At 43.3% G+C, this 117,500-nt stretch overlaps 5 protein-coding genes across 9 annotated transcripts; 2 read left to right on the top strand and 3 right to left on the bottom strand.

Moving 5' to 3' along the window:
* The first annotated feature begins 26,890 nt into the window (after positions 1-26,890).
* On the top strand, positions 26,891-30,920 carry LOC124005274 (secretogranin-2-like). Of its 2 annotated transcripts, XM_046314382.1 has the most exons (3): positions 26,903-27,025; positions 27,566-27,720; positions 28,522-30,920. In XM_046314382.1, exon 3 carries the CDS (start codon positions 28,534-28,536, stop codon positions 30,517-30,519), a length of 1,986 nt encoding a protein of 661 aa, XP_046170338.1. In that variant the 5' UTR covers positions 26,903-27,025; positions 27,566-27,720; positions 28,522-28,533; the 3' UTR covers positions 30,520-30,920. The 2 variants fall into 2 exon arrangements, with proteins under 2 accessions (XP_046170339.1, XP_046170338.1); XM_046314383.1 differs by lacking the exon at positions 27,566-27,720 and having other exon boundaries at positions 26,891-27,025.
* A 3,079-nt stretch (positions 30,921-33,999) lies between these two features.
* LOC124005275 (AP-1 complex subunit sigma-3-like) lies at positions 34,000-40,159 on the bottom strand. Its single transcript, XM_046314384.1, has 5 exons — positions 40,030-40,159; positions 39,094-39,272; positions 35,720-35,828; positions 34,679-34,816; positions 34,000-34,589 (listed from the first exon to the last, which is right to left on the bottom strand). Exons 1-5 carry the CDS (start codon positions 40,030-40,032, stop codon positions 34,554-34,556), a joined length of 465 nt encoding a protein of 154 aa, XP_046170340.1. The 5' UTR covers positions 40,033-40,159; the 3' UTR covers positions 34,000-34,553.
* Positions 40,160-40,683: 524 nt separating this feature from the next.
* On the top strand, positions 40,684-47,773 carry LOC124005217 (dehydrogenase/reductase SDR family member 12-like). Of its 2 annotated transcripts, none has more exons than XM_046314253.1 (10): positions 40,684-40,825; positions 42,124-42,257; positions 42,420-42,502; positions 42,608-42,703; positions 42,962-43,043; positions 43,125-43,186; positions 43,271-43,375; positions 45,126-45,216; positions 45,445-45,582; positions 46,513-47,773. In XM_046314253.1, the coding sequence occupies exons 1-10, from the start codon at positions 40,755-40,757 to the stop codon at positions 46,626-46,628; spliced, it is 978 nt and encodes a 325-aa protein (XP_046170209.1). In that variant the 5' UTR covers positions 40,684-40,754; the 3' UTR covers positions 46,629-47,773. The 2 variants fall into 2 exon arrangements, with proteins under 2 accessions (XP_046170209.1, XP_046170208.1); XM_046314252.1 differs by having other exon boundaries at positions 45,439-45,582.
* Positions 47,774-49,390: 1,617 nt separating this feature from the next.
* Positions 49,391-69,922, bottom strand: LOC124005216 (WD repeat and FYVE domain-containing protein 1). The gene is made up of 12 exons (XM_046314251.1): positions 69,737-69,922; positions 64,392-64,459; positions 62,587-62,660; positions 62,323-62,377; positions 61,432-61,582; positions 61,176-61,288; positions 54,826-54,952; positions 54,356-54,461; positions 52,446-52,547; positions 51,936-52,066; positions 51,622-51,730; positions 49,391-51,132 (listed from the first exon to the last, which is right to left on the bottom strand). The coding sequence occupies exons 1-12, from the start codon at positions 69,871-69,873 to the stop codon at positions 51,073-51,075; spliced, it is 1,233 nt and encodes a 410-aa protein (XP_046170207.1). The 5' UTR covers positions 69,874-69,922; the 3' UTR covers positions 49,391-51,072.
* A 16,096-nt stretch (positions 69,923-86,018) lies between these two features.
* Positions 86,019-93,233, bottom strand: LOC124005414 (glia-derived nexin-like). 3 transcript variants are annotated; one of them, XM_046314653.1, is made up of 9 exons: positions 93,023-93,233; positions 90,905-91,207; positions 90,357-90,584; positions 89,927-90,124; positions 88,117-88,315; positions 87,557-87,654; positions 87,098-87,184; positions 86,855-86,938; positions 86,019-86,591 (listed from the first exon to the last, which is right to left on the bottom strand). In XM_046314653.1, the coding sequence occupies exons 2-9, from the start codon at positions 91,173-91,175 to the stop codon at positions 86,554-86,556; spliced, it is 1,203 nt and encodes a 400-aa protein (XP_046170609.1). In that variant the 5' UTR covers positions 91,176-91,207; positions 93,023-93,233; the 3' UTR covers positions 86,019-86,553. The 3 variants fall into 3 exon arrangements, with proteins under 3 accessions (XP_046170609.1, XP_046170608.1, XP_046170610.1); XM_046314652.1 differs by having other exon boundaries at positions 92,923-93,232; XM_046314654.1 differs by lacking the exon at positions 93,023-93,233 and adding an exon at positions 92,118-92,259.
* Between the last annotated feature and the right edge of the window lie 24,267 nt (positions 93,234-117,500).

Here is a 117,500-nt window from a genome sequence, read left to right as displayed (position 1 = left end):
TGGGGAGCGTTGCTGCAAAGCTATTTTCAGGTCTCGCAAGTGATGTTTGGTCGGGTTCAAGTCCGGGTTCTTGCTGGGCCACTCAAGGACATTCAGAGACTTGTCCCAAAGCCACTCCTGCATTGTCTTGGCTGTGTGCTTAGGTTCATTGTCCTGTTGGAAGGTGTTCCTTTGAACAAGTCTCAGGTCATGAGCGCTCTAGAGCTGGTTTTCATCAAGCATCTCTCTGTACTTTGCTCCGTTCATCTTCTCCTCGATCCTGACTAGTCTCCCAGGCCCTGCCACTAAAAAACATCCCCACAGAATGATGCTGCCACCACCATGCTTCACCGTAGGGATGGTGCCAGGTTTCCTTCAGACGTCACGATTGGCATTCAGGCCAAAGAGTTCAATCTTGTTTTCATCAGACCAGAGAACCTTGTTTTCATGGTCTGAGAGTCTTTAGGTGCATTTTGGCAAACTAAAAGCAAGCTGAGGAGTGGCTTAGAAACCGCATATGTATTCACCCCCTTTGCTATGATGCCCCCAAATAAGATCTGATGCAACCAATTACCTTCAGAAGTCACATAATTAGTTAAATAAAGTCCACCTGTGTGCAATCTAAGTGTCACATGATCTGTCACATGATCTCAGTATATATACACCTGTTCGTAAAGGCCCCAGAATCTGCAACACCCCTAAGCAAGGGGCACCACTAAGCAAGCGGCACTATGAAGACCAAGGAGCGCTCCAAACAGGTCAGAGACAAAGTTGTAGAGAAGTACAGATCAGGGTTGGGTTCTAAAAAAATATCCAAAACTTTGAACACTGAGCACCACTAAATCCATTATTTAAAAAATGGAAAGAATATGGCACCAAAATAAACCTGCCAAGAGAGGGCCGCCCACCAAAACTCATGGACCAGGCAAGGAGGGCATTAATCAAAGAGGCAACAAAGAGACCAAAGATAACCCTGAAGGAGCTGCAAAGCTCCACAGCAGAGATTGGAGTATCTGTCCATATGACCACTTTAAGCCATACACTCCACAGAGCTGGGCTTTGTGGAAGAGTGGCCAGAAAAAAATAAGCAAACATGTTTGTGGAAGAAGGCACTCTGGTCATTTGAGCTATTTGGCCATCAAGGAAAAATTATATGTCTGCCGCAAACTCAACACCTCTCATCACCCCAAGAACATCATCCCCATCCCCAGCATCATACTGTGGGGATGTTTTTCATCGGCAGGGACAGGGAAACTGGTCAGAATTGAAAGAATGATGGATGGCGCTAAATACAGGGAAATTCTTGAGGCAAACCTGTTTCGGTCTTCTGGAGAAAGAAGAAATCTCAGGACAGGAGGGAGACTCTGGCAGCTCAGGACAGGAGGGAGACACTGGCAGCTCAGGACAGGAGGGAGACTCTGGCAGCGCTGGACAGGCGGGAGCACCTGCAGGGTGGAGATGGAGAGACAGCCTGGTGCGGGGAGCTGCCACCGGAGAGCTGGTGCGTGGAGGAGGCACCGGATAGACCGGAGCGTGGAGGCGCACTGGAGGTCTCAAGCACCGAGCCTGCACAAACCTATCTGGCTGGATGCTCCCCATAGCCAGGCCAGTGCGGCGAGGTGGAATAGACCACACTGGGCTGTGCTGGCGACCCGGGGACACCCTGCGTAGGGCTGGAGCCATGTACCCCGGCCCGAGGAGACGCACTGGAGACCAGATACGCTGAGCCGGCTTCATGGCACCTGGCTCGATGCCCACTCTAGCCCGGCTGATACGAGGCGCTGCTATGTAAGGCACCGGGCTATGCCTGCGCACCGGGGACACCGTGCGCCTCACGGCATAACACAGTGCCTGCCCGGTCCACCTCTCCACGGTAAGCACGGGGAGTTGGCTCAGGTCTCCTACCTGACTTAGCCACACTACCCGTGTGACCCCCCCAATACATTTTTGGGGCTACCTCTCTGGCTTCCTTGACAGCCGTGTTCCCCCATAGCGCTGGCTCCCTTTACATCCGCTCTCCTGGCTGCCTCCACCTGTTCCCATGGGAGACGATCCCTTCCAGCCAGGATCTCCTCCCATGTGTAGGAACCCTTCCCGTCCAGAATGTCCTCCCATGTACATGAGTCCATTCCACGCTGCTCCTGGTGACCCCGCTGCTTGGTCCTTTTTTGGTGGGTAGTTCTGTAACGGCTGTTGGAAGGAGAGGACCAAGATGCAGCGTGGTAAGTGTCCATGTTAGATTTAATCGATAACTGAACACTGAAACACAAAGTAAAACAAAAGAACAGCTGAAACAGTCCTGTCTGGTAGAGACACAGAGACAGAAAACAACTACTGTAATTGCTGGACTATTAAGCGCACCCGAATATTAACCACACCCACTGACTTATTAAAAAATATGTATTTTGTACATAAATAAGCCGCACATGTCTATAAGCCGCAGGTGCCTACCGGTACATTGAAACAAATGAATTTTACACAGCCTTTAAATGAAACACGGCTTGTAACAAAAATAAATAGGCTTTAACGAAACACGGCTTGTAACAAAAATTAAACAGTAGCCTACCAGTAAAGTCATTGGTCACTATCTTTCTCCTCCTGTGCACTGAAACCACTGAAGCAATCTCCTTCGGTGTCGGAGTTGAATAGCCTCAGAATTGCTTCATCCGATGTTGGATCGTTTTCATTGTCGCTCTCGTCACTTTCATCCGGAGGCAAATACCCCGCTGAGCTCATGCTGCCCCTTCAACACGCAGCAGTCCAGCCTTTCGAAACCCGTTGATGATAGTGGATTTTTTTACAATGCTCCACGCTGTCAGGACCCACTCGCAGACTTGGACATAAGTTGCCCTTCGCATGTGGCCCGTTTTAGTGAAGGATTTCTCCCCACTTATCATCCAAGCCTCCCACTGAACACGGAGCGCCACCTTAAATGCACGATTTACACTGATGTCGACTGGCTGCAAATACTTTGGCCCATCTGCTTTTCTTCCCTCTGAATGGTTTCTTGTCTTTTTGCACTGTCATTTCTTCACGCTGCTGTATACAAAGTCTTATAATCGACTCATTAAGGCCAAGCTCCCATGCAGCAGCTCTATTTCCTTTTCCAACAGCCAGATCGATCGCCTTCAACTTGAAAGCTGCATCACATGCATTTCTCCGTGTCTTTGCCATGATGAGGGTGACAAAATTACTACCGTAATCAGAATGATGGGAAGTTTGAGCACGCTCGATTTACGTCACATTATGTGACGGTGCTCAGTTTTTTGGCGGCATGAATCTTGTGAAAGCGGGAAAAATCCATAAATTAGCCGCGTCATTGTATAAACCGCGAGGTTCAAAGTGTGGGAATAAAGTAGCGGCTTATAGTCCGGAAATTACGGTACCCACAACTCAAGTGGGAAAAACAGGCTGCCTAAGTATGGTTCTCAATCAGGGACAGCGATAAAAAGCTGCCTCTGATTGAGAACCATACCAGGCCAATCATAGAAAACAGTACAGTACTCGATACCATCTACTGCATCTTACCTATGCCGTTCTGTACCATCACTCATTCATGTATCTTTATGTACATATTCTCTATCCCTTTACACTTGTGTGTATAAGGTAGTAGTTTTGGAATTGTTAAGTTAGATTACTCTTTGGTTATTACTGCATTGTCGGAACTAGAAGCACAAGCATTTCGCTACACTCGCATTAACATCTGCTAACCATGTGTATGTGACAAATAAATTTGATTTTATTTTATTTGAAAAAGTACATAGACTGCCCACCCAACTCACGCCCTGACCATACTAAAACAAAGTCATCAAAGGAACTATGGTCAGAACGTTACACACACCTAGTCATTCCAGGGTTTTGGTCCTTTTTTTACATTGTAGAATACATTGTAGAATAATAGTGAATACATCAAATCTACACATAAATTACACATAAGAAATCATGTAGTAACAAAAAAAGTGTTAAATAAATCAAAATATATTTTAGATTTTAGATTCTTCAAAGAAGCTACTCTTTGCCTTGATGACAGCTTTTCACATTCTTGGCATTCTCTCAACAAGCTTCATGAGGTGCATTTAAATGCATTCAAATGAACAGGTGTGCCTTGTTAATTGTTTTAATTAATTTGTGGAATTTCTTTCCTTCTTAATGCATTTGAGCCAATCAGTTGTGTTGTGTCAAAGTAGGGGTGGTACACAGAAGGAAGCCCTATTTGGTAATCTATGTGTGTCTTTCTACATTGTGCTGTTGAATGTTGATAGTGATCAATTATGTTTTGTGGTTTTTCATTGTAAATAAGAATTTGTTCTTAACTGACTTGCCTAGTTAAATAAAGGTTAAATAAAAACAAATAAAAAACATTTGAGTTATGTGACTTCCCTGCATGTCTCCACTGCACTGAGATCTCTGTTGCCAAGGGTAACAATGTCACAATGTCTCACCGTGCTAGAAGCTGTGAAAAGCCAATTGAAAGCCATTTCATATCATCTGCTCCTGAGGGGGCCATCCACCAATGGAGCAACTTCCTTTGTCACTATGGATACCAATGCTCACAAAGGCCAAGTGGCATTCTCTGCAGGGGAAGTGACAAAGAGCAAATAGATGAGAGAGGAGATTCAATAACAGCAGGTGCGATAGAGTGTACATGTGAACTTGTGTGCATGTGTTGATGTGAGGTTGAGATAAGTGGTGGACGGATGTAAGGTAATGTGTGTGTTGATGTGTACAGGTCAGTGTGTGTGTTTGTAGCTGCCTGCATGACAGGGAAATCCAGGGTTTTGATGTTCAGCATGGCTCTCGATTGTTACTAATATAATTTTGAATATACTTCTGTTAACCCAGTTTAGATAATCCTGTTCTTTTGACACTTCCCAAATCAACCCCTGCCCAAAAGACAAAGAGAGAGAGAGAGAGAGAGAGAGAGAGAGAGAGAGAGAGAGAGAGAGAGAGAGAGAGAGAGAGAGAGAGAGAGAGAGAGAGAGAGAGAGAGAGAGAGAGAGAGAGAGAGATAAAAGGACGAATAAATAGGGCTAAGCATATTTCACATATCCTTTGTGTGTCTTATAGTCATTGGGTGTTAAAGAGAGACATGGTAGGGGACGTGGCCCTGGCTCCGGGCTCCGGGGATTCCTGTGATCCAGGAAATGGGCTAATTTGTCTTGCTGTCGCGGGCAGTTGGTCAGAGCCATCGGGAAATTACATCCCGGTTGACAGAAGACAATTGCCTTGTTCCTTTACCCTAGGAAATGATAAAAGACATTACAGCAAGCCTTGAGTCTGTCAGGAAATACCTGTTTTAGAGAAGGCTCTGTGGTGATACACGGTTCATCAGTTTTATAGTCTGCCTTCTATCTAAGCCCAAGCCAGTTTATCAAAAAGATTTGTCTTTTTCTGTCTTTTGTAATGGTTAAAGTAGTTAAAGTCACAACAAATCAGATGCAGAATGTAGACAGATTTAGCTGAGCAAGAGGACTCAATGACGAGGGAGATCATGAGCTGCTTCCAATAACATTAAAAACGTACCATTCTTCACTAACCAGCAGAACAAACAGACAAACACTCACAGACACTCACACACCTCAGTCTGTTTGAGCAGTTTATTGATATCTTCCCACCACACTAAGGCCCAGTAGTCCCAGGTGACTGTGTGTTTGCCGCTCTAACACTCAGATCTAAAAAAGGAGAGAGCAGCAGAATCCATATCATTCGCTCAGTCTACTGTCCACACTCTGCTCTCTCAAGCTGAAACTCCTCACTGACTCAACAGACAGGCCACAGATCAGTTAAAGAGCCCCCCAGGAGACAGACCAAGAAGTCACACTGCAATAGGAGACAGACCAACACGTCAGTCACCCAGCCGTAGGGTCGACAGGGAGACAGCAGTATCCTTCTATCATTAAACATGTTAATGTACTGGATTTATTTCACCGTTTTTTACCCTCAGAGCCACCCAGGGAGCAGAATGTATTGTCTACACAGTCAGTCTGCACCTGCCCAGCTGGCACATTTGGTTCCTTGGAAGTTGTTTGAACGTCTGTTTTTGGTTTTGCATAGGTTCTGGGAACAAAGCCATACATTTCCTGACCAGTTAAACAGAACATTCTGGGAATATAAGTGAAAATTTAGGTTGTTCTGGGAACTTACAGTTTTAGGTTGCAGGGAAGTTCTGATAACGTTTCACAATGGTTCCCTGAAAGTTTTCCTGAAAGGTTTTATTAACATTGAGAACGGAAATAATAGGATATTTGGATGTTTTTGAATAACTTACTCAAAACCGTCGGTGACTTTTATTAACAATGCTATCTTTTTTGGGTGAAGTTTATTTTAAACTCAAAGCTCAGATAGAAAACATGGCAATACATTTCCTTAGGCATTAACACACCTATTTCTACTGTGACACGAACCTATGATCTTCTATTTTCTATCCATGGAATTAGAGCCAGCATGCCTTGTTTAGTTAACACATACAGAGCTATTCTTTTTTGTCTATTTAAACAGATCCCATTTCAAAGGAAACAAGCAGTCATTAAGATCAGGGGTGTCAAACTAATGGGCACAGCCAACAGACCTGAACACACTTAACAAGATATATAGGGCTGCCCAACCCTCCTTCCTGGAGTTCTACCGTCCTGTGGGTGTTCAGTCCAACCATCATTTAAACACACCTGATTCTACTAATAGCTATACCTCGATGTCTCGAGGTAGAGTACCTTATGATAAGCTATAGACCACACTATCTACCAAGAGAGTTTTCATCTGTATTATTGGTAGTCATCTATTTACCACCACAAAGCTATAAGGCCATAAGCAAAGAAGAAATGGTCACCCAGAAGTGGCGCTCTTAGTGGCCGGGGACTTTAATGCAGGCAAACTTAAATCAGTTTTACCAAAGTTTTACCAGCATGTCACATTTGCAACCAGGGAAATAATTCCTAGACCACCTTTACTCCACACACATATGCATACCAAGCTCTCCCTCGCCCTCCATTTGGCAAATCTGACCACAATTATATCCTCCTGATTCCTGCTTACAAGCAAAAACTAAAGCAGGAAGTACCAGTGACTCGCTCAATACGGAAGTGGTCAGATGACACGGACGCTACACTACAGGACTGTTTTGCTAGCACAGACTGGAAAATATTCTGGGATTCATTAAATGACATTGATACACCACCTCAGTCATCGGCTTCATCAATAAGTGCATTGATGATGTCGTCCCCACAGTGACTGTACGTACATATCCCAACCAGAAGCCATGGATTACAGGCAACATCCGCATAGAGCTAAAGGCTAGAGCTGCCACTTTCAAGGAGCGGGAAACTAATCCGAACACATAGAAGAAATCTCGCTATGCCCTCAGACGAACCAAACAAGCAAAGCGTCAATACAAGATTAAGATTGAATCCTACTATGACCCCTACTAAGATTGAATCCTACTCTGACGCTCGTCGGGTGTGGGAAGGCTTGAAAACTATTACAGACAACAAAGGGAAATCCAGAAATCCAGCTAAATGCCTTTTATGCTCACTTCGAGACACGAACACCATAGTGCCCACGAAGCTCATCACTAAGCTAAGGACTCTGGGACTAGACACCTCCCTCTGCAACTGGATCCTGGACTTCCTGATGGACTGCCTCCACGTGGTAAGAGTAAGCAACAACACGTCTGCCACGCTGATCCTTAACACTGGGGCCCCTCAGGGGTGTGTACTTAGTCCCCTTCTGTACTCCCTGTTCACCCACGACTGCGTGGTCAATCACGACTCCAACACCATCATTAAGTTTGCTGATGACACAACAGTAGTAGGCCTGATCACTGACAAGGATGAGATGGCCTATAGGGAGGTGGTCAGAGAACTGGCAGTGTGGTGCCAGGACAACAACTTCTCCCTCAATGTGAGCAAGATAAAGGAGCTGATCGTGGACCACTGTAAAAGGCGGGCCGAACTGGGCCCCATTAACATCGACGGGCTGTAGTGGAGCGGGTCGAGAGTTTCAAGTTCCTTGGTGTACACATGACCAACGAACTATCATGATCCAAACATACCAAGACAGAGGGTATGAAGAGGGCATAACAAAACCTGTTCCCCATCAGGAGACTGAAAAGATTTGGAATGGGCTCCCAGACACTCAAAAGCTTGTACAGCTGCACCATCGAGAGCATCCTGACCGAATGCATCACCGCCTGGTATGGCAACTGCTCAGCCTCCGACCGCAAGGCGCTACAGAGGGTAGTGCGAACGGCCCAGTACATCACTGGGGCCAAGCTTTCTGCCATTCCGGACCTATATAATAGGCAGTGTCAGAGTAAAGCTCATAGAATTGTCAGAGACTCCAGTCACAGAAGTTATAGACTGTTTTCTCTGCTCGGCAAGCGGTACAGGAGCACCAAGTCTCGGACCAAAAGGCTCCTCAACAGCTTCTACCCCCAAGCCATTAGACTGCTGAACAATTCATAAAAATTGCCAACGGACAATTTACACCCCCTTGTACACTGTTGCTACTCGCTGTTTGTTTGTTACCTATGCATAGTCACTTTGCCCGCACCTACATGTACAGATTACCTCAACTAGCCTGTACCCATGCACATTGACTCAGTACCGGTGCCCCCTGGATATAGCCTCATTATTGTTATTTTTATTGTGTTACTTTTATTTTTACTTTTTATTTTTGCTTACTTGGTAAATATTTTCTTCTTCTTGAACTGCATTGTTGGTTAAGGGCTTGTAAGTAAGCATTTCACTGTAAAGTCAACACTTGTTGTATTCGGCCCATGTGGCAAATAAACTTTGATTAGATTTGATGCTCAACAAAACCTTAACAAGATGAATCAGATATGCTAAATTAGGGTTGGACTGAAAACCTACAAGACTGATCTCCAGGAAGAGGGCTGGGCAGCCCTGAGATAGAGGATAGAGAGTGTTTTGTTGATGCTGAGAACGGAATAGATATTTTAAATGCACATTCCTAGAATGTTTTCTGAGGATTACTAAAGTTTTCTTGTGGTTTTTATGGGAAGTTTCTTTATGTTATCAAAACAATTTGAGAAACGACTTGAACCATGAGGAAACCTGTAAGAAACGTTATGCTGAAGTACTGAAATTCCCACAGAAGAACGTTGTTTCTTACATTCTCTGAACTATTTGAAAACATTTGCAATGTCAAACAAGTTGGAGGACGTTCCTAGAACATTAACAAAATTGTAATGAAATTGAACCTTTTACTTTTAGGACATGTTCTGAAATAAATGTGCTGAGAATGTTCCAAAGCCAAGCCACTATCCTGCACCATTCCCAGACAGTTGTGGGAAGGTTGTATGCAAAATAACCATAGGACAACCATGCTCTCACCAAGCTCTAAGAAACATATGGTTCAGAACATTATGTGCTCGCTGGGTCAGTATAATAGCAGAAACCACATTTCATGGGAAATAATTCTTTTGAAGCCTTGATTCTTCTTGCTGTCATATCGATCACTTATTTTTATAGAGTGATCATCTTGGGCATACATAGATGATGATTCACACTTTCTAACTGACGCTGGTGTTTTGGTACCATGGGTTAGGAGTGAGTTAAAATCAGGTGGTTCTGTTTTTCTTATTTCTCACATATCACAAGAAGTGCAATCACACGCATGCACAAATACAGCCAAAGATGTCTGCACACACATACATTGTCTATCTCACTCATTCAAATCTGACCTATGAGTCATGCTGGCTGTACTTCCAGACTCTCTCTCTCTCACTCTCTCTCGCTCTCACTCTCACTCTCACTCCCTCTCCTCTCCAATATCTCTCTTTTCTTTCTCTCTCCAACCTTTCCTGTGTCTCTCCCTCTCTCTCTGCCCTTCTTTCCCTCCCTCTCTCTTCTTCCATCCCTCTCTCTCTGGGATCTCACAGACGCTTTAGTAGAGCAGACAGCCGTGGCCTATGCAGCTTCCTGTCTCAATGGGCACTTAGCAACCGCTAGGTGCGTGGCATGTTGAACTGTCAATTAGGGAAACCTCAGATCACCGCTACAGGAAGTCAGGCACACTGGGATAAAAAAAAGGCCTAGTTCTCACAACATAACCTTTAACTTCCTCCTTACACACAAGAGGGTCAATTCAATCAACATGTTATACATCTGGAAATAGATCTTGGTGATCAAATTGATGTTAGTTGTGATGTCAATATTAAGTCTCTTTTGACTCCTGTGGCATGAGAATGTTGGAGAAGGTTGGAATGGGATCAAAGAAACCAGTGGTGTTTGAGAGAAAAAAATACTTAATATTCATTAGCATATAGTACCGTGGTGGTTTCTTCCACTGTCCGCTTATTTTTAGTTCAGGTGGGGATTGGAAGGAGGTTGAATTTCCTCTAAATTGAATGTGGACTCAGTAGGCTGACACGGAGCCAAGCTGCTGAAGAGAAGCGCCTTTGCATGTGCCCACTGGAACGAACACAGACAAGCATAGACAACATTCTACTTGGGTGAACAGCTTATCTCCCTCGTTGTCCTTTCTTCCTATTTTCTCCTCCCAGTTTTGGGTATGTACAGTATTAAAGTGTACTATGATGTTTCTTTTGGGAAAGTCCTGCGTGACTCCTACCCCAATTACAACCTGTTTGTGTCACCGCAGGAAAGGGATGTCTCCACGAAATGCCAGTTGTGGGTGGGGAGAGATTATTTTTAACTGAGACTCATTTTTCAGAAGTGGTAAACAAACAACTACTGTGGGTCTCCTTCTCTGTGCCAATCACAAAGCATCTGCCAATCACAAAGCCCCCCCTCCTTATTGCTCGAAATAACAACATCAAAGCCCAAGACACTGTAATCAGAACAAGCAGGGATACAGCAAGGCCTGTATTGACGTGCAGCAAGAAGCTTAAGACTCCAAGGGAAGCCATTTATTCACCCCAAACAGAATTGAGCGTGTCTTATTGTGTAACATAGATCCAGAAAGAAGGGAAGCTGTGACTGACTGTCGGGGACATGGAGCAAAGCAAGAGAGAGAAATTAAAATATCATATGACCCCTTTCTAGCCGGACTTATTTTTTGCTCTGTTTTGTTGATTTTTCTGGACTCTTCCAGTGGCTTTGTTAGCTGCCTTAGGCAAAGGAGACAGGGTGAGGAACGGAAGGAATACATTGGACGTAATGTGAAGGAAAGATGTGGCACCACTGTAGCGTGGTTGTGATGAAGTCCTGTTGTGGTCTAATGTGTTATGACAGTACTGGATGAAGGAGCCCAGAATAGACACTACCGTGTGGAGATTCAGTAAACATCTGTTAGAAGACTGAGCATTACCTACACTTCTTTGGGGTTCTATATAGAACATTTTGGTTCTTTGGATGAGATTAAAGAACCCTTTACTAAAAAACATGGTGAGGGTTCTATTGACATTCTATTGACATTTATATCCATAATGAATGATGCTGCTGCATGATTTCGCCTGATCAGAGAAATGGCTAGCTGACATCCTACACTGTTAGCTCTCTGTGGCAGGGGGAAGATCAAATTCATATTTTGAAACATTGTTGCCGAGGTCTGAGTGGCAAACAGCAAGGTTCATACAAACCTGTGCTGTTGCAAACTATATGCTATCTAGAATGGTCGCCCTGCATCACCCAGGTGGGTGCTACACATTGGTGGTGGATGAAGCGAGTTTCCCGATACTTTGTAAAGCGCTTTGAGTACCTCAAGTTGGTAGAAAAGCGCTATACAAATCCAATCAATTACTATTAATTCATTATTAGAAGCAATAGGAAATAATGTGTTTAATAAAAGCATACATTCTTAGATTTAAAAAAAGCTGATTTTATATAACTCAGCAAAAAAATAAATGTCCTCTCACTATCAACTGTGTTAATTTTCAGCAAACTTAACATGTGTAAATATTGATTTGAACATAACAATATTCAACAACTGAGACATAAACTGAACAAGTTCCACAGACATGTGACTAACAGAAATGGAGAAATGTGTCCCTGAACAAAGGGGGGTCAAAATCAAAAGTAACAGTCGGTATCTGGTGTGGCCACCAGCTGCATTAAATACTACAGTGCATCTCCTCCTCATGGACTGCACCAGATTTGTCAGTTCTTGCTGTGAGATGTTACCCCACTCTTCCACAAGTTCCCGGACATTTCTGAGGGGGAATGGCCCAAGCCCTCACACTCTGAATCAACAGGTCCCAGACATGCTCAATGGGATTGAGATCCGGGCTCTTCGCTGGCCATGGCAGAACACTGACATTCCTGTCTTGCAGGAAATCACGCACAGAACAAGCAGTATGGCTGGTGGCATAGTCATGCTGGAGGGTCATGTCAGGATGAGCCTGCAGGAGGGGGTACCACATGAGGGAGGAGGATGTAAGCTGTTAGTGTCTTATAACGACCTTTCCACTGATGCATGTTCATTAATTGTTTATGGTTCATTGAACAAACATGGGAAACAGTGTTTAAACCCTTTACAATGAAGATATGTGAAGTTATTTGGATTTTTATGAATTATCTTTGAAAGACATGGTCCTGAAAAAGGGACGTTTCTTTTTTTGCTGAGTTTAGAACATTTTGGTCAATTCAAAATGTAACAGCCATTCTGATTTTTTTTAAACTGCCATTCCAGAATGACCAAGCAAGAAGATGGTGGTTGAACCAAATTGCAAGTAGCCTACCAATAAGCAATATATAATATATCAAATCAAATTTTATTAGTCACATGTGCCAAATACAACAGGTGTAGACCTTACAGTGAAATTCTTACTATGAGCCACTAACCAAAAATGCAGTATCAAAAAAATATGGATAAGAATAAGAGATAAAAGTAACAAGTAATTAAAGAGCAGCAGTAAAATAACCATAGTGGGACTATATACAGGGGGGTAATGTATTACATTACACTCTGGGGTAGGGACAGAACCCTCACCATTATTTGCAAAGGGTTCTCATCCAAAGAACCAGACCGTGAGGCTGCCTGAGAGACCGGCCCATTCAACATCACCAGCTGTCATCATATGGTGAGAAACATCTTGAGAAACATGAACCCTGTGCTACCCAGAAGCACGAGTACAGGACATAACAAGGCTGCTTCCGACTGTTCTACCACAGATGACAGGAGCTAACACTGTCATAATCCATGTGGGGTCAAACGACATCAGCAGGGCTAGCTCGGAACATTTGAAAATTGATTTTAAAGAACTGATTGTAGCATTAATTTCAGGTCCAGTACCATTGTTGGGCCGCGGGTGTGAAAGATTCAGCAGACTGCTGGCATTACACATCTGGATAAAATACTGCTGTAGCTCTGCTGGAGTCACTTTTATTGATAACTTTTGACCCCTTCTGGAAACAGAAGATACTCTACAGGAATGATGGAGTCCATCCAAATCATCTTGGCTCCTGGCCCACGCATGTCAAGTCTGCGTTGAAACAATGACTGGTAAATGATCCAAGACCAGCTCAGTTAATCTCTACCATTGTGACAATGAGTCGTCATAATGCTGCATCAAATGTACATGATCTTAGGGGCATTGGCAAACACAATGTAAGTAATTGAATTTATGTACACTAATTGCATCGAATACATATGTTTATCCTACAGCTATTGTAAGCAGTAATCATGAGCCTATAAACCAGAGTTGAGTAGCACTGAGGCGGTGTGCAATAGTACTTTATGCAGCTCACCCTGCACTATCAGCTCCAATGTAAATAACATGAGTAAGTCTACCTCTGATAAGCTTCCCAGTAAAGCATTAAAAACAATCAAGCATCCCAGAAAAGTGCAAAAAATAGCCCATATTAACATATTTAGCCTAAGAAACAGGGTCCATGAAGTCAATAACTTGCTTGTAACAGATGACATTCATATTCTGACCATCTCTGAAACTCACTTAGATAATACAGTGGTAGCAATACATGGTTATAACATCTACCGAAAAGACAGAGATGCCAACGGAGGCGGTGTTGCGGTCTATATTCAGAACCACATTCCTGTAAAGCTTAGAGACTATCAAATGTTAAATACTGTTGAAGTAATGTGGCTACAGGTTCATCTGCCTCACCTAAAGCACATTCTTGTGGGAAGCTGCTATAGACCACCGAGAGCAAACAGTCAGTATCTGGATAATATGTGTGAAATGCTTGATAATGTATGTGATATCAACAGAGAAGTATATTTTCAGGGTGATTTAAATATTGACTGGCTATCATCAAGCTGCCCACTCAGGAAAAAATGTCAAACTGTAACCAGTGGCTGCAAAACTGGATCAGGTTGTCAGTCAACCTACCAGGATAGTTACAAACATCACAGGAATTAAATCTACATGTATTGATCCCATTTTTACTAACGCTGCAGATATTTGCTTTAAAGCAGTATCCAAATCCACAGGATGTAATGATCACAATATAATAGCCATATCTAGGAAAACCAAAGTTCTCCAAAGGCTGGGCCTAATATAGTGTATACGAGGTCAAACAAGAAGCTTTGTTGTGATTCATATGTTGATGAAGTAAAGAATATTTGCGGGTCTGTGGTGTGTAATGAGGAGCAACCAGATGTTGCACTTCATGCATTTATGGAACTACTTATTCCAGTTACTAATAAGCACTCACCCATTAAGAGAATGACTGTAAAAACTGTTAAATCCCCTTGGATTGATGGGGAATTGAAAAATTGTATGGTTGAGATATAGATGAAACAAAAAGGTATGGCAGTTAAGTCTGGCGGCCCAACTGATTGGCAAACGTACTGCAGATTGAGAAATCATGTGACTAAACTAAATTAAAAGAAACTACACTATGAAACAAATATAAATTATATAAAGAATGATAGTAAAAAGCTTTGGGGCACCTTAAATGACATTTTGGGAAAAAAGCCAACTCAGCTCTTTCATTCATTGAATCAGATGTCTCATTCATCACAAACCCACCGATATTGAAAACTACTTTAATGACTTTTTCATTGATAAGAAAACTTAGATGACATGCCAGCAACAAACACTGACACTACACATCTAAGTATATCAGACCAAATTGTACTCTAGAATTGTACTTATGAATTCCGTAAAGTCCGTGTGGAAGTTTGTTTTTGTTTTTTGTCTATCAACAATGACAAGCCACCAGGGTCTGACAATCTGGATGGGAAATTACTGTGGACAATAGCAGATGATATTGCCACTCCTATTTGCCGCATCTTCAATTTAAGCCTACTAGAGATCGTGTGCTCTCAGGCCTGGAGGGAAGGTAAAGTCATTCTGCTACCCAAGAATAGTAAAGTCCCCTTTACTGGCTCAAATAGCAGACCAATCAGCCTGTTACCAACCCCTAGTAAACTTCTTTAAAAAATTGTGTTTGACCAGATACAATGCTATTTCACAGTAAACAAATTGACAAAAGAATTTCAGCATGCTTATAGGGAAGGACACTCAACAAGCACAGCGCTTACACAAATGACTGATGATTGGCTGAGAGAAATTGATGATACAATTATTGTGGGGGCTGTCTTGTTAGACTTCAGTGCAGCTTTTGACATTATCAATCATAGTCTGCTGCTGGAACAACGTGTGTAATGGCTTTACACCCCCTGCTTTAATGTGGATGAAGAGTTACTTGTCTAACCGAACACAGAGGGTGTTCTTTAATGGAAGCCCCTCAAATATAATCCAGTTAGATTCAGGAATTCCCCAGGGTATCTGTTTAGGCAGCTTGCATTTTTAAAGTTTTACTAACAACAAGCCACTGACGTTGAGTAAAGCCAGAGTGTCTATGTATGTGGATGACTCACCACTATACACGTCAGCTACTACAGCGACTGAAATTACTGCAATATTCAACAAAGAGCTGCAGTTAGTTTCAGAGTGGGTGGCAAGGAATGAGTTAATAAATATTTCTAAAACTAAAAGCATTATATTTGGAACAAACAGACTATGGAGGCACACAGTACTACATAAAGCCATGACTACATGGAACTCTATTCCACATCAAGTAATTGACGCAAGCAGTAAAATCAGAATTAAAAAACAGATGAAAAAAACACCTTATGGAACAGTGGGGACTGTGAAGCAACACAGGCATTGGCACAGACACATGCATACACACATGATAACATACACACAATACATCACATGGATATAGTACTGTAGATATGTGGTAGTGGTGAAGTAGGGGCCTGAGGGCAAACAGTGTGTTGTGAAATCTGTAAATGTATAGTAATGTTTTTAAAATTGTATAAAACTTTGGCAGCAGCTAATTGGGATCCATAATAAATACAAATACAGTTGAGGTAGTCTGTACATGTATGTAGAGTAATTAAAGTGACCATGCATAGATGACAACAGAGAGGAGCAGTGGTGCAAAGAAGGGGTGGGGGGGCAGTCTGGGTAGCCATTTGACTAGATATTCAGGAGTCTTATGTCTTGGGGGTAGAAGCTGTTTAGAAGCCTCTTGGACCTAGACTTGACGCTCCGGTGCCATTTGCCATGCGTTAGCAGAGAGAACAGTCTATGACTAGGGTGGCTGAAGTCTTTGACAATTTTTAGGGCCTCTGACACCACCTGGTATAGAAGTCCTGGATGGCAGGAAGCTTGGCCCCAGTGAGGTACTGGGTTGTTTGTACTACCCTCTGTAGTGCCTTGCGGTCGGAGGCCGAGCAATTGCCATACCAGGCAGTGATGCAACCAGTGCTCTTGCTTGGAGTCAATGCTCTTGATGGTGCAGCTGTCAAACATTTTTGAGGATCTGAGGACCCATGCCAAATAATTTCAGTCTCCTGAGGGGGAATAGGTTCTGTCGTGCCCTCTTCACGACTGTCTTGTTGTGCTTGGACCATGTTAGTTTGTTGGTGATGTGGACACCAAGGAACTTGAAGCTCTCAACCTGCTCCACTGCAGCCCCCTTGATGAGAATGGGGGTGTGCTCTGTCCTCTTTTTCGTGTAGTCCACAATCATCTCCTTTGTCTTGATCACGTTGAGGGAGAGGTTGTTGTCCTGGCACCAGGGGCCAGGTCTCTGACCTCCTCCCTATAGGCTGTCTCATCATTGTCGGTGATCAGGCCTACCACTATTGTGTCATCAGCAAATTTAATGATGGTGTTGGAATTTATCATTTAAGCAGGTTACCTTTGTGGTCTTGGGCACAAGCACTATGGTGGTCTGCTTAAAACATGTTGGTATTACAGACTCGGACAAGGAGAGGTTGATAATGTCAGTGAAGACACTTGCCAGTTGGTCAGCACATGCTCGCAGTACATGTCCTGGTAATCCATCTGGCCCTGCGGCCTTGTGAATGTTGACCTTTTTAAAGGTCTTAATCACATTGGCTGCGGAGAGAGTGATCACACAGTCTTCCAGAACCTCTGGTGCTCTCATGCATGGTTCAGTGTTATTTGCCTCGAAGCGAGCATAGAAGTAGTTTAGCTCGTCTGTAGGCTTGTGTCACTGGGCAGCTTTCGGCTGTGCTTCCCTTTGTAGTCTGTAATGGCTTGCAAGCCCTGCCACATCCGACTAGCGTCAGAGCTGGTGTAGTACGATTCGATCTTTATCCTGTTTGGACGCTTTGCCTGTTTGATGGTTCGTTGGAGGGTCCCGCTCCTTGAAAACGGCAGCTCTATCCTTTAGCTCAGTGCGGATGCTGCCTGTAATCCATGGCTTCTGGTTGGGGTATGTAGGTACAGTCACTGTGGGGATGGCATGGTATGCGTCTTTGTGTGTGGAGTATAGGTGGTCCAGAGTTATTTTTCCTCTGGTTGCACATTTAACATGCTGATAAAAATTTGGTATAACGGATTTAAGTTTCCCTGCATTAAAGTCCCGGCTACTCGGAGCCCCGTCTCTGGGTGAAAGTTTACTTGTTTGCTTATGGTGGAATACAGCTCATTCAATGCTGTCTTAGTGCCAGCCTCTGACTGTGGTGGTATGTAAACAGTTACAAAGAATACAGATGAAAACTCTCTCTGTAGGTAGTGTGGTCTACAGCTTATCATGAGATACTCTACCTCAGGCGAGCAATAGCTCGAGACTTCCTAAGATATTGTGCACCAGCTGTTGTTTACAAAAATACAGTCCGCCACTCCTCATCTTACCAGACGCTGCTGTTCAATCCTGTCGGTACATTGTATAACCAGCAAGCGGTATGTTGATATTGTCGTCGTTCAGCCACGATTCTGTGAAGCATAAGATGTTACAGTTTTTAATGTCCCGTTGGTAGTTTAATCTTCTGCGTAACTCACCGATTTTATTCTCTAAAGATTGCACGTTTGCTAGCAGAATGGAGGGAAGTGGGGGGGTATTCAAGCGCCTACAAATTCTCAGAAGGCAGCCCGCCCTTTGGCCACTCTTTCTCCGCCACCTCTTCACGCATATCACGGGATGTTCCAGAGGAAGCAGTATATCCTTCGCATAGGGCTCGTCAGAGTAGTGAAAGGAAAAAAAGGTGCTTAATCGCAGGCCTGATGTCTAGAAGTTATTTTCAGTCCTAAGAGACAGTAGGAGGATAGAATTATGGTCAGATTTGCCAAATGGAGGGCAAGGGAGAGCTTTGTATCCGTCTGTGTGTGTGGAGTATAAGTGGTCCAGAGTTATTTTTCCTCTGGTTGCACATTTAACATGCTGTGTCATGTCTAATCAAGGTGGGTGGAATCAGGCGCAGAGAGCAGATAGTGATATAAAGTTTATTCTCCGGTGAACAAAATAAACACGGTCAACCCAAATACACACAGGGTGAAATTATCCAATACAGGATAACAGACTAACCGGAGAATAAGAAACACAATAACACTGACAGACGAAATGAATGACAAAATAAACAATCCCGCACAAAACAAGGGCGGGACAACTTACATTATATACAGACACTAATTAACTAAACAACACACAGGTGAAACCAATCAGACAAAACCAACAGATACACGAAAAGGGATCGGCAGTGGCTAGTAGGACGGTGACGACGACCGCCGAGCACCACCCGAACGGGCAGGAGAGCCAACCTCGGCGGAAGTCGTGACATAATATAATAATATAATATTATTATATTATTAAGTCGTGACATGCTGATAAAAATTTGTTATAACGGATTTAAGTTCGCCTGCATTAAAGTCTCCGGCTACTAGGAGCGCCGTACAAAATCTGTTTAAAAAAAGTTACAAACAAAGCAAATAAACTAACAACAAAACCCAATCGGCTAGGGGCACGTAAAACGTCTGCCTTCTTCTCCGGCGCAATCTCACATGAAGGTAAGCAAAGTCTATTATTTATTTCAAATATATGAAGCCAAAGTCATATGATAAACTATAGGCTAGATAGATAAAGTTGAAATGTTAGAATATGAGCACTTTTGTAAGCTGGCTAGCTAAACAGAAAAAAGATAGGCTACTTTAATTCACCTCTTTAGAAGCTAGCCAGCTAACCCTTTCAAATAATAAAATATGTTTATGGGATATGCCAAATAGAGCTACAGAGCCAGCCTGATATTGGCAATTAGCTCATTGTTACTTTTATTTCAATTTTGGGGGCCGGTTCCATGAAGCCGTTAGAAGACGGTTGGGCCCTTGAACAAGGCCCTTAACAACCACAATATGCTCTCCATCCAGGGGTGCTGCACAGCAACTTGAACCTGTGCTTGTCTCAATTGTGTGTGTGAGGTCTGTTGTTTGGGGAGGTTGAGAATGGAGCAGAATAAAATGTTTTGTTGTTCAATGTAACTATTGGACAAAGTTGTATTGTATTGTGAAAGAAGTCAGAAGTCAGAGTTGACATGGGCCAACACTCAAACAAAAAGATGCCTCCCTGGCCACCAGTGCATGTTTGCATATAATGACAAATTGAACAAAACAACAATGCTGGTATTCATTTGGCCAATATTTAGTTGTTTATTAAATTATATTCTTAGCTAAAAATATGACTATTTAAGAGTATTAATTCATAAGTGGCAGCACCAGGAGTTTTTTATGGAACAAATTTTATATGGAACAACCTCTATGGTTCTGATCAAAGAACCATATAAAAGGGTTCTATATAGAACTTTTAGGGGTTCCATATAAACTCAGCAAAAAAAGAAACATCCCTTTTTCAGGACCCTGTCTTTCAAAGATAATGAATAAAAATCAAAATAACTTCACAGATCTTCATTGTAAAGGGTTTAAACACTGTTTCCCATGCTTGTTCAATGAAGCATAAACAATTAATGAACATGCACCTGTGGAACGGTCATTAAGACACTAACAGCTTACAGATGGTAGGCAATTAAGGTCACAGTTATGAAAACTTAGGACACTAAAGAGGCATTTCTACTGACTCTAAAAAACACCAAAAGAAAGATGCCCGGGGTCCCTGCGTGAACATGCCTTAGGCATGCTGCAAGGAGGCATGAGGACTGCAGATGTGGCCAGCGCCATAAAATGCAATGTCCGTACTGTGAGACTAAGACAGCACTACAGGGAGACAGGACGGATAGCTGATCATCCTCACAGTGGAAGACCACATGTAACAACACCTGCACAGGATCGGTACATCCGAACATCACACCTGCGGGACAGGTACAGGATGGCAACAACAACTACCTGAGTTACACCAGGAACGCACAATCCCCCATCAGTGCTAAGACTGTCTGCAATAGGCTGAGAGAGGCTGAACTGAGGGCTTGTAGGGCTTGTTGGCTGAGGGCTGGTTGTAAGGCAGGTCCTCACCAGACATCACCGGCAACAACGCCGCCCATGGGCACAAACCCACCGTCACTGGACCAGACGGGACTGGCAAAAAGTGCTCTTCACTGACAAGTCGCGGTTTTGTCTCACCAGTTGTGATGGTCGGATTCGTGTTTATCATCGAAGGAATGAGTGTTACACCAAGGCCTGTACTCTGGAGCGGGATCGATTTGGAGGTGGAGCTTGTTGTCATTGCAGGCAATCTCAACGCTGTGCATTACAGGGAAGACATCCTCCTCCCTCATGTGGTACCCTTCCTGCAGGCTCATCCTGACATGACCCTCCAGCATGACAATGCCACCAGCCATACATTTCTTTTTTTAATGAGTTTATGATGCAAGCAATAGTTTCCTTTAGAAATAAAAAGGGTTCTTTCTTACCAAATGCAGTGAGTTTTACCTAGAGGGCTCTGTATCACATGATGCTAAATACTAAAGAAAGATGTGCACCATGGTAACCAGTAGAATTATGTCTCACTGTGGATCACAGCATTTGAACTCAAAGACATCTTCTGAGAAATATTCAAAATTGTTATGGATCAACATCAGTGGCAATTTTAGCATGTAAATCTTGGTGTGGCAAACATTTATTTATTGGGGATGCATGCCACAAAGCCACTACACAACACAACAATAAATTAATTGCACTATAACAGTGACAAATGGTGCCCACAAACTGTTAGGGCCTGCATAAAGCTTCTCAACAGCAGTCCCAACACCTTACCACTACTACGCCTGGCTATCAGCGGAGCCTTGTCTGGCAGTGAACACAGTTAATTCAGCCTAATTTATTGCCTTTAAAAAAACATAGCTGATATGGCTGACTTGCTTATTAAACAAATGTGGTTTCTACTGACAATTGAGATGTATAAACTATGGCATAAGGGATAATAGGCAATGCGTAATTTCGATTAGGACATTAATGAGTGAGCTAGGACAGACGTAGTCTATATAACTATTTGTTCAGCACGTTTGAAATGTACAGCAAAATAATTCAGAACATGGGCTGTTCTTACAGTGTTCTCCCTGTACACCAAGTCAGAACTGTAAGATAAATAAAGGGGGCATATAAGCAGCCAATGAAAGCTCTTACAATATTCAATGATTACATTTCTCTAAAACAGGTTATAGGCTACATGTGCACCATCTAGTCAGAACAGTAGGCAAAATTTGACCAAATTATTAGGGTGAAGCACGTGGGCTACTAACAGCTTACTACACAAAATAGGCTTAGTACTACTTTCTTAGCTACAGTATACACACAGTTGAAGTCGGAAGTTTAAATACACCTCAACCAAATACATTTAAACTCAGTTTTTCACAATTCCTGACAATTAATTATAGTAACAATTCCATGTCTTAGGTCAGTTAGGAACACAACTTTATTTTAAGAATGTGAAATTTCAGAATAATAGTAGAGAGAATGGTTTATTTCAGCTTTTATTTCTTTTATCACATTCCCAGTGGGTCAGAAGTTTACATACACTCCATTAGTATTTGGTAGCATTGCCTTTAAATTGCTTAACTTGGGTAAAACGTTGCAGGTAGCCTTCCACAAGCTTCCCACAAGAAGTTGGGTGAATTGTGGCCCATTCCTTCTGACCGAGCTGGTGTAACTGAGTCAGATTTGTAGGCCTCCTTGCTCGCACACGCTTTTTCAGTTCTGCCCACAAATGTTCTATAGGCTTGAGGTCAGGGCTTTGTGATGGCCACTCCAATACCTTGACTTTGTTGTCCTTAAGCCATTTTGCCACAACTTTGGAAGTATGCTTGGGGTCATTGTCCATTTGGAAGACCCATTTGCGACCGAGCTTTAACTGATGTCTTGAGATGTTGCTTCAATATATCCACATAATTTCCCTCCCTCATGATGCCATCTATTTTATGAAGTGCACCAGTCCCTCCTACAGCAAAGCACCCCCACAACATGATGCTGCCACCCCCGTGCTTCACGGTTGGGATGGTGTTCTTCAGCTTGCAAGCATCCCCCTTTTTCCTCCAAACATAACGATGGTCATTATGCCCAAACAGTTCTATTTTTGTTTCATCAGACCAGAGGACATTTCTCCAAAAAGTATGATCTTTGTCCCCATGGGTAGTCTGGCTTTTTTTATGGCAGACTTGAGGCAGTGGCTTCTTCCTTGCTGTGTGGCCTTTTTTTCATTTATGTTTATATACATTTTACTGTGGATATAGATACTTTTGTACCTGTCCTCCAGCATCTTCACAAGTTTCTTTGCTGCTGCTCTGGGATTGATTTGCACTTTTCGCCCCAAAGTACATTCATCTCTAGGAGACAGAAGGCGTCTTCTTCCTGAGTGGTATGACGGCTGCGTGGTCCCATGGTGTTATTACTTGCGTACTATTGTTTGTACAGATGAACGTGGTACCTTCAAGCGTTTGGAAATTGCTCCCTCGGATGTACCAGACTTGTGGAAGTATTCAATTTATTTTGATTTTCTCATGACATCAAGCAAAGAGGCACTGAGTTTGAAGGTAGGCCTTGAAATACATCCACAGGTACACCTCCAATTGACTCCAATGATGTCAGAAGCTTTTAAAGCCATGAAATCATTTTCTGGAATTTTCCAAGCTGTTTAAAGGCACAGTAAACTTAGTGTATCTAAACGTCTGACCCACTGGAATTGTGATACAGTGAATAAGTGAAATAATCTGTCTGTAAACAATTGTTGGAGAAATTACTTGTGTCTTACACAAAGTAGATGTCCTAACCGACATGCCAAACCTATAGTTTGTTAACAAAAATGTGAGGAATGGTTGAAAAATTTGTTTTAATGACTCCAACCTAAGTGTATGTAAACTTCCGACTTCAACTGAAATAGATTTTTGGATTCACCTTGTTGTTCTGTACTCACTTGAACAGAAAGGTGGTGATGCGGTCATTCGTATGGAAATGTTGTCAATGTCAGGCATTCTCTGGATTTATGGTGCTTTCAGGACAACTGGGAACTCAAAAAAAAACAAGGTTGAATCATGATGACGTCAGTGATCTTCTGGTCATAGGTCTAGAAAGAGGCCTGAGTTCCTGATTTACAATTCCAAGTTGGATAACCATTCAAAACGTATTTTCCCAGTCGGAGCTAGTTTTTTCCTGAGGTCCCAGTTGTCTTGAACTCACTGAAGTCAGATTTCCCAGTTCCGAGTTAGTTGTTTTGAGCACGCATAAATCATGCTGGATTGACAGCATGGCCAATGTTGAATGTTTATCATTTTAACCTTGGAAAAGATACACTTCAACCCATATTTGGGAACACAAATCCACTCCACTGAATAGCAGGCTAGTGATTGCTTTGCAATGCTTGCAGTTAGCCACTGATTCCTTCCAAACCACTCATTGTTGAATTGGCGATTTCCAACTTGTTGTGTATTGTTTATGGCCGATGAGCACCAATATGTTTTATCTATCATTCCTCTTCATAATTTCTCTGCATATGACAAGCTTTAAAAAGGATTTGCCAGTAGATTGTAGACTTGATTCACGATGATGACTGCTAGCTAAGATTGAAAGTATGAAGTCAGTCCAATCAAAGCTACTGTAGATATAAGGTGATTTGACATAATTCAATCTGTAGCCAATGACCTTGCACCTTCTTGGATGGGCACTTCTCATGTAACTCTATGGCAGCACCCAAGGTGCTTGAATTCTCAAGCTCTACCGTTAGATTTGGTGGGAATGTAGTGTCCCCATGAGTGACAGAACACTGAGCCAATCTGTATTTTCCACTGGCTGCCCCACCACCACAAAAAGCACTGAGCTCGGCTGAAAGACCTACAGTTTGGAGCTTCCTTACTCGAGAAAGCAAAAAAAGAGACCATGTTTTAATGCGGCTTTATTAAACAAAATGTTTTTTATATTGCAATCTAACTGATATGTGGGGTTCAAAACAGGTGGGGCTCCACCTGCCCTGAATGATGGGTCATCACTGATCAACATGAAATGCTGGTTAAGACATCTAGATTGAGACGGGTTTGCCAAGAAAAACCTCTAAAAAGGACTCATTTCAGGTAGAAAGGAGCACTCAACAACAAAAAGCAGAGACATCTATATTTTTTAAAGAACATATTTGAATTGGTGGTGTTCCTCGGGGCTCTGTACTGTTCCCTCATTGTCCTCTCAATCGCTGCATCACCCTCGTCAATCCTTTCATACAAAATTAAAAAACTTCCAAACTAATGCACTTTTTTCAACATTTACATCATAATTATAGTTTGAAAATAAAGCTACTTTTCATCTCACATCCACCAACAGCAGAGGATGTTTGTGTTCGTCTCCGATTTCTCGCTCGGGGCACAATCTGTCAGTAGAAAAGCTACGTGTGACTCATCCTCTTGTTGAAATAAACAAAAAGTCTTCCTTTTTTAGCTGGAGATGAAAACAGAAAAACCAAAAAGGGCACATTTATGTAAGAGTCGTATGTCGAGCTACAATTACAACCACACACACATGCCTCACAAATTACACAAGGTTAGACATGTTCCCCCTAATCTACTCTATCATTTCTCATGTTCCCCCTAATCTACTCTATCATTTCTCATGTTCCCCCTAATCTACTCTATCATTTCTCATGTTCCCCCTAATCTACTCTATCATTTCTCATGTTCTTCCTATTTTTATTTCTCGTGTTTCTGTTCTACCTTATACCATTTTTAGTATTACATTGTTATGGATTACTGCATTGCTGGGTTTAGAGCTTGCAAGGAAGGCATTTCCCTGCACTTGTGCACATGACATTAAAACTTATTTGATAATACTGACGCCTTTGTAATCTACCTGTAAATCCCCTCACAATAACAAGGCCTATGCCACATTGATGAGTATTCATATGGCGTTCTGGGGCTCTGGAGGCTGGAGTATATTGAAATAATTTCATAGTCTTCCCACACTCAAGTGCTTCACACACACAAATGTATATCTGAAGCAAAATGCCATTGCCACAAATGTACAGAATTCAGTGGGGCATGAACATGAGTCACAACACAGACAGAGATATATGCAAACACATGCAGACAACAGTTGAGACAACCAGCCCATATCATACATACACAAAGAGGGACATGACCCACCTGAAAATTGAGACAGTGCCGTCAAAGCTTATAGACCTATACAATGTATCCCTATCTCTCCCTCCTTCCACCCTGCCAGGTCATTTACAGGTGGGGTTAAGGAGTAGTATCAGTCATGATGCAGTTTCCCTATGATATGAGATCAGCATGTGATATGGATCTTTGGTATGGCATTGGAATCAATTTGATTAGATCAATTCAAATATAATTAGTACAGATGTGTCAGATGTATGGCTATTCCTGATACTGAACAGAGCAATAGCCTACTACTGTAAGTCTCTTTGGATAAAAGCGTCTGCTAAATGGCATATATTATTATTATTATGATGCCAAGCAAGCATTAAGAACCAATTGGCCTGAATTTCACTGATGTTATCTTATTGAAATCAGACAGTGTCTTCAGGCTACAACCAGGGCCTAGGATGAAGCAGGTTGATTAGTATGAGGCACTTGGAGATAACAGGTTATGTTTCTCTAATAGGCTGATGCAATTTGATATTACATCAAACAGATGGCGCAAGATATGCAGATATTACAACAATATGTATATTACTGTAATTACACTTGAGACTTAATTAAAAGCCTGCAAGAAAGTTTCTATTTGACCTTAAAGTCCACTGTTTTGGGCGGATGGGCTGTAGGAGGAGGGAGAGGGTGGAACTGAGTGGTAATTGGTTTCTGTTTACCCAGAGCATCCCCACAAGCAATTAGCCAAGCTGCTTGAGCCTTACTTCCTTTACTGCTTGGTGTGTGTGTGTGTGTGTGTGTGTGTGTGTGTGTGTGTGTGTGTGTGTGTGTGTGTGTGTGTGTGTGTGCTTGCGGTAAATAGGGAATTACATGAGGTGGAGGCTTGTGCTGAATGTAAAATATGGTTGGTCTATTAGCCATACACATCAACAGAAGCATACAGACACACTGAGACACCAGTCTAATCTAATTGTTACAATGGCAAAACAGAAGTGATATCTGAAAGCATATCTGGAATCAGGTGAACAAATCATACTACCGTACACATCTGAATGCCGACTCCCGACGTAAATGTATGAATGAAACTGACGGCTTCCCCCTGACCTGCGCCAGACAGGACTTGACAGGCAACCAAAATAAATTACCACTGGCTGACGATTGCACCGTAATAGGCACCTCCCATAGCGAACCGTCGCTCTGCAGTCCTCATCACCCCGCATCATTCTTTGGCCGATCTTGGGCGCGAGTGAGTCATCGATGGACTTTACTCTCTGTCACGAGGGACGCCCGCGAACGCCTTTTTGTTGACGCATAGGTACAAATCACAATTTACTGCGAACATCAGCCGTTATGGTAGGCTACCTGATTAGGAGGAGATGAGGCGCAATATGGGAACAGGAAGTGATCTCTAGCAATATGTTTTAAATCAATAGATGTTTCATTTCTCCTTGCTTGGCCAGGATTATTATCCAAAATGTTGTGTAGCGTTTCTGTAATAACCTACACAACTGTTTAGTTGTAAACACAAATAATGCAGCATTATGTAGCATACGAAATACTTAACGTAGTCTCATGTCCCTGTACAAATTATTATAGCTGGGCCTGTAATCTATACTTAGCCTATACACTGGCGAACTCGTGGGCATGGTTGTATAGGTCTATGACCATCTAAATAGACATTGTGCTGTGGGCTAATTAATCACGTCCTTAATGTCCAGATATTCATCACTATTGGTTAACCAATACAATTAGACATGACAGCATTTCCAATTGAAAGTTGAGGTTAAGAGATTATAAAATAAATGAACAAATGAGAGCCAGTTCTAATTGTGTTTGGGTGTTTCTTTGGATCTAGTATTGCGTATGTCGCAGTGACGCACGAGTCAAGTGGCGCCTCATATAATGGGAGGAGCTGTCCCTGGTGCTGAACACAGAATCCCTGCTCGCGCTCACACTGAGAAAGAGATGCTAAATTCACTCACGACGATCAATTGAAACTATTTTGCAGAGGTAAGACTTTACACAGGGCCTACATCGAAATTATTATTATTATTTTGAGAAAATTGATTTTAATTAGACTATTTTCAGTTCGTTTAATATGTTTGTCCATTTTAAAATCCGTTTAGCTTTGCAACCAACCTGATGCATTGCAAACAGGTCTGCCGCAGTGAAGAGATACATAATCTGTTCTGTCATTCTTAGACTAACTAAGTTTATTATAGTATGTTTTCAGTAATTATGTAGGCTAAACTGATAAATTGCCTAAATTAAGCAATAATTTGATTTCAAAACCAATTAATCCACTAGTTGGTTTATAAGTAGCCGTGTTCAATACCTTTATCTAAATTAGGTGTATGATTATAAAGTTCCATTGCATTTTATCAGTAAAAAGCTCGTGCAACAAATACAACAGCGTTTTAGTGCGCTAGAGATGTCTTGTGTGTAGGTAGTTGTGTTTTGACAGCAGCCAGCATCAGCCGAAGGGTTACCTAGACAACTAGATTGTGACTCATTCCGGAAGGCAGCAATTTGAAAACTAATGAGATTTTCAGGTGAGTTGAATACCCATGCTATTACTGCTCCGCAAACAATAATTTGGGCATTCAACAGATGAGTTTTTATCCAGAGATTTAAAATCGCATTGCATATCACCATCACTGGTAAGAAAATCACGATTGGCTGCACAGTCCTTTAACATATTCTTGTTTGAAAGAAATATGTACATAATGGTCTGACCAGTGAAAAAAATCTTATCCTAAACCTAAAGGTCAGCATTGACACTTCTCTCCCTGTTGTGTCTGTCGTCTCCAGGCTGAAGACACCATGCCATCACTCCCCACGCTCTCCTCGGTAGGGATGGCCTTCCTCTTCTCCCTGCTCCTCCTCTTCCTCCTGGGCTCTGGCAGTGTCCAGGGGGCCTCTCTCAGAGAACACAGACTGAAAGGCAGTGAGCTGGACCCCCAGCAAGTAGACACCCCCTACCTCCCCACCAACGCAGACATGCTCAAGGCCTTGAAGTACATTGAGAGCCTCCGCCAGCGTACCGGGGGAGGGGCGCCAGCCCCCCAGGAGCAGGCTCCACTCACCCCAGACTACGACACCACCAACATGGACACAGACTCAGAGAAACTCCGCTCCATGTTGAGGCTAGCCTCTCCTGCCCAGACCAGTCAGCGTAAAATCGGCCAGGACCAGGATGAGGAGGATGAGGAAGGGGAGCACAACAAGGAGGAAAAGACCCAGGAGTGGCTGCAGGCGGTGCTGAGTACCCTCGAGCAGACCGAGAAGGGCCCCAAGCCAGCCCCTGTGAGGCCCAGTGTAGCCCGCCACACTCTGGGCAAAGGGCAGAGACCGGGGAATGAGGAGAGCCAGTTGGGAGAGAGCGTGGCATATCCATGGTCACAGCAGCAGCATACCAACTGGCCTCACAGGAAGTACCCACTGATGTTTGAAGATGAGGACGGTGAGGAAGAAAGCAGAGCCCCAGGCCGCGAGAGCCCCTTCAAACGCACCAATGAGAACATGGAAGGGAAGTACACACCCCAGAACCTGGCCAACCTGCAGTCTGTGTTTGAGGAACTGGGGAGGATAGCCAACGCCAAGGCTGGGCACAAACGCCAGACTGAGGATGATGAAGAGGATGATGATGACGACATGTTCCGGGTAAGGAATCTGGCCTATGACGATGTGATGGAGGGAGAGGACTGGGAACCCTTAGAGGAGCAGGTGGAGACGGAGGATGAGGAGAGTGACAACAGGCAGGAGTTTGACAGAGGCTTGGAGGATGATGAAGAGGATGATGATAATGAAGAGGAGATTGAGGTCAAGCGATCGAGCCACCCGGGTCCGGGAGAACATGACGCCGATGACATCACCAAACTGGTCGACTACTATCTTCTGAAAGTGTTAGAGAAAACAGAGCAGGAGGAGCGGAAGAGAGAGCTAGAAGAAGAGGAGAGGGAAGAGAGGAGGGCAACTCAAACTCTGTACAGCGACAAGCCGGTAGATCCACAAGCCATTTACCAGCTCATCCAAATCTCCCAGAAACTACAGATCCCACCAGAAGACCTGATGGACATGCTGAAGAGTGGGGAGATGACAAAACAGGACAGGACACCACTGAGGACACAAGCACATTCTCGGACACCCAACGATCTGGCCAGGATAGAGGACAAACTAACTCAGATCTACCCTAAGAAAACAAAGATCCCTCTAGAGACATTCTTCAACAGACGGCTGCCTGAGACCCAAACAAGCAACGTCCCATACGAAATGAACACAGAAGACATTCAAAAAATCCTTGGGCTGGGAAGTGTGGCAAATCAGAACGCACCCGCGCTCAAGAAGCAGAAACAGCATACAAGCCCACCGTTAAGGTTTTACGCACCAGTTGGAAGGCAGAAAGACTACGTGTTCTCTGAGCCAAACGTCCCAGAGAAAGGAAAGGGCGACTACGACAACGCTGTCGACGAAGACGAGCTGGAGACGTATCTGGCTGCCCAGATGTTGGTGCAGTACCCACAGGCAGCAAACAAAGCAGACCAAATAAAGCGCGCATCGCAGCCTCCCTCACAAGACGATAATGTGCTGGGAATGTTCGAGCAGGCAGTACAGGACTACTTTGACCAAATGGACTCAGACAAAAGCCAGCCTCAGAAAAGGCAGTCAGAACCCGAGGACACAGGCGGTGCTTTGCAAATGCATGGCTTGGATGACGACATGCTTCTGAAAGTTCTAGGCTATCTGAACCCAGAGACCGAAGAGGGCGAAGATAAGGACCTTTACGCCAAAACTGTCAAAGGAATGTAGATGGGGGAGATGCAGCTACATATTATATAATTGTTTTTGATGGGGGGGGGATCATAAAGTATTTTGAAAAATAAATACATGCAATGGAGTTTAGTGTCTTCAGTAGATTTACTACAGCTCATGCTTTAATAGCCAATTTATACATGAACTTGATCTGGTGTAGCTATAAGGGAGTGCCTATTGATGGTTGTAACTGGGTGTGTGGCATAATATTCAATGTTTTTGATAGGCTAGATAAAACACAACACACCACTTCAAACTAGCCATACATTTCAGTGCACATACAGTGTTGGATTCTTCACATCCATTTGTGTTCTTCCTCGTAAATGATATTTGGTACATGTGTTCGGTAATGTGTGACGTATGAGATGAATAAAGCATTGACTTTATTTTTTCCTTACTGTGTAGTGTTTACTCATTTGGACCTGATGAACAGAGATGGTGAACAGGCTGCAGAAGATCACATTCAAAACACCATCGGCCTCAAGGTGTCAGCAACAACATGTAGCCTCGATCATTTACATTCACATTTAAGTCATTTAGCAGACGCTCTTATCCAGAGCGACTTACGATCAAGCAAATATCTTAGTTTGACAGGTAAGCTAGTAGTATATTGTAATCCATTTGGAGCTCCAATAATGAGCAAATATGAATTTGGGCATTTCTGACACACAGAATGACATTCTATTTCTATGATTTTAGCACCATGGGTCAACTCAGGTTGCAACGAACTTAGCCTGGGGCAAGCAGGGTAGTTCTAGTCAATTCCAGCTATAAAACCAAGAGATTGTCTAATAAAGTAGCAATAATCAATTTTCAAAAGTTGGAAACAACGTACTCCAACTAACATTTAAAAGACTATTCTGGAAACAAAACTACTCAGACAGTACAACTTTAACGGTATTGCAAAACTTTCCAAAATGTCCACCTTTAACTTCAGCCTTAGAACCCTCTGGCTAGAGCTTGACTACTGATAAATATTACAATAAGGCACTATGCTTGTGTAGGCAATGGCTACGTTAGCCAACATAGAATACAAATAATAAACGTGACATTCAAAATGCTAATGTTTGTATCAACTCACAACTGAATTAAAACATTTGAAAAAGCAGCTGCAATATTCTAAAATAACATTGATTTGCTTGAAGCCCACATAAGGCAAAGTAGGCTACAGTTTATAAAAACCTGTATGATCCTATCAAATGTAATGTCATTATAAAATAGTTTAAACTAAAAACACAAAAAAATATCTCAAAGTAAAAAAAGTAAAACTGTGAAAAAAAAATCTAAAAATTCTAAAACTCCTAATGCATCGTTTAGAAAGTGCTTATATAAAACAGACTATGTGTGATGTCTGAGTGGAAGAGTGTATTAATATGGGTGATGTCGGAATGGAAGAGTGTATTACTATGTATGATGTCTGAGTGGAAGAGTGTATTAATATGTGTGATGTCTGAGTGGACGAGTATTAATATGTGTGATGTCTGAATGGAAGAGTGTATTAATATGTGTGATGTCTGAGTGGAATAGTGTATTAATATGTGTGATGTCTGAATGGAAGAGTGTATTAATATGTGTGATGTCTGAATGGAAGAGTGTATTAATATGTGTGATGTCTGACTGGAAGAGCGTATTACTATGTGTGATGTCTGAGTGGAAGAGTGTATTAATATGTGTGATGTCTGAATGGAAGAGTGTATTAATATGTGTGATGTCTGAATGGAAGAGTGTATTAATATGTGTGATGTCTGAATGGAAGAGTGTATTAATATGTGTGATGTCTGACTGGAATAGTGTATTAATATGTGTGATGTCTGAATGGAAGAGTGTATTAATATGTGTGATGTCTGAATGGAAGAGTGTATTAATATGTGTGATGTCTGAGTGGAATAGTGTATTACTATGTGTGATGTCTGAGTGGAAGAGTGTATGACTATATATGATGTCTGAATGGAATAGTGTATTACTATGTGTGATGTCTGAGTGGAAGAGTGTATTAATATGTGTGATGTCTGAATGGAAGAGTGTATTACTATGTGTGATGTCTGAGTGGAAGAGTGTATTACTATATATGATGTCTGAATGGAATAGTGTATTACTATGTGTGATGTCTGAGTGGATGATTGTATTAATATGTGTGATGTCTGAATGGAAGAGTGTATTACTATGTGTGATGTCTGAGTGGAAGAGTGTATTAATATGTGTGATGTCTGAGTGGAAGAGTGTATTAATATGTGTGATGTCTGAATGGAATAGTGTATTACTATGTGTGATGTCTGAACGGAAGAGTGTATTATTATGTGTGATGTCTGAATGGAATAGTGTATTACTATGTGTGATGTCTGAATGGAATAGTGTATTACTATGTGTGATGTCTGAATGGAATAGTGTATTAATATGTGTGATGTCTGAGTGGAAGAGTGTATTAATATGTGTGATGTCTGAATGGAAGAGTGTATTAATATGTGTGATGTCTGAATGGAATAGTGTATTAATATGTGTGATGTCTGAATGGAAGAGTGTATTAATATGTGTGATGTCTGAGTGGAAGAGTATTAATATGTGTGATGTCTGAATGGAATAGTGTATTAATATGTGTGATGTCTGAATGGAAGAGTGTATTAATATGTGTGATATCTGAATGGAATAGTGTATTACTATGTGTGATGTCTGAATGGAATAGTGTATTAATATGTGTGATGTCTGAATGGAATAGTGTATTACTATGTGTGATGTCTGAGTGGAAGAGTGTATTAATATGTGTGATGTCTGAATGGAAGAGTGTATTAATATGTGTGATGTCTGAATGGAAGAGTGTATTAATATGTGTGATGTCTGAATGGAATAGTGTATTACTATGTGTGATGTCTGAATGGAATAGTGTATTAATATGTGTGATGTCTGAATGGAAGAGTGTATTACTATGTGTGATGTCGGAATGGAATAGTGTATTACTATGTGTGATGTCTGAATGGAATAGTGTATTACTATGTGTGATGTCTGAATGGAATAGTGTATTACTATGTGTGATGTCTGAATGGAATAGTGTATTACTATGTGTGATGTCTGAATGGAATAGTGTATTAATATGTGTGATGTCTGAGTGGAAGAGTGTATTAATATGTGTGATGTCTGAATGGAAGAGTGTATTAATATGTGTGATGTCTGAATGGAAGAGTGTATTAATATGTGTGATGTCTGAGTGGAAGAGTATTAATATGTGTGATGTCTGAATGGAATAGTGTATTAATATGTGTGATGTCTGAATGGAAGAGTGTATTAATATGTGTGATGTCTGAATGGAAGAGTGTATTAATATGTGTGATATCTGAATGGAATAGTGTATTACTATGTGTGATGTCTGAATGGAATAGTGTATTAATATGTGTGATGTCTGAATGGAATAGTGTATTACTATGTGTGATGTCTGAGTGGAAGAGTGTATTAATATGTGTGATGTCTGAATGGAAGAGTGTATTAATATGTGTGATGTCTGAATGGAATAGTGTATTACTATGTGTGATGTCTGAATGGAATAGTGTATTAATATGTGTGATGTCTGAATGGAAGAGTGTATTACTTACTATGTGTGATGTCGGAATGGAATAGTGTATTAATATGTGTGATGTCTGAATGGAAGAGTGTATTACTATGTGTGATGTCTGAATGGAATAGTGTATTACTATGTGTGATGTCGGAATGGAATAGTGTATTACTATGTGTGATGTCTGAATGGAAGAGTGTATTACTATGTGTGATGTCTGAATGGAATAGTGTATTACTATGTGTGATGTCTGAATGGAAGAGCGTATTACTATGTGTGATGTCTGAATGGAAGAGCGTATTACTATGTGTGATGTCTGAATGGAAGAGTATTAATATGTGTGATGTCTGAATGGAATAGTGTATTACTATGTGTGATGTCTGAATGGAAGAGTGTATTACAGTTTAATATGTTAAATGTTGTGGCACTTATGGCAACTGAGGAAAGGATTCTTCAGTCTTAAGGTTCGACTCATGTCCTTGTTATTGGTTCAGTAGGTCGGTTTACTCATATACTCCTCCATTGTCTGTAAAGAGAACAGAATAAACATATTTACATATTTTGGAAAGTGTGTCAGACTTAAGTGACTGTGTGTGTGTGTGAGGGGGGGGTCACCTCTTGTAGTGTCTCTGCCTCCTCCATAGCAATGCCCACAGCTGTCTTGGAGGTCTCCAGGATCTCTCCTCCCATCAGGAACTCATCAAGGATGAAGTAGGCCTTCTCAAAGTTAAAGATGATGTCCAGCTCACACACCTGCAGTGTGCATGCACATGTACACAGTTAAAGTCCATCGATGACTCACGCCCAAGATCGAACCAAAGAACGAGGCAGGGTTGTAGAGAACTTCAGAAAGAGACCGTGCGCTATGGGAGGTGCCTATGGCGGGGCTATCGTCAGCCAGTCTTTTATTTTGGTTGCCTGTCAAGTCCTTTCTGTCGCACATCAGGGTGATGCAGTCACTTTCATTTCTGTCAGGAGGCAGCACTCAGGATGAGTATGATTTGTTTACTATGGATCCTGATTCCTGATCCACTTTCAGATCTCTTCTGTTTTGTCAGTGTAACAATTAGATTGAACTAGTGTCTGTTTGTCTGTATGCTTCTGTTGATGTATTTGACTGACTCATTTTTACTCTCAGCATAAAGCCTCCACTTTTCATGTAATTCTCTAATAACCACACACATGCACAAGCACAGACACAGCCATGTCTTACTATACTTGTGAGGACCATTAATTGATTCCCATTCAAAATACTATTTTCCCTAACCCCCAACCTTAACCCTAAACCCCAATCCTGAAATTGCCTTTTTTCCTACTGAGGACCAGCAAAATTCCCTCACTCATCTTAATTTTTGTTTGTTTACTATTCTTGGGAATAGTAAACTAAAACGTGTACACACACACGATGATGTAGGCCTTGTCAAAGTTAAAGATGTTATCCAACCCACAGACCTGCAGCAGAGCAGACAGGCCGACAACAGCACATCAATGAGAGGAATTAGACACCATTAAGATTATACTTTTTTTTTAAGCACATTTAGTTGCCATTCACCAATTTAATCTGAACTTTCCCTGTGTTATATTGAACAATTGTCCCCCAAAGAGACCTTAACCTGCCAATGAACAGCCCTTGCATTGCCTGTACATCATGCTTACGTTGCCAAAGTATTTGTCCAGCAGCTCGACATATCGGTGCAGCACCTCCAAGGTCAACAGTTCATTGTCCTGGTCCTCCAGACCACAGCAGAAGTAGAGGCTGGCATACCTGCAAGGGGGTTAGAGGTCAAGGAACAGGGTTATGGTTGTTATGTTTATATGCAAGAGAGTCACTTTACTATAGAGGTTCATGCTTAAGCCAAATAGTGACTTAGGGTAGAACATACTGCTCTCGTCTGTTATGTGTTTAACTTGTACAGTGAGTTTACAAAACATTAAGAATACCTGCCGTTTCCATGATAGCTTTTACCTGGTCAGTCTACGATCCCTTATTGATGTCACTTGTTAAATCCACTTCAATCAGTGTAGATGAAGGGGAGGAGACCGGATAAAGAAGGTTTTTGAAGCCTTGATATAACTGAGACATGGATTGTGAATGTGTTCCATTCAGAGGGTGAATGAGCAAGACAAAAGATTTAAATGCCTTTGAACTGGGTATGGTAGTAGGCGCCAGGCGCACCGGTTTGAGTGTGTCAAGAACCGCAACGCTGCTAGGTTTTTCACGCTCAACAGTTTCCGGTGTGTATTAAGAATGGTCCACCACCCAAAGTACTGACTGACAGCTAGAACTGTTAAGGCTCCATGGATTGATGAGGAATTGAAATTAGCAAAAGGAGTCGCTAATAAGTCTGTCTGTACATCTGACTGGCTTACTTACTGCAAATTGAGAAATTATGTGACTAAACCCAACAATAAGAAACTTCATTATGAAGCAAAGATCAATGATATAAAGAATGATGGGAAAAAAACGTGAGTACTTTAAATGAAATTACAGGCAGAAAGACAAATTCAACTCCATCTTTCATCGAATCAGATGGCTTATTCATCACAAAACCATTTGATGTTGCCAATTATTTCATTGGTAAAGTGGGCAAACTTGGGCAGGAAATGCCCACGAAAAACATTGAGCAATTATATTCATGCATAAAACACAAATAATGAAAGAAAAGCAGTGCAAGTTTGAATTTTGTAAAGTTAGTGTGGGAGAGGTGGAAAAATTATTGTGTCCACAGACACAATCGCAATCACACTGCCATAAAACATCTGGACAAGAGGAATACCTATGTAAGAATGCTGTTCATCGATTACAGCTCACCATTTAACACCCTAGTACCCTCCAAACTCGTCATTAAGCTTGAGACTTTGGTTCGACCCCGCCCTGTGCAACTGGGTCGTAGACTTCCTGACGGGCCGCCCCCAGGTGGTGAGGAAAGGAAACAACATCTCCACCCCGCTTTTCCTCAACACTGGGGCCCCACAAGGGTGTGTTCTCAGCCCTCTCCTGTACTCCCTGTTCACCCATGACTGCATGGCCACGCACTCCTCCAACTCAATCATCAAGTTTGCAGACGACACTACAGTGGTAGGCTTGATTACCAACAATGACGAGACGGCCTACAGGGAGGAGGTGAGGGCCCTCGGAGTGTGGTGTCAGGAAAAAAACCTCACACTCAATGTCAACAAAATAAAGGAGATGATCGTGGACTTCAGGAAACAGCAGAGGGAGCAGCCCCCTATCCACATCGACAGGACAGTAGTGGAGAGGGTGGAAAGTCTTCAGTTCCTCGGTGTACACATCACGGACAAACTGAAATGGTCCATCCACACAGACAGCGTGGTGAAGAAGGCACAGCAGCACCTCTTCAACCTCAGGAGGCTGAAGAAATTCGGCTTGTCACCAAAAACTTTTACAGATGCACAATCGAGAGCATCCTGTCGGGCTGTATCACCGCCTGGTACGGCAACTGCTCTGCCCACAACCGTAAGGCTCTCCAAAGGGTAGTGAGGTCTGCACAGCGCATCACCGGGGGAAAACTACCTGCCCTCCAGGACACCTACACCACCCGATGTCACAGGAAGGCCATAAAGATCATCAAGGACAACAACCACCCGAGCCACTGCCTGTTCACCCCGTTATCATCCAGAAGGCGTGGTCAGTACAGGTGCATCAAAGCTGGGACTGAGAGACTGAAAAACAGCTTCTATCTCAAGGCCACCAGACTGTTAAACAGCCATCACTAACATTGAGTGGCTGCTGCCAACATACTGACTCAAATCTCTAGACACTTTAATAATAAAAAATTGGATGTAATAAATGTATCACTAGTCACTTTAAACAATGCCACTTTATATAATGTTTACATACCCTACATTACTCATCTCATATGTATATACTGTACTCTTTACCATTACTGCTTCTTGCCTATGCCGTTCGGCCATCGTTCATCCATATATTTTTATGTACATATTCTTATTAATTCCTTTACACTTGTGTGTATAAGGTAGTTGTTGTGAAATTGTTAGATCACGTGTTCCTGCATGGTCGGAACTAGAAGCACAAGCATTTCGCTACACTCGCATTAACATCTGCTAACCATGTGTATGTGACCAATAAAATGTGATTATTTAACTTGTGCATCTGTTTGTTTTTGTGGGTAAGGAGGAAGGATTTTAAGAGAATAAACATTAACCACTAATAAAAAGGGCCAATGGTTCCAGTTTACCCCCTTCCTCCCTCCCTCCACACCCCTACAGTACACAGGCACCATAGTCTGTTCCAGTTTACCCCCTTCCTCCCTCCCTCCACACCCCTACAGTACACAGGCACCATAGTCTGTTCCAGTTTACCCCCTTCCTCCCTCCCTCCACACCCCTACAGTACACAGGCACCATAGTCTGTTCCAGTTTACCCCTTCCTCCCTCCCTCCACACCCCTACAGTACACAGGCACCATAGTCTGTTCCAGTTTACCCCCTTCCTCCCTCCCTTCACACCCCTACAGTACACAGGCACCATAGTCTGTTCCAGTTTACCCCCTTCCTCCCTCCCTCCACACCCCTACAGTACACAGGCACCATAGTCTGTTCCAGTTTACCCCCTTCCTCTCTCCCTCCACACCCCTACAGTACACAGGCACCATAGTCTGTTCCAGTTTACCCCCTTCCTCCCTCCCTCCACACCCCTACAGTACACAGGCACCATAGTCTGTTCCAGTCCAGAGACAATAGTGAGAGGGGGGAAACACAGACAGCAATAGGGGTCAACAGAGAAACAGACAGCAATAGGGGTCAACAGAGAAACAGACAGCAATAGGGGTCAACAGAGAAACAGACAGCAATAGGGGTCAACAGAGAAACAGACAGCAATAGGGGTCAACAGAGAAACAGACAAAAGAAAAGACAGAAGTCAAAAATAGGAAAACAAATAATCTGCCAAATAAACCAAATCAAAGAACGAGAGAAGGGGGTATAAGAGATCAAAGGTAAACCACAGACAGATCCAGCCCCAAACAGAGAATCTACTTCCTCAGTCACCTCTTGTAAACAATCTTGAGGTCCCTCCAGTGGAGGAAGTTACAGGAGCGGGGAGGGCGAGCCAGCACCATCAGAGTCATTTCCCGGATCACCTTCTTTTTCTCTCTCTCAGTCACCGGAGTGAACCACTTCTGCAGTCGCAGCTTCCCCTGCCGGCTGAACAGCAGCAGGAAGCGCAACTGTGGGAAGAGGGGGCAGGAAGTTGACCCACTTGGACCCAAATCATAGAAATAGAATGACTAGAATGGGTATTATGGCAGGCAACAGATTGAAGCAGAATAGTTCCTCTTGTTCTTTAGGTTATCTGGTGTCACTCAGGTCAAACCATGTTGTTAACGACCTAGTTAATCAGTAACTGCATTAATACTTATTCACATACACAGAATGATACATAGTATGCTCATGTAACACAAATTGACTTATTCATGAAGGCTACTCACTCACACATACTCAGACACTTTGAACACACCCCACAAGTATACTCATTATGCATTTACATTTACATTTAAGTCATTTAGCAGACGCTCTTATCCAGAGCGACTTATGCCTAGATGTGTTGCAACAAACAACACTTCTAACTGATAAGTGGTTGTTGTGCCAGACATAAACAATATTTCACAATTCTCCACGGACAGCCTTATAATAGCCAGTTTAAGGCCAGTTTGACTTTCAAGACGTTCTACTATAAAAACATGACAGCAACGCTTCTTTGGGCTAATGTAGCCTCTGGGCAAACAGGTTCAGGCGACAACACTCAAGTTCAACGACCAGCCAAAGAAACTAAGTGTGCTGGAGCGCCATTGACCACACAGTTAGTTACAGTAGGCTACTCACCTTTTGGACAGGTGCATGCTATAAAGAGAGCTTGCCCCCCTACTTGCCCTGTAAAATATGTCAAAACTTGAACATGGAACCAAATGACGACATTTGACTCACCATCGTGAAGCTGCAATGTGAGGCTAAGGCCGAATCTTGAGGAAAAATATGTTATCTAAATTCTTGCGTAAAAATGATTCATATGGAAGAGGCATCGTCAACCTTCCCACAATGCAGTGGGTTAAATTGCGAAACCACACCTTCTCTAGACTGTGCCGCGCCCGGTTTTCAGGAGCTTTCCTGGGAAAGGTGGATTGCAGTGTACTGTACACTCTGGTTTGGGATCAAATATAGAAACCATCCTGCTTGTCAAATCAAATGATGTGTTTGTGTGTCTATTCTTTCATTTCCAGACACATTGAGTGTTATTTGAGCTTTTTCTATTGTAGCCTACAGGTCTATAAAAACCGACAATAGCTTAGTTTCCCCCAGAAGCGTTATCAATAATTCCCTGAGAAAATGTTATTCTGTTACTGAAATATGCGGTTGTTGAAAAACATTTAATTTACATTTGAAATGCTGTGCAAGCGAATAATGAATTTGCCATGTAAGCCTATTGAAGATTCAGTAGGAAATATATTTGATTTCATTCATTCAAGCCTATAGACATCAAGGACAGTGTCGAGCTGACACCAGTTGACACTGAATTTCATTGTGCTTCAGTTATTGTTCCCTAGTCGCCGCTGGGGGGCCGCTGGATGACACATCCAATGTACATTCAAACACGTGGGTTTGGCCCAAGATAAAACCGGAGGAGAGAGTGCAATAACAGACGACGGGACTCCATGGGTAATACAACGATGTCTCTTTACCGCAACTCTGCTTGGTTTCTGAAAGGAATGACTGAATTCACCAGGTAAGATTTGCTATGCTATGGTGTGTCTGTCATCATCATCTTTCATGCTTTTATATTTACTCTGGAGAACAGTAGGCAACTGATAACTGGTCCTACACCCTTTGGGTCCATACGCACACATTTGTTATGGTTGATTCAGGTTATTTCATGGAATTAAATCCCTGGCTACAAATGTCACAAATATAAACTCAATCAATAAAATGTATAAAACTGAATAATACAAAATACATCTTTCCTATTTCCAGAACAATGTGTATATTCTCTCTTTTTGTTTGTATGTGTGTCCATCCTTTGGCATGATAGTATTCAATTAATCACAGTGTTTCAGATAGATTATAGATGTGTTTTTACCCTCATTGATTAAGAATCAGGATAGGCAACAAAAAAATCAGGATAGGCCTGAGACTTTACTGATGTGTGGTGTCAAAACCGCTAAATGGACAAAACTGTTGAAGAACTGTTTACTTTTTGCCATCATATTACTAAATAAATTGGGTTATCAATGCTTACTATAAAGCTTGCAATCTTATTTGGAAATCCACCAGCTCAAGTCAAGGCTGTCATGTGGAACTGTTGATAAATGGCTTATCAATAGCATCAGACCAAAACATTATTTGATTTTTAAATACAAAACATAGCATCAGACCACACACTGCCTTTCCTCATTCTAAAACAAAGCCATCAAATCCAACTGAAGAGGTGTCTTTGACATTTATTCAGCACTTCCTTTGTTCAATGTTGTGTTTTCTTGCAGAGACCAACCAGTCTCCCTGACCCTGGACTCCACTAGTGTTTACACTGCATGACACCACCAAACAGAGCATGCATTTAGCCAAAAACAATCCCTAAGCACAGCACCGCCTTGCTCCCTTAATCCCCCATTGGGAACAATGGCTGCCATTGAACCCCTTGACGCGGCACACAGGCCGCTGTCGGTGTCACCAGCGGTGGCCTCAGAACCGCCTCCTCTCTCCTTCTCACATTACCTAAGAGATGATGCGACAGTCTTTCCCTTTGTTAGACCTTTGTCTTGCTGATTGAATATCTAAACTGTTTGGAATTTGCTCCATTTTAGGTTTGGAGCGGGAGACAGCATCTATCTGACCCCAGGACATCTATGTGCGCTGGCACTGAACTACTTTCTTATAATCTGTTTTCAATCGATCATTCAATCATTTCAAGTGGAAAAGGGTGTATTGTTACTGAGCTCCTCAGTCCCCCTCTACCTTCCTGTGGAGTGGAGCAGTGGATTGATATTCTCCACCTAACCGCTGTCTGTCTAACTGTGTGTGTTGCAGGAGTGCGTTCCTCTCTGCCGCCAAACACTTTGTGGAAAAGGACCTGGAAGTGTCCATGGCAGGCAGGGTCTTCATGGTCACCGGAGCCAACAGTGGCATAGGGAGAGCTACAGCCATGGCCATCGCCAAGAGAGGTACGGTGTGTGTCTGTAGAGGAGAGTGTGTGTGTGTGCAAGTGTGAGTGAGTGTATGCATGTGTGTCTTTGGAGGAAGAGAATCATCACGTTTCACCGCACTGAATACACCGCTGGTTCAGCCACTCTTGCTCTACTGTTATCCCCCCATCCCGTCTACAGGTGGTACAGTCCACATGGTGTGCAGGAACAAGGACAAAGCAGAGGAGGCCAGGGCTGACATTGTCAAGGAGTCAGGAAATAAAGTGAATGAGTTTGGGCCTCTCTCTCACTTTCAAATTGTTTGTGTGGGGGACTTTTTACACTGTTTGGATATTATAAACCAGAGTGTAATAATCATGTAATTTCAGGAAATATATGTCCACATTCTGGACCTGTCTGAGACACGGAAGGTTTGGGAGTTTGCAGAGGCCTTCAAGAGGAAGTACAAAGCCTTGAATGTACTGGTGAGTAATGAATATATGTTTGACTCGAAGTGATAACCTTGTAACATATATTTTTCTCCCTCTATTCATCACCCTGCCTTTCATCATCATCCTCTCTGTCTCTCGTTCTTTCTCTGTCTCTCGTTCTTTCTCTGTCTCTCACTCCCTCTGTCTTTCATCCTTCCCATAATGTAGGGCTTCTTCCCATGTTTGATGTATTATTACATGTGTACAGTATTCATAATGTAGGATTATTTACTGACTGATTGGTGTGAACAGATAAATAATGCAGGCTGCATCATGAGTGAGAGGGATGTGAACGCTGAGGGGCTGGAGAAGAGCTTTGCCAGTAACGTCATGGGTGAGTCAATGAGAGAGGTGAATGTGTGAATACTTCAGTCTCAATACCCTTTTAAAGACACACATCTCTCTCTATCTCTAGGTGTGTATATCCTGACCAAGGGCCTGATTCCCTTACTGGAGAAGAGTGCAGAGCCAAGAGTGGTGAGTTTGAAACCCACAACCCACTGGCACCACCACTGATGGTTATTGTCCTTAGATGTCATTTTACTAAATCCTCCTCCTCAGATCACAGTTTCATCTGGAGGGATGCTGGTCCAGAAGCTGAGGACAGGGAACCTGCAGACAGAAATAGGTCGCTATGACGGCACCATGGTCTACGCACAGCACAAGGTCAGGGGAGCGGGGGAGCGGGGGGCGGGGTAGCAGGGGGCGGGGGAGCAGAGGAGTGGGAGGGCGGGGGAGCAGGAGGGTGGGAGGGCGGAGGAGCAGTAGAGTAGGAGGGCGGGGGAGCGGGAGGGCAGGGGAGCAGGGCCTCACATGTCACATTGTGTTGCGTCAGACATCAAATCAAATGCTATTTGTCACATGCGCCAAATACAGAGGGTGTAGACCTTACCGTGAAATGCTTATTTAAGAAAATAAGAGTTAAGAAAACCACAAATAGTAACACAATAGAATAGCAATAACGAGACTATATACAGGGGAGTATCGAGTCAATATGTGGGGTTACAGGTTAGTTGAGGTAATTAAGGTCATTAAGGGAGGGGGGGGGGGGCGCAATGTAAATAGTCCAGGTAGCCATTTGTCTTATGTCTTGGGAGAAGAAGCTGTTAAGGAGTCTTTTTGACCTAGACTTGGTACTCTGGTACCGCTTGCCGTGAGGTAGTTGAGAGAGCAGTCTATGACTTGGGTGGCTGGAGTCTTTGACACATTTTTGGGCCTTCATCTGACACTGCCTAGTATAGAGTTTCTGGATGGCAGGAGGAAGTTTGGCCCCAGTGAGCCATACAAGGTTGGAGACAATTCCATTAAATGCATAATGTGGTGGTCTCTTGCTGGTCTGTGCTTGTGTGACATGGTCTAGGTCCGATTTTAATGTTGCGTTTGTCATGACGTTGTATATGTTGATGTGACGACTGTTGTTCATCGAATGATTAAAAGTATCTAATTGCGTGATTATCTGAATCTCTGATCGTCCTCCCGATGTCAGTGTCCTTTTGTCTTAGGAGTCTGTTCCCTCACCTTGCTCTGGAAGGGGTCTTCTGAGGACAGACAACTCTGTAGCTCAGAGCTCACAGCGTTGGAATGAAACAGTGTAGATACCACGATTCGATGGGAGATGGAGGCTAGGTGGTTCGACTTGAATTCACCCGCTTAGACACAGCTACTCATCCGTAGCTTGGGTAGAAAAATATTTCTTTGTCTTCAAACTTGGGTTGCGTTTTTGGTTTGTTGACTTTTTAGACCTTGGCTGCAGCTTGGGTCACGTAGTCTTGTCTGTAAATTCTTTACTCACAGGTTTTATAACCTTGGGTCAGAAGTGGGCGTAACCGCCTTTAGGGCAATTCTCTGGGCGTACAAAGTTATGAGGGCAAGGTCTAGATTTGACTCAAATCCAATTTTAGACAACTAACTTCACATTTCATCTTTCCCAAAACATTATCTTTGATTTGGGCATTTTCCATACAATGTACAATGTATAAACATCAAACATATACTAGGAAAACTCTACACGTTACAATGTTTTCGTAATAACGTCATCTATTAACCTTTAATAACAAAACAAAAATGACATACATTTTCATATTCCATCTATCGTCATGACCACCATTGTGGCTGATGGAAACCGTTGTTCCAAAGTCCCTTTATTTCATGTTTAATGTTCTGAGGCTGGTTCTCCATAGTAACAGGACAAAGGAATTTGTCTGTGGTCTGAGATTTACCAGGGGCGTGAGGGGTCATAAAACCCCCACATCTTCAGACCCCTAGATATCTCCTCCTCTGTTGGGGTTGAGAGATAATCTGTAGGGTTGTGGTCTCCTGTAACCTGACCTGATCAGGACAGTCATGACACGTTTGAGATTTGTGCTTGAACTGGTCCCAGCTACTGGTGTGTGTGTATGTATTGTGTGTGTTTCAGAGGCAACAGGTGGTGATGACAGAGCAGTGGGCCAAGACCCATAGCAACGTCCACTTCTCAGTGATGCACCCTGGCTGGGTGGACACACCAGGTACTGTATCAATACACCACAACTACATAATCACCAGCAGCAAACAGCTTTGGTTCTAAGTATGACAACATTGTAAACACATATCCACATTTGGAGGTTGACATTTTCAAATGAGAATTACTATTTCAATACATAAATCCAATGCTGTTTTAATATCGTCTAAAACAGTTTTGAACATAATACACTAAAATAACTGTGTTACTGACCCATCTCTCTCTGGAGTTGTAGCGGTGGCCAATGCCATGCCTGACTTCCACCAGTCTATGAAGGGCAGTATGAGGACCCCGGAGCAGGGGGCTGACACCACGGTGTGGTTGGCCATCTCAGAGGCCGCCGCCACCAAGCCCAGCGGAAGCTTCTTCCAGGGTAGGCAGTAAGAGACACAGAACACACAAGTATCACAAACAAAGTGAAGCATTTTCTGAAGAATGGGATCATCCCATTTGTTTAGCAATTGCAGGTAACAATTGAATATGTGTTATATGGTAAAGTATCTGAGGTCATGACCAGAAGAGCGAGCGAGAAAGAAAGCTACAGTAAGAAAGCAAAGTGAGGTCTAGCGTAGAGTGTCATGGGTTAACTGTCAGATCCAAACAATCTCTCTCTCCTCACAACCCGTTCTCAATATGTGCTTCTGGAGAAAACAAGAGCTCTTTAAAACAGCCAGGCTTCTCAGTACAGTGGACCTCAGTCAGAATTGGAGAAAAGAGGTCGAAGGAGAGGGAAAGGGAAGAGAGAGAGAAGAATAGTGACAGAGAGAGAAAGAGGATATTTGGAGCATATGGTAGGGGTTTAGAGTGGGGAAGGAGAGAAAGAAGACTAGTGCTGTCTGAATGCAGTGTTTGTCTGTGTGGGTTGGACTGAGGGCATGAGAGGATGGGGAAGGTTGGAGATAGCAGGCGGGCGGTGGGTTGGGCTGGGTTTCTGGCATCGGTCCACTGCAGCTGGAGCTCTCGGTACCAGATACTGCCAGAGAGTACAGTGGAACCCCCCTCTGACACATGCCCTCTCCCTCCAATGCGGCGACCTCAGTGACCTTCCCCAGCACAGCAGGATAGAAAATAAAAATTTCTATAGAGTCACTAACACAGACACCTCCTCTCATCTCTGTGCCTGCATGTACACAATACATGTCAGGGGATCTGGGGTCAACAGCTAGGCCTACGTTTTGGTTGAACTGTATTTTCTAGCTAACTTCATTGACATGGCTATAGTATGGATCAATCACAATGTGAATAGTAAATGCTTATCTTTTAACCAACCAGGTTGTAAAAAAGATTGTATTGTGTGTATCAGATCGGAGGATGGTGTCGGCCCACCTGCCCCTGGCCTGGACCCACAGTTCCCAGTTGGAGCAGCAGAAGTTCATGAGTGTGATGGAGGATCTGGCCAAGACCTTCCAGCCCCACTGAGACCACTACCACACACAAGTACCATACCAGTACTACAGTACACACTGGAACCAGTGCTGTATACTGGGAACCAGTTCAGCATAGCTAACAGTCTACACATACCTGTCAGGAGGGAGGGGGGGGGTCCTACTATATTTGATTTGCACTACTTTAACAGTTTAGATATTTATTGACCCCTAACACTTTTTAAATATGTAACCTCTATATGGCTTAAAACACTTAATATTCTAAGCTAAAACAGAACAGTGTTTGATGATGCTGATTTGGGGTTCCCTGAAAAGAGATCTTTACCTTGTAGCCTTTGAGCTGCTGATAGGGAAATCATTTTTAAGTTCTTTATACATTTAACCCAACACAGTATGTTGTTTTTCTACCACTTCAAGCAGTGACTCAATGAAAGCTGTCAATCAGATGGGAATCTGATGTGACCAAAGTCACTCCCTTATCCATCCACCAATCACATCACAGCCTGTTGCTATGGGCCCAGCCTAACAACACAGGGTTTGTTGGTTTGCTCCGCTTTGAAAATGTTCAAACTATTTTACCCAAGTGCTTCTTCAGTGTTACAACCTCATGAAGTTGTCTGTTGATCCATGAAAAGTCTACAACACTTGTGTACATAACTGATTAAATGCATTGGTGTGCATTATCAAAATTACATCATGAGGGTAAAACGACAGAGCAGGATTCATGAGTCAGCCAGCTAACTTTGATTAACAACCAGAAACATAAATTAAAAAGGTAAAGTTAGATATGTGATTTTGGTTGTTCAGTCAATTACACCATCCTCATTTCATGCTTATCTACAAAAGTAGAATAGTCTGAATATTTTGGCAAGTTAGCTGTTTAAATCATTGAACTTGCATTATAATAGACCCCTCTGGGTGGTTATACTGAGCCCAGGCATGAAGAAAACTCTCACTATCAGCAGGTAGATGGAGATTTGACCTATTCAGACCAGAGGTTCCCACCGCTGTACCTGACATGGCCAATACAGCAAAGATATATTTAAGTAACACTTGATGTTTAAGGGGCACATAACACTTTGAGGAAGTAATGAGATATAAATATGCTTATTGATGAGGCAGTCATGTATTTTGTGATTTCATCCTTGAATAAAAAATATACACTGATGTAAAACCCAACTGATGTAAAGTATTTTCTGAGTGTTACTATATTGCAGATGGGGGAGGCATCCAACACAAGCGTTAGACTTAATAACATGTCCGAATGGATATCTTTATTAAGCTTTTATTTATTTCCTCACCGTGACAGAACAGAGTGCCACAGGGAGACTAAAGTCAGTACGGTCAACATTATCAACAGGAGTTTCTCTTTAAAAATACAATTATTAGAGATATACAACAACGTCGGAACAAGATTATTTTACAAGCAGTATGACATGATAAAATGACAAACAGCAACAAAGAGGTTAACAGAGTAGTAGAGAATGTATACTGTAGAATTCAGAGGCTGGGTGGGAGGAGCTATAGGATGAAGGGTTCAATGTAATGGCATAAATGGAACGGTATCAAACAGATATGGAAACCACGATACGACTCCGTTCCATCCATCCCTTGAACCGGTCCTCCTATAGCTCCTCCCACTAGACCCCTCTGCTAGATATGGAAACCACGATACGACTCCGTTCCATCCATCCCTTGAACCGGTCCTCCTATAGCTCCTCCCACTAGACCCCTCTGCTAGATATGGCTCCAGTTTGAGATCTTACTATTTTATACATGTGTGAAAACGTGGATAGAGTTTAGTCAAATTACATATAAGAACCAGTAAAAAGTATATAAATTCTTCTTCATGGGATCGACCCCATAAAACGGACTTATTACAAACCAACATACCTAGAGAATTGTATTGATCACAATTGTGGTGGGAACAATCATTTGTGGAGGGAATTACAAATGTTAGCCTCTAAACGTTAGTGGCTCTCGATTACTCAAAGGAATCGATCTAGTTGGAATTCATCTATAGTTGGGAACAGAAATCACTGGGACTCCAGTTAACGGTCACAGATTCTCTTACAGAGAGATTTCTTTCGAACACAATTTTAAAAAAGCTGATCTTGAGCCTTGATTGTGCAGTAGCAAAAGTGTTTCCCAAGAACACTGCACATCCCTGATGACTGTACTTTACATTTAGCAGACGCTCTCACCCAGAGCAATTAGGGTGATGTGCTTTGTTCACCTAGTCGAATCAGGGATTAGAACCAGCAACTTCCCGGTTACTGGCCCAATGCTATTAACCGCTAGCAGCTTCTGTGACCTCGCTATGTCCCTCTGAGACATTAGCATGTTCTGTGTGATATTAACTTCTCTCTGTGAAACATGCACACCCCTGTATCTCTGTGATGTCCACAATATGAATTTATGTCAACACCTCTCTGTGACATAAACATGTCTCCCAGAGATGTCATCACGTTTCTGACATAGCATTGCAAGCACACCTGTGAAAGATTTCTCAGACATCAAAACATCATCCTGTCTGTGTGACCTCACCACCATCCTATCTATACATGAAGTAAACATCATCCTGTCTGTGTGACCTCACCACCATCCTATCTATACATGAAGTAAACATCATCCTGTCTGTGTGACCTCACCACCATCCTATCTATACATGAAGTAAACATCATCCTGTCTGTGACCTCACCACCATCCTATCTATACATGAAGTAAACCTCATCCTGTCTGTGTGACCTCACCACCATCCTATCTATACATGAAGTAAACATCATCCTGTCTGTGTGACCTCACCACCATCCTATCTATACATGAAGTAAACATCATCCTGTCTGTGTGACCTCACCACCATCCTATCTATACATGAAGTAAACATCATCCTGTCTGTGTGACCTCACCACCATCCTATCTATACATGAAGTAAACATCAAGAAACAATCAAACACTTTGCTACAAATAGAAATATTATACAGTAGGTGATCAAAACTGGAATGGGACTACATACGTTACTCCAACGTTCAGTTTTACCTTAAGGCAAGCGTTAGTCTAACCTAGCATAAAATTAGCCAAATATATACCAGTTTAAGGACATTATGCAACTCAAGCCACAATTAGTGCATTTAAGTGCAGTTGAGAACCTTACGGGGCTCTGGAAACAAAACAGAGCGGGAGAGTGACAGAGGAACTAGTAAATAGTGTTGAATGCTTAGTATTCATGGGTGAGTGTTGAGAGAAAAATGCAGCTATGCTACAGAAGAGTGTGTGTAAGAACAGTCGTGAGAGTTTTGAAGGTTCTAGAATGCTTAGTCCATCCCACTCTCTTAAGGCCTTAGAAGAAACACAAGCAGCTTCTAATTTTACCCACAATCCCACAGTGAGAGATTAAACAGCATAAAACATCAGTGCATGGGAACTTTAGCGCTACATTGACTTTAATTCAGTACCATTGCAATACCTATGTGCCTGTAAAGAGAGCAAAAGCCAAATAAAAACCTCTTGTTCAAAAGCTGACACTTGTTTTTCATTATACGCAAATTCATCTTAACTAATCGCAAAGGCAACAGAGTATGGGGTCTTGGTTATCAGGACTAGAAGTGATATCTGTACAGTTGTGTAAATTGATGAAATATGTTTTAGGTGTCTGAGATGAAGTTGGACAAGGTCTGTGGGAGAACAGCTGTGGCTACAGCTCGGCCAGGGTTGCCATGGTGACGGCACATACAGCCATGCCCTCTAATGACTCTTCCATCTCCTCCTCCTGAGACAAACGAGTGAGTTTAAGGCCAACTAGTGAAGAGAAAGAAAGAGGGAAAGAACAACTAGCGAGGAAAGAGAGAAACTGACCTCGTGCTCAGTGAGGGATAGAGCGATAAGCACACTGCATCTCATACTGTACACACTATGCATATGGGTATACAAAAGCTGTGTTGTCATGGTTAGCATTTGCAATATTTAAAATGTAGAAAGTTGAAGTAAGCAGCCAATAGGAGCGCCCTGTGTGTCTCTGTTGGGCAGGGCTTTGTGGATTATCGGGTCTAGCAGTCCAATGTTACAGTACAAAAGGAATTAGAGCTGACCCACTATGTCAAAGAAACCAGACAGAGGTGGAACATACGTAAACACAAACACTGCTCCCTTCCATTCACACATTAGAACAGGACATTGTGCTTGGAACGCCGCTGAACGGGTACACACTGGAAGTTAGACCTGAGACACATTTGAGACTCAAATTCTCACGTACAAAACTGACACCAAATCAAGCAAAGGGTTACCAACACTAGTACCCACCCACTTACACAACACAACACACACATTCGTATCTTCATCCAAACGACCAGTGGGAGATGAGTGAACAGAAGCAGCCGGACAGAAAAGGAGCCAGAAAGATGAGGAGACAGAGGAGGTCCCAATGACAGAGACACCTGTCAGTAGAGTAGAGGACAGAGTTTGAGGGCCGATGGGGTTAATCAACGTGGGGAGAAGCCTGTTGCTATGCTGCAGCCAACCACTTGCGTCATGTCCCATATCTGTGGAAAGAAAGAGCCAATCAGGGATTCAGTAAAGTCAGATGAATATGTAAAGATGAGCCATTCGCATAGAAAGTAGACATGCATTGATGCACATCACAATGGTAAAATGTAAACAACCAACACCTCAACATTTTTGGAGGCAGGTTATTGAAATGTCAGTGCTACTGTAGCAAGCAAAATAGTGTAGAGGCGATTGCTAACTAACTGCAAAAAAAAATTATCTGACAAGCTAATATTCTTGGCTAACTTTGGGGCGAAACAATTCACTTACTTACTGTTAAATTAGCCACTGTAAATCTCTTTGCTAGCAAAGGAGATGCTGTCTCCAAAACTGCAAGGTCTCCAGTCATGTTAACTTTGACGTTCTAGAACGTTTACGCTTTCCAAGCATATTAAAAAACATTCAGTAGTATTGATTCTAAAACCTACTCATCAGGGACTGTATCTGACCACTAGTTACTGATCAAGGCTGATAGTATGTCTGACCTTGACGACACGGTCGCTGCCACAGGTCACCATCAGGCCTCTGGAAGGGTCCATGTCCATAAAGGCTATGTTGTGCTTCCCCTCATGGAACGTTGCTAATGCAGTACGACTGGAAGATGAGACAACGTGGTACGTGAGGAAATTAGGGGGTGGGATGAAGAAGACAAATGTAAATCTGAGTCATATTTTTATTATACTCCATTACAGTATTATTATAGTGACATTACATTTAAGTCATTTAGCAGACAGTCGCTCTGGATTGTTTTGAGATGTTTTATCACAATTATGTTCTATTACTCGTCGATCATACTCACTCCTCGTCCTTGACGGTGTCGTAGCAGGTGTCACACACGCGCACCTGGAACTCAAAGCCCATCACAGGGTATGTAGTGCTCTTGGAACTACACTTCCCACACACCGCTTTGCCACACTTCCTGCAGTGGTGCTAAAACAGGAAACACGAGGGTTCGCCACGAGGGTCAAATAATGAAGACCGATCACTCCTAGTTCCTGTATTTCTATGTGCCTACATCTACATTTCTACCACTACAATAGAGTCACAAGGATATTTGTATTACAGTAATGGCTACACCAGGGGCTGCCTGCCCTCTCACCTGCCGAAGCCCAATGGTCTTTGAGTCCCACATCAGCATTAGCCAAGGGTCAAAGAAAATTAACTGATCACTCCCTAGTTCCTATATTTCTACCATTACTATTATACAGTTACAAGGTCATTCTTACAACAGTAATGGCTATGCCAGAGCCTTGTATTATATTCTCAATACAAGGCTCTGGACTATACCAGAGGCTGCCTGCCCTCTCACCTGCCTAAGTCCAATGGTCTTTGAGTCCCACATCTGTTTGACGTTCCAGAAAAAAGGCTGCTCACACTTCTGACATGAGTCACTGTCCAACCACTGAGGAGCCTGTAGAGAGGCAAGCAGGAAGAGAAAGTTAAATAGTAGAGGGGGAGTGATGTTACTTTGTAGCAATGTTCAACTTTCAACACCAAAGGGCAGTAGAGAGTTGAAGTCGCTCCTTAACAAGGAGACAAGGTTCAGCAGCATCTAAGGCAGGGGTGGGAAAACTACAACATGTGCCAAAAAGGTTACCCACCTCTGCTTTTTAAGGAAAAGGTGAAGTGAGGCATTGAGATGTATTCCTGGCTCCTGATTTACAGTGCATTCTGAAAGTTCAGACCCCTTTACTTTTTCCTGCATTGTTACGTTACAGCCTTATTCTAAAATGTAATTGTCCCACCCGCCCCATCAATCGACACATAATACACCATAATGACAAAGCACATTTAAAAAAAATTGAAAGTAAAAACAGAGATACTTATTTACATAACGATTCAGACCCTTTGCTGTGAGACTCGAAATTGAGCTCAGGTGCATCCTGTTTCCATTGATAATCCTTGAGATGTTACTACAACTTGATTGTAGCCCACCTGTGGTAAATTGAGTTGATTGGACATGATTTGGAAAGGCACATATTTGTCTATATAAGGTCTCACAGTTGACAGTGCATGTCAGAGCAAAAACCAAGCCATGAGGTCGAAGGAATTGTCCTTAGAGCTCCAAGACAGGATTGTGTCGAGGCACAGATCTGGGCAAGGGTACCAAAAAATGATCCAGTACTGAAGTACCCCAAGAACAGTGGCCTCCATCTATCTTAAATGAAAGACGTTTGGAAACACCAAGACTCTTCCTAGAGCTAGCCGCCCGGCCAAACTGAGCAATCGGGGGAGAAGGGCCTTGGTCAGGGAGGTGAACAAGAACCCGAAGGTCACTCCGAAAGAGCTCCAGAGTTCGTCTGGGGAGATGGGAAAACCTTCCAGAAGGAGAACCATCTCTGCAGCGTTCCACCACTCAGGCCTTTATGGTACTGGCCAGACAGAAGCTAATCCTCAGTAAAAGGAAAGACAGCCTAGTTGGAGTTCAGACCATGAGAAACAATATTCTCTGGTCTGATGAAACCAAGATTAAACTATTTGGCCTGAATGCCAAGCATCAGGTCTGGAGGAAACCTGGCACCATCCCTACGGAGAAATGTGGTGGTGGCAGCATCATGCTGTGAGGATGTTTTTCAGTGGCAGGGACTGGGAGACTAGCCAGGGTCAAGGGAAAGATGTACGGAGCAAAGTACTGAGAGATCCTTGATGAAAACCTGCTCCAGAATGCTCAGGACCTTAGACTGGAGTGAAGGTTCACCTTCCAACAGGACAACGACCCAAAGCACAGCCTTGACAACGCAGGACTTGCTTCGGGACAAGTCTCTGAATGTCCTTGAGTGGCCCCAGCCAGAGCCCGGACTTGAATCCGATCGAACATCTCCGGAGAGACCTGAAAATAGCTGTGCAATGACATTGTTCATCCAACCTGACAGAGTTTGAGAGGATCTGCAGAGACGAATGGGATAAACTCCCCAAATACAGGTGTGCCAAGCTTGTAGCGCCATACCAAATTAGACTCAAGGCTGTTGTCACCAAAGGTGCTTCAACAAAGTACTGAGTAAAGAGCCTGAATACTTACGTAAAAGTGATATGAGTTTTGTATTTAGAATCAATTTGCAAACATTTCTAAAAACCTGTTTTTCCCTTTGTCATTATGGAGTATTGTGTTTAAATTGATAAGTGGAAAAAACTTTAATCAATTTTAGAATAAGGCTTTAACTTTACAAAATGTTGTAAAAGTCAAGGGGTCTGAATACTTTCCGAATGCACTGTACCTACCTCTTCTCTGGGAGTGTCCATGTTCCACACTGTGACGCCGCCATCTGCAGAACAGGACACCAGTTGTCTGGTCAGCTGCAGGTATCGCACTGCCTGCACTCGTTCACTGGGGGGGGTGTAGAAAATAGAGTGATCTTCCAAAGAATTCCAGACGTAAATTGGTCTGACAGTTACGCCATCTGAGGAGCTCACAGATGGTAAGACATCAAAATTAAACATTAGGAAGTGAATAGCTCCCTGCGACAACTGGTACTGACCTACAGAGCCCTGCTACTGATAAGCATATGCACTGGCTGACACACACACACACACACACACACACACACACACACACACACACACACACACACACACACACACACACACACACACACACACACACACACACACACACACACACACACACACACACACACACACACACACACACACACACACACACACACACACACACACTCCCTCCCTCTTACTGGTGTCCCTGGAGCAGTAGTGTTCGTCCCTTGCGGCCCCCGATATCCCACATGATGACACTGTGGTCAGACGCTCCTGAGAACAAAAGCCTCTGAACAGGATCCCACCACAGAGCTCCAATACTACCTGGGGGGGAGAAGGAGAGAGAGAACAGGAAGTTATAACAACAGACGGGTGGTTGGTAGTGTGACCGCTTGGTATGGTAACTGTTTGGCATCCAACCGCAAGACACTACAGAGGGTAGTGCGTACAGCCCAGTACATCACTGATCTTCCTGCCATCCAGGCCCTCTACACCAGGTGGTGTCTGACGAAAACCCTAAAAATGTTCTAAAATGCCAACCACCCAAGTCATAAGACTGAGCTCTCTGCTATCGCACAGAAAAGCTGTACCGATGCACCAAGTCAGGAACCAACAGGACCCTTAACAGTTTCTAACCCAATGGCATAAGATTGCTAAAAAGTTAACCAATTGCTCCTATCTGCATGGACCCTTTTTGCACTTTTTCTGGTGCAAAAATGGATAATCAACAAGGGGCTATGCATTCTATGGAACATTATGAATGATGTGGAAGGTGCATCATTTTGGGTTGCCGACTGGAGCATCGGTCTAAAGCACTCCATCTCAATGCAAGAGGCATCACTACAGTCCCTGGTTCGAATCCAGGCTGTGTCACATCTGGCCGTGATTGGTGGTCCCATAGGGCGATGCACAATTGGCCCAGCATCGTCCGGGTTTGGCAGGGGTAGGCAGTCATTGTAAATAAGAATTTACAATTTATGTTAACTGACTTGCCTAGTTAAATAAAGGTTAAATAAAAATATATAAATAATTTAACACTAGAAATGTGTTCAACATCCACTAAGTAGCTAGCAAGTTTAGTACAGTAGCTAGTTGCCTTGGTAAACAAACATAGTTGCATGTTTCGCTAATCAAACCATCAGCCCTACTGCTAGTATGAAAATCAAATTCAACACCAATAAATGTTCAGTACGACTTTTGCTTTCTAAAGCAGCTCAAACATAGAACATGTGAATTATAGAGAAATAATGCACGCTACAAAGAATGCCCTTCAAGCCAATCAGAAATGAGTATTCAACAATGCCATGGTATAATGTTTATTATAAACCAAGTAGTTTGGCTCCTGGATGCTGAAAGCAGTGATATATCAGACTGTATACCATGGGTATGACAAAACATATTTTTTTACTCTTCTAATTACTTTGGTAATAATAATAATCGCAGCAATAAGGCACCTCTGGGGATTGTTGGCCAATACACCACCACAGCTAAGGGCTGTATCCAGGCACTCAGTGTTGTGCATAAGAACAACCCTTAGCCGTGGTATATTGACCATATATAAACAGCACTTCGTACCCCTTTGCTTAATTATCTATCCTGTTGCCTAGTTACTTTATCCATACCAATATGTACATATCTACATCAATTACCTCATACCCCTGCATATCGAATCAGTACAGGTACCCAGTCACATACAGTGCATTCAGAAAGTACTCAGACCCTTTGACTTGTTCCACATTTTGTTACATTACAGCTTTATTCTAAAAATGGATTAAATAGTTTTCCACCCTCATCAATCTACACACAATACCACATAATGACAAAGCAAAAACATGTTTACTTTTTTTTTGTTGCAAAAAAAAAAAAAAAAAAATGAAATATGATATTTACATACAGTGCCTTACGAAAGTATTCGGCCCCCTTGAACTTTGCGACCTTTTGCCACATTTCAGGCTTCAAACAAAGATATAAAACTGTATTTTTCTGTGAAGAATCAACAAGTGGGACACAATCATGAAGTGGAACGACATTTATTGGATATTTCAAACTTTTTTAACAAATCAAAAACGGAAAAATTGGGCATGTAAAATTATTCAGCCCCTTTACTTTCAGTGCATCAAACTCTCTCCAGAAGTTCAGTGAGGCTCTCTGAATGATCCAATGTTGACCTAAATGACTAATAATGAGAAATACAATCCACCTGTGTGTAATCAAGTCTCCGTATAAATGCACCTGCACTGTGATAGTCTCAGAGGTCCGTTAAAAGCGCAGAGAGCATCATAAAGAACAAGGAACACACCAGACAGGTCCGAGATACTGTTGTGAAGAAGTTTAAAGCCGGATTTGGATACAAAAAGATTTACCAAGCTTTAAACATCCCAAGGAGCACTGTGCAAGCGATAATATTGAAATGGAAGGAGTATCAGACCACTGCAAATCTACCAAGACCTGGCCGTCCCTCTAAACTTTCAGCTCATACAAGGAGAAGACTGATCAGAGATGCAGCCAAGAGGCCCATGATCACTCTGGATGAACTGCAGAGATCTACAGCTGAGGTGGGAGACTCTGTCCATAGGACAACAATCAGTCGTATATTGCACAAATCTGGCCTTTATGGAAGAGTGGCAAGAAGAAAGCCATTTCCATAAGATATCCATAAAAAGTGTTGTTTAAAGTTTGCCTCAAGCCACCTGGGAGACACACCAAAGAGGTGGAAGAAGGTGCTCTGGTCAGATGAAACCAAAATTGAACTTTTTGGCAACAATGCAAAACGTTAAGTTTGGCGTAAAAGCAACACAGCTCATCACTCTGAACACACCATCCCCACTGTCAAACATGGTGGTGGCAGCATCATGGTTTGGGCCTGCTTTTCATCAGCAGGGAAGATGGTTCAAATTGATGGGAAGATGGATGGAGCCAAATACAGGACCATTCTGGAAGGAAACCTGATGGAGTCTGCAAAAGACCTGAGACTGGGACGGAGATTTGTCTTCCAACAAGACAATGATCCAAAACATAAAGCATAAAATCTACAATGGAAATGGTTCAAAAATAAACATATCCAGGTGTTAGAATGGCCAAGTCAAAGTCCAGACCTGAATCCAATCGAGAATCTGTGGAAAGAACTGAAAACTGCTGTTCACAAATGCTCCCCATCCAACCTCACTGAGCTCGAGCTGTTTTGCAAGGAGGAATGGGAAAAAATTTCAGTCTCTCGATGTGCAAAACTGATAGACATACCCCAAGCGACTTACAGCTGTAATCGCAGCAAAAGGTGGCGCTACAAAGTATTAACTTAAGGGGGCTGAATAATTTTGCACACCCAATTTCAGTTTTTGATTTGTTAAAAAAGTTTGAAATATCCAATAAATGTCGTTCCACTTCATGATTGTGTCCCACTTGTTGTTGATTCCTCACAAAAAAATATAGTTTTATATCTTTATGTTTGAAGCCTGAAATGTGGCAAAAGGTCGCAAGGTTCAAGGGGGCCGAATACTTTCGCAAGGCACTGTAAGTATGCAGACCCTTGACTCAGTACTTTGTTGAAGCACCTTTGGCAGTGATTACAGCATAGAGTCTTCTTGGGTATGACTCCCCTGTATTTGGGGAGTTTCTCCCATTCCTCTCTGCAGATCCTCTCAAGCTCTGTCAGGTTGGATGGGGCGCGCCATTGCACAGCTATTTTCAGGTCTCTCCAGAGATGTTCGATCAGGCTCACCTTTGCCCCAGTCTTGAGGTCCTGAGAAGGTTTTCATCAAGAAACTCTGCACTTTGCTCCCTTCATCTTTCCCTTGATCCTGTCTCTGGGTCCCTTCTGCTGAAAAACACCACCATGCTTCACCGTAGGAATGGTGCCAATTTCCTGTCATGTGCCTTTTACTGAAGAGTGGCTTCCATCTGGCCACTCTACCATATGTGGTCCTTCTGTAGCTCAGTTGGTAGAGCATGGCGCTTGTAACGCCAAGGTAGTGGGTTCGATCCCCAGGACCACCCATACGTAGAATGTATGCACACATGACTAAGTCGCTTTGGATAAAAGCGTCTGCTAAATGGCATATATTATAAAGGTCTGCCTGACTGGTGGAGTGCAGCAAAGATGTTTGTCCTTCTGGAAGGTTCTCCCATTGCCACAGAGGAACTATGGAGCGCTGTCAGAGTGATCATCGGATTCTTGGTTAGCTCTCTGACCAAGGATCTTCTCACCCGATTGCTCAGTTTGGCCGGGCGGTCAGCTCTCGGAAGAGTCTTTGTGGTTCCAAACGTCTTCCATTTAAGGGTGATGTAGGCTACAGTGTTTTTGCGGTCCTTCAATACTATACATTGTTGGTATCCTTCCCCAGATTTGTGCCTCGACACAATCCTGTCTTGGAGCTCTACAGACAATTCCTTCGACCTCATGGCTTAGTTTTTACTCTGACATGCACTGTCAACTGTGAGACGTGTGCCTTTCCAAATCATGTCCAATCAATTCAATTTCCCACAGGTGGACTCCAATCAAGTTGTAGAAACATCAAGGATGATAAATGGAAACAGGATGCACCTGAGCTCCATTTCGAGTCTCATAAGGTCTGTTTTTTAATTTTTTAAATACGTTTGCAAAACATTCCTAAAAACCTGTTTTCACTTTGTCATTATGGGGTATTGTCAGGGAAAATGTTATTTAATCCATTTTAGAATAAGGCTGTAACAAAATGTGGAAAAGGGGAAGGGATCTGAACTTTCTGAATTAGCATTTGACAAATAAAATTTGATTGACTTTGGAAGGTTGGAGTGAGTCAAAGGGAAATGAGAGCCAGTTTCATCATCGCACTTGATGATTTTTGCGACTGCACTTGAAAAAAACTTTAAGTTCTTGAAATGTTCCATATTGACTGACCATCAAGTCTTAAAAGGAATGTACTGTCGTTTCTCTTTGCTTATTTGAGCTGTTCTTGCCATTATATGGACTTAGTCTTTTACCAAATACGGCCCTCCTCCGTGAAGCATGGAGAAGGCGGTGTGATGGTGCTTTGCTGGTGACACGGTCTGTCATTTAGAATTCAAGGCACACTAAAACCAGCATCGCTACCACAGCATTCTGCAGCGGTACACCATCCCATCTGGTTTGCGCTTAGTGGGACCAACATTTGTTTTTCAACAAGACAATGACCCACACCTCCAGGCTGTGTAAGGGCTATTTGACCAAGAAGGAGAGTGATGGAGTGCTGCATCAGATGACCTGGCCTCCACAATCACCCAACCTCAACCCAATTGAGATGGTTTGGGTGAGTTGGACCACAGAGTGAAAGAAATGCAGCCAACAACTTCTCAGAAAATGTGGGAATAGCATTCCAGGCGAGGCTGGTTGAGAAAATGCCAAGAGTATGTAAAAATGTCAAGGCAAAGGGTGGCTACGTTGAAGAATCTCAAATCTATTTTGATTTGTTGAACACTTTTTTGATTACTACATGTTATTTCATAGTTTTGATGTCTTCACTATTATTCTACAATGTAGAAAATAGTAAAAATAAAGAAAAACCCTTGAATGAGCAGGTGTGTCCAAACCTGACTGGTACACACACACAATTTTCGTAAAAAAACAATGTGCAATCACACATACACAATATATACACTGCTCAAAAAAATTAAGGGAACACTAAAATAACACATCCTAGATCTGAATGAATGAAATATTCTTATTAAATACTTTTTTCTTTACATAGTTGAATGTGCTGACAACAAAATCACACAAAAATTATCAATGGAAATCAAATTTATCAACCCATGGAGGTCTGGATTTGGAGTTACACTCAAAATTAAAGTGGAAAACCACACTACAAGCTGATCCAACTTTGATGTAATGTCCTTAAAACAAGTCAAAATGAGGCTCAGTAGTGTGTGTGGCCTCCACGTGCCTGTATGTCCTCCCTACAACACCTGGGCATGCTCCTGATGGGGTGGCGGATGGTCTCCTGAGGGATCTCCTCCCAGACCTTGACTAAAGCATCCGCCAACTCCTGGACAGTCTGTGGTGCAACTTTGCGTTGGTGGATGGAGCGAGACATGATGTCCCAGATGTGCTACAATGTGATATTCTGGAGAAAAAAAATCTAATTTTGTTTGTCATAGTTAAAGTGTACCCATGATGAAAATTACAGGACTCTCATCTTTTTGGGAGAACTTGCACAATTGGTGGCTGACTAAATACTTTTTGCCCCACTGTATATACAAGTACAAAACTGTTACCGCACTGTATGACAATACAGTATAGCGCCATACAATCTGCCAGCAACATTTCCTCTTTTTAAATGATTGCCAGTTAGAGATGGCATCCGAGAAATTTATAGCATCCGTTTCCATATTGTCCATAGGCTGTCCGTGTGTCCCGGTGTGTGTCACAGGAGGCTGCTGAGTGGCAAACGGCTCATAATAATGTCCGGAATGGAGCAAATGGCATCAAAACGCCTGAAAAGCATGTATGTGATGTATTTGACACCATTCCACTCATTATAACGAGCCCATCCTCCCCAATTAAGGTGCCACAAACCTCCTGTGGTGTGTGCGTTACCTTCGTGGCCCTTCAGTGTGGTGATGGTGGAGTAGGTCTGTCTCTCCAGTTTCAGCAAGGTGATCTGTCCTGAGTAGTCCCCTACAAAGGCATGCTGGGTGTCGTTGTCATACCTAGACACAGAGTCAAGGAAGATACACAGGAAGAGCACATAGGTAACTTCCTATCTGTCCTTCGACCAAAGTCATTCTTAGGAATATGAACATTAACAATAAACTGACCCCTGTCCAGCTCTCACGCAAACAGAGAAGGATACTGTAGACAGGAGGCCCAGGAGCCGAAGTAGTGGCGCCCCAGCATACTGCCGCTCTGGGTGCACATCCAGCTCACACTCTTGTCGTGTCCGGTGCTCACCACCCACTCGCTCTCCAGAGAAAACACCATGTCTGACACACGGTTCTGATGGGCTGGACACACACAGCCACAATGGGTTAAATACACACAAATGTTGAATTCATTCTCCACTCAACTTTCTCTATCTGCAAAAGGTTTTAGCGAGTAGAAAGACCATCGATCACTTAATGGAGATATTCTGTTCTGGGCCCATTTTCACTGCTGGATGAGAACTGCTACAAACTTCCAGAGACATGTTTTTTTGGCATTTAATGCTTTAAAAAAAAACTCAAGTTTCCCTAAGCAGGGATTTTCCAGTGATGAGAGAAGGGTCCTGACTGCATGGCTAGGCTGTTAGTCACAGAGACCATATATTCTCTGAGCCTGGGGGAAGGTTACTGTAATAACATAATAATAGTCAGACAATATGGTGGTGGTGGATCATCATCAAGTTGGGATTGCTTGAACAATAATTACTTATCCTCTTTCACGGTGGGTCTGGGTCTGTGAGTGTGTGCATGCATGTGTTCTAAGCAGCAATGACGTTGGTCTCTATTTCCTGTTCTGACATTTCCCTAGAGGCATGCTGGGTAGGGACCAGATGATTTCTCATGGGACTGGGCAGTGCTTCAGAACACAGCTCAGTAGACACACATACACACACTAATGTACACTAAAGAGCCATTATCACTGATATATACTGTTACACAAGACTCCATTACTGAACACTAGAGTTCATATCATGTCTACGTCACCAAAGCTTCTTAGTTTTCATTGACTTTGTAAAGGCAGAAAACCCCCACTAAGATCTCACCAGGATAGGTCTTCACATGGTTCATCTTGTTGAAATCTTCAGACAGAAGGAATTCCTGTTAGCACCACCAAACAATAGTAAAAATCAGTTACCCGTCCCACTCTTATTCCATGTAACTTCATACTCATGCTTGTTTCTCATTCAAAGCAGGGAAACATTAGAAACGGGGTCAGTGTGAACCAGATTGGAATGTTATGGGTCCACTCAAAACACAGAGACTGGGGTTTACACATGAGGTCATCTTAAAGGCTTCATCTCACTCACCACAATGGCTCCGTTGTCCTGCCCAATGAAGATGCGCCTGCTGTCGTGATGGTATGACATACAGGAGCATGGCGCTAGTACAGAGATGAAAAATAGGTCTTGAAAAAACAATTGTGTATGGCCAATGTTTTGATTCGATAGTATACGCTTCAGCTACAGAGGCTTGCGAAAGTATTCACCCCCTTGGCATTTTTCCTATTTTGTTGCCATTCAACCTGGAAATAAAATATATATTTTGGGGGGGCTGTATAATTTGATTTACACAACATCCCTACCACTTTTAATGCAAAATATGTTTTATTGTGAAACAAACAAGAAATAAGACAAAACAACTTCAAACTTGAGCATGCATAACTATTCACCCCCCCCCAAAAAAAAAAGAAGTAAATACTTTGTAGAGCCACCTTTTGCAGCAATTACAGCTGTAAGTCTCTTGGGGTATGTCTCTATAAGCTTGGCACATCTAGCCACTGGGATTTTTGCCCATTCTTAAAGACAAAACTGCTCCAGCTCCTTCAAGTTGGGTGGGTTCCGCTGGTGTACAGCAATCTTTAAGTCATACCACAGATTCTCAATTGGATTGAGGTCTGGGCTTTGACTCGGCCATTCCATGACATTTAAATGTTTCCCCTTAAACCACTCAATTGTTGCGTTAGCAGTATGCTTAAGGTCATTGTCTTGCTGGAAGGTGAACCTCCGTCCCAGTCTCAAATCTCTGGAAGACCGAAACAGGTTTCTGTGAAGAATTTCACGTATTTAGCGCCATCCATCATTCCTTCAATTCTGACCAGTTTCCCAGTCCCTGCCGATGAAAAACATCCGCACAGCATGATGCTGCCACCACCATGCTTCACTATGGGGATGGTATTCTCGGGGTGATGAGAGGTGTTGGGTTTGCACCAGACATAGCATTTTACTTGATGGCCAAAAAGCTCAATTTTAGTCTCATCTGACCAGAGTACCTTCTTCCATAAGTTTGGGTAGTCTCCCCCATGCCTTTTGGCAAACACCAAATGTATTTGCTCATTTTTTTCCTTTGAACAATTTGCTTTTTTCTGGCCACTCTTCCGTAAAGCCCAGCTCTGTGGAGTGTATGGCTTAAAGTGGTCCTATGGACAGATACCCCAATCTCCACTATGGAGCTTTTCAGCCCCTTCAGGGTTATCTTTTGTGTCTTCGTTGCCTCTCTGATTAATGCCCTCCTTGCCTGGTCTGTGAGTTTGGTGGGCGGCCCTCTCTTGGCAGGTTTGTTGTGGTGCCATATTCTTTCGATTTTTTAATAATGGATTTAATGGTGCTCTGTGGGATGTTCAAAGTTTCTGATATTTTTTTATAACCCAACTCTGATCTGTACTTCTCCACAATTTTGTTTCCTGACCTGTTTGGAGAGCTCCTTGGTCTTCATGGTGCCCCTTGCTTAGTGGTGTTGGAGACTCTGGGGCCTTTCAGAACAGGTGTATATATATACACTGAGATCATGTGACACTTAGATTACACACAGGTGGACTTAATTTAACTAAACTTATTTAGGGGCTTCATAGCAAAGGGGGTGAATACATATGCACACACCACTTTTTGTTTTTTTGATATTTTTTTCCCAATTCACTTCAACAATTTGGACTATTTTGTGTATGTTCATTACATGAAATCCAAATAAAAATCTATTCAAATTACAGATTGTAATGCAACAAAAATAGGAAAAACGGCAATGGGGATGAATACTTTTGCAGGACACTGTTTTTTTAGTATGTAACGTTAGTGGATGTTTCAGCTGAGGCCTACTTCTAATCGCTTGTGGTACTTACAAGAGACCGTGTGGTAGATGCTGGGCCAGTACTGTCCACTGTCTCTCTTCAGCCATACCCGGATAGTTCTGGACATAGGACACAGGAAATGTCATATTCAAACTTCAAGTGCCCCTCTTGGCACTGCTCCTGAAGGTGCAGCATGATAGTCTCAAATGTGAATAGGGATTACAGTACTAGAACTTGGGCTACTTGGGAGAAAAATGTCTGTAAGACTGTCAGCTCCTCTATTGCAATATAATACAGTTTTAGAACACCATGAAATTCTCAAGCCACAATATCATTGTGAGACAAAAGGAGAGTACAGTGCCATTACGACAGTCCAGTCACAAGATATATTTTAAAAAAGAACTTCTCATACTACTGGATTCTCCCTTCCTCAAAAAAGTTCCTTTTCTAGTCAACCATGAGAAGCTTATCCTACTGGGGACAAGGAAGGGTATCGCTCCAGAGATTTAAATTCTCTCTATACCTTGCTCAGGATATTGCTCCTCAATGTACAATTGACCAAGCATGACCGACACATTAATTTGCTCTGATCTACGCCTGTCTGGTGCCCTAAAGTTGACCAGAAGCAGAAGGCCTCACGTTTTAGAGAAGTGCCCATGCTACTCTCTTCCTCACCATTTATGAATACTTTTTGGAGTTGGGTGTTAATGGCCTACATCTCTTTTTTGTCTAAATTGTGTGGTTAGGAGGTGTACAAAATGACTGAAAACAAAATAAAAATTAAACTGCAATTGGGGTTGCAGTAACACTTGTCAATTGATTCACATAAGGCATACCCCTAAGATAATGTCTCAAATAATGGTGACCATTGGGTATTAGGTAGTGTTTTTATGCTAGTTTGCTGTACCTGCACCAAAACATTAGTATTTTTCCTTCATAGCTTCCTCTCCATCTTTTTAAATAGGCAGCCAATTTGTTTTCAGGACTTTTATTCCCATAGCTGATCAAAACTCATTCTCTCATGGCTCTCTCGTCCCTCTGCAGCAGACATACGGTGAGCAATATGTTTGGAACATCAAATCAAAATACATATAGAATCGTGAGAATCGCAATCGTAACCCATGTATCGTGATTAGAGGTAGACCGATTAGGATTTTTCAATGCCGATACCGATATTTGGGGGACCAAAAAAAGCCGACACTTTGACAATTACAACAACACTGAATGAACACTTATTTTAACTTAATATAATACATCAATAAAATCAATTTAGCCTCAAATAAATCATGAAACATGTTCAATTTGGTTAAAATAATGCAAAAACAAAGTGTTGGAGAAGAAAGTAAGTGTAATATGTGCCATGTAAGAAAGCTAACGTTTCAGTTCCTTGCTCAGAACATGAGAACATATGAAAGCTGGTGGTTCCTTTTAACAGTAGTCTTCAATATTCCGAGGTAAGATATTTTAGGTTGTAGTTATTATAGGAATTATATGACTATTTCTCTCTATACCATTTGTATTTCATTAAAGACTTAGTTATAACATAACACACAGAAATATGAGCCTTAGGTCATTAATATGGTCGAATCCGGAAACTACCATCTCGAAAACAAGACGTTTATTCTTTCAGTGAAATACGGAACTGTTCCGTATTTTAACTAACGAGTGGCATCCATAAGTTTAAATATTCCTGTTACATTGCACAACCTTCAATGTTATGTCAAAATTATGTAAAATTCTGGCAAATTAGGTGGTCCAAACTGTTGCATATACACTGACTCTGCGTGCAATGAACACAAGAGAAGTGACACAATTTCACCTGGTTAATATTGCCTGCTATCCTGGATTTCTTTTAGCTAAATATGCAGGTTTAAAAATATACACTTCTGTGTATTGATTTTAAGAAAAGGCATTGATGTATATGGTAAGGTACACATTGGAGCACCTACAGTCCTTTTTCACGAATACGCACTGCATCGATTATATGCAACGCAGGACAAGCTAGATAAACTAGTAATATCATCAACCATGTGTAGTTAACTAGTGATTATGATTGATGGTTTTTTATAAGATAAGTTTAATGCTAGCTAGCAACTTACGTTGGACTAGTTAACTGTAAGGTTGCAAAATTGAATCCCCGAGCTGACAAGGTAAAAATATGTCGTTCTGCCCCTGAACAAGGCAGTTAACCCACTGTTCCTAGGCCGTCATTGAAAATAAGAATGTGTTCTTAACTGACTTGCCTAGTTAAAAAGATTAAATAAAAGGTGTAAAAATGTAATAATTTAAAAAAAATGTAACGGCCAAATCGGTGTCCAAAAATACAGATTTCCGATTGTTATGAAAACTTGAAATCGGCCCTAATTAATCGGCCATTCCGATTAATCGGTCGACCTCTAATCGTGATAATATTGTATCATGAGGTCCCTGGCAAATCCCAGTCCTAGTATGTAGCGAAGGTAACAGGTAGCCAAATATATACCAACTAGCACACAAATCAACAATATCCTGATGTCAGTGCCAGCATTGTGCAGCTAGCTAGCATTACACACATTGTTATGCCCTGAGGATATGCATTCCAAACCTACTAACTAGCTAACTTGCCAAATCAATAAAATAAATATTTGCTATTGCTAACACCTACAAAAGCAGTAAACTGTTTAAGCAGTTGCCTCTAGGAGCGAAGTTGATTCGTCACACAATGAGCCATTGTTTAGTGTACATATAAATCATTGGTTTACAGGTTATTTAGGCAGAGGACAGTTAGCTGTTTGGTTAGTTTGATGATAACCTTGTCACGAAACGTGGCGATGTCTTCAAATTATGTAGACAACGTCACGCACATTTAAAAATCCTAAATGTCCCTAGTCTGTAACGAATGTAGAATACAATTCTATTTAAACTTACTCTGCTGACTGTCTGTGGTGTTGGTCCCTCAGTTAGTATTTTGAGACAAAATATTTTTAAACAGACTTCAAAACGTGGGTCTATGTGTTTGGTAATCAAGATGTATTTTGCTCATGACTGAAGGCACACACACAAGACGGAAGTATACGCATGCGAACCATGCATACTAACCCAAGTCTTGCACATAGAATTAGGATTTAGAATATCAAAAATGGACATGAACCTTCATATGATGGTCCAAAGGTCAGCCATATTGCTCATATTGCTCAGGGAGTTGGTCATGGTTTGACAGTGCTGTGATAACTTTCAGTGTTTTACACTAACTTAAGAATTGATCTGCACTATATGTGTGTTAGCTAGCTAACCAGTCAATTTTAGAGGAATGGTTGTATTCAAACAATGCAGTTAATCCAGTCATACAATGGCTCAAATCAGATGATGATAGACAAGTTGAACTGCTATTGTATCCATCATATAATAGCACTAAAAGCTTTCCAAGAAAAATACATCTAAGACATGTATGGTCTGTTTACATTTATTTTAGAGGCCATTTATACAGAAAATGTATATAAAATACAATACCGGTCAAAAGTTTCAGAACATCTACTCATTTAAGGGTTTTTCTTTATTTTTACTATTATTCTACATTGTAGAATATTATTATATTGTAGAATAATATTATTCTATATTGTAGAATAATATTGAAGACATCAAAACTATGAAATAACACATATGGAATCATGTAGTAACCAAAAAGAAGTGTAAACAATTCTAAATATATTTTATATTTGAGATTCTTCAAATAGCCACCCTTTTCCTTGACAGCTTTGCACACTCTTGGCATTCTCTCAACAAGCTTCATGAATTAATTTCAATTAACAGGTGTGCCTTGTTAAAAGTTAATTTGTGGAATTTCTTTCCTTCTTAATGCGTTTGAGCCAGTCAGTTATGTTGTGACAAGGTAGAGACGGCATACAGAAAGAAGATAGCCCTATTTGGTAAAATACCAAGTCCATATTATCGCAAGAACAGCTCAAATAAGCAAAGAGAAACCACAGTCCATCATTACTCTAAGACATGAAGGTCAGTTCATCCGGAACACTTCAAAAACTTTGAGAGTTTCTTCAAGTGCAGTCGCAAAAACCATCAAGAGCTATGATGAAACTGGCTCTCATGAGAATCACCACAGGAAAGGAAGAACCAGAGTTACCAGCCCCAGAAATTGCAGCCCAAATAAATGCTTCAGATTTCAAGTAACAGACATCAACTGTTCAGAGGAGACTGCGAGAATCAGGCCTTCGTGGACAAATTGCTGCCAAGAAATCACTACAAAAAGGACACCAATAAGAAGAAGAGACTTGCTTGGGCCAAGAAACACAAGCAATGGGCATTAGACCGGTGGAAATTTGCCCTTTGGTCTAGAGTCCAAATTGGAGATTTTTGGTTCCAACCGCCTTGTCTTTATGAGACGCATAGTAGGTGAAAGGATGATCTCCGCATGTGTATTTCCCACATTTGAGGGTTTATAACAAAGCTAACACAGAACAATGAGCCAGATATTTCACTGGATGTATAAATGTGTAGCATCCTGTTGGCGTTTCCACTCACTACCAAATATTGTGATGAGAGGAAGCCCAGTGACTGGCAGTGGGAGAAGATGGAACAAGATGGATTTTCCCCGACATTCAATGAATCATTTCATCTCCAAACAGTGGACTGCGTTTTGTAGACTTTTTCCAAAGTTTCTAAAAAATTACGTTAGGGAACGCATACTCTGTTAAGTGCGCGTTCCCTAAAGGAAATATGAAAATAAAGGCTAAAACGCGCCAATAGGATCTCACTAGCTCCTGCTTGCCCCTGCCTACCTCCTTGCTTGTTCTGTCCACTATGATTAATTTGCTCCCATTGGAAAGACAAGCTCTGGGTTAGTTATAAAAATCTTTGTAGCTAGCCCCTCTAGTTTAATAGGATATCTATTGTCTTGCAGGTGTTTACATGGTTTTGCGCACGTACCAGGTGATATACATTTAAACTTCAATACCGGTGTTCTAAAAAGTCGACTAAATATTTTCCTGTAGATATTTTGTCTAAAGTTTGGAACATTTGAAGGATCAACATCAGAAAATAGGCTGAGTAAGTTAACATATAACTGTATTCAACATTCCGGCTTGTAGAGGAGGACCATTTCAAGAATCAAACACTGTCATGATGTTCCAGACGGTGAATTTAGAATAACACCGTCTGGTCCCCATGCCAAATTGTGTTATTGACTGTACGTTTGTTTGTGTGTAACTCTGTGTTGTTTTTGTCGCACTGCTTAGCTTTATCTTGATTGTAAATGAGAACTTGTTCTCAACTGGCCTACCTGGTTAAATTAAATAAAGGTGGAAAAATAACAGTAAGCAGGCTAGCTAGCTAACGTTACCGTTATCTGGCTAAGAGCTAGATAATGGTCTGGAAAACAGCTAATGGGGCGTCAGACAACCTACCTGTCCTCGCTAACCGTGATCACTCCGTCCTCTTTCGGTATCAAAACTGCAGCATTGACCGCGTCCGAGTGTCCTTCGATTTTATTTAGAAGAACTGGTCTTGAGCTTTGAGGCCTCGAATGAATCTCTGCCGCCATGGCTATGTTGTCTTTTTCTCCCAACTCGACAATCAGATGACGGCTAAGGAAGTTCAGTAGGATTACAATAATGTCTAGAATAGCAGCGCACTACTTTGTTTCTTCTTCAAACTATAATATTATGGCGGCCCGTAAACAAACGTTAGCGGTGAAACAGCGTTTCCTACTGCATTGGGGCATGTAGTCAATCACAGTTTATAGACTTAAATGAATATGAAGAAAATAAACATTGAGACACTAAAACCTCCTATCTAATCCTGTACTACTAAGACAAAAAATAGCCCTTCTATCAAAACCTCCCCATCCCTGTCCAACCTCAATAACCCAACACATCAATCTTTCCCTCTCTTCCACATCTTTTTTTATTATTGTTCCTTTATTTAACTAGGCAAGTCAGATAAGAACAAATTCGTATTTGCAATGACAGCCTACCCCGGCCAAACCCTTACCCAGACGACGCTGGGCCAATTGTACACCACCCTATGGGACTCCCAATCACGGCCGGTTGTGATACAGCCTGGAAGCAAGTGCTTGATAGGAAGCCCAATAGCCATCATCACTGTTACATCCTCAGAAAGCATGAGCTCCTGAGTTGGGAAAATCTTGTGCAATACACAGATGCATGTCTTGTATTCAAGATCCTAAATGGCCTGGCTCCCCTTCCACTCAGTTTTGATAAACAGAAAACCCAAACATATGACAGCAGATCCACAAGGTCTGCCATGAGAGGTGACTGTATAGTTCCCTTAAGGATAAGCACCTTTAGTAAATCCACTTTCTCTGTGAGAGCTTCCCATGTCTGGAATACACTGCCATCAGACACACATAACTGCACCACCTTTCACACTTTCACAAAATGTATGAATACATGGCTAAAGGTCAATCAGATTTGTGATCATAATCCCTAGCTGTGTATTGCCGCTTTCCATGTTGTCTGTTGTCTGTAGCTTGTGAGGTGTGGAAACACTTTGTTGCTTTTCTGAATGTTGTCTTGCTGCTTTTTGTCCTATGTTGCTCTGTCTGTATGCTATGTCTTGCTTGTCCTATGTTGCTCTGTGTGTGCTCACTGCTCAATGATTGTCTATATTGTAATTGTTTTTAATAACCTGCCCAGGGACTGCGGTTGAAAATTAGCCGGCTGGCTAAAACCGGCACTTTTACTGAAACGTTGATTAATGTGCACTGTCCCTGTAAAAATAAAATAAACTCAACCTCAATCAAACCAAGGACTATAGTGACGCATCTTGCACTGAGACGCCTTAGACCGCTGCGCCACCCGTGAGCCCACTACCTGTACTTACAACAACGAATCAACAAATGATTTCTTCACTGTTTCATCAATCAGACAGAAACCATTTGCATGCTTGTCAACCAGATTCAATGACCAGTTCAATGTACAATGTCCTACATGCAACAAAGCAAACACCACCTCTTCCTTCCTAAATTGAATCTTGGTCCACCAACCTTTCTTTGGAGGGCTCTGTCCCATCTATCATAATGGCTTTAATCTTACATTTGGCCTAACTTCTACCCAGTGGAGCACGAATATCCATTTTAAAGTGCATTCAGAAAGTATTCAGACCCCTTGACTTTCCCCACATGCTGTTACATAGCACCCATATTCTAAAATTGATTAAATATTTTTTTTAATCATCAATCTACACACAATACCCAATAATGACAAAGCAAAAACAGGATTTTAGAAATGGAAATATATGTTTTTCAAATGTCCATCCAAAGCCAATGCATTGTCTACTAGGGCGCACAACTCTTTGCTGCTGTCACTGTTATGTGGTCACACTTAGGGAGAATCTCAACTGGTTTGCCAACTCATCCGTCCTCTCCTCAACATCTTTTGAAAAGGGTCAAAGGTAACCGAGGAGAGGAAATGTGGAAACAAATAAGCTTGTATGAAATGACTCTTTATTCACTTCTCTCCCATCACGCAAACTGTGTTTACAAGGGTGGAATCCCAAATTAAATCTGTAACAAGGTAAAAAGACATTTAGATAGTTGTGCTAGACATCTTATAGATACAATTAAAAGTAACACATCGTTATTAAATATGTGCATGTTTTTCTTCTCCGAGTAAACCACAGCTGATTCGAAGGAGGTGTGGCAGATTTCAAAACTCTTCTGAAAAGGACTCAACAGGATACTCTTGAGCTTCCTCTTCTTCTTTGGTATTATGGCATTTGCACATTTTGTTTGTGCATACCGCCACCTAATGTGCTTGGTCGATCATGTTACATTTTGTGATGCAAAAACAAAGGGGGGAAAGGATAACAATTGCACCACCAGTGAACCATTAACCAGTTGAAGCTAGGGGGGCGCTATTTCATTATTGGATTAAAAAAACGTGCCCGTTTTAAGCGCAATATTTTGTCACAAAAAGATGCTCGACTATGCATATAATTGCCAGCTTTGGAAAGAAAACACTCTGACGTTTTCAAAACTGCAAAGATATTATCTGTGGGTGCCCCAGAACTGATCTTACAGGCGAAACCAAGATGCAACTTCAAACAGGAAATGAGCAGGATTTTTGAGGCTCTGTTTTCCATTGTCTCCTTATATCAAATCAAATCAAATCAAATTTATTTATATAGCCCTTCGTACATCAGCTGATATCTCAAAGTGCTGTACAGAAACCCAGCCTAAAACCCCAAACAGCAAGCAATGCAGGTGTAGAAGCACGGTGGCTAGGAAAAACTCCCTAGAAAGGCCAAAACCTAGGAAGAAACCTAGAGAGGAACCAGGCTATGTGGGGTGGCCAGTCCTCTTCTGGCTGTGCCGGGTGGAGATTATAACAGAACATGGCCAAGATGTTCAAATGTTCATAAATGACCAGCATGGTCCAATAATAATAAGGCAGAACAGTTGAAACTGGAGCAGCAGCACAGTCAGGTGGACTGGGGACCGCAAGGAGTCATCATGTCAGGTAGTCCTGGGGCACGGTCCTAGGGCTCAGGTCCCCCGAGAGAGAGAAAGAAAGAGAGAATTAGAGAGAGCATATGTGGGGTGGCCCGTCCTCTTCTGGCTGTGCCGGGTGGAGATTATAACAGAACATGGCCAAGATGTTCAAATGTTCATAAATGACCAGCATGGTCGAATAATAGTAAGGCAGAACAGTTGAAACTGGAGCAGCAGCATGGCCAGGTGGACTGGGGACAGCAAGGAGTCATCATGTCAGGTAGTCCTGGGGCATGGTCCTAGGGCTCGGGTCAGTTGAGTGGCTGTGAAAGCGCCACGAATTAGCCTGCCCTTTCTATCGTTTCTCCAAGTTGTCTGCAGCATTGTGACATATTTGTAGGCATATCATTGGAAGATTGGCCATAAGAGACTACATTTACCAGGGGTCCGCCCAGTGTCCTTTGTTGAAATTGTTGCGTAATCTCCAAGCTGCTCGCATTCATCCATGTGATTGAGACAGAGAGGAGACTTCCAGGAATGATATATCATGAAGAGATATGTGAAAAACACCTCGAGGATTGATTCTAAACAATGTTTACCATGTTTCAGTCGATATTATGGAGTTAATGTGGAAGAAAGTTTGGCGTTTGGATGAATGAATTATTATTATTTTTTTGGTAGCCAAACATGATGCAGAAAACGGACCGATTTCTCCTGCACAACTAATCTTTCAGGAAAACGGAACATTTGCTATCTAACTGAGAGTCTCCTCATTGAAAACATCAGAGGTTCTTCAAAGGTAAATGATTTATTGAATGTTTTTGCTGGTTTTTGTGAAAATGTTGCCTGCTAATGCTAACGCTAAATGCTAATGATAAATGCTAACGCTCAATGCTAAAGCTAAATGCTAAATGCTAGTTTGCTATGGTTGAGAAGCATATTTTGAAAATCTGAGATGACAGTGTTGTTAACAAAAGGCTAAGCTTGAGAGCAAATAGATTAATTTCATTTCATTTGCGATTTTCATGAATAGTTAACGTTGCGTTATGGTAATGAGCTTGAGGCTGTATTCACGATCCCGGATCCGGGATGGCTCAACGCAAGAAGTTAAGCATCTCCAATCCAAAATGAAATCTAGAATCAGCTTCCTATATCGCAACAAAGCTTCCTTCAATCATGCTGCCAAACATACCCTCGTAAAACTGACCATCCTACCGATCCTAGACTTCGGTGATGTCATCTATAAAATAGCCTCCAACACTCTACTCAACAAACTGGATGCAGTCTATCACAGTGCCATCCGTTTTGTCACCAAAGCCCCATACACTACCCACCATTGCGACCTGTATGCTCTCGTTGGTTGGCCCTCGCTTCATACTCGTCGCCAAACCCACTGGCTACAGGTTATCTACAAGTCTCTGCTAGGTAAAGACCCGCCTTATCTCAGCTCACTGGTCACCATAGCAGCACCCACTCATAGCACGCGCTCCAGCAGGTATATCTCACTGGTCACCCCCAAAGCCAATTCCTCATTTGGTCGTCTTCCCTTACAGTTTTCTGCTGCCCATGACTGGTAACGAATTGCAAAAATCTCTGAAGCTGGAGACTCACATCTCCCTCACTAGCTTTAAGCACCAGCTGTCAGAGCATTTTACAGATCACTGCACCTGTACTTAGCCTATCTGTAAACAGCCCATCTATCTACCTACCTCATCCCCATACTGGTGTTTATTTATTTATTTTGCTCCTTTGCACCCCAGTATCTCTACCTGCACATTCATCTTCTGCCGATCAAACATTCCAGTGTTTAATTTCTATATTGTAATTACTTCGCCACCATGGCCTATTTATTGCCTTCACTTACCTCATTTGCACTCACTGTGTATATTCTTTTTTTGTTTTCTTTTGTTCTACTGTATTATTGACTGTATGTTTTGTTTATTCCATGAGTAACTCTGTTGTTGTATGTGTCAAATTGCTGTCCCTGGGTGGGGTGCGTCACCTGAGTGGGTTGAGTCACTGATGTGATCATCCTGTCTGGGTTGGCGTCCCCCCCTTGGGTTGTGCCGTGGGGGAGATCTTTGTGGGCTATACTCAGCCTTGTCTCAGGATGGTAAGTTGGTGGTTGAAGATATCCCTCTATTGGTGTGGGGGCTGTGCTTTGGCAAAGTGGGTGGGGTTATATCCTTCCTGTTTGGCCCTGTCCGGGGGTGTCCTCGGATGGGGCCACAGTGTCTCCTGACCCCTCCTGTCTCAGCCTCCAGTATTTATGCTGCAGTAGTTTATGTGTCGGGGGGCTAGGGTCAGTTTGTTATATCTGGATTACTTCTCCTGTCCTATTCGGTGTCCTGTGTGAATTTAAGTGTGCTCTCTCTAATTCTCTCTTTCTCTCTTTCTTTCTCTCTCTCGGAGGACCTGAGTCCTATGACCATGCCTCAGGACTACCTGACATGATGACTCCTTGCTGTCCCCAGTCCACCTGGCTGTGCTGCTGCTCCAGTTTCAACTGTTCTGCCTTATTATTATTGGACCATGCTGGTCATTTATGAACATTTGAACATCTCGGCCATGTTCTGTTATAATCTCCACCCGGCAGAGCCAGAAGAGGACTGGCCACCCCACATAGCCTGGTTCCTCTCTAGGTTTCTTCCTAGGTTTTGGCCTTTCCAGGGAGTTTTTCCTAGCCACCATGCTTCTACACCTGCATTGCTTGCTGTTTGGGGTTATAGGCTGGGTTTCTGTACAGCACTTTGAGATATCAGCTGATGTACGAAGGGCTATATAAATAAATTTGATTAGATTTTATTTGAAATTGCTACGCTTTATCTTGGCCAGGTCGCAGTTGCAAATGAGAACTTGTTCTCAACTAGCCTACCTGGTTAAATAAAGGTTAAATATTTTTTTTAAATAAAATATTAAACATCACCAACTAACCCTCCCACTCTATACCACTATTACATACCACCAACTAACCCTCCACCTCTATACCCCTATTAAACACCACCAACTAACCCTCCACCTCTATACCCCTATTAAACACCACCAACTAACCCTCCACCTCTATACCCCTATTAAACACCACCAACTAACCCTCCACCTCTATACCCCTATTAAACACCACCAACTAACCCTCCCCCTCTATACCACTATTACATACCACCAACTAACCCTCCACCTCTATACCCCTATTAAACACCACCAACTAACCCTCCCCCTCTATACCACTATTACATACCACCAACTAACCCTCCCCCTCTATACCGTTATTAAACACCACCAACTAACCCTCCACCTCTATACCCCTATTAAACACCACCAACTAACCCTCCACCTCTATACCCCTATTAAACACCACCAACTAACCCTCCACCTCTATACCCCTATAAAACACCACCAACTAACCCTCCACCTCTATACCCCTATTAAACACCACCAACTAACCCTGTTAAACACCATCAACTAACCCTCCCCCTCTATACCACTATTACATACCACCAACTAACCCTCCACCTCTATACCACTATTACATACCACCAACTAACCCTCCACCTCTATACCACTATTACATACCACCAACTAACCCTCCACCTCTATACCCCTATTAAACACCACCAACTAACCCTCCCCCTCTATACCCCTATTAAACACTACCAACTAACCCTCCACCTCTATACCCCTATTAAACACCACCAACTAACCCTCCACCTCTATACCCCTATTAAACACCACCAACTAACCCTCCACCTCTATACCCCTATTAAACACCACCAACTAACCCTCCCCTCTATACCACTATTACATACCACCAACTAACCCTCCACCTCTATACCCCTATTAAACACCACCAACTAACCCTCCCCTCTATACCACTATTACATACCACCAACTAACCCTCCCCCTCTATACCGTTATTAAACACCACCAACTAACCCTCCACCTCTATACCCCTATTAAACACCACCAACTAACCCTCCACCTCTATACCCCTATTAAACACCACCAACTAACCCTGTTAAACACCATCAACTAACCCTCCCCCTCTATACCACTATTACATACCACCAACTAACCCTCCACCTCTATACCACTATTACATACCACCAACTAACCCTCCACCTCTATACCACTATTACATACCACCAACTAACCCTCCACCTCTATACCCCTATTAAACACCACCAACTAACCCTCCCCCTCTATACCACTATTAAACACCACCAACTAACCCTCCAACCTCTATACCCCTATTAAACACCACCAACTAACCCTCCACCTCTATACCCCTATTAAACACCACCAACTAACCCTATTAAACACCACCAACTAACCCTCCACCTCTATACCACTATTACATACCACCAACTAACCCTCCACCTCTATACCCCTATTAAACACCACCAACTAACCCTCCCCCTCTATACCACTATTAAACACCACCAACTAACCCTCCCCCTCTATACCACTATTAAACACCACCAACTAACCCTCCCCCTCTATACCCCTATTAAACACCACCAACTAACCCTCCACCTCTATACCACTATTAAACACCACCAACTAACGACTCCACCTCTATACCACTATTACATACCAACAACTAACCCTCCACCTCTATACCACTATTACATACCACCAACTAACCCTCCACCTCTATACCCCTATTAAACACCACCTGTTATGCAGGTGAATGAGGACCCAAAAGCGACTTGGCGAAAACAGAGTTTTTAATCCAGTAAGAAACTTTACAAAACAAAAAGCATAATACTACTCGTAAAGACGAGAACAGACTGGAGACTTGATCGAGAACTGCAGGTTGCCTCGGGAAGGCACTTGAACCTAGCAGACTCAGACACCTGCTCACCACGCAGCATCTGAGGGAAACACGACACGACAGGGCAAAACATAGACACAGCACGGTGAATTATAGATGAGGATCCGACGGGGCAGGAATGGAAAACAAGGAGAGAAATAGGGACTCTAATCAGGGAAAAGGATCGGGAACAGGTGTGGGAAGACTAAATGATTGATTAGGGGAATAGGAACAGCTGGGAGCAGGAACGGAACGATAGAGAGAAGAGAGAGCGAGAGAGTGAGAGAGGGAGGGGGAGAGAGAGGGATAGAAAGAGGGAAAGAACCTAATAAGACCAGCAGAGGGAAACGAATAGAAGGGGAAGCACAGGGACAAGACATGATAATTAATGACAAAACATGACAGTACCCCCCACTCACCGAGCGCCTCCTGGCGCACTCGAGGAGGAACCCTGGCGGCAACGGAGGAAATCATCAATAAGCGAACGGTCCAGCACGTCCCGAGACGGAACCCAACTCCTCTCCTCAGGACCGTAACCCTCCCAATCCACTAAGTATTGGTGACCCCGTCCCCGAGAACGCATGTCCATGATCTTACGTACCTTGTAAATAGGTGCGCTCTCGACAAGGACGGGAGGGGGAGGGAAGACGAACGGGGGTGCGAAGAAAGGGCTTGACACAGGAGACATGGAAGACAGGATGGACGCGACGAAGATGTCGCGGAAGAAGCAGTCGCACAGCGACAGGATTGACGACCTGGGAGACACGGAACGGACCAATGAACCGCGGAGTCAACTTACGAGAAGCTGTCGTAAGAGGAAGGTTGCGAGTGGAAAGCCACACTCTCTGGCCGCAACAATACCTTGGACTCTTAATCCTGCGTTTATTGGCGGCTCTCACAGTCTGTGCCCTGTAGCGGCAAAGTGCAGACCTCACCCTCCTCCAGGTGCGCTCACAACGTTGGACAAATGCTTGAGCGGAGGGAACGCTGGACTCGGCAAGCTGGGATGAGAACAGAGGAGGCTGGTAACCCAGACTACTCTGAAACGGAGATAACCCGGTAGCAGACGAAGGAAGCGAGTTGTGAGCGTATTCTGCCCAGGGGAGCTGTTCTGCCCAAGACGCAGGGTTTCTGAAAGAAAGGCTGCGTAGTATGCGACCAATCGTCTGATTGGCCCTCTCTGCTTGACCGTTAGACTGGGGATGAAACCCGGAAGAGAGACTGACGGACGCACCAATCAAACGACAGAACTCCCTCCAAAACTGTGACGTGAATTGCGGGCCTCTGTCTGAAACGGCGTCTAACGGGAGGCCATGAATTCTGAACACATTCTCGATAATGATTTGTGCCGTCTCCTTAGCGGAAGGAAGTTTAGCGAGGGGAATGAAATGTGCCGCCTTAGAGAACCTATCGACAACCGTAAGAATCACAGTCTTCCCCGCAGACAAAGGCAGACCGGTAATGAAGTCTAGGGCGATGTGAGACCATGGTCGAGAAGGAATGGGAGCGGTCTGAGACGACCGGCAGGAGGAGAGTTACCCGACTTAGTCTGCGCGCAGTCCGAACAAGCAGCCACGAAACGGCGCGTGTCACGCTCCTGAGTCGGCCACCAAAAGCGCTGGCGAATAGACGCAAGAGTGCCTCGAACACCGGGATGACCAGCTAACTTGGCAGAGTGAGCCCACTGAAGAACAGCCAGACGAGTGGAAACAGGAACGAAAAAGGAGGTTACTAGGACAAGCGCGCGGCGACGCAGTGTGCGTGAGTGCTTGCTTAACCTGTCTTTCAATTCCCCAGACTGTCAACCCGACAACACGCCCATAAGGAAGAATCCCCTCGGGATCAGTAGAAGCCACAGAAGAACTAAACAGACGGGATAAGGCATCAGGCTTGGTGTTCTTGCTACCCGGACGGTAAGAAATCACAAACTCGAAACGAGCGAAAAACAACGCCCAACGAGCTTGACGGGCATTAAGTCGTTTGGCAGAACGGATGTACTCAAGGTTCTTATGGTCTGTCCAAACGACAAAAGGAACGGTCGCCCCCTCCAACCACTGTCGCCATTCGCCTAGGGCTAAGCGGATGGCGAGCAGTTCACGGTTACCCACATCATAGTTGCGCTCAGATGGCGACAGGCGATGAGAAAAATAAGCGCAAGGATGAACCTTATCGTCAGACTGGAAGCGCTGGGATAGAATGGCTCCCACGCCTACCTCTGAAGCGTCAACCTCGACAATGAATTGTCTAGTGACGTCAGGAGTAACGAGGATAGGAGCGGACGTAAAACGTTCTTTTAGAAGATCAAAAGCTCCCTGGGCGGAACCGGACCACTTAAAACACGTCTTGACAGAAGTAAGAGCTGTGAGAGGGGCAGCAACTTGACCGAAATTACGAATGAAACGCCGATAGAAATTAGCGAAACCTAAAAAGCGCTGCAACTCGACACGTGACCTTGGAACGGGCCAATCACTGACAGCTTGGACCTTAGCGGAATCCATCTGAATGCCTTCAGCGGAAATAACGGAACCGAGAAAAGTAACGGAGGAGACATGAAAAGAGCACTTCTCAGCCTTAACGTAGAGACAATTCTCTAAAAGGCGCTGTAGAACACGTCGAACGTGCTGAACATGAATCTCGAGTGACGGTGAAAAAATCAGGATATCGTCAAGATAGACAAAAACAAAGATGTTCAGCATGTCTCTCAGAACATCATTAACTAATGCCTGAAAAACAGCTGGCGCATTGGCGAGACCAAACGGCAGAACCCGGTACTCAAAATGCCCTAACGGAGTGTTAAACGCCGTTTTCCACTCGTCCCCCTCTCTGATGCGCACGAGATGGTAAGCGTTACGAAGGTCCAACTTAGTAAAGCACCTGGCTCCCTGCAGAATCTCGAAGGCTGATGACATAAGGGGAAGCGGATAACGATTCTTAACCGTTATGTCATTCAGCCCTCGATAATCCACGCAGGGGCGCAGAGTACCGTCCTTTTTCTTAACAAAAAGAACCCCGCCCCGGCCGGAGAGGAAGAAGGCACTATGGTACCGGCGTCAAGAGACACAGATAAATAATCCTCGAGAGCCTTACGTTCGGGAGCCGACAGAGAGTATAGTCTACCCCGAGGAGGAGTGGTCCCCGGAAGGAGATCAATACTACAATCATACGACCGGTGAGGAGGAAGAGAGTTGGCTCGGGACCGACTGAAGACCGTGCGCAGATCATGATATTCCTCCGGCACTCCTGTCAAATCGCCAGGTTCCTCCTGAGAAGTGGGGACAGAAGAAATGGGAGGGATGGCAGACATTAAGCACTTCACATGACAAGATACGTTCCAGGATAGGATAGAATTACAAGACCAATTAATAGAAGGATTATGACATACTAGCCAGGGATGACCCAAAACAACTGGTGTAAAAGGTGAACGAAAAATCAAAAAAGAAATAGTCTCACTGTGGTTACCAGATACTGTGAGAGTTAAAGGTAGTGTCTCAAATCTGATACTGGGAAGATGACTACCATCTAAGGCAAACATGGGCGTAGGCTTGTCTAACTGTCTGAAAGGAATGTTATGTTTCCGAACCCATGCTTCGTCCATGAAACAACCCTCAGCCCCAGAGTCAATCAAGGCACTGCATGTAGCACCCGAACCGGTCCAGCGTAGATGGACCGACATAGTAGTACAGGATCTAGATGAAGAGACCTGAGTAGTAGCGCTCACCAGTAGCCCTCCGCTTACTGATGGGCTCTGGCCTCTTACTGGACATGAATTAACAAAATGTCCATCAAATCCGCAATAGAGGCACAGGCGGTTGGTGATCCTCCGTTCCCTCTCCTTAGTCGAGATGCGAATCCCTCCCAGCTGCATGGGCTCAGTCTCAGAGCCAGAGGAGGGAGATGGTTGCGATGCGGAGCAGGGAAACACCGTTGATGCGAGCTCTCTTCCACGAGCCTGGTGACGAAGATCTACCCGTCGTTCTATGCGGATGGCGAGAGCAATCAAAGAGTCCACACTGGAAGGAACCTCCCGAGAGAGAATCTCATCTTTGACCACTGTGTGGAGTCCCTCCAGAAAACGAGCGAGCAGCGCCGGCTCGTTCCAGTCACTAGAGGCAGCAAGAGTACGAAACTCTATAGAGTAATCCGTTATGGATCGATCACCTTGGCATAGGGAAGCCAGGGCCCTAGAAGCCTCCCCACCAAAAACTGAACGGTCAAAAACCCGAATCATCTCCTCTTTAAAGTTCTGGTAATTGTTAGAACAATCAGCCCTTGCCTCCCAGATAGCTGTGCCCCACTCTCGGGCCCGGCCAGTAAGGAGTGAAATGATGTAAGCAACCCGAGCTCTCTCACTAGAGTATGTGTTGGGTTGGAGAGAGAACACAATATCACACTGGGTGAGAAAGGAGCGGCACTCCGTGGGCTGCCCGGAGTAGCAAGGTGGGTTATTAACCCTAGGTTCCGGAGGCTCGGCAGGCCAGGAAGTAACAGGTGGCACGAGACGAAGACTCTGGAACTGTCCAGAGAGGTCGGAAACCTGAGCGGCCAGGTTCTCCACGGCATGGCGAGCAGCAGACAATTCCTGCTCGTGTCTGCCGAGCATGGCTCCTTGGATCTTGACGGCAGTGTTACGAGCCTCTGTAGTCGCTGGGTCCATTCCTTGGTCGGATCCTTCTGTTATGCAGGTGAATGAGGACCCAAAAGCGACTTGGCGAAAACAGAGTTTTTAATCCAGTAAGAAACTTTACAAAACAAAAAGCATAATACTACTCGTAAAGACGAGAACAGACTGGAGACTTGATCGAGAACTGCAGGTTGCCTCGGGAAGGCACTTGAACCTAGCAGACTCAGACACCTGCTCACCACGCAGCATCTGAGGGAAACACGACACGACAGGGCAAAACATAGACACAGCACGGTGAATTATAGATGAGGATCCGACGGGGCAGGAACGGAAAACAAGGAGAGAAATAGGGACTCTAATCAGGGAAAAGGATCGGGAACAGGTGTGGGAAGACTAAATGATTGATTAGGGGAATAGGAACAGCTGGGAGCAGGAACGGAACGATAGAGAGAAGAGAGAGCGAGAGAGTGAGAGAGGGAGGGGGAGAGAGAGGGATAGAAAGAGGGAAAGAACCTAATAAGACCAGCAGAGGGAAACGAATAGAAGGGGAAGCACAGGGACAAGACATGATAATTAATGACAAAACATGACACCACCAACTAACCCTCCACCTCTATACCCCTATTAAACACCACCAACTAACCCTCCACCTCTATACCCCTATTAAACACCACCAACTAACCCTCCACCTCTATACCCCTATTAAACACCACCAACTAACACTCCACCTCTATACCCCTATTAAACACCACCCACTAACCCTCCACCTCTATACCCCTATTAAACACCACCCACTAACCCTCCACCTCTATACCCCTATTAAACACCACCCACTAACCCTCCTCCTCTATACCACTATTAAACACCACCAACTAACCCTCCCCCTCTATACCACTATTACATACCACCAACTAACCCTCCCCCTCTATACCACTATTACATACCACCAACTAATCCTCCACCTCTATACCACTATTACATACCACCAACTAACCCTCCACCTCTATACCCCTATTAAACACCACCAACTAACCCTCCCCCTCTATACCACTATTACATACCACCAACTAACCCTCCACCTCTATACCCCTATTAAACACCACCAACTAACCCTCCCCCTCTATACCCCTATTAAACACTACCAACTAACCCTCCACCTCTATACCCCTAAACACCACCAACTAACCCTCCACCTCTATACCACTATTACATACCACCAACTAACCCTCCACCTCTATACCCCTATTAAACACCACCAACTAACCCTCCCCCTCTATACCACTATTACATACCACCAACTAACCCTCCACCTCTATACCCCTATTAAACACCACCAACTAACCCTCCCCCTCTATACCACTATTACATACCACCAACTAACCCTCCACCTCTATACCCCTATTAAACACCACCAACTAACCCTCCCCCTCTATACCACTATTAAACGCTACCAACTAACCCTCCACCTCTATACCCCTATTAAACACCACCAACTAACCCTCCCCCTCTATACCACTATTACATACCAACAACTAACCCTCCACCTCTATACCCCTATTAAACACCACCAACTAACCCTCCACCTCTATACCCCTATTAAACACCACCAACTAACCCTCCACCTCTATACCCCTATTAAACACCACCAACTAACCCTCCACCTCTATACCCCTATTAAACACCACCAACTAACCCTCCACCTCTATACCCCTATTAAACACCACCAACTAACCCTCCACCTCTATACCCCTATTAAACACCACCAACTAACCCTCTACCTCTATACCCCTATTAAACACCACCAACTAATCCTCCACCTCTATACCCCTATTAAACACTACCAACTAACCCTCCACCTCTATACCCCTATTAAACACCACCAACTAACCCTCCACCTCTATACCCCTATTAAACACCATCAACTAACCCTCCACCTCTATACCCCTATTAAACACCACCAACTAACCCTCCACCTCTATACCCCTATTAAACACCACCAACTAACCCTCCCCTCTATACCACTATTACATACCACCAACTAACCCTCCCCTCTATACCCCTATTAAACACCACCAACTAACCCTCCACCTCTATACCCCTATTAAACACCACCAACTAATCCTCCACCTCTATACCCCTATTAAACACCACCAACTAACCCTCCACCTCTATACCCCTATTAAACACCACCAACTAACCCTCCCCTCTATACCACTATTACATACCACCAACTAACCCTCCCCCTCTATACCCCTATTAAACACCACCAACTAACCCTCCACCTCTATACCCCTATTAAACACCACCAACTAATCCTCCACCTCTATACCCCTATTAAACACCATCAACTAACCCTCCACCACTATACCACTATTTCATACCACCAACTAACCCTCCACCTCTATACCCCTATTAAACACCACCAACTAACCCTCCACCACTATACCACTATTTCATACCAAGTAACCTTCCATCTGTAGACCACTATTTAATCAAATAAAAATCACCACCCCATTCCACTACTTTGACCCTAACTGATCCTACACCAGGCCAATGACTTGAAACGACGGGACTCTTTCGTTCAACACACCTTGTAACTCTTCTGCAGTAAAAACTTGTACACCCAAGTTCTTCTCTGCAACTGCCACCACAACATATTTTATATGATTTACCTTCCATTTCTGTGGTACAGTTGATAACCATGGTAATGAATGCTCAGATGCCAACCTTACTGAAACACAAATTTGTATCACTATGTATCAGCCTAGGCCTACTGCTCACCCTTGACCCATCTTCATCTTCTCTCTTCACTGCCTCAGCATACAACACCTTCTGTTCTACTCTGACCCTGACAACCTCAACCTGTCTCTCGCACCGGGCACTTCTGATCCCCAGCAACATGGGCACCCCCACAATTGACAAAGTTTTTCCACAGATACTGCACATTCCTTTGTCCCATGCCCTCATACACACTTCTCACATCTTGGAATCTCCCTCCTACACACTGTTTCAACATGACCATAAGCTTGGCATCTGAAACACCTTAGTGGGTTTGGCACAAATGCTCTCGGGATAACTGACATATCCTAACATGACTTTATCAGGTAAAGGCTGCTTCAAATCTCAAAAGGACAATATCTTCTCAGTTTCAACATCGGGTCTGTGTCACACCAAACTGTGGGCGTCACAGACACAGGGAATTGTTTATTTTATCCACCTCAACGCCACCCCGGTAAGGCTCGGACTCAGAGGTCTTCACCACACCTGCCACCACAGGTACTTAATTCTCACTCAGTCAGGTTCAATTTCTGAGCCATCAGACAGAAGGATACATTTTGTACTTCAACATCTTCTCCTTCTTCCTCGCTGTCCATAATCATGTCTATCTGTTCACCTTGCTCATGCCGTGCCTTCGTCCGCTATACTGCTTTCAGGAACACACACAAAGTTGGCCTTTCTTCAATACCCATCTTATCTCAATTTACCAGTCTGCCTATCTCTATCCTGTCCATGCTCACAAAACTTTAGTTCACATGACTCTTGTGCTTCATTGGCAGAATGAGGCGAGGATGCTCTTCCATTCGCCTACTAATTAATTGACACTCTCCTCAACCACTAGATCACTTGAGTCGTTTCCAGGTCACGGAGGAGAGGGGATGAAGGAGTCGAGGAGAATACTGTATTTTTCGCAAATGAGAATCTATCCGTCGAATCTGTCAATCAAAGGTACTTTTCAATAATAGAAGGTACCCTTTACATAATATGAATTTACTTTATAGAAAGTAAAAAATATAGTTTTGTATATTTGATTGAGACAACAGAAAGGATGTTTATTTAAAAAATAAAAAGTATTGGAAACAAACAGTTTAATGCCTATCAAAACATGGGTTTGAGTGGCTAAATTAAGTCAGTGACTTGGAGTGTAACTTTCCAATCTTAAATTGAACATGCAAAATCACCAATAACATGAATTCAAACTGAAATGTACTACATTTAATATACACATTTGACATTCAGGGTCATTTAAAAAAGGTAGCAAATAATCTAGAAAGGATAATTGAAACAATGGAATGTCTCATTGGCAGAACACTATATTATGGACCATAATAAAAGTAAAATCAAATGCAAACATTTAAAAGAAATAGCATCATAATATGTCCACATTGTCCACAAATACAAGTCTTTGAGTATGACAGTGTGTATGTTGTTTGTGTGCAAGTGTGGTATAGGTGTGCTTGCATGTGAGCAAGGAAGTGTGTGCTGTGTATATTAAAAATGTATTATTTTGAAGCTCGGAAGGCACATTCCAGTGAAAGGGATATCTGCAGGCAGGAAAGGCTCAAGGCTGATTGACCTGGCCGATGAAGAGGATTGTACCTGAGGACCAAGGAAACAACAAGTAATTCTACAGAAAATCTAAGAAAATTAACATAGTCAACATATCAATAAGAAAGAAAAACAAAGACAGAATATGACCAGAGATCAGAATTTGACCTGACATGCGTCCCGATTTATGTCATGTCAATTACACAACAACTAGTGATCTTTGACAAAGAGGATGCCAGTCTTTAGAATATACTCTAATGGCTTCAAAAAGTAATAGAAAAATGAGAGATTGACAGAGAGACAGCATGCTGTACCTGTTGGGTTGTGCCGAATGAGGAAGAGGAAGGGTCGGTCTACGATGATCCAAGGTGGAGAAGACCTGGCCATTAAGATGGCAGCTGGAGAAAAATTTGAAATACAAATGAAAACACTTAAGTATTCAACCTGCCTGATCTCTAATATTCAGAGAGAATATCCACACAGAATCAAAATCCAATTCACACACACTAAACTAAATACAAACAGAAACAAAAATGACTAAACCAACAACCACTCACTCGTAACAGCTGCTGCTTTAGTTCCATCCTCATTGATCTCGATCTTGGCCTTCTGTAGAGCTTTAGATATATACACAGGCTCTGTACCTAAGGGAAAAGTTGGATGACAAAATATTAGTGCTGTAAAGTTCCATTGATTAAAAACAATGTCCCACTAGGTGGCGCTAAAGGACAACCCAATTATTATGCACACTAATTCTGATCCATTATTTAAGGAAGCCTGCAGAAGATGTTAGTAGTAAAGAAGATCTTATGCTTTATCGGCACTTCACACCGGACAGTTAGTCATGAATCATGGCTATTTGGAGATCTCACTGCAGTAAACAGTCCACAATCCTTTCATATATTAGCTCCAGTCATTGTTGTGTCAAGTCAGACAGACCAATGATTGATACACTGTCAGAAAGAAGACATTACAGTTCTATGTGATATTTGATTTATGATCCCAGTGCCACTCACTGAGGTGTCTGAAGTCGGCTTTTCCCTCATCGAATAGGATCGTTATCCCCAGGGCTGAGAGGGAGGCTTGCAGGTCCACTTCGGCCTCAGCAGTAAACCTACACACACACACACACACACACACACACACACACACACACACACACACACACACACACACACACACACACACACACACACACACACACACACAAAATGAGCCTTTCCTTCAACAATTAGTGAAGACTTTTCATACACATAACAAATAGAAAGATTGCACAATGTTGTACCTAGGAGTTAGTCATTTATGTGTGACATTTGATGAGTGTTAGCAGGTGACAGGAAGTGCTTCCTGCCAATAAAAGAGCTAGGAGTGGGTGTGTCTTGTCTTTGACCTGACCCTGCAACAATACCTGGAAGTTACCTGGTCATTGGGATGCAACATTACAGACACGGGCAATAACGTCAGCTCTATACAATATATTTTTTTACCTGCAATGGGTTTAGAACATTGCACCCTCCTGTACAGGATTCTGGGTAAGGGTTTTTGAACCAGTGAGTGGGTTGTGTTTGGGTCTTACTTGGGCAGCAGCAGGCGGACCTTCCTCTGGTGCAACAGCTTGGTCCAGCTCTGTACCGTGGCTGTGCTGATGTGAGCGATGACATCACCTAGGGGCGTGTCCTCCTCCGATGGCAGGGCGATCAGCATGCTTATGCTGTTGCCGTGATACGGTAGTTCGATGACCTTATAATTCAGCCCTTGGGGTGTGCTGGCCAGACCTAGGAGATGAGGGGTCAGGGGTGAGGGGTATCCATACCGTAGGCTAAGAAGTGTTACTGTATTCATGGTCCACCTGAAATTCTGACATTAAGCAACACCTTTGAGGATAGTCATCTTGTGAATAAATACTATATCTCTTATCTATAGTGACATTAATATGTTTGTTTTCTAGTCTAGTTTGGCTTTAGTTGCATAATGAGAAGGATGGAGTTTGTTGGTTCCCAGAAAAATCTGTGGTGGGATGTGGCAAGACAAAGACGCCAAAACCACAGTGAAACCGATCCAACAACACAATCATTGACAGGACTATATACAGTCATACTGTGAAACAGCCATAAAACAAGTAATCAAAGCTGAACTCCACATGTTGTCATAAAGCAACAATGTTTCCCATTATTCACAAATATCAAAAGTGATTTAATCTGTCATTTAGGTCTGAGAAGTATACTTGCCTAATGTGTTGTTCTGTAACATTTTCTCTGTAAATAGAGGATGGAAATGATTCCCAAGAGCAATGTTTTACTGCAGTAATTTTATTCAAGAGGTTTCCCCAATTTATTCTCAGAAATGAACTAGGCACGTCGGGAAATAATCCTAGACCGTCCAGAGAGTAGCTATTCTGTGCTAAAACTGTAAGGCATTGATAAATACCCAACTCGACTACTCTTAGGCCGACATGACAAACTCACGTCACATAAATGGCTAAACTACAGTCAAGATGGAATTATGTGGTCTACAGCAGACAGTATATAATTTCACACACAGGTCAGAATATTAGCCCAGTGAGCAGCACAGAATATTAGCCCAGTGAGCAGCACAGAATATTAGCCCAGTGAGCAGCACAGAATATTAGCCCAGTGAGCAGGTCAAAAATATTAACCCAGTGAGCAGGTCAGAATATTAGCCCAGTGAGCAGCACAGAATATTAGCCCAGTGAGCAGGTCCGAATATTAGCCCAGTGAGCAGGTCCGAATATTAGCCCAGTGAGCAGGTCCGAATATTAGCCCAGTGAGCAGGTCCGAATATTAACCCAGTGAGCAGGTCAGAATATTAGCCCAGTGAGCAGGTCAGAATATTAACCCAGTGAGCAGGACAGAATATTAGCCCAGTGAGCAGGACAGAATATTAGCCCAGTGAGCAGGTCAGAATATTAACCCAGTGAGCAGGTCAGAATATTAGCCCAGTGAGCAGGACAGAATATTAGCCCAGTGAGCAGGACAGAATATTAGCCCAGTGAGCAGGACAGAATATTAGCCCAGTGAGCAGGACAGAATATTAGCCCAGTGAGCAGGACAGAATATTAGCCCAGTGAGCAGGACAGAATATTAGCCCAGTGAGCAGGACAGAATATTAGCCCAGTGAGCAGGACAGAATATTAGCCCAGTGAGCAGGACAGAATATTAGCCCAGTGAGCAGGACAGAATATTAGCCCAGTGAGCAGGTCAGAATATTAGCCCAGTGAGCAGGTCAGAATATTAGCCCAGTGAGCAGGACAGAATATTAGCCCAGTGAGCAGGTCAGAATATTAGCCCAGTGAGCAGGACAGAATATTAGCCCAGTGAGCAGGACAGAAGGGTTCAGAGTGTCTTAGGTCTCAGAGCAGAACTCACCAATTTTGAAGACCGACAGCTGGGACATCATGGGGACCTTGTATGAATTGCCGTCTCCTGCGTTGAAGGTTCTCATCTTGGTGTTTTCTGTCTGGAAGCGGGACTTCCATAGACCTTTAAAGTAGATGGCGTTGACGGCCACCAGGCGGGTCAAAGCTCCATCCAACATGTCTGCCTTGATCAGAGTGGGGATGTGGCCTGTAAATGAGAACACAACAGTCAGAAAAATGTATCATTCCAACACCAGTGACACACTGACCAAAATAAACCTTCAAGTTAGTGACTTCTATTTCATGTAAAATCATCAAAAGACCTAGTTGAATCAAATCTGGTTCTACATGAATGTAGCTTAATTACATACCATTAGAGATTTATGGTCATGTTTTAATTGACTGTCCAACAGTAACTTTGAATCCAGTTGGAGTCTCACCTTTGGTCTGGTTGTTGACCCAGATGTTGATTGTGGCTGCAGCCGCCTGGGTGTCAGTGAAATCCAAGGCCCGGCTCTCACACTGGAAGTTGGCCCTGTTGGAGGACATGAAAGCCTCCTCCATAGGGAAGCCCTGTTGGGAGAACATAGCGTTGGCGATAGTCACGATGTCCTGGTTGGACTTGGCCGTCAGCATCTTGTGGAGCTTTTTCAACATCTTATAAGGGCCTGGAAAGAAGAATTGGGGAATTTTAATGCGATATGTTGTGATTCTCTGAAAACAGTGTCGTTCCTCGGGGAAGGAGTATGACTGGAAGTAAACAGGTACAGTAGCATACGCTTGTGTACCTGTAGACTTCCAGTCATTGCGTTAAACTAGTTAGCATTGGCTCACAAAACTACCATGCAGAGACATAAAAATGGTATCCATGAGTTCATCGGACTGTGGGCAAGTAGAAAAGTGGCTTAATTGCCAGAATCTCACAGTATCCCTTTAATGAGAGACACTGGACGAGGCTATGAAAGGACTAGTATTAAGGGAGTCTTACCATTCTTCTTGTAGCGGAGTGCTGTGAGGAGCTGCCTGCGGGTCTCTCCGTGGGCGCCTGGCAGCAGCATACCCAGGATGGATGCCACACCATGGGGGGAGAGCACCACGTTCTCCTGGGGTCTGGAGCGGGCCACCTGCTGGAACACCTGGAGACCCAGGTCGGAGCCACGTTCGCCATAGGATGGGGTGGAGGGGGCCTGGGAGATCACCCCCCGGTGGCCACCCAGGGTCACCAGCACACACATGCACAGTAACGAGGGGAGGCCCATCTCAGTTCTCACTCACTGATTGATTGACCCACCTGGAAGAGGGGGAGAGAGAGTAATGGAAGTCATTTGCATGTAGCAGTCTAGCATGTCCTTCTTCCTTATGGTTTTGACAGGAGCTACAAGGTCCTGTGCCCCTATGACACTGGCTTCAGTATCACCATTGTCAAGTGAAGTGTTAGCCATGCTGTCTAAACATGACTAATAGACACTGTCAGGCCCCAAGACCAGCACCAAGTAGTGCACTACTTATCCTGTTATTGGCACCTTATAAGTCGCTCTGGATAAGAGCGTCTGCTAAATGACTTAAATGTAAATGTAAATGTTATTGCCAGTCTCTCTATAGTTCACTGTTCCCAGGCCGTCATTGAAAATAAGAATGTGTTCTTAACTGACTTGCCTGGTTAAATAAAGGTAAAATAAATTTAAAAAATAAATAAAATATAAAGTCAGATAACATTAGCTCTAGCCTCCTTCCTGTGGAAATACTGGCTTTATGAATTCAATTATGCAACAGCTTGCAATAAAACCCAGACAGCCATTGTCTCAGTGCAGAATGAGAAACAGATGTGGTGGGTTAATTATATTATTAAAAAATAGTGGTCTAAGGCACTACATCTCAGTGCTAGAGGTGTCACTACAGACCCTGGTTTGATTCCCGGCTGTATCACAACCGGCCGTGATTGGAAATCCCATAGGGCGGTACACAATTGGCCCAGCATTGTCCGGGTTAGGGTTTGGCCAGGGTAGACTGTCATTGTAAATAAGAATTTGTTCTTAACTGACTTACATTTACATTTACATTTAAGTCATTTAGCAGACGCTCTTATCCAGAGCGACTTACAAATTGTTTGCCTAATTAAATATAGGTTAAATAAACATAATTAAAACAATTGTAAAGAGTTTGTCTCTGCACAATGGCCTACAGTATATCAACTAAGTTACCATGCTAATCTTTGGAATTCTCTGATGTTCCTTGGGATCTTTAATCCTCTTCACAGTTACTTTATTCTGAAACTGTTAGTAAAAGAAAAAGTAGGCTACTGACAGATACAGGAGAAGATAACCCAACACCAAGCCAAATCATGACCAGGAACTCAACACTCAGTCATAGCCTCCTGCAGCAGAGGAATTTAAGAGTGGTGACAACACACCCCTGCCTCTCCTCCACAAGTTAATTCAACTAACTCCAGTTCAGACATGTACAGACTTTAAACACCTTCAGAGCTGTGTGTGTTGGCTAGGAAAATGTCGGCTAAAGCCTGCCCGACTGTAGGCTATTCAAAACAATTGGTTACAAAAATGAAGGATGCTAGTTTGAAAATTTGATTAAAGGAATGAGATGACAAGCAGCCTACTAAATCACCTTGACATTTACTTTGAGAAACACTATCCATGACTGAAACAAAAATACAAGTAGAATTCTGCATTTCAGTTATGGAAATGAGGGTAGGCTTTGCTAACAGTACAGTAACCGTGAAGTCGAGAGAATGAGGATATGACCCAAGTGTTGACCAATAATGATCATTGTTTACAAAGTAGCTAATTAGAATACATCCACTTTGAAGAGTCGCACTAGAAGTTGAATCCATCCTGGCTGGCAACAATGTAGCCTCACATCACTCATCTCTCTCTAACTATACAAAGAACATAATACGTAGGCTAGCCTGAAACATAGTTACATTGCCATATCCTACATACATTTTTAAAGTGTATATCGCGTCTCCATGTGGAGATAGTAGATCCTTACTTGAATAGTTGGGATTTAAACGGTCCAAAAACGTTATTTGAGCATACAACGTCTCCGGTTAGTAACTCAACACAAATACAACACCAGCCTCTCGAGTTACCAGAAGAGTGAATAGCAAGGCACAAGGTCTCCTTCGATGTTTGTCCCAAAGGTAAAGATTCTGTCTGACACTTAGATTATAATATGGAGGGTTTTGGTGAGTTGAACTCCGCCCTCCCGACAGTGAAACTCGATTCGGGAAAAAACAACGCAGAAAGTGACAAGTTGCAAGTGTTTAATACTACTACTAAATTAGTAGCCTGCTGTCAACAGGAAGTGACAAAGAACATGTCACGCAACATCGAAAAGTCCTTGTTATTTCACGGTTAAAAATAACTGTCTTATAACTGTTAGCCACCATTTGTTATTTAAATGGTTCATGTATTTCATTTAGCTTTGTGTATGTGATAGGTGGTGGGTGCCCTATTTAAAAAATGTGCTTAATTGCCTTTACTCATTTTTGTTAATGCACACCCAAGGGAGTGGTGTGTTATCACCCAGCAATGACATGTCAGACCCAGAAGAGCATGTTTGTAACATAAAGTAGCCAACTCAAACTTCACCTCTCCCCCACTCAATATGGAGACATTGGAAGACAGCTTGTATTGTAAGTCAATTTCCCTCCGTGGCCCCTGTATGGGTCCCCCAGATAACTGTTGGCAGGACAAAAGGACCACCCAGTGCCTCTGTTCACCTGTGTGCTGCACAAACACACACACACACAAACACACATACACATACAGGAGGGGCCCTGCCCTGGCTCAGTTATACCCCCTCCACCATAATAAAAATACATGATTATTTAAGTGTTAGTGAATGTATGGGGAATTGAGTTACAGGAGATTAAATAAGAGGGAAGGTACATGTAATCAAGAGGCAGTGTGCTCAATAAGGGGAGGGGGAGTATGAGGTTATGAAAGCAGGTGAGGGAGGCCTCATGTCCTGCTCAAAGGCTGCTGAAACTAGAAGCAGAGCAGATGCTGCAGACTGCACAGTCATGTATGCTGATAACAGATGCTCAACTGTTGGTTATATCTACAGGAGATATTGGAGCCCTCTCTGTCCTTCCCTTTAATAGACCCGTACTGTATATTTACAGGTGTTATTAGAGCCATCTCTGTCCTTCCCCTTTAATAGACCCATACTCTATATCTACAGGAGATATTGGAGCCCTCTCTGTCCTTCCCTTTAATAGACCCGTACTGTATATTTACAGGTGTTATCAGAGCCATCTCTGTCCTTCCCCTTTAATAGACCCATACTCTATATCTACAGTAGATATTGGAGCCCTTTCTGTCCTTCCCTTTAATAGACCCGTACTGTATATTTACAGGTGTTATTAGAGCCATCTCTGTCCTTCCCCTTTAATAGACCCTTACTCTATATCTACAGTAAATATTGGAGCCCTCTCTGTCCTCCCCTTTAATAGACCCCGGAGACATAGCCTTTGCTCCTCTGCCCAGGTGGAGACTTCTAAACAGCTTGGAAAATTCCAGAAAATGACGTCATGGCTTTAGAAGCTTCTGATAGGCTAATTGACATAATTGGAGGTGTACCTATGGATGTATTTCAAGGCCGACCTTCAAACTCAGTGCCTCTTTGCTTGACATCATGGGAAAAACAGCTATGTTAGGATCAGGAGGAAGGGAGGAATTTTGCAGTATCACTGGATCTCAAGCTCTTAAGTACTACATATTCACATACATTCTTGTCCAGGGAAAATATGGTCAGGATGATATACTGTAACAGGCCTTCTGCTTTAGCGTGACTATTTACAGAATGTTTGTGTTTGACACGTAATCTTCTGGTCTTTATGGTGGACATAATCATAGTTCTCCTTCTGACATAGTGCCAAGAGAGAGAGCATCTTACAGTCAGACATTGTGAAGTGCACTGACTATCTGGGAAAAAAACTATTCAGAATTATTGGGAAATGCACTTTATTTTGAAAGAATGTACTGTGAGATCCAAGTAAAATCAAATCACATTATCTGATTTATCTTACAGTGTTATTTTAGTTGTATTTGTCATGTACAAGGGGACAACATTATATTTGTCACGTTCTGACCTTAGTTCCTTTGTTATGTCTTTGTTTTAGTTTGGTGTGGGTACGGGTGGGTAGTCTGTGTTTATGTGTTTGGCCTGCTTTGGTTCTCAATCAGAGGCCGGTGTCCTTCGTTGTCTCTGATTGATTGAGAATCATACTTAGGTAACCTTTTCCCACCTGTGTTTTGTGGGTGATCATTTTTCAGTGTCAGTTCCACACAGGACTGTGTCGGTTTTCATTTATTGCTCTTGTTCCTTTTGTTTTCTGTGTCCAGTGTTATTTTATTAAAATATATTATGGACACTTACCACGCTACGTTTTGGTCCTCTTCTCCTTCATCCCACGACAGCCATTACAACATTGATATAATCAATAGTCATTCAATTCTCATAGCACAATCACTATTATACAGCTGTGGTCATTTTCTTGTTATACACTACTGTTCAAAAGTTTAGGGTCAGTTAGAAATATCCTTGTTTTTCATGAAAACATACATAGGAAATATAGTCAAGATGTTGACAAGGTTAGAAATAATAATCTTTTAAACTTTGCTTTAGTCAAAGAATCCTCAATTTGCAGCAGTTACAGCCTTGCAGACCTTTAGCATTCTAGTTGTCAATTTGTTGAGGTAATCTGAAGAGATTTCACCCCATGCTTCCTGATGCACCTCCCACAAGTTGGATTGGCTTGATGGGCACTACTTTTTTTAATACTTTGTTTTTATTGTAGGAACATAAAGGACCAACAAAAGATCTGTCAGTTACAGTGCACGTCATGCCTTCATCATATTAGTTACATTGACATCTTGGAATTAGACCTTTTTCAAGTACAAAACCCATTTTTCCCAGTATTCCTGACCTCTCTCTTGTGTTCTTAAAGCAAAGGTCATACACTCCATGTGGTGTATTTCTTTTACAATGTCTATCCATTGTGTCACTGTGGGAGGGTCTTTTTGTAGCAATTTCCAAGTGAAAGCCTTTTTACTGGCTGTTGATGTGCACTTCTTATGTACCATACGGTCAAGCTGCTCCCACAACAGCTCAATAGAGTTGAGATCCGGTGACTGTGCTGGCCACTCCATTAACACAGAATACCAGCTAAATAGTTCTTGCATAGTTTGGAGCTGTGCTTTGGGTCATTGTCCTGATGTAGGAGGAAATTGGAGTGCTAGCCTTCCTTCTTCAAGATCCCTTTACCCTGTACAAATCTCCCACGTTACCATGACCAAAGCACCCCCAGAACCATCACATTGCCTCCACCATGCTTGACAGATGGCGTCAAGCACTCCTCCAGCATCTTTTTATTTTTACTGCGTCTCACGAATGTTCTTCTTTGTGATCCGAACACCTCAAACTTAGATTAGTCTGTCCATAGCACTTTTTTCCAATCTTCGTCTGTCCAGTGTCTGTGTTCTTTTGCCCATCTTAATCTTTTCTTTTTATTGGCCAGTCTGAGACATGGCTTTTTCTTTGCAACTCTGCCTAGAAGGCCAGCATCCCGGAGTCGCCTCTTCACTGTTGATGTTGAGACTGGTGTTAACCCGGAGTTACCTCTGCTGCAGTGGATAACTTCATTAGAGTTACCAGCCTCAGATTGCAGAACAAATAAATGCTTCAGAGTTCAAGTAACAGACAGTCAACATCAACTGTTCAGAGGAGATTGCGTGAATCAGGCCTTCATGGTCAAATTGGTGCAAAGAAACCACTACTAAAGGACACCAATAATAAGAAGAGACTTGCTTTGGCCAATAAACATAAACACTGGACATTTGACCAGTGGAAATCTGTCCTTTGGTCTGATGAGTGCCACTTTGAGATTTTTGGATCCAACCGCTGTGTCTATGTGAGACGCAGAATGGGTAAACAGATGATCTCCACATGTGTGGTTGCCACCGTGAAGCATGGAAGAGGAGGTGTTATGGTGTGGGGGTGCTTTGCTGGTGACACTGTCAGTGATTTATTTAGAATTCAAGGCACACTTAACCAGCATTCTGAAGCGATACGCCATTCCATTGGGTTTGCACTTAGTGGGACTATCATTTGTTTCTCAACAGGACAATGACACAACACACCTCCAGGCTGTGTAAGGGCTATTTTACCAAGAAGAAGAGTGATGGAGTGCTGCATCAGATGACCTGGCCTCCACAATCACCGACCTCAACCCAATTGAGATGGTTTGGGATGAGTTGGACCGCAGAGTGAAGGAAAAGCAGCCAGCAAGTTCTCAGGATATGTGGGAACTCCTTCAAGACTGTTGGAAAAGCATTCCAGGGGAAGCTGGTTGAGAGAATGCCAGGAGTGTGTAAATCTGTCAAGGCAAAGAGTGGCTACTTTGAATAATCTAAAATATGTTTTGATTTGTTGAACACTTTTTTGATTCCTTGTATTATTTCATAGTTGTCACGCCCTGACCTTAGAGATCCTTGTTATTCTCTTATGTTTGCTTAGATCAGAGTGTGATTTGGGTGGGCATTGTTTCTGATTGGGGATCATACTTAGGCAGCCCTTTTTCCCTCCTTCAGTGTGGGATCTTGTCGTTGTTTGAGTGCATGTAGTTTGCACGACAAAGCTTTTTGTTCATTGTATTGTTTATTGTTTTTTTCTTGGTGGAACATTTAAATAAAAGAATGTATGCCTACTACGCTGCACCGTGGTCACCTTCCGACAACAAACGTTACAATAGTTTTGATGTCTTCACTGTTATTCTACAATGTAGAAAATAGTACAAATAAAGAGAAACCCTTGAATGACTAGGTGTCCAAACTTTTGACTGGTTCTGTATATCCCCAGAGAGAGGCTCTACCCCTTCCCCCCCTCAACTCTCCACACCCCTTCTCCCCCAACCCCCCGCTCCAGCCACTCTCCCCCTTCACCTCCCCTGCCGTGGTGTCCGCTATAAGATGTGTCCCTGAGGTCCTGAAGGTTGGCGTTGTAGGTGAGGTCTTTAAAACAGGGCTTAAGAAGGTGGATCGTGGTTCTGAGGCTAACAAAAGCAGTGAAGCAGTAGTACGGCTCTCCAAAAGAGCCAATGAACATCACCCCACACAGTCTTAATGGTGCAGCTGGTGTACAACACACGCAGCAATGACACAAACATAATGGTTACTTACTGTGGGTGAAAGTCTTTAGAATCTCATTGGTTACTGCTATGTATCTCCTTCACTGGTATCATACAGAGCTATACATTTCTACAAAGTATGCTAGACAGCTAAGGTAAACCTGAGTTCTTTAGTTAGTTACACATTTACTACAACTGGGTTCTACACAGGAAGTCTATATTTGTATCTCTGCTATATTAAGTTAATACATGGAAAAATTGGAACCTTATAAACATTGTTTCATATGATTACATAATTTCCTTCCTATTTTATGAGCCACACATTGCTTCAATGGTTAGATTACCCCCCTAATCTGCTTTGATCCCTATTCAAATTCCTCAGTGGTACCAGAACCCCCAGGCCCTATCCATCTCTCTGGACGCTTGAGTCTACCAATCACTTTATTAGTGTGTTGTTCTGTGGAGACCATACAACAAAACCCCTTTTAAAGCAGCTCTCTCCTCTGAGGGAAGGAAACTGGAGCCTGTTTGAACATGAAGACTCTTTTGTTCCTTATTGGTAATCGCACTCACATCTCCACCAGCAACAGCCCACAGAGTGAATCACCATGGTGACCACAACAAACCTCTGGGGAAATGGTCAGATAGCCCATCTCTAAGCTCTGCCACCCCCCCTCCCTAATGGAAAGACAGACACTACTTGATTATGAGAGGGTGCACAGTTTCGGATAGGTGTGCATGAAAGCCCAGTGAACTGGCAGGAGAGCCTATTTTCTAGGCCACAACCCTGGGCCTCTCACATTGGAACAATGGCGGTTTTATTTCCTCCCTTGGGCTTCAGCTTTGAGCTACCTGTCCCATTTCACCCCCAAACTATCCTAAACCTCACTCAAAATAGTTCCTCTCATAGGTCAACCAGGCTCCTTATACCCTGAAATGAAACTGTCCACAAACCTCTCTTACCTCCAAATAGTCTATTGTTTTTGTCGTATTGGACTGTGTTCATAATGTTGTCTGCCAGGGCATCTAGGATATACGCCGGTCTTTCTCTGACTGGATCTGCAGTTTGGAACATAAGCTGAGAGACTGAGAGCTGTGTGTTACAGAGACCGAGGGCCACTGCTGATGACAATATAGACATTAGACATCAGCTAGAAAATAAACTAATTCATTGGACCAGGGCCGAAGTGAAAATGACTGGGAGTGAATGGTAGCAGTGCCATCAAAGTGTAAAATGAACACAATCGCATTGAATTTCAGCTAACTACTCAGCAAATGCATAGCATAATGGTTTTACTGTCATTCTATTCATATTACACCCTAACCCAGGCAATTTACCAGGTAAACTCATGGGTACACTCGCAATGGCTGCCTGGTATTGTGATAATCATTTCCATGGTAAAATGTTCATTCAAATGATGTTAACTTATGTGGCTCACACAATGGAATGTATTTCTATAATGTCAGTTGAGTTGAATCAACAAATCACAGCACTTATTGATAGGTACACTTCCTGCTTTTACTTCCTGCTTTGCTCCCCGCAGTCCACCCATTATGCCATCATTGACTTGAATGGGGATTCCCGTTCTATTCATTCTATTTCTATGGCAGCACATGCAGTCAGGAGCGGAGGAGGAGAAAATGTGCCTCTTAATTATAAATACACTACCGTTCAAAAGTTTGGGGTCACTTAGAAATGTCCTTGTTTTTGAAAGAAAATGACATTTTTTGTCCATTAAAATAACATAAAATTGATCAGAAATACAGTGTAGACATTGGTAATGTTGTAAACGACTATTGTAGCTGGAAACGGCTGATTTTTAATGGAATATCTACATAGGCGCACCGAGGCCCATTAACAGCAACCATCACTCCTGTGTTCCAATGGCACGTTGTGTTAGCTAATCCAAGTTTATCATTTTAAAAGGCTAATTGATCATTAGAAAACCCTTATGCAATTATGTTATGGCTTTAGAAGCTTTTGATAGGCTAATTGACATCATTGAGTCAATTGGAGGTGTACCTGTGGATGTATTTCAAGGCCCACCTTCAAACTCAGCGTCTCTGCTTGACATCATGGGAAAATCAAAAGAAATCATTCAAGACTTCATAGAAAAAAATTGTAGACCTCCACAAGTCTGGTTCATCCTTGGGAGCAATTTCGAAACACCTGAAGGTACCACGTTCATCTGTACAAACAATAGTACGCAAGTGTAAACACCATGGGACCACGCAGCCGTCATAGAACATTGTGAAAAATATAACTGTTTGGCAATAAATACTATTGTTATGTTTGGAGGAAAAGGGGGAGGCTTGCAAGCTGAAGATCACCATAACAAAGTTAATCACAGTGGTGGCAGCATCATGTTGTGGGGTGCTTTGCTGCAGAAGGTGTCAGGACCCGGTTACGAACCCGGGTCTCCGGAGTGAGAAACAATCACTTAACCAACTGAGCCACGAATAGTCGGCAGAACCCAGAAGATGAGGTAGACACAGCAGTACTTGAGACAGTGTATTTAATGAAGTAAAAAAGTGAAGTCCTTCAGGAAATCATGTAACTCCACAACCTCAAAAGGAATTCCACAAGAACAAGGTAATCCTCCAAGACAAAAAGGTAAATCCACAAGGTGGTAGGTATAGCATAAAAGCCTCAAAAGATACTCAAAAAATAAATAAACAAGAACAAAAAACAGAATTCCACAAGAGAGTCCACCGGGATCAACAAGAGTTCACAGAATACTAGGGCTGGGTGCTAACATACAAACACAGAGCAAATAACTGAGGAAAACTAAGGGTTTAAATACAATCAGGGGAAACGAGGCACAGGTGCAAATAATAATGGGGATCAAGGGAAAGCAAAAGGTCAAAAAGCACAATGGGGGCATCTAGTGACCAAAAACCGGAACAACCCTGGCCAAATCCTGACAGAAGGGTCTTGTGTACTTCACAAAATAGATGGCATCATGAGGGAGGATAAGTATGTGGATATATTGAAGCAACATCTCAAGACATCAGTCAGGAAGTTAAAGCATGGTCGCAAATGGGTCTTCCAAATGGACAATGGCTCCAAGCATACTTCCAAAGTTGTGGCAAAATGGCTAAAGGACAACAAAGTCAAGGTATTGGAGTGGCCATCACAAAGCCCTGACCTCAATCCCATAGAACATTCGTGGGCAGAACTGAAAAAGTGTGTGTGAGCAAGGAGGCCTACAAATCTGACTCAGTTACACCAGCTCTGTCAGGAGGAATGGGCCAAAATTCACCCAACGTAATGTGGGAAGCTTGTGGAAGGCTACCTGAAACGTTTGACCCAAGTTAAACAATTTAAAGGTAATGCTACCAAATACTAATTGAGTGTATGTAAACTTCTGACCCACTGGGAATGTGATGAAAAGAATAAAAGCTGAAATAAATCATTCTCTCTACTATTATTCTGACATTTCACATTCTTAAAATAAAGTGGGGATCCTAACTGACCTAAGACAGGGAATTAAATGTCAGGAATTGTGAAAAACTGAGTTTAATTGTATTTGTCCAAGGTGTATGTAAACGTCCGACTTAAACTTTATACACACACACGAACACACATCTATAGCTATTCTAACAGCTATTTTGGTGACCACGGTCATTTGGCTGGCAATTATCATCATCCAAAAGCCCTAGTGTGAGGAACTGTTGTCCAAGTCACAGAGGGTTGTTGTTGTTTGTGTTGTTTGAGTCACCGCCCACAACAGGCCCGGTACCAGCCTCGAGTTTTGAGGTCACATGTTGACTTTGGAGATGACCCATGACAGAGCGCCTCAGACGCTGTCTTTCAGAGGTCACTGGTGGTTAGAAAACTGGACAGACGGTGACATGGCCTACATGTGTATATTTCTGTGTGCGCTTGTACAGTGTGGTCAGGGTGCTGCCCAGACAAATGCATGGTGTGTGTGGTAGTCTGACATCAGTAACCAGACTAATAAAGCAGTCTCAGCCCACCCGTTCACCATATAAAATGACCATACAGTCACTATGACAACCAGGAACAAGCACATAGAGAACATGCAGTAATAAGAGACTGCCCATTAAGCCAAAGACCAATGTAACTAAGGACAGCACACACACACCCAAATTTGATTAAAATCCTTTCACTGCCATGTCTACAAACACACCAAGAAATTCTACAACAGCGATAAAGATAAGAGTGAAAGAAAAATAAAGAGGTAAAATAAAGAGAACGAGAACATGACGTAAAATGGGAATGAAAGTGTAAAATAAAATAAAAAAAACAGGGAAAGCAAATTAGAGTCATGAGGTGAGCTAGGAGGGAGATGGAAGGATAAGAGGGAGGGGGAATGATAAGAGGGAGGGGGAATGATAAGAGGGAGAGGGAAGGATAAGAGGGAAGATGGAGAGTGAATGATAAGAGGGAGAGGGAAGGATAAGAGGGAGAGAGAAGGATAAGAGGGAGAGGGAAGGATAAGAGGCAGAGGGAAGAATAAGAGGGAGAGGGAAGGATAAGAGGCGGGGGGAGAATAAGAGGGAGAGGGAGAGAGAAGGATAAGAGGGAGAGGGAAGGATAAGAGGCAGAGGGAAGAATAAGAGGGAGAGGGAAGGATAAGAGGCAGAGGGAAGAATAAGAGGAAGAGGGAAGGATAAGAGGGATAGGGAAGGATAAGAGGGAGAGAGAAGGATAAGAGGGAGAGGGAAGGATAAGAGGCAGAGGGAAGAATAAAAGGGAGAGGGAAGGATAAGAGGGAGGGGAAGGATAAGAGGGAGGAGGAAGGAGAAGAGGGAGGGATGGATAAGAGGGAGGAGGAAGTTTATGAGGGAAGGATAAGAGGGAGGGATTTTTTTATTTTTTTATTTCACCTTTATTTAACCAGGTAGGCCGGTTGAGAACAAGTTCTCATTTACAACTGTGACCTGGCCAAGATAAAGCAAAGCAGCGTGACAAAAACAACACAGAGTTACACATGGGATAAACAAACATACAGTCAATAACACAATAGAAAATCTGTATACAGTGTGTGCAAATTAAGTAAGGAGGTAAGGCAATAAATAGGCCATAGTGGCGAAGTAATTACAATTTAGCAATTAACACTGGAGTGATAGATGTGCAGATGAGAATGTGCAAGTAGAAATACTGGTGTGCAAAAGAGCAGAAAAAGAAAAAACAAATATGGGGGTAAGGTAGGTAGTAGGTTGGATGGGCTATTTACGGATGGGCTATTTACAGATGGGCTGTGTACAGCTGCAGCGATCGGTAAGCTGCTCTGACAGCTAATGCTTGATGTTAGTGAGGGAGATAAGTCTCCAAATTCAGTGATTTCTGCAATTCATTCCAGTCATTGGCAGCAGAGAACTGGAAGGAAAGGCGGCCAAAGGAGGCGTTGGCTTTGGGGATGACTAGTGAAATATACCTGCTGGAGTGTGTGCTGTGGGTGGGTGTTGCTATGGTGACCCGTGAGCTGAGATAAGGCAGAGCTTTACCTAGCAAAGACTTATAGATGACCCGGAGACAATGGGTTTGGCGGCGAATATGTAGCAAGGACCAGCCAACGAGAGCATACAGGTTGCAATGGTGGGTAGTATATGGGGTTTGGTGACAAAACGGATGGCACTGTGATAGACTGTTACAGGAATTAAATTCCTCTGTTTTAATAACCAATTAAAATTAATCACTCTGTCAATTCATAAGAGGTTGTAAGACCCTTATTGGTATAAAATGGACAGAGACCAGCCTTTGAAATCAACCAGCTGCGTTTATTCTCGTGAGTACTGCCCATTACACATTTTACCACAGGTTATAAACTGAAAATGACGTCATTAGTTTCAGTACTAGCCCATGTCATCTCCGCTGTAGTACAATGGCTGTATGGTTCTCACATGTCACTCCCTATTTAAGATAATATATGACCGAGCCGAGGTCATGCTTGTGTAGATAAGCCTTCTAGCCAGACTGGCTATAAGTTCATTAATTTCTACCGTGGTACAGACAGTCATTGTTCTAATTCTTGATTATATTTACACACATTATATTCACTAAAAAGAAAATTCATACATATACAGTAAAATAATAGTATTCTGATTAGTACATATACAGTAACATAATAGTATTCTGATTAGTACATATACAGTAACATAATAGTATTCTGATTAGTACATATACAGTAACATAATAGTATTCTGATTAGTACATATACAGTAACATAATAGTATTCTGATTAGTCAGTCCTGATTGAAATGTATACATAATTAGTCATCATTGATAAAGAATTCCCTTAACATAGACTCCATCCAGCTGAGTAGAGTGTTGGAGGCTATTTTGTGAATGACGTCGCCGAAGTCAAGGAATGGTGAAGGAGCAGCATGAGGGAAGGCTTTGTTGCGAAATAGGAAGCCGATTCTTGATTTCATTTTGGATTGGAGATGCTCGATATGAGTCTGGAAGGAGAGTTTACAGTCTAGCCAGACAGCTAGGTGTTTATAGTTGTCCACATATTTTAAGTCAGAACTGTCCAGAATAGTGATGCTAGGCGGGCAGGCGGGTGAGGGCAGCGATCAGTTGAAGAGCATGCATTTAGTTTTACTAATGTTTAAGAGCAGTTGGAGGCCATGGAAGGAGAGTTGTATGGCATCAAAGCTTGTCTGGATGTTTGTTAACACAGAGTCCAAAGAAGGGCCAGATGTGTACAGAATGGTGTCGTCTGCGTAGAGGTGGATCAAAGAATCATCCGCAGCAAGAGCAACATAATTGATATATACAGAGAAAAGAGTCGTCCCGAGAATTGAACCCTGTGGCACCCCCATAGAGATTGCCAGAAGTCCGGACAACAGGCCCTCTGATTTGACACACTGAACTCTATCTGAGAAGTTGTTAGTGAACCAGGCAAGGCAATCGTTAGAGAAAAAAATGCTGTCGAGTCTAATAAGAATACATTGATTGACAGAGTAGAAAGCCTGCACAGTACTGTATTTATTGATGCTGGTTGTGATATCGTTTAGGACCTTGAGCATGGCTGAGGTACACCCATGACCAGCTCTGAAACCGGATTGCATAGCGGAGAAGGTACGGTGGGGTTCGAGATGGTCGGGTGATCTGTTTGTTCACTTGGCTTTTCGAAGACTTTAGAAAGGCAGGGCAGGATGGATTTGGGGCAGTAACAGTTTGGGTCTAGAGTGTCTCCCCCTTTGAAGAGGGGGATGACCACGGCCGCTTTCCAATCTTTAGGAATCTCAGAAATACGAGAGAGAGAGGTTGAACAGACTAGAAATAGAGGTTGCGACAATGGCGGCGGATAATTTTAGGAAGAGAGGGTCCAGATTGTCAAGCCCGGCTGATTTGCAGGGATCCAGATTCTGCAGCTATTTCATGACATCAGCTGTCTGGATTTGGGTGAAAGAGAAGCGGGGACGGCTAGGGCCAGTTGCTGCGGGGGGTGCAGAGCTGTTGGCCGGTGTTGGGGTAACGAGGTGGAGAGCGTGACCAGCCGTAGAGAAATGCTTATTGAAATTCTCGATTATCATGGATTTATTGGTGGTGACATAATGCAAATTTCTGTTTGAAAAAGCTAGCCTTTGCTTTCTTAACTGACTGTGTATATTGTTTCCTGACTTCCCTGAAAAGTTGCATATCGCGGGGACTATTCGAAGCTAGTGCAGTGCGCCACATGATGTTTTCGTGCTGGTCAGGGGCAGTCAAGTCTGGAGTCAACCAAGGGCTATATCTGTTCTTAGTTCTGAATTTTTTGAAAGGGGTGTGCTTTTTTATGATGGTGAGGAAAGCACTTTTGAAGAACAACCAGGCATCCTCTATTGACGGGATGAGGTCAGTATCCTTCCAGGATACCCGGGCCAGGTCGATTAGAAAGGCCTGCTCGCAGAAGTGTTTTAGGGAGCGTTTGACAGTGATGAGGGGTGGTCATTTGACCGCGGACCTATAACGGACGCAGGCAATGAGGCAGTGACCTCTGAGATCCTGGTTGAAAACAGCAGAGGTGTATTTAGAGGGCAAGTTGGTCAGGATGATATCTATGAGGCTGCCAATGTTTACGGATTTGGAGTTGTAGCTGGTAGGTTCCTTGATAATTTGTGTGAGATTTAGGGCATCTAGCTTAGATTGTAGGACAGCCGGGGTGTTAAGCATATCCAAGTTTAGGTTACCTAACAGTTCTGAAGATAGATGGGGGGCAATCAATAGTGAGAGACTTATTTCTGGAGAGATGGATTTTTAAAAGTAGTAGCTCAAACTGTTTGGGCATAGACTTGGATAGTAGCACAGAACTCTGCAGGCTCTCTCTACATTAGATTGCAACTCCGCCCCCTTTACCAGTTCTATCTTGACGGAAAATGTTGTAATTGGGGATGGAAATTTCAGAATTTTTGGTGGCCTTCCTAAGCCAGGATTCAGACACTGCTAGGATATCAGGGTTTGCGGAGTGTGCTAAAGCAGTGAATAAAGCAAACATAAGGAGGAGGCTTCTGATGTTAACATGCATGTTAACATGCACCCAAGGCTTTTCTGGTTACAGAAGTCAACAAATGAGAGTGCCTGGGGACACACAGGTCCTGGGTTAACCTCTACATCACCAGAGGAACAGAGGAAGAGTAGGATAAGGGTACGGCTAAAGGCTATAAGAACTGGTCGCCTAGTGCATTCGGAACAGAGAGTAAAAGAAGCAGACTTCTGGGTGCGGTAGGATAGACTCAGAGTATAATGCACAGACAAGGGCATGGTAGGGTGCGAGTACAGTGGAGGTAAACCTAGGCATTGGGTGACGATGAGAGAGGCTGCATCTCTGGAAGCGCCAGTTTAGCTAGGTGCAGTCTCTGCATATGTGCGGGGTAGGGCAAGGGAGCTAACCGAGACATGTAGAGCGGGACTAGGGGCTCCGCAGCAAAACAAAACAATGAGAGCTACCCTAAACAACCGTATACAAGGCATATTGACAGAGGGAGGCATAAAGGTGGTCCTTCTGTAGCTCAGTTGGTAGAGCATGGCGCTTGTAACGCCAGGGTAGTGGGTTCGATCCCCGGGACCACCCATACGTAGAATGTATGCACACATGACTGTAAGTCGCTTTGGATAAAAGCGTCTGCTAAATGGCATATATTATTATTATTATATTATAAAGCAATCACAGGTATTGATCAGGAGAACTAAGACAACAACGGGTAAATGGAGATGAATGGGCAGAAAGGGTCAGTTAGCTACACACAGCACCTGAGTTTGAGGCTGGGGCCGATAGATAAAAAAATGAAGTACCGTGTTAATGAACAGTCCAGCAGGCATCAGCTGTGTAGCCGAGTGATCATAGGGTCCAATAAGCAGCAATGGACGAAACAGGGAGCCCCACGGCAGTCGTCACTACACTAGGCGAGCGGGAGACACGGCGCTCAGAGTGCTAGCAATTCGTGGTGGATCGGCAGGGCTCCATGTCGACAAAGGGTCCAGGTCAATTGGAAAGAGAGGTGTTGTAGTTGGTGTACTTTGTTTGTTAGCCGGGGGAATGGGCCTAGCTCGAGGCTAACTGGTGCTTGCTTCTGGACAAGGATGATAGCCACTCGGTAGCAGCTAGCTAGCTGTGATGATCCGGTGGAATGGTCCAGAGCAGTCCGATATGCTCCGGGTTGATATCGCGCTGTGCAGACTGGCAGATATTATCCGGGCTATCTGGGCTAAAGTGGCTGGTGTCTGTGCTAAAGGTAAAGACTGCTAGCAGTAGCAAACAATGACTAAATAGCTAGTAGCTAGCTTCTGATGGAGGTTCCAGTTATAAGGTCAAAAAAATAGCATATCTGTACCATGTTGGGTGAGGCGGGTTGCAGGAAGGTATATTTAATTTGAACATGGAAAAAGAGATTGAAATGTATACAGAAAAAAAAGAAAAAAGCTGAATATTTACATGGGACAATAACGGGACAAAAACAAACACATCTTGCTGCTACGCCATCTTGGATTGAAAGGGAGAGGGAAGGATAACAGGCAAGGATAAGACGGAAGGATAGGAGGGAGAGGGAAGGATAAGAGTTAAAGATAAGAGAGAGGCGGAGGGATAAGAGGGAGGGGAAGGATAAGAGGTAGGGAGAAGGATTAGAGGGAAGAATAAGAGGGTAGGGGAGGATAAGAGGGAGGGGGAAGGATGAGAGGGAAGAATAAGGGGGAGGATAAGAGGGGGAAGGATAAGAGGGAGAGGGACTGAATGAAGATGTGGAGAGTGATTCCTTTGTCTGCCTGGAGCACCAATGCCTTTCAGAGAGATTCTAAGAGACAGGAGCGGATGCCATGGCATTCCGACGGATTCTAGAGCGTGTCCGACATTCTGATATCTCAAGCTGCCAATGGAGACCTTGAAGGTCTAGAGGGGTGAGCTGAAACCAGACCCCATCTCAGACCAGCACCATCAACACACACTTTTAGGACAGGGCAGCTAGGAAAGGAGTGACTGGATCATTTCCTGGCACTTGACCCCAATTTAATAACACAAGTGGTTGTGCTCAGCCACACCACACACCTGTTCTGTGGTATTCCTTGTCATTCTGTACTATGTAGTGATTTTTCTTACTGGAACTCTTCTGTAATATACCAGGGAGATGAGAATGACCGAGTGAGGGAGTGAATATGCTTGTGTGCTACAGTATATTGTGAGAGGTGGAGGGAGGGAGAAGCAGGGAAAAGAGGAGTGGTGTAGTACTTGAAGTCTTTGGGGATATTGTTGGGGTCTGATGCACTCCTGCAGGGTGTCAAAAGCCTTCTTTAGAAGGCACTCTGGGTTCTATGAAGACATGGTAACTGTTCCAACACAGAGCCAGTAAGGCATGTCATAACATATAATGAGTGGATTGTATATAACAGCCTCCCAATGTTATACTTAAACAGTGTGTAGGAGTATTGTTCAAATAACCTGAACCTTATTTAGAATATCATAGTGTTTAGAGTTAAACGAGTTTTCCAAGTGTCTCAGTCTCGGCACGGATACGGGCCAGCTCCATTAGTGGTTACCCCAATAATAACCTCATTATTTCAACCTTTATGACTTTGTAAAAAATTATCATCTTTACAGTGGAGAAAGTGAGCCTTGTTTAGACAAGCAAGTGAAAGCACTTAAGGGTAAAAACACTCACTAAACCACAATGACAATGCTTGTTGGGAAATAGAAACTTGCGTGGACTGGGAGAAATGACATCAGTGCAGTGTTCCCAACTGAGCTTCTGTGTTTGTGTGTGTTGGTTGATCTTGAAATGTTCCCAGTCTCATCAAAAGAGATCAGTGTGTTTTTATAGATGTCCATGTTCCAAAACACTGTTGCCTTGGTGACACCGTTGTAGTCTTCCTCAATAAACCAGTGAGACAATGGAAGAGAGAAAAGAGAAAGCCAAAGCCAACTACCTAGAGAGGACCCTTCACTCTTCCCCATCCACCCACATTCCTCTACCTGCCCTCCATGGTATAACACTGACCATTATCCTCAACTCTAATACACATAGTGACCAGTGGAGGCTGCTGAGGGGAGGACGGCTCATAATAATGGCTGGAATGGTATCAACCGTGGTTTCCAACCATCATTATGAGTCATCCTTCCCTCAGCAGCCTCCACTGACAGTGACAGACTCATATTCAGTGCATTTCCAGTTCATTATTCCATAGCAAGGATATCCCTGGGATCTACATTCAGCAAGGTGAAACATTCCAAACACTGAGATCTCCTGAATACTCGCCGGCAGGTAAAGGGCAAGTCCAGGAAACTACGGGCCAATCCAGACTCAACCTTTTGTTATGACTCTCAGCTGTTTATTGAGTGATATACTTACGTTAATTTCAAACAAATGTTAAAATGGTTAAGGGACACCCTCCTCCAGGTATCTTGTAATGCCCTGATACTCCCCCAGGCAGAGTGACACACTGGTCATGGAGAGAAAGAGCGATGGGGAGATGGACAAGCCTGAGTACAGGTCAAATTAGAGTGAGAATATACAGATGACAGAGAAAAAGGAGGATTACTGTGTGTGTGTTATTATTACCTGAGAAGTTGACCGTGGTGTGGAGAGGCTCGCTGCTTGTCACAGCAGAATAAATCAGGTGGGAGTACTTGAGTCAGGACCGGGCTGCCAGCATGCCTAGGTACGATCCCGCCGAATACCACCCACTTGCTGTTGGTCAAGCCCCGTTGTTTGGTGATGACAGCGCGGAAGTGAGCCAGGTCAGCCAGAGCTTGTTGACTGCTGAGAAACCATAGATGATCTGTGCTCATGTCACTGTGAGGGACAAGACAGACAAGGGGTTAATCAAGTCAGGAGGATGCCAGTTTGAGAGCCTCACTCAGCACTTGGTTTACTATTTATATACTCTGCATGCAATGCCACGTCAATCAATCCCACTAGTTTCTTTGAACTAGCCAGATACAAATAATAACAGATATCCATCAGTAAAGTTATGTTCAGATTGAGAGAGCACAGGACTCTTTGGACAGTGGGCTCACCTTTCAATGGAACACTGCTACCTAGCGGTCAATTTGATGTAGAACAGCCACCATAATAAAATGATGGAAGCGCAATATACATTCCTAGGTCAAATCTAAACATACATAAAAACAATCAATAAACTTACGCCGTGGGATAACTGTCGCCGTAGAAACTGTGGTCTACGATAAGATATTGGGTGCCAAGCTTCTTGGTATAAGGAATCAATTCCATTCGGAATTCCAATTCCATTCGGCATTGATTGGACCCTGTCCGCCCTCCGCCAATCACCACCAATCCCCCAGCTCTGTAGTGCATCTCACTTACGAGGAATTTCTGGCAATGTATTAAGCAATATTTTGTGTTATGCATGAACTAACACACTTGATCACACCTAGACAGTAGACTTAACATCTCACTGGTAATTGATATCTCCATATACTGCAGTGCAAATAAGAATATAATGAAATGTCAGAACTGACTTGATTCCACACTCAACTGTCTGCACCTTTAAAGTTGTCCAGTTTTTGGGTAATCCATTGCTGCTGAAAGACAGGTTTGCCTGTCCCTCCTGGACATCATTAGAAGATGCAGATCTTTCTCTTTTTTTCTGTTACCTTTAAAAAAACATCACCAAGGACACACAGACATGCAAAAGGTAACACTATGAGCGCTTCATAAGCCATGTTGACGGGCTGGGAAAACGAAGAGGAAATACCATAGAAAACTTTTCAAGTACTCTTATGGAAATAGATAGGCACGTCATATTTGTAAAATGGTATAGAATCAGCTTGATCGCCTCTGTCGAAGACGCTTGGACCTTCTTTTTTATATTTTCAGTGGTATTGTTAACAAACATGCCCCCATAAAGAAAATGAGAATTAAAAACAGGTTCAGCCCCTGGTTTGACCGTGATCTTGCAGAGTTATTCCATCTCAAGAATTGCATTTGGCGAAAGGCTTGGTACACGCATACTCAGGCTGACTGGCTTTCGTTCAGGAAAATGAGAAACAAGTGCACTCAGGCTATCCTGAAGGCCAAAGTCAGTTACTTTAAGGAGCAGTTCTCTCTCTGTGGGTCTAACCCCAAGAAGTTCTGGAAAACGTTTAAAGACCTGGAGAATAAACCCTCCTCACAGCTGCCCATGTCCCTTAATGTTGATGATGTGGTTGTTACTGACAAGAAGCACATGGATGAGCTCATTAATCACCACTTCATTAAGTCAGGATTCCTATTTGACTCAGCCATGCCTCCTTGCCCGTCCAATATTTCCTCATCTCCCACACCTTCTAATGCGACTGTCCCCGATGCTTCTCCCTCTTTTTCCCCTGCCCCGCTACAAAGTTTCTCCCTGCAGGCAGTCACTGAGTCTGAGGTGCTAGAGGAGCTCCCGAAACTTGACCCCCAAAAAACATCTGGGTCAGATGGTTTAGACACTTTCTTCTTTAAGGTTGCTGTCCCTATCATCGCCAAGACTATCTCTGACCTTTTTAACCTGTCTCTCCTTTCTGGGGAGGTTCCCATTGCTTGGAAGGCAGCCACGGTACATCCTTTATTTAAAGGGGGAGATCAAGCTGATCATAACTGTTATAGGCCTATTTCTATTTTTGCCCTGTTTATCAAAAGTGTTGGAAAAACTTGTCAATAATCAACTGACTGGCTTTCTTGATGTCTATAGTATTCCCTCCGGTATGCAATTTGGTTTCCGCTCAGGTTATGAATGTGTCACTGCAAACTTAAAGGTCCTCATTGACGTCACCATTCCCCTTGATTTTAAGCAATGTTGTGCTGCTATTTTTATGGACTTGGCCAAAGCTTTTGATACGGTAGACCATTCCATTTTTGTGGGCCGGCAAAGAAATATTGGTGTCTCTGAGGGGTCTTTGGCCTGGTTTGCTAACTACCTCTCTCAAAGAGTGCAGTGTAAAAAGTCAGAAAATCTGCTATCACAACGGTAGTACGCTAAAATGACAAAATACATCAAATCAAATTGTATTGGTCACATACACATGGTTAGCAGATGTTAATGCGAGTGTAGCGAAATGCTTGTGCTTCTAGTTCCGATCGTGCAGTAATATCTAACAAGGAATCTAACAATTTCACAACAACTACCTTACACACAGTGTAAAGGAATGAATACGAATATGTACATATAAATATATGGATGAGCGATGGCTGTGCGGCATTGGCAAGATGCAGTAGATGGTATAGAATACAGTATATACAGTTGAAGTCGGAAGTTTACATACACCTTAGCCAAATACATTTAAACTCAGTTTTTCACAATTACTGACATTTAATCAAATTAAAAAATCCCTGTCTTAGGTCAGTTAGGATCACCACTTCATTTTAAGAATGTGAAATGTCAGAATAATAGTAGAGAGAATGATTTATTTCAGCTTTTATTTATTTCATCACATTCCCAGTGGATCAGAAGTATACATACACTCAATTAGTATTCGGTAGCATTCCCTTTAAATTGTTTAACTTGGGTCAAATGTTTCGGGTAGCCTTCCACAAGCTTCCCACAATAAGCTTGTCATGTTTTGTCATATATTGTCTTGTCCTTGTGCTTTCCCTTCTGTTCGTTTCCCCCTGCTGGTCTTATTAGGTTCGTTCCCTTTTTCTATCCCTCTCTCTCCCCCTCCCTCTCTCTCTTCTCTCTATCGTTCCGTTCCTGCTCCCAGCTGTTCCTCATTCTCCTTACTCACTCATTTAGTCTTTTCACACCTGTCCCCTATTTTGCCCTCTGATTAGAGTCCCTATTTCTCCCCTTGTTTTCCGCTTCTGTCCTTGTCGGATCCTTGTATGATGTTCGCTGTGCTGTGTCCTTGTCTCGCCCTGTCGTGTCTTGTCTCCTTCAGATGCTGCGTGTGAGCAGGTGTCTTAGTCTGCTACGGTCGGTGCCTTCCCGAAGCAACCTGCAGTCAATGGTCGAGTCTCCAGTCTGTCCTCGTTACTACGAGTGGATTTAAGTTTTTTTCCTGTTTTGTTTTCTTCTTGAGTTTTCCAGGATTATTACTTTTGCCATAGACTGGAATAAAGACTCTGTTTTCGCTAAGTCGCTTTTGGGTCCTCATTCACCTGCATAACAGAAGGATCTGACCGTTAATGGACCCAGCGACTACGGATTCTCGTAACACTGCCGTCGAGATCCAGGGAGCTATGCTCGGCAGACACGAGCAGGAATTGTCTGCTGCTCGTCATGCCGTTGAGACCCTGGCCGCTCAGGTTTCCGACCTCTCAGGACAGTTTCAGAGTCTTCGTCTCGTGCCACCAGCTACTTCCTGGTCTTCCGAGTCTCCGGAACCTAGGGTTAATAACCCACCATGTTACTCCGGGCAGCCCACTGAGTGCCGCTCCTTTCTCACCCAGTGTGATATTGTGTTCTCTCTCCAACCCAACACATACTCAAGAGAGAGAGCTCGGATTGCTTACGTCATTTCACTCCTTACTGGCCGGGCTCGAGAGTGGGGCACAGCTATCTGGGAGGCAAGGGCTGATTGTTCTAACAATTACCTGAACTTTAAAGAGGAGATGATACGGGTTTTTGATCGTTCAGTTTTTGGTAGGGAGGCTTCTAGGGTCCTGGCTTCCCTATGTCAAGGTGATCGATCCATAACGGATTACTCTATAGAGTTTCGCACTCTTGCTGCCTCTAGTGACTGGAACGAGCCGGTGCTGCTCGCTCGTTTTCTGGAGGGACTCCACGCTGAGGTTAAGGATGAGATTCTCTCCCGGGAGGTTCCTTCCAGTGTGGACTCTTTGATTGCACTCGCCATCCGCATAGAACGACGGCTAGATCTTCGTCACCGAGCTCGTGGAAGAGAGCTCGCGTTAACGGTGTTCCCCCTCTCCGCATCGCAACCATCTCCTCCCTCCGGCTCAGAGACTGAGCCCATGCAGCTGGGAGGTATTCGCATCTCGACTAAGGAGAGGGAACGGAGGATCACCAACCGCTTGTGCCTCTATTGCGGTTTTGCTGGACATTTTGTCAATTCATGTCCAGTAAAAGCCAGAGCTCATCAGTAAGCGGAGGGCTACTGGTGAGCGCTACTACACAGGTCTCTCCATCAAGATCCTGTACTACCATGTCGGTCCATCTACGCTGGACCGGTTCGGCTGCTTCATGCAGTGCCTTGATAGACTCTGGGGCTGAGGGTTGTTTTATGGACGAAGCATGGGCTCGGAAACATGACATTCCTCTCAGACAGTTAGGGAAGCCCACGCCCATGTTCGCCTTAGATGGTAGTCTTCTCCCCAGTATCAGATATGAGACACTACCTTTAACCCTCACAGTATCTGGTAACCACAGTGAAACTATTTCCTTTTTGATTTTTCGTTCACCTTTTACACCTGTTGTTTTGGGTCATCCCTGGCTAGTATGTCATAATCCTTCTATTAATTGGTCTAGTAATTCTATCCTATCCTGGAACGTTTCTTGTCATGTGAAGTGTTTAATGTCTGCTATCCCTCCTGTTTCTTCTGTCCCCTCTTCTCAGGAGGAACCTGGTGATTTGACAGGAGTGCCGGAGGAATATCATGATCTGCGCACGGTCTTCAGTCGGTCCAGAGCCAACTCGCTTCCTCCTCACCGGTCGTATGATTGTAGTATTGATCTCCTTCCGGGGACCACTCCCCCTCGGGGTAGGCTATACTCTCTGTCGGCTCCCGAACGTAAGGCTCTCGAGGATTATTTGTCTGTTTCTCTTGACGCCGGCACCGTAGTGCCTTCTTCCTCTCCTGCCGGAGCGGGGTTTTTCTTTTGTTAAGAAGAAGGACGGTACTCTGCGCCCCTGCGTGGATTATCGAGGGCTGAATGACATAACGGTTAAGAATCGTTATCCGCTTCCCCTTATGTCATCAGCCTTCAAGATTCTGCAGGGAGCCAGGTTCTTTACTAAGTTGGACCTTCGTAATGCTTACCATCTCGTGCGCATCAGAGAGGGGGACGAGTGGAAAACGGCGTTTAACACTCCGTTAGGGCATTTTGAGTACCGGGTTCTGCCGTTTGGTCTCGCTAATGCTCCAGCTGTTTTTCAGGCATTAGTTAATGATGTACTGAGAGACATGCTGAACATCTTTGATTTTGTCTACCTTGACGAAATCCTGATTTTTTCACCGTCACTCGAGATTCATGTTCAGCACGTTCGACGTGTACTCCAACGCCTTTTAGAGAATTGTCTCTACGTGAAGGCTGAGAAGTGCGCCCTTTCATGTCTCCTCTGTCACATTTCTCGGTTCTGTTATTTCCGCTGAAGGCATTCAGATGGATCCCGCTAAGGTCCAGGCTGTCAGTGATTGGCCCGTTCCAAGGTCACGTGTCGAGTTGCAGCGCTTTCTAGGTTTCGCTAATTTCTATCGGCGTTTCATTCGTAATTTCGGTCAAGTTGCTGCCCCTCTCACAGCTCTTACTTCTGTCAAGACGTGCTTTAAGTGGTCCGGTTCCGCCCAGGGAGCTTTTGATCTCCTCAAGAAGCGTTTTACGTCCGCTCCTATCCTCGTTACTCTGACGTCACTAAACAATTCATTGTCGAGGTTGACGCTTCAGAGGTGGGCGTGGGAGCCATTCTATCCCAGCGCTTCCAGTCTGACGATAAGGTCCATCCTTGCGCTTATTTTTCTCATCGCCTGTCGCCATCGGAACGCAACTATGATGTGGGTAACCCCGAACTGCTCGCCATCCGCTTAGCCCTAGGCGAATGGCGACAGTGGTTGGAGGGGGCGACCGTTCCTTTATCGTTTGGACTGACCATAAGAACCTTGAGTACATCCGTTCTGCCAAACGACTTAATGCACGTCAAGCTCGTTGGGCGTTGTTTTTCGCTCGTTTCGAGTTTGTGATTTCTTATCGCCCGGGTAATAAGAACACCAAGCCTGATGCCTTATCCCGTCTCTTTAGTTCTTCTGTGGCTTCTACCGATCCCGAGGGGATTCTTCCTTATGGGCGTGTTGTCGGGTTGACTGTCTGGGGAATTGAGAGACAGGTTAAGCAAGCACTCACTCACACTGCGCCGCCGCGCGCTTGTCCTAGTAACCTTCTTTCGTTCCTGTTTCTACTCGTCTGGCTGTTCTTCAGTGGGCTCACTCTGCCAAGTTAGCTGGCCATCCCGGCGTTCAAGGTACACTTGCTTCTATTCGCCAGCGGTTTGGTGGCCTACTCAGGAGCGTGACACGCGCCGTTTCGTGGCTGCTTGTTCGGACTGCGCGCAGACTAAGTCAGGTAACTCTCCTCCTGCCGGTCGTCTCAGACCGCTTCCCATTCCTTCTCGACCATGGTCTCACATCGCCTTAGACTTCATTACCGGTCTGCCTTCGTCTGCGGGGAAGACTGTGATTCTTACGGTTGTCGATAGGTTCTCTAAGGCGGCACATTTCATTCCCTCGCTAAGCTTCCTTCCGCTAAGGAGACGGCACAAATCATCATTGAGAATGTGTTCAGAATTCATGGCCTCCCGTTAGACGCCGTTTCAGACAGAGGTCCGCAATTCACGTCACAGTTTTGGAGGGAGTTCTGTCGTTGATTGGTGCTTCCGTCAGTCTCTCTTCCGGTTTTCATCCCCAGTCTAACGGTCAAGCAGAAAGGGCCAATCAGACGATTGGTCGCATACTACGCAGCCTTTCTTTTAGAAACCCTGCGTCTTGGGCAGAACAGCTCCCCTGGGCAGAATACGCTCACAACTCGCTTCCTTCGTCTGCTACCGGGCTATCTCCGTTTCAGAGTAGTCTGGGTTACCAGCCTCCTCTGTTCTCGTCCCAGCTCGCCGAGTCCAGCGTTCCCTCCGCTCAGGCGTTTGTCCAACGTTGTGAGCGCACCTGGAGGAGGGTGAGGTCTGCACTTTGCCGTTACAGGGCGCAGACTGTGAGAGCCGCCAATAAACGTAGGATTAAGAGTCCTAGGTATTGTTGCAGCCAGAGAGTGTGGCTTTCCACTCGTAACCTTCCCCTTACGACAGCTTCTCGTAAGTTGACTCCGCGGTTCATTGGTCCG

The sequence above is a fragment of the Oncorhynchus gorbuscha genome, linkage group LG19 (genome assembly GCF_021184085.1).
Source record: "Oncorhynchus gorbuscha isolate QuinsamMale2020 ecotype Even-year linkage group LG19, OgorEven_v1.0, whole genome shotgun sequence".
NCBI lineage: Eukaryota > Metazoa > Chordata > Actinopteri > Salmoniformes > Salmonidae > Oncorhynchus > Oncorhynchus gorbuscha.
This window is presented reverse-complemented; position numbering and strand designations above follow the sequence as displayed.

Bases quoted from the DNA above. Each gene is read 5' to 3' on its own strand.
- LOC124005217 (XM_046314252.1), top strand. From the start codon at position 40,755: ATGGGTAATACAACGATGTCTCTTTACCGCAACTCTGCTTGGTTTCTG. The intron at 42,258-42,419 runs GTACGGTGTGTG...TCCCGTCTACAG, and splicing joins CATGGCCATCGCCAAGAGAG to GTGGTACAGTCCACATGGTG. The intron at 45,217-45,438 runs GTACTGTATCAA...CTCTCTCTGGAG, and splicing joins TGGCTGGGTGGACACACCAG to TTGTAGCGGTGGCCAATGCC.
- LOC124005274 (XM_046314383.1), top strand. From the start codon at position 28,534: ATGCCATCACTCCCCACGCTCTCCTCGGTAGGGATGGCCTTCCTCTTC.
- LOC124005414 (XM_046314653.1), bottom strand. From the start codon at position 91,175: ATGGGCCTCCCCTCGTTACTGTGCATGTGTGTGCTGGTGACCCTGGGT. The intron at 90,585-90,904 runs GTAAGACTCCCT...TCTTCTTTCCAG, and splicing joins ACTCCGCTACAAGAAGAATG to GCCCTTATAAGATGTTGAAA. The intron at 87,185-87,556 runs GTGAGTGGCACT...CTTTTCCCTTAG, and splicing joins AGCCGACTTCAGACACCTCA to GTACAGAGCCTGTGTATATA.
- LOC124005216 (XM_046314251.1), bottom strand. From the start codon at position 69,873: ATGGCGGCAGAGATTCATTCGAGGCCTCAAAGCTCAAGACCAGTTCTT. The intron at 64,460-69,736 runs GTAGGTTGTCTG...TCCTATGTCCAG, and splicing joins ATCACGGTTAGCGAGGACAG to AACTATCCGGGTATGGCTGA. The intron at 61,289-61,431 runs GTATCCTTCTCT...CTCTGTGTCTAG, and splicing joins TCCTGGGCCTCCTGTCTACA to GTATGACAACGACACCCAGC.
- LOC124005275 (XM_046314384.1), bottom strand. The intron at 34,817-35,719 runs GTAAGCATGATG...TGCACACTGCAG, and splicing joins TGGACAAATACTTTGGCAAC to GTGTGTGAGCTGGACATCAT. The intron at 34,590-34,678 runs GTGACCCCCCCC...TTCTCTTTACAG, and splicing joins AGGCAGAGACACTACAAGAG to ACAATGGAGGAGTATATGAG.